The 144,179-nt window shown below is 42.0% G+C and overlaps 1 protein-coding gene and 1 pseudogene across 1 annotated transcript; both read left to right on the top strand.

Moving 5' to 3' along the window:
- The first annotated feature begins 42,384 nt into the window (after nucleotides 1–42,384).
- Nucleotides 42,385–113,611, top strand: LOC148015470 (CBL-interacting serine/threonine-protein kinase 24-like). Its single transcript, XM_087665236.1, has 14 exons — nucleotides 42,385–42,819; nucleotides 65,621–65,683; nucleotides 65,773–65,844; nucleotides 91,677–91,784; nucleotides 91,905–91,985; nucleotides 92,084–92,137; nucleotides 92,239–92,364; nucleotides 105,458–105,547; nucleotides 105,841–105,963; nucleotides 106,157–106,276; nucleotides 106,377–106,493; nucleotides 112,363–112,419; nucleotides 112,509–112,583; nucleotides 113,093–113,611. The coding sequence occupies exons 1-14, from the start codon at nucleotides 42,661–42,663 to the stop codon at nucleotides 113,180–113,182; spliced, it is 1,335 nt and encodes a 444-aa protein (XP_087521362.1). The 5' UTR covers nucleotides 42,385–42,660; the 3' UTR covers nucleotides 113,183–113,611.
- Nucleotides 101,673–105,451, top strand: LOC148015471 (uncharacterized; annotated as a pseudogene).
- Nucleotides 113,612–144,179: the final 30,568 nt, after the last annotated feature.

A 144,179-nucleotide genomic window follows, 5' to 3' on the forward strand; every position in this document is an offset into this window, starting at 1 on the left:
ATATGATAGATACAACTAGGCTCATAAGATGTTAGGTATATTGATGGCAAAACTTAAATAGGATAAATATCCTCATAATCTTGATAGTGTGTATATTTACTATTTTGAACAAGTAAATTAATATCTTTATTAATTGATTAAGAAGGAATTTGGAATGATTTTTCTTCATTGGTTGTTTCTTGTTTTGGTGTTTTTAGTATGCTCATTCTTTGTATAAGCCTAGAACTATGATGCTCTACCATAGTATAGAGTCATCAACTATTAGTCAACACTTTGGAAAGATTAATCTCTTTGACATATGACCCTTCTTTATCCATTGATATTAAACCCCATTGATACATGCATGATAAAAAAGTTTTTAGTTAAACTATTTTCACAACCACACACTTATTGCAGGATAAGTATAACCACATAAACTCTCTCTCACCAACAACTAAGAGAGATAGAGGCTAGTATATATTTAGGTAGCAAAGCCTATTAATGGATGAGTTTATGACATTATGCTCAAAATATATCCTTAAAGGTTTTAACAATTCTAATCTACACCCATGGCATCTTTAAATATCTTCATTTATCAAACATTGATGTAAGGTGGCATTGTGGACTACAATCCCCTTTTAGATGGAAAGAAACATGGCCATCTTATAAACTTGAAGGATATAACAATGCTAAGCCATGCCTATGCTTTTTCTTGTATTTGGATTTTGTCAAAACTCATGAATTTTGATAGATAATATGATTGTGTTCAATGCATATGCTATCATAGACTTCCTATAAATAAAAGTGGCACACACAATCACAAAATGTGGCTTTTTGATTCAAAGTTCTCTAGAGTTCCATTTTTGCTACAAGTTGAGTCATTGTAGTAGCATGATAGTTCATGGGTCAATTTTTTATATAGGTAATGCACATTATGATATCCATATCATCCATGGGTATGATTGTCTTTTGATTGGTACAAAAACATTGAGCTTCTCTATATACATTTTGGGAGAGAGAGAGAGAGAGAGAGAGAGAGAGAGAGAGAGAGAGAGAGAGAGAGAGAGAGAGAGAGAGAGAGAGAGAGAGAGAGAGAGAGAGAGAGAGAGAGAGAGAGAGAGAGAGAGAGAGAGAGAGAGAGATACACCTCTACAAAAGGCCAATGTGGCCTGTTAGACAAGACCAAACTGCATCTATATCCAATGTCATCTCATTGTAAAGCAAAAGAAAAGTGTACTAGTATGAGGCTAACATCTAAACATCTGAAGGTCTCTAAGTCTAGAAATGGTATGAACAAGATATATGGCTATAATAGCTCCACTCTAGATCTCATGGTAAACACATACTCGTAGCTATGATGTGGTTTAGGGTTGCTCTATTGATGTGTTAAGGGGTTTATGCCACACACACACACACACACACACACACACACACACACACACACACACACACACACACACACACACACACACACACACACACACACACACACACACACACACACACACACACACACACACACACACACACACACACACACACACACACACACACACACACACACACACACACACACACACACACACACACACACACACACACACACACACACACACACACACACACACACACACACACACACACACACACACACACACACACACACATGCAGAAACACGACTATATAGAGATGATCATAAAATAGTAGTAATAAGATAGTGATAATGTATGTTGCATGTGATTGTGTATACAATAATGTAGGGGAAGTAGTGGAGTTCACCTATATAAACTTAACATGGTTAAACATAGAGTAATGGTTTAGGGCAAAAGGGGTGAGAAAGTTTTAAGAAGTTACAAAGTAGATATCTCTTGTCTACCATACATTTCTCTTTCTCTCTCATTTAAAGTTTTTCTAGTCTTTCTATTTTTTCACATTTTAAAATTTTCATTTTTTGATGGGAAATTCCCCCCTCTTTTTCTTTCCCATAGTCTCTCTCTCTCTCTCTCTCTCTCTCTCTCTCTCTCTCTCTCTCTCTCTCTCTCTCTCTCTCTCTCTCTCTCTCTCTCTCTCTCTCTCTCTCTCTCTCTCTCTCTCTCTCTCTCTCTCTCTCTCTCTCTCTCTCTCTCTCTCTCTCTCTCTCTCTCTCTCTCTCTCTCTCTCTCTCTCTTTGTGTGTTTAATTCCAATGGGACATTCTCGTGTGTAAGTGACATATCGCATAGAATTGCCATATCAATAATCTTTGGTAAATAAGATGGCAAAACTTGACAAATAAATTGGAAGAAGGTAGATGCCAAAACGTGGTATGGACATCTAACATAAAGCTTTATCATCTTCCGTTGAGTGAGCTCATGATGTTACATAAAACCACTCAACTCAAAATGTTTTTAAGCCATCGATCTCACTTCAAAGCCTATGCACACATTGATGAGAACCTTGATATAAAGATATGATAGATACAACTAGGCTCATAAGATGTTAGGTATATTGATGGCAAAACTTAAATAGGATAAATATCCTCATAATCTTGATAGTGTGTATATTTACTATTTTGAACAAGTAAATTAATATCTTTATTAATTGATTAAGAAGGAATTTGGAATGATTTTTCTTCATTGGTTGTTTCTTGTTTTGGTGTTTTTAGTATGCTCATTCTTTGTATAAGCCTAGAACTATGATGCTCTACCATAGTATAGAGTCATCAACTATTAGTCAACACTTTGGAAAGATTAATCTCTTTGACATATGACCCTTCTTTATCCATTGATATTAAACCCCATTGATACATGCATGATAAAAAAGTTTTTAGTTAAACTATTTTCACAACCACACACTTATTGCAGGATAAGTATAACCACATAAACTCTCTCTCACCAACAACTAAGAGAGATAGAGGCTAGTATATATTTAGGTAGCAAAGCCTATTAATGGATGAGTTTATGACATTATGCTCAAAATATATCCTTAAAGGTTTTAACAATTCTAATCTACACCCATGGCATCTTTAAATATCTTCATTTATCAAACATTGATGTAAGGTGGCATTGTGGACTACAATCCCCTTTTAGATGGAAAGAAACATGGCCATCTTATAAACTTGAAGGATATAACAATGCTAAGCCATGCCTATGCTTTTTCTTGTATTTGGATTTTGTCAAAACTCATGAATTTTGATAGATAATATGATTGTGTTCAATGCATATGCTATCATAGACTTCCTATAAATAAAAGTGGCACACACAATCACAAAATGTGGCTTTTTGATTCAAAGTTCTCTAGAGTTCCATTTTTGCTACAAGTTGAGTCATTGTAGTAGCATGATAGTTCATGGGTCAATTTTTTATATAGGTAATGCACATTATGATATCCATATCATCCATGGGTATGATTGTCTTTTGATTGGTACAAAAACATTGAGCTTCTCTATATACATTTTGGGGGGGGGGGGGAGAGGAGAGAGAGAGAGAGAGAGAGAGAGAGAGAGAGAGAGAGAGAGAGAGAGAGAGAGAGAGAGAGAGAGAGAGAGAGAGAGAGAGAGAGAGAGAGAGAGAGATACACCTCTACAAAAGGCCAATGTGGCCTGTTAGACAAGACCAAACTGCATCTATATCCAATGTCATCTCATTGTAAAGCAAAAGAAAAGTGTACTAGTATGAGGCTAACATCTAAACATCTGAAGGTCTCTAAGTCTAGAAATGGTATGAACAAGATATATGGCTATAATAGCTCCACTCTAGATCTCATGGTAAACACATACTCGTAGCTATGATGTGGTTTAGGGTTGCTCTATTGATGTGTTAAGGGGTTTATGCCACACACACACACACACACACACACACACACACACACACACACACACACAGAGAGAAGATTTGTGGAAACACGACTATATAGAGATGATCATAAAATAGTAGTAATAAGATAGTGATAATGTATGTTGCATGTGATTGTGTATACAATAATGTAGGGGAAGTAGTGGAGTTCACCTATATAAACTTAACATGGTTAAACATAGAGTAATGGTTTAGGGCAAAAGGGGTGAGAAAGTTTTAAGAAGTTACAAAGTAGATATCTCTTGTCTACCATACATTTCTCTTTCTCTCTCATTTAAAGTTTTTCTAGTCTTTCTATTTTTTCACATTTTAAAATTTTCATTTTTTGATGGGAAATTCCCCCCTCTTTTTCTTTCCCATAGTCTCTCTCTCTCTCTCTCTCTCTCTCTCTCTCTCTCTCTCTCTCTCTCTCTCTCTCTCTCTCTCTCATTTTGAAATTTGTTTTACTCTCACTCTTGATAAATTGTATTTTATTCTCTCTCTCTCTCTCTCTCTCTCTCTCTCTCTCTCTCTCTCTCTCTCTCTCTCTCTCTCTCTCTCTCTCTCTCTCTCTCTCTCTCTCTCTCTCTCTCTCTCTCTCTCTCTCTCTCTCTCTCTCATTTTGAAATTTGTTTTACTCTCACTCTTGATAAATTGTATTTTATTCTCTCTCTCTCTCTCTCTCTCTCTCTCTCTCTCTCTCTCTCTCTCTCTCTCTCTCTCTCTCTCTCTCTCTCTCTCTCTCTCTCTCTCTCTCTCTCTCTCTCTCTCTCTCTCTCTCTCTCTCTCTCTTTATGCTATACAATTTCTTTTTTGATTATATTGAAATGAAATAGAGGAATAGTTTGCATGTTGCAAAATTTGCTCATCTTCTCTTGATCTTCTAGATGGAGAAGGTAATAAGGGCATTGAGTACTTTGGCTCCATTGTCTGTCGCTTCTCTTCTCTTCTCTTCCTCTCGTTAAACTCTTTGATGCTAGCATTGACATGTTTCTCCGCCTCTCCCATGTCCATTTTATGTTATTTAGTAGTAGCTAGGTAATCCATGTCCATGGTTTCTCCATTGCAGGGGGATTTCCAACTCAAGGTTTCTGCACCCCCACCCTTACATTGTGTTCTCTTGCCCCCCTTTGCCTCTTGCACAAGAATATGACAAATGTAAGGCCAATAACTTAGTCCTTTATGAACATTAAATATAATAAATCATATTTAGTATGCTTGCTCACCGTGAAAAGAAATTGACTCCTTTACCCTAAAGGCATGTGTCTTAGGGGCCCATCTATTTCATGCAATTGGCTCCTCTACCCCATGGATAATGAAAACACAAGCTAGTTGTGCATAATACACTTGATGTGAATGTAGAGAAGTTGAAGCTCACAAAGCCCAGCCATCAAAATGTAAAAGAGAAATATATGAGTATATATATAATCCATATCTATTATTATATTATTTTTGTTGTTGATTGAATTGCCACAATGATCCCAGACCTCCACGTATATCCTAAACCATAATTTGAATTTCGGATCTCTCTTTTTTTTTGACATATAGCCATATAGTTGACTTGTTTGTGTGTGTGTGTGTGTGTGTGTCTCTCTCTCTCTCTCTCTCCCCCTCTCTCTCTCTCTCTCTCTTGCTCGCTCTCTGTGCACATAGGCTCACCAATGAGTGGCTGAGTGTGAGGGTAGATAGTGGGTCAATATGCAACACTTAGCAGAGCAATGCGCAAGTTGCCAACAGATGGAGGTAGGAACTATTGGAGGTGAAAACAATGGCAGGAGGTGGATAGGTAGTAGAGGGGGAAGCTATGTGTGTGTTTGTGTGCACGCGCGCAAGAACAAAAACACTTATTTTGTGAGATTGCTATGTTTGCGGGTGGGTGAGCAAGGAAATGGTGGAATTAGGGAAGTGGGGGTTGGATGGCGTGGATATGGCAAAAAGCATCAGGGTAGAAGTTAGGAGGTAAGCGAGCAATATATGAAGGCAATGGGCAAATGGGGAGGGTGGTAGAGCATGGAGGTAAGAAAAAATAAGCACCATAGGGCCAAGCGGAGGTGAGGGCTAGTGATGGAGGCATGACTATGCATGGGTAGTGTTATAGGGAAGTAGGGCTGGGTGAGTATGTTGCATTTGGAAAGAGGCAAGGCGAAGGAGAAGGTGAGTGACAAGGGTGATTGTGCACATGCATGCGTGCGCATGCGCATGCACATGCCCGTGTGCACGCGCACGCGTGCACACTCACGCACGCACACACGCACGCACACACACACACACATAGATGATGCTTTAAAAAAAAGAACTATTATTTCATTCGTACTACTGAAGAAATAAGCATGAGAAAATAGGGATTAGTTGAATATGTTTGATTGCTACCTTCTACATCTAATCAAGAAGAGTCATGCTCATCTTATCAATGAAGTTGTTACTATCTCGAACTTAGGGGCCCCTATTAATGATCTTTTGTTGAGGAATAGACCTACATTTCAACAAGAGATTGATAAGATGGATGATACTAATCTAGGAGAAACTAAGGGTCCAAAGCCCAAGATCCCAAAGAAAGTATCCATCAAAGAGAGAGGTATCAAAGCCCCATTACTCCACCTACTTCACCTTGGCTTGCAAGCCATCACCTTTCCACTTGTTGCCATCTATAGAATATTACTATACCATAGCTCTAAGCATCACCCACCATCATCATAATTTGTTGACACACATGGTTTAGACAGAAGATGAGAGTAGACTATGGGGGAAAGTAGAAGAACAAGAATGAAACCATAGTGGCATGAAAGAGGCTTGATTGATTTGTTGGTTGCAAGTACATTGTTTTATATATTTCTAGCTTGGGCACACTTCCTCACTTTGCTTATGGGATACAACACTTTGCATGTGCTTGTAGCATAGCCACATAGTGTTAACACCCTCCCTTGGTGATAGCTTACCCTCTAGACAAGTGCACCTAAGCATGTAGATTCTCCCCCTAAATGCATGTAAGGCCTCTAGCTCATGTTCTATCAACCATAGTGTAAGAACTTTTTACAAAATACCTTCATAATATTTTTCATAAAATGGTGAAGATTGTTGTAGAATGTTTACTTTTTGATTCTAACAATCTTTGTCGGTGTGTCCAAACTGGTTGTAGCTTTTGCACCTTGGTTTTCCTTTGTTCTATCTTTGTATTCATTTCTCCCACATAGCTTGCAAATATATTTGAAGAAGAACCTTTCATATAGAGCGTGGTTGCTACGGGGCTTGGTGTCGACTCTTGAGTCTTTAGCTTGGTCTTGCGGCTTCCACTAAGTTAACTTTTCTATTGGGTACATTCCTTAGTGTAGCCACAACTTGGTCATAGCCTTTGTCTAGTTTATCAACATTGTTTAAGAGTACAACTAATGCCTCATACTCTTCAATATCTTTCCCAATGGGTGAGAGTTGTATCTTTAGGCTTTTGAATTCGTTGATAAGTGATGTTAACGAATCAAAGCTACTTAAGTCTAATTTGAAGAAGTCTATCAAAACTTTTGCTTGTGAATTTTTTGAATTTTTTGCTTGTGAACCAATTTTTTTTTCAAGTTCTTCACATTCTTCTTTTGCCCCTTTTATACTCAAGATGTGGTGGAGTACACCATCTGAAAGGCCTCATGCAATGATTCTCAATGTCATATTGTTTTTTCTTCCCAATTTCAAATCATTAGGAGGTTAACATCTAAGTTTGAGGGAATGGCTTATATACCAAGAATTGTCCATAATTTGCGGGAATATTTTGTGGTTCTTGTGAGGGGTGAAAGGTAGGACCTACTTAGTGTATGATATCATATTGTTAGAGGAACTTTAGATTATGTAGGAGTAAAGGATCATTAGAAAGGGCATCCTAGTGTGTTGCACAATAGGATTGTGACTTGTATCTTTGCAATGATTCCATATCAATTACTTTGATGTGTTAAATGCATAGTTGACTTGGAGAATGGAAGTATTGACAGGGGATTGAAGCTTGATATGGAAAAAAATGATTATTATCCATCTATTTGTGAGAAACAATTTGGTGTCTAAGGTCTTACTCTTTAGTAGGTTGAGTCCCACTTGGACTTCCACTGCAAATATATTCAAATGTCTTTTCTCCTTTTGGAATGGGTTCAGACTACTATAACGGAGTCTCCCCAAAGATTTTGTTAGCATTTGGTAATCAAACTGAGAAACCCACATACATTTTGAGTTAGATGATTGAAATACAAGATTTTCCCTTTTCTATTACTGGACTTTGATCTTTCTCTATTCCTAGAGAAATGATAAGTAGATAGTCCTAGGAGAAGGAAGAGGAAATAAATACTCGATGCCTAACGAGTAAATATGATTTTTTGAGGTACTTTAAATTTACTTTGATTTGTTCTATTCAATCATATGGAAAGCTACATATGACAAAAGTCATACGTGCAGCTTGGAGGGAGATCTCCAACCAATTGGAAGATCCACCCTACAATATGGAGTTAAAAAGCCAAAATAAAGTCTTAAGTAAAAGACAATTGGGATAGGATGCTATTTTTTCTTCCCGATTGCAGATCATTAGGATCTTTAGCTTCTTCATGCAACCCCCATGAGTCCTTATGCATGAGGTGATACATAATTTTCATCCTCCACATATGAAAACCATCACTATTCGATTTTTCCATAGCTTCTATTTCAGACATTTTGAGAACAAAGAGCTCTTACTAATGACTCATACGATAGTGTCTAATTTTGGTTTACAAAAAAGTGGAAAATGTGTGAAGTTGGCAAGTATGTTTAATCAATTCATAAAAACTGATGCCTTTACAATATGCAATTTTGACATTGATAGCCTTCTTATGACCGGTTTGGGAGAGTAGTGTGAAAGTAGATTTAAAGCAAACTAGTTTGGAAAGCCCATAGTGTGAACAAGGTTTGTGCCAAACCAATTTGAGGATATTGTTGTGAAAGCGCCTTAAGAATATTAATATTTGAACCTTAATAAAGAGGCAAGAACGATATCCTTTTAGAAAAGATGATAAATAAAGGAACATGGTGGCTAAAAAAATGGTGTGAATTTGAGGATGAGAGGATGTATTTTTTATTGTCGACCTATAGGAATGCACAATCTCGTAGTAGCAAGCAATTGGATTGGTGTGAGCTTATCCTTCAACCAACAACAACATATCTTTCTTCCTCTTCTCTTTTCTTCTCTTCTGTGTGTAGTATAATAGAGGAAGTAGATGGCTTGCTTTTCTTCAAACTGCCCCACAAAATATCTTCAAGAAGTAGGACATGTGCTTAGTGCAAGTAGCCCCTTGTAGATGGCATACCACACAAGAAACTGGCTAATGAAAGCTTTCAAAGTGAAACAAGAATATGATAATGAGCATAATGAAGAGCTATACCTTAATGGATGATGACCTTCTTGTCTTATCAATGAGCTTGGCACTTCCAGTCTTCAATCTTCACTCCAAGGGCTTCTTGGATAGCAACACCTCCAATACTCGAGCTTCTTGAACTTTGAGTGGTAGATATGGAACCTCCCACAACCTCACGACCTCTAGGAAAAATGCTCGATACCATGTTGCAAAACACGATTTAGACAAGAAGATGAGAGTAGGCTATGGGGGAAAGTAGAAGAAGAATGAAACCATAGTGGCATGAAAGAGTCTTGATTGATTTGATGGTTGCAAATACATTATTTTATATCTTTCTAGCTTGGACACACTTCTCTCACTTTACTTATGGGATTCAACACTTGTGTGTGCTTATAGCATTGCCTCTAGCACGATACATTTTTAACATAATCTACCCTAGTTAACCTTGATACTTCCTTCTCCATCTCTAATTTAAAAAAAACCCTATGCTCTTTAGAACATATAAGCTCTTCCCTCTTTACCTCACCCCCATCCCAATAGGATTCGAATCACCTCTTGCTTGCAATCCCAAAACCTCTCAAAATCTGATGATCATCTCATTTGGTGGTCTCAAAAGCAAGTACATCTTATGATGAATACTTCACAATTTCTTTTGACTTAGAAAGTTGATTATGAGCTCAACATGTGACCCTATCCACATGCCACGGATAGAGGATAATCAATGGCACATTTACAACAAGCAATAGACTCATAAAATAAATGATAGATTGAAAACTCATCACTTTACCATCTTTGGGCTAGATTATTATAAAGAAATTGAGATATTATTGGCCCCAAAACATTGGTGCCCCTTGTGATATTACTCTTCATGTTGACTCCAAACACTTTTTGTACACTGAGATTTGAGTTGAATCCCTAAGCAAAGTCAAGTCCTCTTTGGAATTTGAGAGGGATCACTCTCCAAGTATGCACTCTCCCTCTATAGTTCAAGCTAGTTCTCTAAAAACATTTGGAATAGCAAGCTATTCTTTGTAACTAAGAATACAAATTTAATTCTCCCCTTTGATTTGATGCACAGGCACAAATTGGGGCTTACATGCTTCCACATAGGCCAGATGTGTAAAGCCCAAATTGCCACAAAAAGCACATTTAAGGACAAATTGGGTCTTAAACACTTTCACGTAAGTCACAAATGATCAATATTGACAATATTACAACATGGAAAGGATACAATATACAAAGATCCCACAAAAAAAACCATTAATGATAATAATTTTGATAAACTAGACCTAATAAATCAATCTAGATTGACTACATGTAATTTCATTAATATTAGAAGTTAGACTTCCTTTAACCCTCTCTTTTGGATAAATTATGTAGGGTTATGCTTGTTTTTCTTTATTCTTCTAATATTAATGAAATCAATGGGATGCTTTCCTATCCTTTATTTTCTCTATGCTCAACTAGATGGAAGGAGTAGGCTAGGGTATATGGTTGTTAGCATTGCCTAGCTAGAGTGATGAAAATTTGGTTGATAAATGGATAGTGTATTAGTGCTAGGGACATTGGATGAGAGCAAGGTGGTTCGAATAAGCCCAACATGTTCAAGAATATTTCTCACTTGAGGTTGGAAAAAGCTTAGAGGAGGCTACACCTCCTAAGCCCTAGTACATGAGTCAATTGCATGTGTCCCAACCAAGTTACATGGTTGGAAGGTCGACCCTATGTAGTGGTAGAATGAGATCCAATTTATGGATTGGAATGATAAAAGTATGGGCTAATGTTTAAAAAATGTGTGTTGAAGGATGTGTGTGAAAACGATAACTGTAGGTGTGATTGTGTGTGAATGCTAGAGAAATATGAATGGATAGTTATGAGATGTCTTTTGAAATAAAAGTATGAGCTAGTGTTTTGAATATGTGGCTTAACGAAGGGAATAAGAAATTTATACATGTAGGTGTGATTGAATGTGTGAATGCTATGGAAATATGAATGTATAGTCTTGTTAAATAAATGTATGAGCTAAAGTTTTGAATATGTCTTAAAGAAGGGAATAAGAAATTTATACATGGGGTGTGATTGAATGAGTGAATGCTATGGAAATATGAATGGATAGTCATGATATATTTTCTTAATGACATGTAAGCTAATGTTTGGAATGCGTGTATTGAAGGATGTGTGTGAAGACGAAGGGTTGTAAAGGAAATTTATAATTGTAGGTGTGATTGTGTGTGAATGCTATAGAAATATGAGTGGATAGTTTTATGAGATGTTTTTTAAAATAAATGTATGAGCTAGTGTTTTGAATATGTGTGTTAAAGAATGTGTGCATGAAAAAAGGGTTGAAAGAGTATAAGTGTTGTGTAAGATTGGGATATTAAGAAAGTCGCCAAGACACATGTCAAAATGGGCAATGCTCTATGGGGTGCCATAGATGCATGGACCAATGCTCAGAGGGGTTGAATATGATGTGTGCATGGTGGGGATGGCCAACCCTTGATGAGAAGGGGAGGCATAGACACATAATGAGTAGAAGTTAAAGGCCAAGTTGTCACGAATAATAGATGACATAAAGCTACTAGGGATTAGCCCAATGCCCAACCCTTGATGAGAAGGGGAGGCATAGACACATAATGAGTAGAAGTTAAAGGCCAAGTTGTCACGAATAATAGATGACATAAAGCTACTAGGGATTAGCCCAATGCCCAAGCACTCTAGGATTTGTTGATTTCTATCTAGATGCTTTGCGTGGGTGTAGTCATTAGTGCTAAATCACATGAATTGAGCTTTCTTCCCCACAGCCTATGTGCATCCCGATGACATAAAAAGAAGGTGCTATAAGACATGTTTTGATGCTTGCTATATGCTTGTTATCTTTTTTAGTCTTTGAATTTTCCTCAACCCATCCAAATAATTTCACTCAACCCTAGAAGCTTCCTCATCCATGAACATGTTCATGGATTTATCATTTTTTAAATGCTCTTTCTTAATTTACATCGATTTTGGATGAGAGAAACTCTTCTCAATGTTAATTACATGGTTGGGTTGCCAGTTCCTATGAATAGCTTCATAGTAACTACCTTTTAACATACCTCCCTTAATATATGGTGTACTAGTCATAGTTGTCTTAGTCAATTGTGCCACCTTTGATGGGTTGGGAGCTTGCCTCAATTGCACTCTATCCACAAGGTTTTGAAGTGATGGTCAAGATCCTAAATGCTTCCCCTCCAATTACACTTGTTTTTCATTTTCCAATAGAGATATCTTTAGGCCTAGAAAACATGCATTGAAGCTTATGTTAGGCTAAAAAGAGAGTGAAAAGACCTATTGTCGAAAGCAAAAAAAAAAACTACAATATTACATGTTTTGGCTATTATTGTTGTTTTCAACATTATAAAATTTTGTAATTATTAAGGATATCATTTACACTTACGATTGTCATTAGTTTTCCCTAATGTGTAGTTTTAATTTTACAACAACAACAAAACCAACTATCCATTATAAGAATGCTAGAGTACTAACCCATCATCCTATAGAACAATTTCGAATAGGTCTATCTTTTGCTTTTGCTACTTCTTTATTAAAGCCAATATTTATTTCTTGCAGAGAGAGAAAGATGTTCTAGTTGCTTATTTGTCGGCACATGCCACTTTGTATGGAGGTGTTGAACTTTCTCTCATGTAAAAGACAAGACCTCTTTGAGTATGCATTGCATTGCCATCACTCCCATTGTCAACACATCATATGTATGCATGACACCCCATCAAAACAAAGGGTTGAATCAATGGCCTAGATTAGAGAGGCAAAACAAAAGAGTAAGAGGTGAAGAGACCTTTCCAAGGTTAAAGGAGTTGGTGTGAAAAGATGATGAACTTCTTATGTTATTTAAAGTTCCAAAATTCTTGGGGACTACAAATGATGATGAAGCTAGTGGGACCCACAATTCTTGGAGCCTACAAAGGAAATGAAGCTATTACACCTTACAAAATTCATTACATTTTTAGTTGCAATTTTTAGTCTATGTAAATTATTAAAGGTATTGGTTAGTTTGTTTTAGGCCTTGTTGCAATGGTAGTGACTAGAGTAGTGAGGGGAGATCTAGAGCTCATGGAGATATTGCTAGTTACACCTAGAAACAACAAGTACACCTATCAAGAACTTTACTATGAAACATGTACTTGAAGGACCTAAAAAAGGCAATGATGAGTGTCGTGGACGTTTTCTTGCTTACTAGAATTGGATGCTAATGTCATTTACCTTAGAGCATGTGGGCAATGCATGAAGTATGCAAATAAAGCGGATTTGAAGCTCTACCATACATGTAGGGTTGATGTGCAATGTAGCCTTCATGTTCAAAAGTGAATCAAGAGGATTACATCTAGCTTACTTTTCTTGATCTATGAAATGCACATGAGACAATATTTAGTTTCAATATCATGTCTAGGTTTGTACACTTTATCCCATGGTGTTCTATCAAGAAGGTGTGCCTAGACCCCACACTATTCTGTGATATGTGAGAGGGGGAAAAATTTTCTTGGATTTCTTTCCCATAATCAAGCATAGCATCTTGGAGATCCCTTCAAAGATCTAGTCCTCTTTCACCTTAGTTGATGGGAGCATTGCACACGACATGGCAGACAAAGGTGATTTTTAGTAAATTCTTAAAACCTAAAATTTCAAGATATTCTTGAGGAGTGATTTCTAGATACTACTTATTCATATATGCATATCAACCTTAAATGATGGTCATCTATGAAGTAAATGGATCTAGAACCATATGTTTTGTGGCGTGGCGCTCATGATATTTTGGCCAAAAGAATCTAAGTGACATTGTGATATCTAATTTGAAAGTTTTAAGTGTTTGATAAAAATTTTCCCTTCCTTTAGAAAATGTACTCCAATTATATTTGAAGAGAGAAGATCTCTAAGCTTGCCACTTTCACCAAAATATGATTGATCTTGCTCAAAGATGCGAATTGTAAAAAAAATAAGATGGCAATTTGAGGGGTGCATGGGGTCATTTAAGCTAGAAGTAACTTTAGAAGCTATAGATGTTGGACATCTAAAATATGACAATTTGGGTGGTGCATGGTGGCAATTAAAGCTTCATGTAGCTCTAGAAATTATTGGTGGTTGACATTGGATTGTTTACTTTTTAATGTCCAAGAGTCCCTTAGCATGCAACAATTAAAGCTTCATGTAGCTCTAGAAATTATTGGTGGTTGACATTGGATTGTTTGCTTTTTAGTGTCCAAGAGTCCCTTAGCATGCAACAATTGTGCAAAATCTTGCCATTTTCACACCAAAGCTTGGTAATGTAAGCTCATCAAAGAACACATCCTTGATGGATTGCGAGCTTAAGGGAAATGATTGGATGTAGGGTTGTGAAGAGAGGGAAAATAGAGAAATTTGATGCACAAAGAAGAAAGATAACACTATAATACCAATGGAGAATATTGAAGGGGTTTTGTAATAAATGTAAGACATGTTGAAAGTGAGAATGCACACAATAATTTTATGGTTTTGAAGGTGCCTTTATAGGCTCATACAAAAGTTATACCCTCATACATGATCCTCCATTACATGCTAGCAAAGATGCATCCTTGAAAAATGCTTTTTAGATTCAACCTCTCTTTGAAGAGGGATTTACTTACCTTAATGAGAGATTTTACAGTGGGCTTTCACATGCTTTCAAAACTATTATTCTTCGGATATGAGCTACATAGTGTAAAGAAACAATTAGTGAAGATCTTCTAATGCCTAGCTTAATTGGATGAAGTGCAATTGCTCACTTTAAAAAAAAGGTGAACCTATAAGATGTAAGCTAAGCAAAAGATATTAAAAATAAGAATTGATCAAATTATTTATCCACAAAAACATAAAATAGGAAAATATGTTGTTAATTCTATACCATAAAAGTAGAATCATTAATTAACTTATTATCATGATTTTATTTCATCCATTCATTTGTTAGTTATCATTTGTGGTTTTTGTTGGATTGTTACCTTAAAATCTCTTTTTTGTGGTTTCCGCTGCATTGCTATCCCAAAGTCTTCTATTCACTTTGCTATCCCAAAGTCTTCTATTCACAAGCCCTAATCATCCACTAGTACAATTTCCTTCACATATTATAATATTTACAAATGAACTCCCCATTTATGCATTAGTCAAGATTCCTAATTGTTCGTCACATTTGGACCTTAGGTATATCTACCACAAATGAAGCACTAGGCAGATTCGAGTCACTTAGTATCCTTGTTGACATTGACTTTAGTATCTTTGCTGGGTTGTTCAATTGAAGTCTACCTAAGTTTCATTTAGTCAATTTCATCAAAGTTTCCTTCCATACCTACCTAGCATGTTTTTATGATATTATGCCCCACCTAGTTGCACATTTATGACATTTACATCAAATTCATATAATTTACATGCCACATCAATCAGTAGAGCATTTTTGGATGATGTACATGCCACATCAATAATTAGAAAAACACACTTTTAAGTTTTTTTTCTAAAATGTGATGCTTTATATATGAGTTGGGATAAGCCCAATGTCTTCACCCAAAAGTAATTTAACCCAAAAGACACCCAGTTGAGAAATTGAATAGTTGGCCTGCAACTATGCATGCACCCATCCTACTAGTTAGGCTAGCCTCTCATTCTCAACAAATTGTCAAATTGAATGCCCTCCACCTTTTATAGAATAAAGTATGGTCTTGAATGCGTTATATGAGCTCACCGATGAGCTTAATGACTTTTTGGATAAGCTTCATAGCTTTCTTCCCTAGGTAACATCAACATGAATCAATTTAATAATCAATAATGTGCCATATACACGTATGATATCATCTTTGATGAAACATATAACTTTATGCACTTAAACACTTTGACACGTCCTTTGTAATCAAAAGGAGCCCTTGTATGGAAATGGTATTTTGTGTCATAATTATTATCAATTGAAAGGAGAAATGTTTTTCTTCCCTAATTTATTGTTAGAAAGCTAGTAATCCTTTTTATATATTGTTCATCAGTTAGGTTCACGCTGTCATTTCAAATTGTCTCTAGCTTGCTTTTAAAAGAAATGGCACAACAATCAAATAAATTTTACTCATTTTATAAGTTTTGAAATCAATTATCCTCATTCACATTCAATAGGAGGTTCTTTGAGAAGTATAGTGTAAGCGTACTTAGTGATGACTTTGTCTATCAAAAAGGTGGCACCAATTTTGCTTCCATGCACATAAGCTTCTATTGATCATTTCATAAAAGTATCGTCATAAGAAAATGATGTTGCTTCCTTTCTTCTTTGGTCTAGCTTATTTTCATACATATCCATAGTGTTCCTTGTTGTGAAGCAACATTGCGAGAAAAATGAAGTCTCTCCAATTTATCTATTCTCTCTCTCTCTCTCTCTCTCTCTCTCTCTCTCTCTCTCTCTCTCTCTCTCTCTCTCTCTCTCTCTCTCTCTCTCTCTCTCTCTCTCTCTCTCTCTCTCTCTCTCTCTCTCTCTCTCCAAGTTGGCACATAATAATGTGCTACCTCTAAGTTGCATTGTCATAAGAAAATGATGTTGCTTCCTTTCTTCTTTGCTCTAGCTTATTTCATACATATCCATAGCGTTCCTTGTTGTGAAGCAACATTGCAAGAAAAATGAAGTCTCTCCAATTTATCTATTCTCTCTCTCTCTTCTCTCTTCTCTCTCTCTCTCTCTCTCTCTCTCTCTCTCTCTCTCTCTCTCTCTCTCTCTCTCTCTCTCTCTCTCTCTCTCTCTCTCTCTCTCTCTCTCTCTCTCTCTATGATCGGATGATTGGCATGGATATGCTTGCACACTCTATGATATTCCTGGCCAAGAGCCTATGCCACTCCCCTCAACCTCAAGACCAGCAAATTGCAGATTTTTCACAGAAAAAAAAGTGAGGAATGCCATATGGAAACTGAAAAATGGAAGAGCCCAAGATCATGAGGGTTTAGTGGGGCTGAACACTTCACGCATGCCTATGATATTCTGGCACCAATGCTGGCCCACATCTATAATAGGGCAGTTCGTGAGGGATTTCCAACCTGTTGGTCAGACCATATTATTGTGCCGCTCTTTAAGAGTGGAGACCCTGCGCTACCTACGAACTATCATGATTGGACACATGTTGGCCAAGATATATGGCTCTATCATGGAACAAGCATTGAGTGAATGGGCCGATATACAACTCTAGACCATATCTTCACATTGAGGGCAATCATCGAAGAAGGCAAGGCATTCAAGAAAAAGATCTATTGCTGTTTTGTGGACTTTCGCAAGGCCTTTGACACAGTGCCATGTGCTAGACTCATGAGAAGAATGCAAAACATTGATGTGCCCGTAGAGATACAATGGAGTATCTATGCCTTGTATGAGACAGTGACAAGCAGAGTACGAACACCTGAGGGCATCTCAGATACAGTCAATAGCACCATTGGGGTGAAACAAGGTTGTCCACTTTCACCGACACTATTCGGGCTGTATATAGATGAAATTTCAGAATATGTGGATAGGACTGGTGGGGCCGGAGCCAGCCTAGCTGGAGTGCTGATACCATTACTGCTTTATGCCGATGATATTGTACTTATATCTGACTCACCTGAGGGACTAAATAGACACTTGGATGCATTATTAGCTTTTTGCAGAGATAGAGATCTTAAGGTGAACCTTGGGAAAACTAAAGTTATGGTATTTAACACTTCAGCTGCTTGGGTGACAAGAGCTGAGCACCAGTTTACTTTTGATGGAGAGCCAGTGGAGATGGTTAGGCAGTATGTCTATTTGGGGGTCACATTGAAGGGACCACAGTTCTCTTAGAGAGAGACATCAGAGGCTCGTTTGGCAAAAGCATATGCAGCCTTAGGTGCATTGGAGAGGCAATGTACTCACATACAATTTCATGAGCCGCGCGCCAAACTGTGGCTTTTTGACACCCTAGTTACACCCACACTCCTATATGGGGCAGGGCAGCTATTTGGGGTCTGAGTCTCTTTCACACGAGGAGACAGCCTTTGGGAGACCATGATGGACCAGAGAAGGAACACTATGACGGATGGGAGCATATGGAAAGACCACTGGTCATGATGATCTCACACATGATATGAGCGAAGAGCTCAACCCCACATGAGATTATTAGAGCTGAGTTGGGAGCATCACCCATGGTGGCTGAGGCCTTGGTCTAGGCAGTGACTTTCATACATAGACTATGGGAGCTCCCCCAAGATAGATACCCATGGCTAGCCCTGGCCTCTTCTAGACAACTAGCAACAGACGGACAGACACTGTTGGTATGCTTAGATGAGTACATGGATGAGTCTACATGGGCTGCAGATTGACAGACTACCCCCCTTTGACTATAGCTTGGATTGCCCTACACTTGACCTAAGCCGATCAGAGCTAAACCATGTGATCAGAGCAGACATACTAAAGTTAGATACAGAGAAGACCTGGATCCGACCCCCCTCCCCCCATGGCACGAGGATGGCACACTACCAGACCCACTTCCTTTAGGTATCTGAGGATGGTTTCATCACCCGACCCAATTACGTGGACACACAGCTGCCTCATGGACTATGCATAGTTATTGGTCAAATCCGCACCTCATCCCACCACCTGAGGATTGAGATAGGCAGATGGGAGGGTATACAGACAGAAGAACGCATATGCCCATTATGCGACAGAGAGCCAGAGACAGAGGAACACTACATCTGCCGATGCACTGTATATTATGACATACGAGGTAGATACCACTGTCTGTTTCGAGAGGGTTTTGGACCCCTGAGACGGATCATGCAGTTTGAGGATCAGAGATGCTTGGGATTTTTCCTCTTGGAGCTCCAGAGGCGCAGAGCAACAATTCTACGGAGTACGAGGCCCCCACAACTTGGCTCACATAGACAGAGAGCATTCCTTGACTTTTTCACTAATACACGACAGAGTATGGCAGATACCACTACTACTGCCACACAGCCTACAGGTGTACACCATCATTGGACCTCATCTTCTGTAGGTGTCCCTCTGGATAGAGCAGTGGCACTTAGCCGGTCTAGGCACCCACGTCCACCCGAACAAAGGCCTAGACATCCACACCACAGACAGATTAAAGCCATCATTGAGCGCCACAGGAGACAGATGCCGAGACGCCTCAGCCATGCAGAGATACACCTCCCTAGAGAATAGACATATCATTGATGGAGAGTTTTCCTTTCTCTACTCTCACTTTCAGATCACTGACATGCTTCACTTTTATAGGACACTATTTCAGTCTTTTTCAGTCTTATAGGCATGTTTGTCATCTTTTTCTCGTTCCAGATGAGAAACAAACCACCATTGTATGTACTGCTTTGGTCTCATAGGCCACATTGGCCTTTTAGAGACGTTAATATACTCTCTCCTCTCTCTCTCTCTCTCTCTCTCTCTCTCTCTCTCTCTCTCTCTCTCTCTCTCTCTCTCTCTCTCTCTCTCTCTCTCTCTCTCTCTCTCTCTCTCTCTCTCTCTCTCTCTCTCTCTCTCCCAAGTTCACACATAATAATGCGCTACCTCTAAGTTGCATTGTCTTGAACCCTAGAAATGATATATTTTGGGAATTAAAGGGATGGGGGGACTTTACATTTTGGGCAGGGGGGGGAGCGCATCAAGTATGTGGGAGGTGGGAAGTGATTAGGTTTCTAGATGGGCGGCTAGGTTAAAGGGTCTCATATTTTTCACATGAAGGGGTTAGGACCGATGGAGGGGAAGGGGGGCTTGTATGAGATAGCTAGGTTGGGTGGTAGGAGGTTAGCATTTTAGGGGAAGCTAGGGTTTGGGATAGAGATAGCATTTGAGGGGCTAGGGGGTAATGACTTAGGTTTTGGTGATGCAAGGAAAGGGGGGATCAAAACTTAAGGGAGTTAGTCTTTTTATGTGGAAAGTTGAATTTGATTGGAGCAAACATGTGCATGCATGTGTGCATAGGCACACACATAGGCGCTCAAAAGTAAGATTACCTCTGCCCTTGAATAACATGCCATAAATCCCCTTGAATAGCTTCTACTTAGTGTTCCTATTGATGACCTATTCTATGGATGTTCATGAGTGACTCCTCTTTCCTCCTTTGTCTCTTAAAAGTGTTATTTCCCTTAACATTTGAAAGTCCTATTGCTTGAGCAAGAAGTAAACTATTTCTTTCGGTGAAGTGAGGAAATAGCATGTCACAAAGCAAACTTACTTTTTCACTTAAATAGGATGCCAATGATGCCCTTGAATAGCTTGTTCTTAATGTTGTCGTTAGCGACCTCTTCTATAGATACTCCTAAATGACTCCCTTTTCCTCCTTTGTGCTATTGCCTTTCCTACATATGAAGGTCCAACTACCTTATGCAAAGAGAAAATAAAAGAGACGGTGTAGTGCATGTTTTTGTGTATGTGAGGACCTTCATATTTATGACCCTACCTCTCTCTCTCTCTCTCTCTCTCTCTCTCTCTCTCTCTCTCTCTCTCTCTCTCTCTCTCTCTCTCTCTCTCTCTCTCTCTCTCTCTCTCTCTCTCTCTCTCTCTCTCTCTCTCTCTCTCTCTAACTTCGTAGATAATAATGCACAATCTCCAAGTTTCATAATCTTGAAGCAGGGAGCTAGGTTTTAGAATAGGGTTAAAATTTTAGGGGACGCGCGCGCGCACACACACACACGCGCGCGCGCATGCACGCACACGCACACGCACACGCACATGCACACGCACATGCGCGTGCGCGCGCGCGCGCACACACACACACACACACATGCAAAGAATGTGAGAAGCAATCGTGCGCATGCTGTCACACACACACACACGCACGCACACACACACACACACACACACACAGATGTAGAATGTGAGAAGCAGCTGTTTGCTTAAATGAAAATCTTCTCGGAGGTCACCCATCCCAATATTGTAATTATCCATGCATGCTTAACTACAAAATGACTAACCATTAAGGTAGTCCATGTTGTTATTCTATTCTATGAAAAAAAATCGATAAGCTTGTTTCAAAAGGGATTTTCAAACACCTCTCACCTATGAATTGGCATATAACACCCCATTAATATCCATTTCTATCCTCATTATTGAGACATGGCTAGATCTAGTGGCAAAAATATAGGCATATTTTATTACATGAAATTTGGATACATTACCAATACACCCACACTTTTTTGTTATATAATCAATAAAGGTCACATATTACAACATGCAATATAAAGTGTCCTAGTAGGTCCCTATACATGAGAATGCACCAAATCATGTGGCCTACTAGATATGTTTTTTCCCCATTAAAATTAACTTGCAAACCTTGGCCAATAGCTAGTGGGCAGGCACCCCTTATATATGTACACATTGTACAGTCATATATAAGTGAAGATAAGAAAGAATAAGGGTACCATTTATTGTTGTACCCACATAACTCTCTTATGCTCTTCTCTCTCTCTCTCTACCCTCTCTCTCTACACTCTTGTACTCCATAGCTTCTACCTTGGCCAATAGCCAGTGGGCAAGCACCCCTTATATATGTACACACTGTACAATCATATATAAGTGAAGATAATAAATAATAAAGGTACCATTCATTTTTGTACCCACATAACTCTCTTATGTTCAGAGCGACATTCAATGTTTGTGGGAGCTCATACTTAGAACGAAGAGCACAAGGAGTGAAGCTTTGTCACAAAGGTCAAGGATTTGAGCTTCTTCTTTGACATTGATGCTTGTTGCCCACACATTGATAGATATATATTCTCATCTCTAAGATCTAGATCTGAATCAACCAGGTGCTTGATTTGGGGTTAAAATAGCCCATTTTGATAATGATTTGGAAGCTATTTGTGGCCGGGTTTGAAGAAAAACATCTTGGGTTTGGATGCTTGGGAAGAGATCTCGTAGATGGTTTTGATGTATGCAAGCACAAACGGTGCTTAAGCATAGGGGAAGCTTGTTTTTTGAAAGCAAGTGGTTTCAGCAAGGGGTATACTCGGATCTAGTAGGGGCTTGCTTAAGCCCAGGATCTGCTTGTTTTGAAGTAGGAGGTCTGCTTATTTTGTAATAAAGAAATAGAAAGAGAGAGGCTTGATGATTTGCAAAGATGGCAATATCTATGGACTATACTGCTGATTCAAATGCATGAGGAGGCTATTTTTGTTGAAAAAAACTTGCTTTGATACATTTTCATTGGTCAAGCTACTCATACCATTTTTTTCATTTTCTGGTAATTATAGGGCATCCATTTTATCACATAGACCTTTTTATAATATTTAAACATTAGTTGACAGTGACTAGTTCACCGTGGAAGGCTCTCGAATTACTCCCAGCTTTGGATTTCACAAAGATTTTGATGAATTTTTCAACTTGGAGAATTTTCCCTATTGTTTTATGATTGCTTTACAAAGATTATACAAGTTGAAATTTATTTATGAAGGCATTTGCACGTACTTGGTCTTTCATGGCTATTTTATGTTGTTACATGTCTAGACATGGCATGTGCAGTGGGAGTTGTTAGTAGGTATATGGAAAACCTTGGTAAGAAGCATTGGGAGGTAGTAAATAGTATCATGAGATACTTGAATAGAACTAGATCTATGTGAATATGCTTTGGAAGGAAGTTGTGATGTGCCCGCTTTGAGACATCCTTAGGGGCATGATTTAGTGATCCATTAAGATGATTTTCTAAGTGACACTGCTTGGTACTCTTTTAAATAACACGAGGTTTACTAGGCCTGGTCCACTTTGCAATAGAAGGTTTTGGCTATTCCCATGAGAATCAACCCAATTTTTGGGTTTTTATCGAGGTTCACTAGCGTTGGTCTTCGGGCATCTACTTATGCTAGATGCCGACTTGTATCGCACTTAGTTCAATGAGAGTGAGAAACAAGGGGGAGTATACGTACGTTGACCCCTCTGCCTATAAGGTAAAGTCTCACTCCGTTCCCCTAAAACAATATGGAGTCAAGGTGCTAACTGATTCTATGGGTCAATATTTCCTATACTATAACACATCGAATTTGTAAGAAGTTCTTGAGCTACCAAGACATCCCTGCCTTAGGGCGGATTCATCAAGAATCACGTGCTCCCACTTCCCTCGGTTGGGTAGTTTTAGTTATATACTTATTTAATACATTCACATGTACACATAAAGTCAACTTCCTTAATTAATTCTTTTAAACAAAGTGTTCATTCATGTAATTTAAATCACAACAAAAAAAAAATGAAAACAATCCTTTGGAAAATAGCTTCTTTATTTAATAGATATTCTTATACAAGTGTTCACTTTCTGCCCATATGGAAGAATGCCAAGAAGGCCTTTATTTTTCCAAGATTTCCACCCCTAACTAGTACTGGGGCCTTAGAAAGTCCATCCTGAGTCACATAGGGGTTTGGACGATTCCTAGGAGTCTAAGAGTTTACTGGCCGAAGCCCCCCTGGCACCCTTAACTCCTCTTGCCCAAGGATCCCCCTATGGAGCGACCTCTTGCCATCAGGGGTCGGTTGTCTGAACTCTCCGAGGTAGCAAGCTAATCCCCCTTGGAAAAAGGACCCACAACTAGCCTTGGGGGAGGTTTAATGCACTTTTCTTTTTATCCTATTGCAAACTTAGTACATTAGTATTTTGATTGAATTCAATCGGCTTCCTAAGTACATCAAGTTAAACTTGTATGCACTATTTACAAGCACAATCAATTCTTCCTCAAACAATATTTCTATACAAATAGGAAGGCAATCGGAGCAAGATCTTAACTTAGTGGCAATTCTTTCAATCTTGGTCCTCTTCCTAGCTTCTTGGATTTCTCCTAGTTTTCCTTCGCATTTTTCTTTTCTAAGTCTTCTTTTCGAAATCTAAATTTCAATTAGTCTTCCTTCATTGGATCTTTCCTTGGTTATCATTAGTCTTTTTCACAATCTTGCTCGTAACCCTTGTTAAAGGTTGGTCACTTGACCTTATTTCAAGTCTTGACTATTTTTCTAGACTTCTATGTGTTGGGAAATAGTTAAAATTTGTTCTAATTTGTGGAGCTAAGTTGGAACCTTCGAATCGGTACTTTTCCTTAGAAGCTACGTCAATCAACAAGGCAAGTATTTTCCCTAGGAATTTTAGCTTTCTATTTTTCTCAAAGGAGATCATCCTTTTGGTTGCTTTATGAGTTAGGGTTTGTATTTCACTTTGTGAGGTTGGCAAAGTGAATTGATTTGGATACCTAGGCTCTAATAATTATGTATTCAATTCAATAAGTTTTAATGACTATGTCTGCAATTTAATAAAATTTGAATTAATTTTATTAATGGTGAAATTTCCTCTAAAGAGGGTACTTCTAATCAATAATTTTAATAACCTACTTTAGTTATCTTAATTCACTTTACATGATTCATAAATGCCAAGAAAACTATTTTTTTATGTTTACATGATTTATAAATACTAAGAAAAATAATTCTCAATATATACATAATTCATAAATACTAAAAGAAATATTATTGATGCAATTTTCACTTTTCCATACATTTATATAATCCGTAAATGCTAAAAGATTATGCTTAATGCAATTACTTACTTTCTAATTCTTAGTAAAATTTGTTGTGGATTTTTTCTAATGATCCTCATGAATAAAAAATTGATTTCCTTGATGCACTTTGTTTGTATGCACACTAGAGGTAATTTATTCAATGCATTGCAATGTCATGCAATTTATCCTACCTTTTGAAAATTTAAACTCCAACTTAATAACCCCTACTTATTCTAACATTTTTCTCGTGTTGAATTACTATCAAGCTATAAATTTTTTACGGAATAATAAAACTCTGTTAGTTTGATTCCTATTCATGTATTAATAAATGATCATTAGCCTACGGAAGAACCTGGTTTTGTGTTGTGTGTGACGGAGTGTTGACCACATTCGCAATCGTATTGGTAACTCCCACACTCCCCGCTTTAGAATACCATCTCTTCGGGGCCATTACAAGTAGGGAGTTCACATGTGGTAGCTTCGTCTTGATCAAAAATCTCAAACAGCTAGGGAATTCCTTGTGAGTTGCGAATATTGTGGAGATAAGAGGAACTATTTGATGAATGTAATAGGATGGAGTTATCATAAGCCAAAGGAGTACGTCTTGCGGTGGTTGATGATGACTTCCTCTTGCTCTTCTTCTTCTCACACTCTCTCTCTCCTTCTTTCACTTTCTTCCTCTCTATTCTCCTCTTCTCTTCATCTACCTCTTCCTTCCTTCTTCTCTCCTCCTCCCCTATTCTCTTATTTTTTTCTTCCTATTCTCCTCTTTTCTTATTTTCCTCCTCTTCTTTGTTTTTCCACCTCTTCTCTTCTTCTCTTGTCCTCCTCCTCTTCCCTTCTTCTTCAACTCTCCTCTTCTCATCTTATTCCTTCTCCTCCTCTTTATTTTCCCTCCACCCCTTCTCTTCTCTTCTTCTCCTTTTCTTCTCTTCTTTCTCTTCCCTTCTTCTCTACCTCTTCTTTTCTCCTCTTCTTTTCTTCTCCTCCTTCTCTTCTCTTCTTCTCCACCCCTCTCTCTCTCTCTCTCTCTCTCTCTCTCTCTCTCTCTCTCTCTCTCTCTCTCTCTCTCTCTCTCTCTCTCTCTCTCTCTCTCTCTCTCTCTCTCTCTCTCTCTCTCTCTCTCTCTCTCTCTATAGAAATTGGTGGGTGGTAAAAAGGATGCTAGCCAAAGCCTCAGGCTTAAGCTAAGGCTTTATAGCCTTGGTTAAGGCTATTATTGGTGTTGTGATTGCACAGTCTCATTGGAAGCTTGCATGGTTTGATCATGCCTTGGAATTAGTGCACAGTGGTGTGTTTGATGATGCTCATGGTGTATTTGAGGGAGGTGACGATTGCAGAGATTTCAAGGAAGATGGTACAGTTTGTCAGCGGCAACGACTTTTTCATCTTCTCCTTTTTTCCTCCTATTGTTTTTCCTATTAAGGTTACACTTTATTTCTCTCACTCCTCTCCCATAAGCCTTGTTTGCATGGTTTTGGGTATTACATCCTCTCCCCCTTAGAGGAATTGAGATGTCTTCATCATCTCGAGGAAACTTAGGATTTTAGATTCTAGCATAAGCGGGGACCATTGAGCTTTGAGTTAGGACTCATTAATGCTTCTACTATGCTACTTTGACCACCTACAATACTTGAAAGTTTAAGATTATATGGATAAGATAGAATAGACATTATAAATCAATTCTTATTGGAAGTGTGGGGTGGTTTATTACATCTCGTGAAGCACTTTCTAAGATTTTTTTGGGTCCTAGTCCTTTATTACAAAAGAAATTGGGGATGTTGTTTGCATAGGTATCCTCGTCCATCCAAGTGGCATCCTCCTCAAGATAGTTTTTCCACTGGATGAGATATTCCTTCATGGGTCTGCTTCTAAGGATGCATTCCCTTACATCCATTATTCTATCATGTTGTTGAAGCTCAAGGACTCCTTGGCTTGGCATTACAACTCGTTGATCATCAAGAAAACGATCAGGATTGGGTACATAACCTTTTAGAAGGCTAATATGAAACACATTGTGAACTTTCAAGTATTCAAGAAGTTGTAACTTGTAAGCATTGAGTCCCAGACGTTTGAGAATCTTGTAAGGTCCACAATATCTAGGACTTAGCTCCTTGAATTTTCCCAAGGATAAAGAACTCTTCTTAGGATGGACAAGAATAAAAACCATGTCCCCTTCCTTGAAGATATGTTCTTATCTTGAAGTAGAAAAGTCCTCCTTCTATAGAGAAGTTCAAATACTTGAACTTGAACTTAGGGTTTATCTCTTTGGATAGGACTTCTTTTATCATTTGTTGATACCTTGGATCCTTACTTGCTTCCTCCTCAGCCATTTCTATGATTGGATTACTAGGCATTGACACCGTTACTATTAGAAATCTTGCCTTGGAGGGTTCTTCTGAGATAAGGGTATTGAGAAATGCTTTGCGGCTTAGGGCATTCATAACAACATTTTCCTTTCCTAACTTGTACTTGATCTTGAAGTTATACTCTTGCACGATTTCAATCCATCGTCGTTGCCTCATGTTCAAGTCTAGTTGAGTAAAGGTCTATTTGAGACTTTTATGGTCGGTAACTAAGGTAAACTTGCTGGCAAGCAAATAATGTCTCCATAGTTTGAGAGTATGAATTACAACAAGTAGCTCTAGATCATGGGTAGCATAGTTCTTCTCATGAATCTTCAACTTCCGAGAGGAATAGGCTATCAGATGGCCTTCTTGCATGAGCACACAACCTAATGCAAGAGACCTTGCATTAGTGTGACAACTTCAAATTCTTGGTTTAATTCAGGTAGTTTTAGAATAGGAGCTATGATCAAACTTTTTTTAAGCTTCTCAAAGCTAGACTGTTCATAGGAGTCCATACAAGGGCAATTTGCTTCTTCTTGAGTAAATAAGTTAAGGGTGCGACAATCAAAGGCATAGTCCTTGATAAAAATCATGTACCATCGTGTCAAGCCCGGACTTCTTTAAATGTCATTGGGGGTGCCCAATATTATACATCTTTAACCTTGGTAAGGTCTACCACAAGCCCTTTGTTAGAGACTATAAATCCAAGGTATTCAATCTACCTCATAAAGAAGGCACATTTCTTCTTCTTGGCATAAAGCTTGTGCATCCTCATTGTTTAAAGGACAATTGGAAGTTGTGATTAATGATCTTTATCCCTCTTTGAGTAGGTTAGGATGTCATTGAAGAAGACAAGAACAAAGTCATCAAGATAGGGTTGAAAGATGTCTTGCATCAGCATGTTAAAGGTTGCGGGTACATTGGTTAATCCAAAAGACATCACAATGAATTAAAAATGGCTATACCTTGTGTTAAATGCAGTTTTTGGAATTTCTTCTTCTTTGATCCTTATCTGACAATAGACTAATCTTAGATCAATATTTGAGAATATCTTTGCACCTTGAAGACGGTCAAGTAATTCATCTATCCTTGAAATTATATTTTTGTTTTTAATTGACACCAAGTTTAGCCCATGGTAATCATGCAAAGATGGAGGGTTCTGTCCTTCTTGTTTTGGAACAGCACAAAGGCTCCCCATAGTGAATTACTTGGTCTGATGTATCCTTGGTCCAAAAGTTTCTTGAGTTATTCTTTCAACTCAATGGGTTCTAGAATGGACATATGATAGGGTCACTTTGCTACTGGCACAACTCTTGGTGTTAGCTTAATCTCATGATTAACTTCTCTTGGTGGGGAAGTTTTGTCAGCTCTTCAAGAAACACATATGCATATTCCTTTAGCCAAGATGGTTCTTCATCAGCTTCCTTTCCTTACTCAATCTTATTAAGTTTGATTAGGTAGATAGGCAATCCTTGTCTTAGTCCCTTCATTATCCGAGAAGCTTGTGCTAGTTAGATTCTAGGGTTTCTAGCTTCGCCTTGAGTGGTTACTAGCTCTCCTTTTTTATCTAGAAACATGATTTGAAATTTTTTGCAATGAATGTGAGTGTCATTGGAAATTAGCCAATTCATTTCTAGCAATCACTCATAAGCTCGTAAATTCATGATTCTAAACCCCATGTTGGAAAGATTTCCTCCTAACTTAAATTTCACTTTCTAGTCTCTTGAGCAGAAATCGCCTCTTTCCCATTTGCCAATTCCATTAACAACTTAGATGTAGGTATATTGTTTATTTCTAGTCTTTTTACACATTTCGATGAGATAAATGAGTAGATGCTTCCACAATCAATCAAAATCTTAAAGGTTTTACCTTGGTAGGTTGCTAGGATCCAGATTATTGAGAACTAGTGATTGGGGCCCTTCTTGTTGAGAGTAGCATGTACCGTTGCCCTTTCCGTATCCGGTTCTAAAGTGGGATCTTCACCTTCATCTATTCCTTTGTTCCTTCCTTTGAAGGTTACTCTAGAAAATTTCCCTTTGGTGGTTGAAACTACTCGATTTTGGCCACAAAATTGTCCTTGGTGGATTGGTTGACCTAACTTCAAACATTGTCCTTTAAAGTAGTTGGGTTTGTTGCAATGGAAACAACTTGCTACCTCCTTGTTATGCCGACTCCCGATACAAAGTTTCCAACTGCACTCATCTTGGCCTTCTGTAAGAGAGGGGGATTTAATAATGGGGAAATACTAGCTACACTAGCTAGTATATAAGGTGTCAGGGACTTTATTTTTCACCATCAGATAATAATACAAGTCTCCTTTCATCTTCACCTCTCTCTCCAAGCTTTCATGGCTTCTTTCTCTCTCTTCTTGTGTTTCTCTCTTCTTTTCTAGTATTTCTCTGTCCTTGTCACTCTCTTTCTCTCTCTTCCTGTAGTCTTTCTCTCTCTTGTGCACTCTCTCTCTCCTCTTCTTCTCTCTCTCTCTCTCCTGTCCTCTTCTTGACAAGTGGTATCAGAGCTTGCTTGCCAAAACCTGAACATTGCTGGGTCATTGAGATAGTATGGGCCATCACCAGTCCATAGCCCAATTCTGAGGGTATCATAGGTAGTCCCGTTTATGCCATTGTCCCTAGCTTCATTTCCATTCAAACAGCAAGGAACCCAAGTTTGGGCCAATGGAAGCTTGTGGGTCCCACATACAATTATCAAAACTTCAGAGATCTCCGCAAGAATGACTTGCCTGGCTTCTGTTAGACTCTGTAATGGAAGACAAGTTTGTTTTTCTGTGCTGCATAAGTCAACCTCCTGAAGTGCTTGGCAAATGATTTCAATCTCAGTCCTGTATTCAGTCTTCTCCGTTAGCATGACTAGCTCAATGACATCTAAACAAACTGCACTAGTTCTTTCAAGAACATGCACAATAAAAGATCCCCACACATTGCAGCGTTCGGCATCATTGACACGTAGATACTTGTTGCACTTTTAGGGCTGTACATTGGGGGTCCATTCTGGAGTCTTATTGAGAAAGACACGACTTGGGAATGATCATGCCTCCCCTTGCTCTGCAGAAAACCTATATTTGGTAGAGAGCTCTTTGTAGGATGAGAAACAATCTATCTCTTGGTGTAAAAGGAAGGGTTGTCCATGTGTTGTCAGAACAACCCGCCTGCCCACACTTTCAGGCCGCCAGACCTGCACTAGGACATCACTTTCCAACAACCACAAGAAATGACTGAGAGCAAGTTTTATGTGTTCATTGAAAGTCTGTGCAGGTTTAGATGATGCAGGAGCATCCACAAGCTGTGTCGTTGCTGTCTGGAAGTGAATTCCACCAAGACCTCTAGCAGGTACCATATTGGAGCCAATAAAATATGTGCTGGTACTGGTAAAGGGATGCAATCCTTCTAGCTGCATGCACCAATTAGCTACTATGCATGATTGGGGGTTTGAATTTTGTGGAATTCTTCTTGTATGGCCTTCAAAGCATGCATGGAGCTACTGAAGCTCAACCCCTCCTTCTCCCATTGAAGAATCAAGCTTGAAGACTCAATTCTTGGCTGAAGCTTTGTCATCATGAAGATAATTGGAGCATTTGAGAGCAACCTTGGGACATTGGCCCCACTGATTCTTAGCCTTTCTTCACTAATCAAAGAGGTAATTGACTCTTGAACTCTCTTTTATTTCCATCCTATTGCTGAGCCAAAAAGCCTATTGTTGGGAGAGATTCAAGTAGTCAATCATGGATTTTATTGAAGGTTTCAATGCTTACATACTGCCAATTTAATCTCAGTTCTCTCTTAGGCTTTCTTGCATTGAAAATGGTCCATTCTATGCTGAAAATTTTCACTACTGTTTAATGATTGCCTCACCCTAATCTCTTGACTTGTGATGATTGTTTGAGCATAAACTAATCTCTGAAATCCATTGTAAATGAGGTGAGATAGCAGTGAGTCACTGCTTGGTAAGCCCTTTCCCTATTCCCAATTCAAATCCATGCACTTCATGAAAAGAATTATTTCCAAGCTCCCATGCATAACATGCTGGTTGTTTAATTAATAAATGTCTGCCATGTATATTCTGGGTGAGAAAAAGCCCGATGCCAGGTGAGGTGGCAAGACAAAAGAGGGGTGAACCCCCTTGTCATGAAAGACCTTGAAGGGGTGCACAAGCCGGCCCGGGGGGAACTTTGCCCACCTCCCAGTGATCTGGAGCCCGAAGTTGCTTGTAGGTGTAGGTACCCTCTTGAAAAACCAAGATATTGACTTGGCACTGATGTAGATGTATTTACTGATGTATGGATGTATTATTGGCTACATATGTATGGGAAAATACTATTGAGGATGTATTTGCAGACATGAGAATACATATGCAATCAATGGCAGTGAATACGATGCTTGGAATGTATATGGGAGATGCCTATGCATGGAGAATTATGCTAAGAGATGCTTATGACATGCTCAGTTTTGGGAATAAGGCTACAAATAGTGAATTTGGATGATTGGGCAATGTATTATGCCATGTGGGATGACCCTTCAGTCATGCATTGATAAGTTGATCCATTGCAACCCCTTTCTTGACCCCCACACAGGGTGCTATAAGCAATTTGCTTGCATTTACAAAAGTATACCTACTCCCAAGATCTGAGGTGTAGGTCTTGTAGAGTGCCCACAGGTCCTACTAAAAGGGATTTGATCAGTTTTGAAACTCTTTTTGGACTCTACAAGATACTTACAGGTCAAAATAGGCCTCCTACAGGTGTAGACAAGGTGTTGGATTGGACAGTATAGCTCAGAGCTTCCTAGCTCAAGTTACGGGTAGAACAATGACAGGTGGTCTAATGGGGCAATCAAGAATTTGAGGAGACAAACTTGGAACTCCAAGTAACAAAGCTGAGAGACAAACAAGAATTAACAAGCTTGAAGGTTCAAGAGAGAAGCACACACACACAAGATCAGACACACCAACACTTGTCATTGCCAAAAGAGTTAAAGATAACATTTGGCTATTGAGAGCATGATACCTAGTTGACGTCCTTAACAGTGGACTAGATTAAGAAGTCAAGTACTAGAACTTGATAAGTCAACAAAGAGCACATGTTCCCATCCAATTATCTGATCACAAAATGACCAAGCTAGAAACACAAAGCCCAAAAGAAGTAGTAAACTAGATGGAGATAGAAAAATCCACAAAGGCTGACTTAAGATGCATTAAGTGCAGCATCACTCACATGTATCATGATTCTCCAACATGCAACACGTCCAGTAGCACCCTAACTAGGTCTACAATCCCTTACATTCAAAAGGTCAAAGCTACAAACACTTGACCCAGAAGGTGAAGAGCTAATATCTCCTACATATCTCAAGGTCAAGATAACTGCCAAGCGAGAGTTCATTATTGATAGTTTCATAAATGAAGGTTTGGATCATGACATCCTAACTTATGATATATGGACTAATGTCGATTAACTTGATCTTGTCCCAACAAATGCAGCTATTAAACTAGATGGAGGATCACCCCATTTTCTCCTGCGAAGATGCAAAATCTTCCTAACTAAAGAGGGCAAGGAAGTCATGCTTGGCTGACCTTTCAAACATACAACAAAAATGCAATGGGGGCTACTTAGCACACTAGATACAATTGAGCTTACTAGACACTGAGATAATGACTATTTTCAATAAAGGCAACCTTGTCTCTTCCTGGAGGAAGAGCAAGATGCCTATCTCAAAGTCAAACCAAAACCCTAGTAGGGATAGCCGAAGAGCTCTAAAGGGGCAATTGAAGGCACAAGAGGACAAGAGAAAACCATTCAATGTGCATTCTCTCAGAACCAAAGGAATGGAAGAGAAATTTATCTAGAAGAAAGAGGAGACCCATGGGCATATAATCGAAAGTGTTAGTGGAGAGCTAGCATAAAGCTATGATGGGTTCCCAAAGCATTGCTACATGCTCAAGGATTTATGTGAGAAATAATTTGATCTGGTTGCCAAAGCCACCCACATAGCCACATCCATTGACCACATTCCCAGTCCCATAAAAATTAAAGAAAAAAAGACAAAGACCCAAACATAATGAATCAAAAAATTTTAAAAAATGAAAATTGACACGACTAGTAAGGAGACAAACCTAGACCATTAGAGACCAAGCAGCTTGTGCTTACTACTAAAACGCCACTTCTAACCTATCAAAAAAAGACACTTGTGCCTAAAGTGCAACAACTTGAGCAACTGCTAATCCACATGAGGAACATGTGGTGTCTAAGAAGTCATCAAGTATGAAGGAAGACACAAAGCAGCCACTTTCTAGTAATGTTGCTCACACTAAAATACAAAGCCCAAAAAGTAGAAGATAGAGCCCTCAAGCGTTGACAAGCAATAACCCTAAGAAGTTGCTAGTCCATCCTCTTGGCCAAAGTCTCACAAACCATAAGAACCTTTGTCACCTAAGCCCAAACAGAAAATCTAGTAGTAGTAGCCTAGTGTAGTTGCTCAATCACAGAAAAAGGATCCACTAGGGATAACTCAAAAAATGTCAAAGGATTGACGACCTCCCTCTGAGAGTTTTGTCAAAACAAATCTAGAATTTCCAAGACTGATATTACTTCTAATCAATTCGAGGATCTAAGTACACAGTCTTTTTTGAATGACAAGATTGACCAATCCATTGAATCTATCGTTTGGAACTCACATGATCATAGCCTTCAATTGTGAGCAAGACTGGCACTTCAATCAAGGAACAAGCCTCCAATGCTCTAGTATCACAAAGGGACATGAACTCTAACACAAAGAGCACAATTGAATCCATTGATTCACAAGTCTTGTTTTTCTCAACCAAAAGTTTCAGTGCACTTGAAGCCAGTTAAGCAATCTATCAAGGAGGAGTTAGAAAAGATGGGGCAACATGAAAATCAATTACAGGATAAGATTCCTAGGGAATTGGATGAAATATTATTGACTTCACTTGCTTATGCATATGTTCACGCTAACATTGGGATTCAGACTACTGTTAAGGATGAGAAGCTCTTAAAAAGGCCTCTGACATGGTTAGAGAAACACAAATTTGTTGGATTTATCTAGCAATTGTGGGAGAAGTTGTGCAACAAATGACTAAGGCTGAGCATGAAAAGCATCGTTGGATTCCTATGTTCCACACTGGGCATGTGAGACAAGTAGGAAGGAGGTTGCAACATTGGCCCAAAAAGTAGAAGAGCAAAGCTTTTTTGAACAAAAATGGCATTCTAGCCATTGTTTAGCAACTAGAATCGGCTGTCAACTAATGATGATAGTTGAGCAAAGAAGGGTGCTCTAGAGTTCAATGCATGATCCTACATATGTAGCTCCTACTTTTCTCAAAGTGCTTGCAGGTGTACATAATTTTTAGCTACTTAAATTAATCCAAGGCCACCCTCTATTGGATAAACTCCTCACAAATGAAGATTTGCATGTTACAAGAATAATAGGCCAAGAGAATATTGTACTTGGTGTGATTGCATATGTAGTTTTACTACTCAAAGCAGCAGCACCACTTCTTGATGAGTATGCTCCACTTCAATACAATCCTAACTTCTTTGACTAGTTTATTCCAAGGCTAAGTGACACAAACCCAAATAGTTTTTCTTATTCTTCTATCATACATAGCAAATCTTCATTGAATGACATGCAACAGAGCAATGTAATGCTTCTCCTAGCAAGGATGTAGTAGCAAAAAGCAATGTGCTTGACACTCTCAATGGTAAGCTCAAAGCTATTGATATCCCTACTAACCCAATCCACTAGTTTGACCAAGATAAGAAAGCCAAATCCCAAACCACTTTAGAGCAGGTTGCTCAAACTCACCTTTAGATCAGTACCACCACTAAACTTGATTTGCCTGCTCATATGAAATATTTGCTAGTATGCCAACCACTAAGTAGCATGACTTCTCAATTAGAAACAAAATACAATTCATGTGAAGTAGAATGTCTACTCCAATTTGATGCCATATTCACCTTCTATGTCAAGCTATTCGCAATGATTGATTTAGGCCGTGTCGATAAGGCAATTCAAGTTGCTTCCAAATGGTATCCCACTTGGGAAGAGAGTGAACGTGTCTCCTACAAAATCCTATTGATTCAAGATGAATATGCTAATACTCTCCCTTAGAAGCAATTGCAATCATGCTAGCTTATCCTTTCTTATGCTTCTATGACCAAATGAAAGACCAGTTAGTATAACTTGATCAACTTGAGCAAGATTGCCATTCCTCAAGCCCATTCTTGAAAAAGTGGTATTTTCATCAACTTTATCATGCTTGCAATGGTAGTTGCCTTATGACAATGGTTGAGAAATGATATATAGTTAGTACACTTCAATCTGGTCCAACTTACTATAGGACCACTTCATTATAGTCTATCATTCTAGCCCAGAATCTAGGCATGCCATCACAACTGCAATATCACATGAAGCAATAACAATATTTGAAGAATAAACATCGGCTAACTCATTGATTGATAAGATTCTAATGACTTAAGAGGAACTACATATAGCCAATTGCTTTACATGACCTTCCTTGCTTAGCCATCTGATTACTTACCTTTGTGAACCGACTAACTTGGATGCTTTTGCTAAATTAGAGTACAACCCGAAATTCTACAAGTGGTGGAGCTACAAGCTCGCAACTTTGATCAAGGTGTGCATATGAAAAGCAAAAAAATTATACATAATCCTTTCTATATTTTCCGCTACATGGTACTCTCAAAGTTTCACCAAGTGACAATAGGAACATGATAGATCACATTGGTGATAAAGCGCATCAATGAACATCCAAGACTTGAAGGTGGCACTAGCACCAAATACTTTCCTAAAAATCTCAACTCCTAGAAATATATAAACATCATATCATCAAAACATCAAGTTACCAAGTTCATTTGAGAGATTACAACAAGAGAAAAAGACATTAGAGAGGGATTGACCATGACATTCCAATGTCTTCAACTATGGCATATATTGATGACCATATTCAATGGTCATCTACTTATTGAGGAGAAGTTGGAGATTACTTCAATAAGCAGCACTGAAGTCTTGATTGGTAGTTTGATTCTTCTTCAACAATAACTTCAACAACAATGATACATTGTTTCTTTTAATATGTAAGCTCAGCATATTCAATATTTAACATGCACACTTCAGTGCACAACTTCACTCTTTGGGTCAAATTTACTCATGTATAGTTAGAATTTAGATATTTTATAGATCCATTTATCTTTATAAGGCTATAACCTTGTTGTATGGCACTGTGATTATTCATAATAAGCGGGGGGGAAAGAGAGAAAAAAGAAAGAAGAAAACAAAAGAGAGAACGAAATGGAAATAAAGAAAAATATTTAAAAAATAGAAGAGGAAAAAAAAGGTAATATGTGCTCACAGGCACTGCATTGCACCTAGGGTCCTTAAGTTGGATGCATTGAGTGGCTTTGGTCCCCATGGACTAGCTTTTTCTCTAACCCCCTAGCCCTGTCCCATTTCCCCCCACATATACCTGGGACACATCAAGGTCATGACATACCTAGGAAGTTTCAGCTCACCTTGGTTAGACTTGTCTCATTGAGTCGATTGTACTTTTTTCATTTCCACATCATTCATCCTAGTCCTAGAAACTCAACTTAAAGCAAGAAGGAAAAGGTACTTCAAGCAAAAAGGAACCAATGTATCAACTATTATATGTGTTTGATCCAATGAAGAACCATGTGCTTCAAGAGCTTATCGGATTGGACTCCCCCTTCTATTCACCTCACCACTGGTGTCTCTCCAACATCTTCAACATCAACTCCCTTTTCCATCAACAGTTCTACTTCTTCCTATCTTTAGTAGAGTAAGATTCTTTGCTTCCTCAACCATCATCAACAAAAGAATCCATGGAGCAGTCATGTAACTAAGTATTAGCCTAAGTGTACATACTCACATAGTATTTGCACCATAACCTATTCACGGTTTTGGGTCCTCAAGTATGGGACAATAGTTTCGGTTGGCCCATCCCCCAAACCAACAATATTGTATGTCTTGTGCATAAGGGTAAAGACTCGCACTTTTCCCTAAGAAGTGAATACACATGAGGTTTGACTTTTAGGTAAAAAAGTTAATGGACAATCCCAAGCCACTTCTATTTCAATGTTGAGTCTCCCATATTATGCAAACTCCCAATGATCATTCAAGTTACATCCATCAAAAGAACCATTAGTTAAGTGTACTACAAGCAATAAAGCCAACTTCTATAGGTTTTATCACCAACACTACCCTCATTTGCTAACTACTTCTTTGTCACCTATTCCCAACATTCTACATCTATCTTTGACATGAGTAATGTGGGATTGACGCTAGTCTCAAAGGGGGATAATGTTAGCAAGAAATGTGGGAAGGCTATAATCAAAGGCAAAGTCAAGGAAGGTTGAAGCAAAGAGTGAAACTGCTAGATCTATTTTATGGCATATTATTACTTTTGAAGCACTATAGTGTAATATTTTTGGACACTTATATAATTGTTGTACTTCATGGACACATCATATTCATGGTTGTATTATTTTTGAGAGCCAAGCTCACTCCTATGCATATTGTATTTGTCACCCATATTTGTATTTGTAATTAGGTCATATGGATTGCGCATATGGATTTATGATTGCAATAGCATAGGCTACGTCTAATTAGGTCAAGGGATAAGCAAGCTATAAGGAAGGGCCATCCTAGAGTTACAAAGTGGGTATGACACCCAAAAGAGCGTGCAAACCTTAAATTCACAATTTTGAAAACCCTAAAATGCAAAAGAGACACAAATCCTAAAACATGAACGAGGCATCACCTTAGAGAAGGAGCCTAACCCTAACCCTAATTTTGGTCTATATAAAGGTGGGAGGTCTTTGTTGTATTTACCCTTTTGGTGCATCCACACTACATAAGCTCTATTGTCACAATGCAACTATTGAAGATTTCTATTCACTTCTTCTATTCTATCATCTTGCCTCCATTGTTTTGAGAGAGAGAGAGAGAGAGAGAGAGAGAGAGAGAGAGAGAGAGAGAGAGAGAGAGAGAGAGAGAGAGAGAGAGAGAGAGAGAGAGAGAGAGAGAGAGAGAGAGAGAGAGAGAGAGAGAGAGAGAGAGAGAGAGAGAGGGAAGGTGAAGCTCTACAGCATCTTCTTGCTTTTCTTCTTCTTCTCTATAGCTTCTCTATCATTGGTGTGCTTGGTGGTGGATATGAAGGAGCAATGTCATCAGATTGTGTTGCTTGGCTTGTGGAAAAATCTCACAGAGTCTTCAAGCTTTCGAACTACAACTCAAGAAGATAAGTTGGTGAGTTCACTATACCTCGAAGCTAGTCTTGTATTCTTGCTTTCTTGGGTTGGAGAGAAGGATGCATGGTTAGTTAGAGTGGAGTGTCAAAAGCTTGGTTGAGAGATTGTCGCTAAAGTGAGTTATAGCTTCTAAAACAATATAAGTCTATGCCAAATGTCCCGATTGTTGTGCATTTAGCTCAACAATATTTTAAAGGGGAGAGGACTAATTGTGTGAAAATATTGCTCTAGAAGATTCCATCGTGCTTCTAAGGAAAATATTCTAGGAAAGCAAGATGCCTTTAATTTTGGAAGTATTATCAAGGAAAGGAGTGCTTTTTTGATGGCTTGTCTTGCTTCAAGGTTTCTTTTCTCATCCCTTCTTCGATTGTACCCACCTACATTCCTTGCTTGCTTTTGATAAGTTGAATAGGGATCGACTTCTTTCAACTTTGCCAATGCAAATTGCTTCCTAAATTAATACTTGGCAAGGTCAAATAGAATTTACATGGGGAAGGAAAATGCCTCCTTAATCCTATGATTTAGGGCTAGATTATTATCTATCTCTTCGATCAAGCTTGTTAAAATATTTTTGCTTTCTTTTGTAGGGCTTCAAGACCCAAGCTCCCTTCACTCATGGACGTAGTTACATGATAGCGATGCCATTGCCTACTAAAGCTATCCACTTCTCCAACGTAGCTTTTAACTTGTCATACATTCAAGATCCAAGATCCATTCAAAGGGATTAGCCTGACCAAGATACAATTACTTTTTATTTGGTTTGCTAATTAAAGATCTAGAGAATCTAGAATAATAGTCAAGCCTTGATTAGCTTCTATAGGTGCATGAGAGTTATCGTACCAAAAAGCTAAATGGAAAATTTAGAATACCAATTATAGAATATCAATTATAGCCTTGATTAACTTCTATACATGCATTCGAGTTGTTGTACCAAAAAGTTGAGTGAGAAATTCAAATCCCTCTCTCATAAGATTATTGTGAAATTTAGATTTGTCTAAGAGGATTTCCTTGTGGTTAAATATCTGGAGTTCAATAACAAAATAGTAGTGGGGCAATCAAGCAACATTGTCAAATTTATCTTTTGAGTCAAAATGCGTGTGATGAGTGCTATTCCCATAAATACAAATATAATGTTAGAGAAAGGCTTAATGCTTTTAATATCACACACACACACACACACACACACACACACACACACACACACACACACACACACACACACACACACACACACACACACACACACACACACACACACACACACACACACACACACACACACACACACACACACACACACACACACACACACACACACACACACACACACACACACACACACACACACACACACACACACACACACACACACACACACACACACACACACACACACACACACACACACACACACACACACACACACACACACACACACACAATTGATTTGATCACATGCCTCATTGAGGTCCCTATTAAAAAGTAGTGCATGACTCTACTTCCTTACTAACAAGTAATCCATGATTGGGCTACGATTCATGTATGTTTTGGCCATGCACAAACCCATACTACTGCGAAGGCTTTTAAGAAATATTGAGCATTGTGAAAGGGTGCCAATTGTCCGGTAATAAGGACTCAAGATTATGTTTAATGTGTCCTCATAAAAGATTGCAAGAATGCCACTAAGCAAGGGACTTATACTTTCTCATGCTCTTGACAAACTGAGCCCACTCCTCTTGGGTAAAGGAGGCCTATATTAACATCAACCTTTCCTTTAGAACTTTGTTGACTTCCCATTGATTGTTGCATTTGTTTCAAAGTCTCTACCAACAAAAGTTGAAAGACAACAATTAGGCACAATAGCTATATCCTCATCTTTGTAGCATCAATTTCCTCCTTCATCTTCAATAAATGCAAAGAAATAGAAATTAGTTGAGACTCTCTACCTTTATCCTATTTAGCTTTAGATAAATATCACTTTGAGAATCCAATGGACAACTTTTTATTGATATTTTAGTGTTTGAATTCTTTGCCTAACATTGCCCACTCCACCTAAGATGTTATTATCATGTAGGAAAGAATGATCTAGATTAAAAGGAGGTGGGCTTGAGGAAAACCTACGAGCATAAGCTATTCCTCTAAGTCATGCCTAATTATGACCAAAACACTATAATACCCTGAACTTTAAAATGGATACTAACAACTCTAATTTGCATCTATCTAGTCTTGCATCCCTCCATGTTTGAGAATTATGATAGATGTGCCAAATATTGTTGGAGGAAATGTTTTTCAATCAACAATCTATTGTTTTTGTACCAAGAAATTCTAACATTGCTGTGAATATAAATCATCATGGCTTGCAGTCATGTCCAAATCTCCTAAAATACATTGAAGTAGTGTCAAGGGCCATTGTAATTTGGATTGCACGCAAGTTATCCTATCTATTGGACCAAGTTCACCTACAACTTGAGTTCTCTTTTAGGTAATGGGGTTACCACATCTCCCATGTGGATGCATTCAATGCCTATTTATAAGATGCCTTATTTGAATTTCTCATTGATACAATATACACTTTTCCTTTCAACTCGCATGATAGGCACATATGTTATTGAGAGAGGAACCAGCCCCCCTCCCAAAAGCAAAACAAGGACAACCATAGAACACATTTAGATGAATGCTGTACTTGCTTGGATTTATCTTCCATAAAGCAAAAACATCACCATTTTAGCAATGCATGACATACAACCTTTTTGGTTTCTAAACATCACATATTATCAATGCATGACATACAACCTTTTTGGTTTCCAAACATTGAGCTCTAACAAGATTGCAAATCATCTTTCATGTAGAACAAGGAAGATGTTCTTCTTGACAAGCATTTTGCCTAGCCAATTCTACTTGAAATCCTTATTGGGCTTGACAATATCCTTATGGATGTATCTTTACACATGCTAAGTCCTAACAAATCCTTGTGATAGCATTAAAGGAGGCAAGTTGTTGAGTTTTCTACGAGGGGACTCAAGCTCTTTGTCAACCTTAAAGGAGGTAGATTGTTGAGTTTTTTTGGGAAATGATTAAGCTTCTTTGAGGGGGGTCTTAATTGCACTTTGTTTTTCTTCTTTGTTTTGCTCGAGATTGAGCTTTTGTGGATAATCTCAAGCAAAGTGGCCACTCTTTGTAAATATAGCATGCATTTAGGGACGCAACAAATCGAACACTCTAGGAGGTTCTTGTCGTTTATAGCACATTGTGCATGCCTTCCTCTCAACCTGTAAGACCAATAGAAGTGCAAGAACATGTAGGGCCCTAGAAAGAATCTCTTTAGTTCTGACCAATCTGATAAAGCTTGGGAAGAAAACCTAAACATAACATTCATATAAAAACATATCCTTTGAATTAAGCTTGTTTAGATTAAATTTTGTAGACCATAGAGTCTATTAAGACTACACTCTCTCTTAGCAGGGAAGCCTACTAACATGAAGTGTTGGCCATGATGCACAAAAAATTGGAAAGGCTGCTAGTGCCTTATAGACTCCTCTATATGTTCTAAGGAAAGGACATGCTGCTTTAGGATGACAATACCCAGTAGAGGCCACATTGAAGGGATGCTTTACCGACATTTCCCCTTGCATGCAGGAGGAAGAAGGCAATGTTATGAGATATGATGCTACTCCCACTCTTGTGTTCAATTTTCTTCCCCTTGTGAAGGATTTGAATTGTATTATGTTAGTAAGTTATCCTTGTGGAGTCACAAAACATGCTAATCCATTCAACTTCACAGGAAATCTAGTAATGGCCCACACTGTATTGCCTTAATACGAAATCTTTAAGAGTGAAAAGGAGACATCAATCATGCCAATCCATGTGGAAGGGTTGCACTATTGCTAAGGACGAATAATGCAGTCACTAGGCCTATCCCGACAGGAGACAGGAGGTGCCAAGGAGAATCTGATGAATAATAAAACATTTTAAATTTTAATTGGCGAATGCTGGAACCCACATGCAGGACAGAAGAACACGTGACGTGGAGATGGCAAGTAAATAAATAAGTAAACCAGAAATTCAATTACCAGCTCGCGTTCAAGCTTCCATGGCCGCAGTTGATCATCTCGGCAGCAGCTGCACTTCCAGACTCCAATGCGCGGCAGGGTTTGGACCAGCACGCATGCGCACCTGATTATGGTTTCGGTCAATGATGGCGAGAACAGGACGAAGCTGCTCGATCTCGCCTACGGCTCCTGAAAATCGTGCCATTTAGGCTTCGAAGTAATACAGATTCAAAAGCTCCGGATAGTTGACTGGATTCGCCCTAGGCTAGATCGGCGCAGGAGATGGTGATGCACAAGGTCGGGAAGTATGAGGTCGGTCGTACGATCGGCGAGGGCACGTTTGCCAAGGTTAAATTTGCTCAGAATTCGGAGACTGGGGAAAGTGTCGCCATGAAAATCCTCGATAAAGAAGCCATTCTTAAGCATAAGATGGTAGACCAGGTATATCCTCTTTTGAAGCAAATTTTGCCGCTGATCTCACACAGCAAACTACCGATGAGCATTGAATGAAGAAGTTGCCGCAGATAAGCCAGCGAGGAAGGATGCGGTTCACAATCTGTTGCTGTCTGTTTCTTTGCTTGCTTTCAATAATTAGAGGATAGTTAAGTCTCCATGGCCTGCTTATTGCGTTCCATCTGAGTATTACTGGTTGATATGTCTTTGTCTGTTGCTCCTTTGTTCATTTGCATATGGAAGCTATAGCAGGAAATTCTCCACTATAACTCGGCTGTTCCTACTCATTGCTTATAATGCGGGAAACTTGTCCTAAGCTGCATAGAGGACGATTGACTTGTTCTAAATGCCTGATTTTGGAGCTGCTATCTTATTCTTTAATTTCAGCAACCTCTATGAAACAAGAGAGAGAGTGTCTGTGTGTGAGCACGCCCGCGTGTGAAATCCTCCCTACTATTAACTCATGTTGTCTGCTCTTGCCAAGTTCAAGCAGTCCTCTTGGCATCCCTCAGAAAATCAACTGTTATACCTTTCTCTCTCTTTATTTTTATCTCTCCCTCTCTCTCTCTCTCTCTCTCTCTCTATTTTCCTCTCTTCCTCCTCTATTTTCCCAACATCAATTTTATCTCTCTCCCTTACTAGCCCCTCTCTACTTCTGTCTCCCTCCCTCTCTCTCTATTTTCCTCTCTACCTCTCCATCCCTGTCTCTATTTCTCTCTTTATGTAGTTTTCTCTCTCCCTCCTCTCTTCATTTAGTTGAATAGGATGGCCAGACTTGGCCTAGTCTCCATTACTTATGTGTTGGAGCCCTCCAACACTACTTTGCAGTATTCCATTCTGTGGGGAACACACTTTCATGTGCCTAGGGGTACTGTGATCTATGGGCAACAGTTTTGAATTCTTTGCTCGTATCACAACCCTTTCCTTCCCTGGACTTGGAACACCCGTGGCAGGAGTGGAAAATTAATAATCAAGATATCTTACAACGAGCATCTACAAATTAGATATACCATTTGCTTTTCAACAAGGATCATGCATCATTAATGGATAAGGGCAAGTCTTTATGGGGTCTTTGCAAGGGTAGAGCTTGGTGGAAATCTTCAGTGATGGTGGGATGGCTCAATACAACCCTTTTAAATGCAAAGTCTTCATCTAGAGAATGTTGGTGGATGGTCTTCCACTTGTTGTGGCTCTCTTGAGATGCACCTTCATATGGCTCCTGCTTTTTTTGGTACTACAATTGAGGAGACCTCACGCCATATGTTTTGGGCTTGTTTGGTCACTCAGTGCATATGGTCTCTCTTGTCTTGAGTGTGGCATTTAGTTGTTGGAAGCTGTATGCATTTGAAGGACAAGATTTTTGGAAACCCCAAATTTACAGGATTCGTGCACCCACATATACTGGTGGTTTGCCTATTGGGGATGTTGGCATAGTTGGACTATTCATAATGCTTCCATTTTGTGCATAGCCCTATCAATAATCTGCGAGGTCTCCTTTTATGGGTTGCGTGGCATGTTGCCACCTCTTCAATCACTTTGCATGATAGTTAGTAGTCATATGACTTGCACATTCTTTGTAATAAATATAGTTACCTTGAGAGAGAGAGAGAGAGAGAGAGAGAGAGAGAGAGAGAGAGAGAGAGAGAGAGAGAGAGAGAGAGAGAGAGAGAGAGAGAGAGAGAGAGAGAGAGAGAGAGAGAGAGAGAGAGAGAGAGAGAGAGAGAGAGAGAATTGGGTGCTATCGCAGAGCGAGCAGCCATGCCGTCGCCTGTGCGCCTATCCCTACCGCTGCCCGTTTGACCTGCGGGTCACTGCCCCTGCCTTCGCCTAGACCTACGCGCCCTGTCAGACTGCCCCATCGACGCCTGAACGAGTGCACGCCTGTTCGCCTGTGGTCTTTTGCTTTACGTCCGCGTGCAGAGCTAAGGAAGCCGCGTTGAGAGAGAGAGAGAGAGAGAGCGGGAGAGAGAGGATCGCCTAGACTTGCGCGACGCTTGAAGACCCATCTGACGACTGCCGCCTGACGAGTGCGCCTGACTGCCGCCTGACGCCTGACGACTGCCCGCGCGACGACTAACGACTGCGTGCCTGACGAGCGCGCCTGACGAGTGCTTGCTTCGCGATGGCCTGACGACTGCCCGCGCGCCTGAAGACCCACCCGCCTGTATTCGTCTGTGGCCGCCTGCTCCGCCTGTGCCTGTCTGCTCGCCTGACGCCTGCCGTCTGAAGCCTGTGGTCACAGAGCACAGGGTTAGCTGCAGCCTGCTCCTACTTGCTTCTTCAGAGAGAAGACAGCAGTATGGCTGGCCTGGATATGGATTTTCTAGACCGGACGGTGGCAGCCCTTGGCCCTGATTCCGATACAGAGGAGCCGGAGGATATGGTGCCGTGCACGGAGGAGATGCCTCCGAGTTCTGAACTGCCGCCTGCGGGCAAACGCTCCAAGCATACTTCTGACGAGCCAATGGGTCCTCAGGAACGTTCCTATGCGCAGGTTGCCTCTGATCCTGTGGATTCGCAGGAGATTGACTGGGAGCATTTGTTGGACTTTGCCAATACTCTGCTTGGCGATTATGTCCAGCATAATAATGAAACTTTTTCTGACGCGGGAACTGATGATGTGCTGGAAGCCATGGTGGACCCGAAATCAGTCTTGCGGCTTTTCGGTGTTTTATGACCGTGCCATTATACTTTTCTTCACTGGCAGGATCCGAGTGCTTTCACATATTCGCCAGTGGATGCACCATTTATTGCAAGGGGAGTGTGTTGAGGAGATCTTCCTTGGACCTCGCGGCTTTTATGAGGTACTGTTGAAATCGGAAACACATTGAGCAGAGCTCCTGTCCAAGTTGCCATTATTCTTTGATCGCCGCTTGGTCCATGTTGTACCATGGCGCCCTATGGGCGACTTCCAGCATCTACTTCAACGAGAAAGACAGTCCACATGGCATGTTGCTTATGGCGAGAGCAAATGCCTCACACATTCCACGTGGCTATCTTCATATATCTTCAAAATAAGGAAGTCAGGAACGAGGCGCCTGTTGCCTCGATTTCACCTTTTCCGCGAGAGCATCCAGGACACCCTCATCCAGAACATCAGCCAATACTGCAAACGAATTCTGGCGACCTGCTTTAGAGGTAGAAGGAAAATCCACTGCCTTGGGATGACTAGACTCCAGGATTCGGAAGGTCGCATGGTCACTGATCCGCAGACCATTGTCAATATGTGCAGAAATTATTTTATGGAACTTCTTGGTTCTTCTCCCTCACCTTCTAGCCAGGTTACGCATGCCCGCTCGGTCTTCTATCATCTGGTCCGCCAGCAGGTTCCACTTGATATGCAAGCCACTTTGGAGGCGGATATTTGCGAGGAGGAGGTTATGGATGTTTTGTTGCACCTGCCTAAGGATAAAAGTCCTGGTTGGGATGGTCTCACTAATGAATTCTTTGAGAACTCGGCCACGCAGCTGGTAAAGCCATTGGTGGTCATGTTTCAGCAGGTTTGGGAAACAGGGGTCATGCCTTCCTCATGGAAAGAAGGCCTTATCAAACTGATTCCAAAGGTTCCTTCGCCGTCAATGCTGCATCACTGGAGACCAATTTCTTTGATGGGCTCGATGTATAAAATCTTCTCCAAAGTGCTGGCGAATCGGCTTCACAAGCACCTTCCAGCTATTGTGCATCCTCTCCAATATGGTTTCATTAAGGGCCGCAACATTCTGCATAATATCTTAAATGTGCAAATGGCTATTGACTATGCGCGGCACTCCAGTCAGGAAGTGGTATTGATTCAATTGGACTTGGAAAAGGCGTTTGACTATGTGGACTGGTCTTTCATTGCAGATCTCATGTCTGCTATGGGTTTTGGTACTCGGATGTCCCGATTGATCTACATCATTAGTGCTGCGGCTTCTTCAAGAGTTATGCTCAATGGTGGGGTTACAGAGCCATTTGTCCTTGCACGCTCGGTCAGACAGGGTTGCCCTTTGAGTCCTCTCTTCTTTGCCCTGGCGACTCACCCGGTCCTTTCAATGTTATCCTCAATGGCGGCTTCTGCTCAGCTGGCAGGATTGTCTCTTCCTTTGGGGCAGCACTTCATTAGCCAATCTTTGGCTGATGACACCTTTATAATTTTGCGGGCGGACAGGGACAACATTCGAAAGGCATTAGATGTTTGGACGCTCTTTGGTCAGGCCTCTGGTCTTCGCATCAATGCCTTTAAATCAGCCATATTCAGTTGCACGGAGCCTGATTTACAGTCATTAGGCTGGCAGGGCCAGGTGGTTTCCCGTGGCTCCATTGTCAGGCATCTTGGATACCCATTGGGGGTGGATGTACGGCCAAAGGACCTACTGGAGTGGATTTCACAAAAACTGGCGGCGAAGTTTATGTATTGAAAGTCGCAAGCGTGGCCATTCCATGTCCGCCTCAAAGTGGCTCAGACAATTATGCTACCAATGCTAACGTATTTCCTGCCATTGCTGCCGTGGACGCCTACTACTTTGAAGGCTCTCACTCATCCCATTCGTTTCATGCTATGGAAGAAGGATTCACTGCAGGCAGGTATTTCGTGGATTTCATGGTCACATACATGTACCCCTAAACGCATGGGTGGTGGAGCTATTTTGGATGCAGAAACTCATATGCTGGCTCTTCGTTGGTCTCTTTTTCGTGCCATGTGTGTGGATCATCACCCGTGGACTATCATAGCCCGTTATTTTCTTGAGGACAGCGGGCTACGCCATGGTAATACACGACTTCGGGCCTCCTGGTGGCATGTCCTTAATGCTGACTCTCGATTTTCCAGTCCCTCTTCCTCTCTGTTACTGCACTTGGTCGGCTCTTGGAAAGTGGTGCTCCAAAAGGCCCGTTGGCATCCAGTGGGGGACCGCTTGCAGACTAACTCCTTTCAGCTGGAATTGTTGGCAATATCGAGATTACTTTCATGGGAAGACAAACATCAGCTCAGATCGAGATTTAACCGCATGGCCCGTTTAGGTGTGACTTCGATTGCGGATGCTAACCTTGCCACTCGCAATGTCCTCGCATCGTTTCGGACTGCTAGGAGACTTTTCAGGATCCCGCGCGGATACCGTGGTTTATGGGAACAGCTTTTGTTGGAGCTTCAGGGTAGGCAACCATTTCCTTCCCTGGCTGTGGATCGTCCTTGGCAGGACTGGGACCTTGCAGGCCGGTTGAGTCTGGAAAAGGCCTCTACTAATCAGGTGTATCATCTTCTCATTCAATATCACCAATGGCTGGGTGTGAAAGCTAATACTGTTTGGGGACTGCGGAAATCACAGTCATGGTGGCAGGCAACGCTGATGGAGGGCTGGCTGAATAAGGCACCTTTCAAATGCAAGGTCTTTCTTTGGCGGGTAATGATTGGTGGTCTTCCTCTTGCCTCCGCCCTTTCCAAGCGTAGAATCTCGAATGGCAATTGTTTCTTCTGTAGCACTACTGCGGAATCGGCCCGACATCGTTTTCTTTCTTGCCTGCTCGCCAAGAATATCTGGTCACTCTTGTCGCAAATCTGGCGCGCAATGGTGGGGTCCTCACTAACTCCTTTCGATTGGGTTTTTGTGCGCCCAAAGTACCCCACACCGCCACAGTTACATATGAAGATCTTATTTCACTTTTTCAGATACTGGGGATGCTGGCACATTTGGACCACGCGCAATGCTTTTCTCTTTGATTCGGCCTCTAATGTACCGAGACATATTGCCAGGCTTAAAGGCCTCTTGCATTGGCAGCTAGATCTCATCCGGCACTCCGACTTGCTCCCTCGGGAGGATTTGCTTCCTTGGCATATGGCAATTGCCTCTGGGTCGTTGCCATGATTGGTGTAACCCTTTTTAGTGCATTAGTATGGGGATTTCCCACACGTTGGCCTAGGGCCCTCGTGTCTCTTGTAATCATGTAATCACGTAATCTTGTACCTTTTTTTCGTAATTAATACAATTACCTTTTACGAAAAGAGAGAGAGAGAGAGAGAGAGAGAGAGAGAGAGAGATGTGAAATGATGACAACAACACCGACAGGAGCCACCAATGGAGCACTTGCCAAGGAAGAGAGAAGAATACTCGACCAACTAGTGGGGTGTTAACAGATATGTCAGTTCATGGTTGAGTTTGTGCATGTGATTCAGTGGCTAGGGCATCAATATATTTCCTAGATTATTTGGACATTTTATGTGGCATTTTATGATGGCTATTTTAGCATTTTATGCTGGCTGACCTGTTGCCATTTGTGGCATTATTTCAGCCTATTTATTCAAGCTCCTCCACAGTCATTATATTCATCATCTGATAGGTTCTGGTGGAGGGAGAGGAGCAAGTGCTAGTGCCTTCACAGCCAGTGACTCACATTGGTTCTGGATTGTCTCATATCTTGGTATATGGATTCCATTTCATGAGCATCTCTTTTTCTGAGTTCTTTGTGCAGCGTTCTTTTCTTTTGTAGTGTTTCTATTTTCTTTGTCTTGTGTTCAATAGTCTAGTACAGCAGTTTTCCATGCTTCCATCACTGCATCCACTTCTGACATGGTATTAAATTGCAGAATCATTATTTCTGCTGCTGTTTTACATTGTTTCAGGTCTGAATTTTGACTTTTTGTCTGCTGTTTGGACCCGTTCTTGCTGCTGCAACTGATTTAGAGCTTGGGTGACCTTCCTCTACTAACTTTCAGCCTGTTCTTTTGCTATTTGCTTAGCGTTTTGCAGTTTGCTATTTGTGTTTACAGATTTCTGGGGCTGATTCCAGGCTGGGGACTTGTTATTGACCCTTCCAAATCTGCGTTTTGGGGACAATAGGCTGAGACGACCTGTTTTCTTGTAGGTTGACTGCATTTATTGCTGTTCCTCACAGTGTTTTGTCATCAGCTTATGTGTTTTGCCTTTTTGCTTTTGTGCAGGGTTGGGTGATAGGTTACGGGCTGTTTTTTGGCTTGTGTTTGGTCCATCTTTTCACTTTATGATACACTACTTGGCTTTAGAGAGGGTTCATGTGCATTTCGTTGTTGTGTTCTCGTCACTACACTGGTTACTGTTGATCTTTTCTTTGTGCTTTCTTTACTGCTTTGAACTTGCGCAAGCCTTGCGAGTCTGTATTTTTGGCATACTTTTCTCCTTGAAGATCCCTTGTTTCTTTCTTCCTCTTCTCTGTATCGCCCTCATCATGGCTCCTCTGGCATCTCCTTCTGATGCTCAACATGTAAACATTATTTACTCATCTACAAGTGTTATGTTGGAGACTTGTGTTCAGCTTCAGGTTTCTGTGAGGATGCTATCTCTTGGTGCTTTAGATGTTCTAGTTTCAGAGAGGGGTGCCATACGGGGCGGAAGAGGAAGAAGTCTCAGTGCTATTATTGTGGCAAGAAGGGACACCTTTGGAAGGACTGCAGGAAATTAGTAGCTTTACGGCAGCAAGAGTGGGAGCGGATGGTGACGACTCTCGATGAATCTTACTCATCTCTAGGTCCACAACTTTAGGCTCTAGCTATGTGGCCCCGGCAATGGTTGTAGGGGTCTTCCTTTTAGATTGCTAGTTTGGATAATGCGGTTATCCCTCACAACTCTTCAGTGCCAGTGCAGGAGTGTGAGAGGGTGATGAGATGGGGTTGGAGAGCCTCATCTATACAGGTATGTAGGTGCACAGACTCTTGAGAGGGATTTTTCTAACGCATTGACCGAAATTTGGTAGGTTTAAATCCTGAAGCTGGGATTGACATTGGTAGATATGTCAGTTCTCATGGTCGAGTTTGTGCATGTGATTCAATGGGCTAGGATACTAGTATATTTTTTAGATTATTTAGGCATTTTATCTAGTATTTTATGATGGCTATTTTAGTACTTATGCTAGCCGACCGGCATTAAATGCCAATTGACTTGCTGCCATTTATGGCATTATTTCAGCCTATTTATTCATGCTCCTCCTGTGCAGTCATTATATTCATCATCTGATAGATTTAATCTTTAATGTAAACCCTAATTTACAATAGAAACTAGGGTTTTGACAGTTGCCTTGGGATACGTGCTCAAAATTGAGAGCATAAGACTTGAATTCTAGCAGCTAAAATTGAGGAATTTTAGGAAGATTCAAGAGGCCAGCCAACCAATATCAGATTTGGGGCTGAATTCGTCTTTCAAGGAGCAAGGTGAAGGCCAATCTTCAAACAAACCAAAGGGGCAAATTAGTTTGGAGGCTTGCTGGTTAATTTTGACAGCAAGAGGCACTTGGATTAGTGGAGGAGATCAAAGGATCTCAGTTGTATTCCTTCCATTTGCAATATAAGATAAAGAAATACCACAAGGGGTGCCAATTTTGGGCCAACAGGGTGTCCAATATCCAAGATTAAAGTGGTAAAGTGTACATTGTTAGTTTATGTGAATTTTATACTTTCTATAATTAGTGCTTAATTTAGTTATTTACCACCCTATCCAAGAAGGAAGGCTAGTTTTAGTTGTTAAAGCATGTGTTACACATGGCAGATATTTCATGGTAACAGGCCCAGGACCTCGAGGATGCAATGGGTATCAAGCACAAGATAGGCTGAAAGCACTTGTTTTTATTCAGCAGTTTGATGTAGCCTATTCTGGAGGCAACTTCAAAAAGGTATCTAAGATACGCAAGGCAGCCACATTTTTGAAGGGAATTGCATTGTAGTGGTAGTCTATACTTTCTATTCAAGGGAAGTCACCTATCACTTGGGTCCAGTTCAAGCAAATGTTTGCTTCAAATTGGTTGACAAGTACCTTTGAAGTAGACATTATGACAGCTTGGAATCAGTTGAATTTCAAAGGCTGCAAGAACTTGGATCAGTATAATAAGAAGTTTTGGGATGCATTGCTACCAGTTACTTCTTATCGCACAGTACCCCTCCATGAGCAGGTGGAGAAGTATATTTGTGGTTTGCCAAAGGGTATTCGGGATTTTTGCATTAAGTTCATTGTTTCCAGCATGTCTCAGCTTATAGAAACTGCTACTACAGGTGACACATTGTTACGTGGAAAGGATGCAGGATTCCACGATGATGATGCCAAGTCACATGTCAAAGAGGCAAAGACTGAGAAAAAGGGTAAATCTGAAAATAAAGCTGAAAATCAGGGTAGATCTGAAAATAGGATTGGAAAGAGAAACAAATCGCAGAGACAGAGTGGGAAAAGTGATGCATGACGTAAGGAGCTGATGGCTGCAAATAAATGCTATATTTGTGAACAGGAAGGGCATATGGCAGGCAGCTGTCCTTATAAACGGCAAGCTGAAAAGGATGATAATAAGGGAAAGAAAGGCAAAACCACTGCTGGTTTAGTGCTTGATGTAGTGGCAGATCAACCTAATCAAGATAGTACTGAACTTTGCAGGACATGGGGCAAAACCAAAGATCAGCATGCATTGATTTTTCTTGATCAAGGGGTATGGCCAAATTTCATCTCTCTTGATATGGTAGCCCATTTCGGCATCAGAGAGAGGATGAGATGGGGCCCATGCATGAGATTGGTATGGCATGCAAGGGACATGTATAGCTGGTCACTCCTATCAGTGGAAAGCTTCGTTTGCACATCCAAAGTTATGTGGACAGCGAAGAGTTCTTTATTGCTCCATGGGAAGGATGTGATGTCTTGCTTGGTATGCCTTGGTGTCATCGTGTGTATGCAGTGATTGATACTCATGATAAGATTGTGATCCTCTTCCATAGAGGCAAAGTTCATACTTTGGATGTAAAATTGAAAGGGGAATCTATCCTTGTTGTATCTGCTTCTGCTATTTCCAGAGTAATGAAAAATCATCTTTCAGCCAACTTAGTTTTCACTAAGAGGGTGGTAAGAAAGTACCCCCTATTTTACACACAAAAGATAAGATCTTTGAGGTTGATAGCTATGTGGAAAGCATGGATGCAACTTATTAGAAGGTTAAGTATGTGCTTCAAAGATCACATGATAAGCAAAAGAGAGCAGCTGATCGTCATAGGCGTGCTTTGCACTTTGCAGAGGGCGATTATGTATTGCTATGATTTGAAAGGGCATGGCTGAAAAAGATGAAGGGCAAAGAGCGATTGTATTCAAAGTTGTCTATGAGATACTATGGGCCATTTCAAGTGTTGGAGAGGATTAGTGATGCATGCTATAGGCTGAAATTGCCTCCACAGTGGTGAATACACAATGCCTTTCATGTGAGCTTGCTTAGAACTTTTCATGGAGATGTGCCAAAGGATGTATTTGCTGAAATTCAGCCGGAGGTTGAAGAGCTCACCCTGAATAATCCAAGTCTTGGAGCTTCCAATTTTTGGCATGCTTCCCGAGGTTGTTGCTAAACCCTTATTTCTGTTGTAAATTAGAGTTTACAGTAGAGAAATTTGCAATTTCTTAGCCTCCAAGGGTCCAAATGCTGAGATCTTCAGAGCAAGACTATGAAATGGCTGGGAGATGAGAGAGAAAGCTGTAGAGAGAGAAAATTCAGAGTTTTGTTGCAAAGAATGATGAAAGATCAGTCAAATGCAGCTGCTGCCTTGCCACAACAGCATTGAATGCTGTTGCCTATAGCTGAGACATCCAAATCAGTTGTCACCTTGTACCTGGATGCAATCGCCCAGCTGTGGAGGGTCCAAATCTGCAATCACCTCCTAAAAACTCACTCGTGGTTGGCTGCAATGGCTGAAAATAGGCTGACCATGTTTACTCACAGCTCTCCCACATTTGCTACAGCAAGAATGATGTCGTTTTTTCTCTTTTTCAGCCTTTTACCAGCCTGTATGGGCAAGTTTGCCAAGTGGCAGCCTTCCCAAATGGTTTTCCCAACATTATTCATAATTAAATATTAATTTTCAGCATTTAATTATTGAAAAGTAATCTAATAATTATTTTGGTACCCATAAAAATAATCTGACTATCCAATAATTAAATTGGCTAGGCATCTTCCACTCTCGAGTCTCTCTGTGCCATCTTTGATCATAGGATTGGCATTAGGTACCATTTAACGCCACATCTCTAGTGTCACCAACAACTGACACTTATGGCCAAATGAATGAACTAGGCCAACAATTGACACCAGGTACCACCAAGTACCTGTGCAACATAACTTATAGCAACTTTTGCCTTTGACATCCCGTGATTTTCTCGGGTCCCGGGCTCGTAAATTTATCCTAACCCCAGTTGCACCTCACATGTGCAACATTTACTTAATTATGTGATTAAAAATTAATCCACATGTTAAGTGAGGTTTCAAAAATACATGTCCTCATGACAAAGGAGTGTTTTGATAAGCCCCACTTGAGAAGCATAATCAGGATAGCACTCAAGTTGCATAAGGATGAGCAATTGCACTTGCTATAGAAAATCTCTAAATTTTGATTTTGTTCCATCGAACTTTTGAGGTAGGCTAGCCGCTAACCTTTGGCTCCTTCATGTAACTAGGAGGGTGGCTATAAGATGTCGAAAGGCCTTCTTGATGTAGTCTTGCCTCTCGGAGTTCTTGGAGTTGATTTTAAAGGTCTTGGATGGATTAACCCCAAAGCTTCGGGTTTCTTTGCTTGTAATTGTGTATTACTCTTACAAAGTTGAATTTATTTTTGAATGTTTTGTAAAGTAATGATGACACTTCCCATCATCGTTTCCATCACAACTAGGCAAGATTAAGTATGCTGTGAGCTGTTCAATATAAGAGACGGATGACGTGAGGCATTTGTTGAGGATGTTTGTATAATAGATGGTCTCTTGAAGCACGAAGTAATTGAAGGTTGAAACCAAACTTTATAGGGTCCCATTTCATTCCCTCAACCCCATGTGCTACATCTAGAACAACAACCCCAATGGTAATGGGAGTTTCTTCTCAAGCAGATTAAGCCGTCCGAGTTTGACGGGAGAGGTAGGTCTGCCCAAGCAGATGCTGAAATTTGGATTGAATCCATGGAGGATTACTTCGAAGCAGCCGGTACTGCACCCGCCAATCAGGCTATGCTCGCCTAGCTGAAGCTCACCAGTGAAGCCAGGCTTTGGTGGAAGCAATGGTGCAGGGATCAAGGGATTGCGGAGGGATCCGTTACCTGGGAGAAGCTGAAGAAAGCCGTGCAGGGAAGATACTTGCCACTTGCATATTGCATGCAGAAAATGAATGAGTTCTACGAGCTAAAACAGCTGGGACTCACTCTTGACGCATACTACTCTAAATTCGTCTCACTTTTAAAGTATGCGCCGCAGATGGACATGACACAGCAGGTGTCCAAATTTTGTGCGGGTTTAAATCCACCAGTAAATACCCGTCTCGAATCTATGCGTCCATCAGATCTTCAGGACGCACTCATTCGAGCGGCGCCTATAATTCAGGAGGTGCAGTCTAGACCAAGGGGTAACAAAGCTTGGTCTTATAATGACTCGAACAGAGGAGCATTCAGACCTCAAATGAAGACAGTTCAAGGTCATAATCAGGGACAAAGAAAGAAAGCAAGGAGTAATAACGTCAACAACTTTGTTCCTACTCAAAGCAATGGCCGAAACCTCCGTTGTTGCCACTGCAACGAGCCCGGTCACTTCAAGAGGCAATGTCCCAAGCTTGGTGGAGGACATCGCCAAGCACCTTTCCAAGGAACGGGCCGTGGTCAAGGAGCCGCTACCCGAGGCAGAGGAAGAACTACCTGCGTTGCCAATAGACAAATGTGCGAAGAAGAAGAAGAAGAAGAAGATCCGACCATGGAAGCAGAGTTCGAAAGGGTGACAGTCCATGTCGCTCTACACAAGAAAGGGCCGAATCGCCAGTTCTCAGTGATTCAGACACCGTTGGACTATCAAGTTAAAAGTTTCAAGACCTTGATTGATTGTGGCAGTACACATTCCTTTATCTCATCAGCATGTGCAAAAAGATTAGGAATAGCCACAGTAGAAGCACCTACCTTGCTTGTGGAATTGGCAAATGGTCGTTAGGTTACTTGTACCAGGCAAACTGCTAAGGTGGAATTCTTTCTGGGAGGAAAGAAGACTTCGGTTAAATTCAGAGTCATGAATCTAGGTATCCATGAGTGTCTACTCGGAATGGATTGGCTTAAGCCTAATGACGCCCACATTCACTGTGGAAAGGGTCAAGTTTCCTTTCGAAACTCTGAAAGGGAATTAGTCACAACTCAAGGTGAGGCTGGAGTGCCAAGAATCCAATTGGCCAAAGTATCTCGGATCATAAAAGGAGTCAGAAAAGGATTACCTGTCTAGTTGATCAAACTCAGCAAGTTAGATCAGAAGCAAGAGTCTAATGAAGGACCTTCTTGGCTAAAGGAATACGTGGACGTATTCCCTGAAGAGTTGACAGAACTCCCGCCTCAAGGAGAAGTGGATCATGAGATTAGGTTAGTACCAGGAGCTGCTCCAATTGCAAAGAGACCTTATAGAATGTCCATACCAGAAGCAATTGAGCTGAAGGAACAACTCAAGCAACTACTAGATCAGGGCTACATCCGGCCTAGCAGTTCACCATGGGGAGCTTCAGTACTATTCCAGAAAAAGAAAGATGGGACACTTCGACTATGTATTGATTACCGAGGATTGAATCAATCAACGGTAAAGAACAAGTACCCTATTCCTAGAATAGATGAGCTTCTTGATCGTCTTCAGGGTGCAAAGATCTTCTCCAAGACTAAGCTCATCAGCTTCTATGCCTTACTTGCGCATTAGTGAGATAAAGAGATTGTTATGAAAGTTGAACAAGACTTGATGAGAAGCAAACTTCCATTTCATGGTCAACTCCCGAACAAAATAGCTTCGACAGATTGAAGAAAAGTTTGCTATCAGCACCTATTCTAAAACTTCCAGACCTCAATAAAGAGTTCGAGGTAGTAACTGATGTTAGCATACTTGCCTTGGGTTGTGTACTTATGCAGGAAGGTCATCCAGTAGCATACTCTTCAAGGAAATTGAAGAGTCATGAAAAGAATTATGCTACGCATGATCTGGAATTGCTAGCTGTTATCCATGCTCTAAAGCTTTGGAGACACTACTTGTTGGGTAACAAGTTTACTCTAGTAACTGACCATAAGAGTCTCAAATGGATCTTTACTCAGAATGAGCTCAACATGAGGGAACGTCGGTGGATCGAAGTGTTGGAGGAATATGACTTTGAAATCAAGTATCGACCAGGAAAAGAGAATGTAGTTGGCGATGCACTTAGTCGCAAGACATTTCTTAACTCCCTAATCTTGCAGAATCCATGAACAGCTAGATCTCTAGCTACTAAAGTATCTATGCCAAACAATCCAATACTTGAGTTAGCTAGAGAGGATGCATGCCATGATCGGGCCTACTAAACAATGCTAAGGGAGATCTCTATCAAAGATCAGAACCAGAAGCTGCAGGCTAAGTATCATGAATTTTCTATCAATAGTGGACTTGTCTACTATAGAACAAGGCTGTGTATACCAGCAAGCCAGTCACTTAAGCATAAGATATTGTGGGAAGCTCATGATTCCCCTTTCTCAGGACATCCTGGCTATGCCAAGACTCTTAATGCAGTTAGGAAGAGCTACCATTGGGAGAGGCTTAAAGGTGACGTTCTGAAATATGTTACCGAGTGTTTGTCTTGTCAACGTATCAAAGCCGAACATGTCAAGATGCCAGGGAAGCTGCAACTGCTTGACATCCCCCAAATGAAATGGGAATTCATCAGTATGGATTTTGTTGTAGGCCTACCCTAAGTCCAGGGAGGATACAACTCCATCATGGTTGTGGTTGACATGCTTACTAAGGTTGCACACCTTATTCCAGTAAAGACAAACTATAAAGCCTTAGACATTGCAAGATTGTTTATCAAGGAGATATTCAAGCTACATGGGTTACCTAGAAGAATCATTAGTGATCGTGATTCTCTTTTCACATCACACTTCTGGAGAGCTATCTTTGAAGCCGTTGGGACTCAACTCTGCTTTAGCACCGCTTACCATCCCCAAACGGATGGCCAAACAGAGCGAGTAAATCAAGTCATCGAGGATATGCTTAGAGCATACTGCTGTCGGGAGCCGAAGAGGTGGATTCAATACTTGCCTTTAGTTGAATTTGCCTACAATGCTTCTTACCAACAAAGCATTCAGATGACCCCTTTCCAAGCATTGTATGGTCATGGCTGTTGAAGTCCCCTAAACTTCTCAGATCCAACCTTAAGGGTTGAAGCTTCAAGGCAGATGTTGGAAGAGATGGATGACCAAATAAAGTCAATAAGACAAGACATCCAAGCGGCCAAGGATAGACAGAAGGCATACGCGAATTTGAAGCGTCAAGATAGAATCTTCAAAGAAGGAGACATGGTCTTTATTCGCGTACGCCCAAAGAAGAGTTCCCTATCTTTAGGAGATTGCAAGAAGCTAAGTCCAAGGTATTGTGGACCGTACAAAATCCTCAAATGCCTAGGATCTAATGCTTATATGTTGCAACTCCCTGAGAACCTAAAGGTTCACAATGTATTCCATATCAGCTTATTGAAAAAGTATGTACCTAATCCTAACCATGTACTTGATGACCAACAAGTTGTAATGCCTAGTCAAGGAGTCCTTGAACTAAGGCCTGACAGGATCTTAGATGTTAGGGAGAGACAATTAAGATCCAGAACCTTGACAGAATGCCTCGTCCAGTGGAAAGATTATCCCGAAGAGGATGCCACTTGGGTAGATGAAGGCACTCTCAACCATCAATATCCCCAGTTTATCTCGAGATGAGAACATCTCGATTCCTCCAAGGGGGAGAGAATGTAACAAGTCCAAAATTCGAAAGGCCCATATGAAAGCCCTCATAGGGTCAATATTTTTTAAGCAATTTTTTTTATTAATTCCCCTCTCCTCCAGCCGACTGTCGAGCTGGAGGAAGAGGGGAATAGCAAGAGAGGCAAGCTCCTTGCTGGAGCTTGCCTAGGCAAGGAGCCATGCCTGTCGACACGCAAGGAGGGAGCATCTCCCTCCCCTCCCCTATTTAAACTGTGAGGGCGGCTAGAGATCAGGAGGACGGAGAGGGACAGCTGAGCGCTGCATTGATGCTTGAGGGAAGGACTGCGCCTGAGCCACCGAACTGCCATCGTTGAGGAGGAGCCGGACGCTGTGAGAAGGAGAGGATGAGGCGCTGATGTACGCCGAAGGCCTGGACGACGTCGCCTCTGCTCTCGGGCCACGCCCAGCCGTCAGTACGCCGCCTTCGGCGTTGGTTTTGATTCCCCCCTCCTGCCACGTGTCTTAAAGAAGCTGTAGAAGCTTCTGAGGGGAAGCTTCTAAGGGGGCTTTATAAGCCCCTTTCCCCTCCCCCAAAAGAACTAAGGCCTTAAAGGTCTTATTACCCTCCCCCCCCCCGTGTTTAAAGCTCTATAAGCCCCCTTTTTCCCCCCAATAAGGAGTTGGCCTTAGAGGTCTTATTACCCCCCTCTCCCCGTGTTTAATTTCCCTAGCCCCCTTCCTTTGTGGCATATTGAATCCCCTCTTAAAATTCCTCTTTAAGGCTTCCTTAGGGTTTTTCCCCCCCCGAAAAAGCTTAAGGGTCCTTTGCCTCCCCGCGATTATAAATCCCCCCTAAGGACCCCCTTAGCCTTTTTTACCATGGAGCTTTGTTTTTTGTTTCCTCCACTCGTAAATGAAAAGAGAGTGTTGAGGGTCTTTTGACACCTCCCTTTCCCACTCAAAAGCCTTCGTAGGGGATTCCACACCTTTTCATTCCTCGTTTTAGGAAATGACCAATAAGGAAAACCCTAATTCAGATCGATCCTAAGTGGGAACGGCCGGAATACTTTCGCTACGTGGCAGACGCGGAAAGCCCTAGATCGCAAAACCCGTAACATTCCATGGGAGTGCCGGGCGGAGCTTTCTAGACACCCTTTCCGATGGACTGCTAAGACGTGTCCTGAAGATACAAGTGGACACGTTACATCCAAATGTTGGAACTCCAATAGCCACAATGTGTGACTGGCCTTCCCTTTATTCAAATGTCACTGAAAGAATAAAGAATGAAGTGACAGTGATGGGTGCCGCCGCCTACAGTGTGCAGGTGCAGGTACTGTTAGTGTAGTGATACACAGACGGCTAGGCGGAGGCGCCGTTACCCCCAACACCACAAACATACTTCTCCACCTGCTCATGGGGGAGTATTGACTGATAAGAAGTAACGGGCAGCAAAGCATCTCAAAACATCTTATTGTACTGATCCAAGTTCTTGCAATCCTTGGAATCCAACTGATTCCATGCTATCATAATGTCTGCTTCAAAGGTACTTGTCAACCAATTTGAAGCAAACATTTGCTTGAACTTAACCTAAGTGATAGGTGCCTTTCCTTGAATGAGAAATGTAGACCACCACTCTAGTGCATTTCCCTTCAAGAATGTGGCTGCCTTGTGAATCTTAGATGCCTTTGTGAAGTTGCCTCCAGAATAGGCTGCATCAAACTGTTGAATCAAAGTAAGTGCTTTCAGCCTATCTTGTGCGCCACTGAATTCACACTTTTACCACCTTCATCATAGTCCTTTGGTGGTCCCATGGGTGTCAAATTATCATAAATAGGCTGCTGCAAAAAAGGTGCAGTTGTTGTATGTACATGAAAACCTGCACTATGAATGGGATTATGCATTCCTCTTGCATTATCCAAATACATTGGGTGTTGTGAGCCATGCATTAGCTGCTGCATACCATAGGGATTTGTGCCATACATTCCCGTAGGCAGTGCCTGTCCAACCGTCGCATGAAAAATGGCACCTCCACCAAACTATCCTTGCTGCCCCATGCTTACATTTGCATGAATACCTTACTTTCCATACTTCCATGGATTGGCACAAACAAGTTGGCCATGCATTTGCACTTGTTGTTCCACAGGTACCAATTGCTTTTCCTCATCAAGCTTTTTGGGCTCTTTCCAAAGAAGGCTTCCTAATATCTCCTTCGGTTTTTCCGGCTATCTTGAAGCTTTAGAAGAGGTCGTCTTCTCTTTGCCTTTGCTGTCCTTCCTTGGAGCGTTCAAGAATCAACTAAACTAGGGATCCTTTGCCAATTCAGCAAAGAGTTTTGCTGCTGTTCGCATCCAATCCTTGAAGATATCATCGAATTCTTCAGCCTGTTGCTAGTCATCAGTCTCTTGATGTATAGGAGTGCCAACATTTGGGTAATTTCCCACGTTTTCAGCTTGCTGTCCATGCTGAGAACCATGTTCAACATTAGTCATTGCATTTTCCTCTTCACCACGTGAATGACCAAGGAGTAATGCATCCTCTCCACTCGATCCCGTATCACCATGTGAAGACATGTTTGCTGCAAAATTGAAAATACAAATTTACCCACTAATCTTTGGACAATGGATACCAGTTGGCCCCAAAACTGGCTCCCTTTTTAGTATTTCTTTAGCTTTATTGAACTAGAAGTTGATTTACAATGGGATTTTCCCAATCCCCTTCTCAATCCAAACTCCCCTTGTTGTCCAAAGTGACTAGTAAGTTTTCAATCTGGTTTGCCCCTTGATTCGGGTGATCAATTGGCCTTCACCCACTTCTAGAAGAGTGAAAATGCCCCAAATTTAATGGCTGGTTGGTCCATTTGATTTCAGCTGAAAATCACCTTCAGCCCTAAATAATTCAGATCTTGGAGTCTTTAATGTCTGGCATGCTTCTCGAGGTAGCTGTTAAACCCTAATTTCTATCGTAAATTAGGGTTTACAGGAGAGATTCACCCAAAATCTCCGCTTGCAATGGTTGGATTTCTGTAAAACTTGGAGCAAAGTTAGGAAATGGTTGGAGAAAGAGAGAGAACGAATTTAGAGATTTGTCATGAGAATTTAGTGAAATTGAGTTGTTGACCCAGTTTTCCAGTGCCAAATGGATTCATCAATAGCATTGGGAGCATTAGAAGTTGTAATTTTTAGGAGAAAGTACATTTGCCGTGAACACTACTTTCCCTGGTCAGGATTATGTAACTGCCTTCACCAAAATGGTCTCGGATGGCTGAGAAATGGCCCCAAAAGCATGCAGCAGCAGCCCAACCTCTCTTCCCAACAGCTCCAAAATGCAAAAACGAATTTTTCTTCTCCCTTTAGCCCTAGTTCAGCTTTCCCAAGCTTGCATGGGCAAGTTTTGCCAAGTGGCAGCCTTTCAAATTGAATTTTCAATATTATTCACATTATTATATTCATTTTGAGTCTAAAATGACTGAAAATCAATATAATAATTATTTCGGTGCCCAAAAAAATGGTTTGACCAGCCAATAATTGAATTGGCTAGGCCACTTCATCTCTTGAGTGTCCATGTGCCATTTTTGACCATCAGATCAATGTTATGTACCATTAAACGCCACATTTCTAGTGTCACCAAAATTGACACTTAGGGCCAAATAAATGATTGAGGCCAATAACTAGCACTAGATACCACCTAGTGTCTGTGCAACATAAGTAATTGTAACTTTTACCTTTGACATCTACTAATTCCCTTGGGTCCCAGGCCCATTTATTTGCACTAATCTTAGTTGCACCTCACATGTGCAAACATTGACTTACACATGTGATCAAAATTTAATCCACATGTTAAGTGAGGATTGCAAAAATACATGTCCTCATGACAGGAGCATCTCACTACTAACCTCGATTTCGGAAATTCTGATATCTTGCATGGCTTTGTATTTTAGTGTTAGGCTAATATGTAGGTTTGAACTAGTCCTTCTTGGATTGGAGATTGTCAAAATAACATGTATGCTTTGATACTATACTAAAATGTGTGATGGCGTAGAGAGACAATAGGATTTGCAGGGAGAAGCACAAAGTGTGTATGGCAAACACTGAGATAAAAGAAAAACTTAGAAACACAAGAAGAACATGATGATGATGCATTGAATCTTGCTATGAGAAGAAAAGCTAATACAATGGAGTTGAAGCTTAAAAGATGATTGCACTGTCCTGTTTGAATCAAGTGGCAGCACCCATGGTAATCTACATTGTCCTGTTTGAATCAAGCGGCAGCACTTGTGGTAATCTATACAGTGAAGGAAGCCCTTCGGGTAGTGGGCTATCAAAGTAATCATTGGAAGGTGAAGGACAACTGTCGATGGAGCAAACCACAGTCCTTTGATGCTGTCAAAGATGAGGAAGATGATCACTAGTTGTTGAGGGAGCAAACTGCTGGGCGGCCTCTGATGTTGAGGAGTGGCGTGAGCAGTAAAATGCAAATCCCAGATGTGAGTGAGCTGCCAAATGCAAATGATGACAGCCCAAAGCTAACGCCAGAAAGAATAGGATGACGCCAGATCATGGAGAAGTCACGAGGCTGCAAAACACAAATACCTAGGGAGATGAGCTATAAACGCAAAGTAGGAATAATCCAAATGTTGAGGACTGCTGCCAAGGATGGTCGCCAAGGTGGAAGAAGCCTTGCAGATAGTCAAATGCAGAAAAGTGATGATGCCTGGAGGAAGAGGAGCTGACAGTAGGGTGTGGGTGTTGTTTCCAGACAGGAAGAAGGCCTCCTGATAGAAAAACGCAAATCCGGAGAGAGAGCCTTGATGGAAGAAGTTGATGCCAATGCTAGAGAAGATGATGCCAGGTTGGGAGATATCCAAACACAAGGCCTGAGTGATGGAACAAGGTGCTTGAAGGAGAAGGGAAAGGGTGACCACGAACTGCGATGTCCTCTAGTAGGGATATGGGTAGTAGTGGAGTGAAGAGGGAAGAGTTTTGGAGTGACGGCGGAAGAGGGGTGAAGAATGACTGAAGTGGTGTGGTAAAGAATGAATGAAGTGATTGCCTATTCATAGGCATAAGTTGTCTAGGGTGGCACACCACTGTGTGGGCGCCCACTGAAAAAAGTGATCAAAACACCAGCCGTTTTTGGGGCTGTTAGTGCGAAACCCAAAATGAAGTTTGTAGATTGAAGAAGTGGTTTCTCAACAGAGACATGGGATACGCATTGTTTCTTTTGTGGCTTCATCTTTCTAGGAGATTTGCTCTTCTACGAGCATGGAAGCTTTCCCTCTCGAGACGGATTGCATAGCATCTCTCTTGATGCTATCATGGCGGTGACTTCTACCTTGCTCTTCCAGTCGGGGTGCTTAATTTTCATTCTTATCTTCATCTATCATCATGATTCTCGGCACCACACGAAGACCGACATCAAGCTCCTTTCTCCTTCGGCATTGATATCCAAGGTTGAGAGGAGGTTCCTACCTTTTCATGGTATTCTATAAGTTTTGGCACTTGTCTTCGACATTGGCCTTCCCCCCCGTTGTACTTTCTCCTTTGCATTCCATAATTTCATCATCTTTGTAAAGGGTTCTTGGACAAGTGAACAATTTTCCCACAATATCTGTCCAAGTGGCACCTAGTACATGTGCAATTTCATCATGTAGTATACTACTATACATCTCATGTGTATTTTACCACCCCCTCGCTATCCTTCATCACCCTTTTTTCGTCATTGACACCCTCCTTTTTCATTCTTCATGCGGCATAGTTACTTGAAAGTCCATAAACCATACCCATCCTCAAAAAAAAAAAAAGTTAAACGTAGTTCCATCCGCCTTTGCATGCCTTTGTAGGACTTGATAGGCCATTGGGTAGCCGACGAGCACCCTTTGTCCGATGCCCTGTCCTCTCTAGGGTGACTACTTGGACCATCGCCTCTGTAGTCTTGGTAGGCTGCAATTGACGTGCACCCTTTGTCCGATGTCCTAGTTGCTTTGGGGTGGGACGCCTTTGGGTAAAAATGGGCTTGAGCTTTTCTTCCAGTCCCTTCTTGGTTCCAGTTTTGAGCCTAAGTGGGGGTGTTGAGCTAAAAATTTATTACTCACTGATTAGCTCTTTAAAACGTCTCCAAAATAGTAAATTACCAAAAGTTTCATTAAATGGGGAGTGGTTCTAGAGAGTTTTTGTGTCCCACATGCAAAACCCTAATTTGGGAGGATCCTTGCACGTCTAGGAATAGACAGGTTGCCCACCATTCAACCAATCCTTGTCTTGTAGGTTTCAGCCATCAGCCCTCTTCCAGTAGCTATCTAGCCCGCAATGATTGCTGCTACATGGTATACCGCTATCGCTTTGCGTCCCCCTAATGCCAGTGATCAGCTTCCATCATCTACATCATGTTGTTTTTGTGTTTTCAACACTTTGCTTCATCAGCCTTTGCTCCGACTAGTGGTTACTGGACTTGGGATCCATCTCCGATGGGTGACACACATCGACACCTCCCTCAGCCCGCTCTCACGAGAGCCACTGGCTGTCGGACAGTTCTGCCCTTGAGCATCTTGTCCATTTTCTCATTCATTTACAGCATTGATTCATTCACTTCTTCAGAGTTCTCTTTCTTCTTTGTGTGTGTTTGTGTTTTTGTGTTTTGAGTTTTGAGTTTTGCACGTCATGTTTGAGTCTTTGTGTTTCAGTCGTGGTGGTACTTTTTGTGTTTCCTCAGTGCAAACCCTAGCATATCTTCACACAGACTGCCACAAACAAATGGTGAAACAGGGGGGTAGCAGCATACAGGCTAAATCACAACATATGCATATTTCTGGAAGACCTGCAAGAGGGTTTAGATGTTATTGCTAATTATTTTTTGTCACACTTGGATCGATGTTTTTGTCCAGAACTGATTGCATTTCTCCACTGAACCTCTATTGATGTTTTCTGCCCAGAACTGATTGAAATTTTCACTGGTCTTTTCTACCTCACCATGGTTTTATCTAATGTCTGTCATCTTTGATCAGTTAATGGCAGGTATAATTATAAACCAGAAAGTTTTACTGACTGTAGTTCTGTTGATGTCTTGTCACGTTTTGAAATATGAATTCATTTGTTTGCTAATATAGAAGTCTATGGGTCACAGATAAAGAGGGAAATATCAATCATGAAGCTTGTTAGACATCCAAATGTTGTTCGATTGCACGAGGCAAGCAATCAACTCCACTTTTGAATTGTGGAGCATTACAAATCAAACATATTTATAAGATCTCTTATTTGATACTTAAAGAGCTGCAGGTGCTTGCAAGTCGGGTGAAGATCTACATCATATTGGAATTTGTCACGGGTGGGGAGTTGTTTGATAGAATTGTAAGTTGGTTCTTTTCAGTTATGCTCAATATGAAGTTTTTGCCTTTTGATTCTGCAGTTATTCTGTATGCTGCTGTGCAAGAGTTTCAGTTTACTGAATCCCTTCTGATTTTCTAGGAAGGGATATCTTCATGAGTCAACTATATTCTGTCCATGTTTTCATCAAGAATAACACATTGACTCAGTTTGTGCCTGCTGCAAACTTGCAGATTACTACTACTTGTTCTCTTGCAACAGTACATATATACTTCTTGCTTTTGATGGTTCAGGTTTTTGTATATACTTAGTTTGTGTTAAACGATTGCAGAAAAATGCAACTTAGTACCAAATTGAGTGCAGGCACCAAATTAAATCAACCTAAATTGAGAAGTAAACTTGCCAACTCTGCTTGAAACTTTTAACCAATGCAACTTAGTACCAAATTGAGTGTGATTTGGCACCAACTTAAATCAAACTAAAGTGAGAAGTAAACTTGCCAACTCTGCTTGAAACTTTAGATCAACCACAAAAAGGATACAAGTGCCTAATGGCAACTATGTAACTTTTTCAGCTGCAGCCTACAAAGATGTCCTTGCAAGGACTTAATAAACAGTAGTCTTGTTTGATAAAAAATAGTCAAGGCAGGGCAGTCATGCGACAAATTAATCCAAAAAATTTGCAAAATGTGTAGTTGGTTTAGTGTTGATGATCAGTCCCAAATGGGTGTATGTGTGTATGCGCCTGTGCGCACACACATATCCATACATGTGTAAATGTGGAGAGAGAGAGAGAGAGAGAGAGAGAGAGAGAGAGAGAGAGAGAGAGAGAGAGAGTGCACGTGCGCGTGCGTGCCAGGCCTGTGCCAACCTGCTCGTCTGCTTCTGCACCACCTTGTCCTCAGCGTCCTCAGCCTGCGCCTGCCTGAATTGCCTTCTGCAAGTTAGAGTGGCCTGTCCTGCCCTGCACGCAGATGGAACCAGATAGAGTGAGGGAGAGCGAGCGCATAACAGAACTGTTGCCGCCCTGTAACAGCTCTGCTGTTCGGCCCTGTTTCAGGCCTGCCCTGTGCTGCTGAGCTGCTGGAGCTCACCTGCTGTCATGAGGACATGTATTTTTGAAACCTCACTTAACATGTGGATTAATTTTTAATCACATGATTAAGTAAATGTTGCACATGTGAGGTGCAATTGGGATTAAAGTAAATTTACGAGCTCGGGACCCGAAGAAATCATGGGATGTCAAAGGCAAAAGTTGCTATAAGTTATGCCGCACAGGTACTTGGTGGTATCTAGTGCTAGTTGTTGGCCTAGGTCGTTCATTTGGCCATAAGTGTTAGTTGGTGATACTAGAGAAGTGGCGTTTAATGGTACTTAACACCAATCTGATGGTCAAAGATGGTGCAGAGACACTCGGAAATGGAAGTTGCCTAGCCAATTTAATTATTGGGTAGTCAGATTATTTTTCAGGGCACCGAAATAATTATTAGATTAATTTTTAAGATTAAAAAACTGAAAATTAATATTTAATTATATATAATGTTGGAAAAACCATTTGGGAAGGTTGCCACTTGTCAAAAATGCCCATGCAAGTCTGAAAAATGTCTTTGGAGATTGGAGAGAGGCATTTTTAGTGTATTCAGCTTGCAAGAGAGAGGGAGGAGATGTTACTGGTCTGATTTGCAGCCATCGGAGGACCTTCTAAGGTAGCCAGGGGCAGGAGAAGACCAATCAACAGCAGGTGACAGCATCTACAGGTTGTTGAGATAGGGCACCAGCAGTAAATGACTTATTTTCTTCATATCTTTGCATCTACAAGTTGTTGTGGTAGGGCAGCAGTTGCATTTGACTTATTTTTAGTCATTCTTCGCAACAAAACTCTGAATTTTCTCTCTCTACAGCTTTCTCTCTCATCTCCCAGCCAACTTCACAGCCTTCCTGTGAAGATCTCAGCATTTGGACCTTTGGAGGCTGAGAAATTGCGAATTTCTCTGCTGTAAACCCTAATTTACAGTAGAAATTAGGCTTTAGCAATAGCCTTGGGAAGTGTGCGAGAATTGGAAGCTCCAAGACTTGGATTCAACAAGACTGAAGGTGAATTTTAGCTAAATTCAAGTGGAGGACTAGCCAGCCATTGAATTTGGGGCATTTCCATCATCTATGAAGTGGTTGAAGGTCAATTAAATGCCCGAATCAAGGGGCAAAATAGATTGAAGACTTGCTGGTCACTTTGGACAGCAAGGGGAGTTTGGATTGCGAAGGGGATTGGGAGAATCCCATTGTAAATCAACTTTTTCTTCAATAAAGCTAAAGAAATACCAAGAGGGGCGCCAATTTTGGGGCCAATCGGGCATGCATTGTCCAAGATCAGTAGGTAAATTTGTATTTTCAGATTTGCATTAATTGTTTTCTGTTGTAATTAAGTTGTAATCAAGGATTTACCACCCATCCATGGAAGGAAGGTTGGTTACACCCTCCCACCTTGCTATTCTGTGCTGTGACTTGTGGCCCTATACTTTGCAGTACCCGGCTGCGCTACTTCAGTCCAAGGCCTACCTTTGTGACAAGCCTGCTGATGCCTCCTCATGGACTACACTGATTCGCCCCCCGTGGCTAGAGATGCGGCCATGGATGTCGAAGATGATGGAGTGGAGGAAGATATGGTGCCCTACACTGATGAGATGGCTTCGTCTCCCCATGAGTTTCAGGCTTTTGTCAAATGCAGCAAGCAGGAAGAATTTTTTGCAGCTCTTGAGTCCCTTGAATTGGGTGATTGTCCATCACGATTGTATGCCCAAGTGGCTTCTATCTCGCAGGATTTGCAAGAGCTGAACTGTGACCAGTTGCTAGAGTTTGCTAACTCCCTTTTGGAGGAGTATGTTGAGTATAAGCATCGAGCTATGCCTGTTTGTGCGGAAGAGATCTTGGACACATAGGTGAATGCTTAGGAGGTTCTCTACTCCTTTTTGCCTTTCATGAGCGAGGTATCATCCTCTTCTTCACTAGTCGGATTCCCAACCTGGCCAGGATTTGTCATTGGTTGACATCTCTTCTTCAGATTGATGGTGTGAAGGAGATTTTTGTTGGTTAGTGTGGCTTCTATGAGGTTGTGCTTCGTTCTCCCTCGGCTTGGGATTTTCTTCTCCATCAGCAACTCCTCTTTTTTGATATACAGTTGGTGGCAGTGCATATTGTTTTGTGGCGTCCAATGGCTGATTTTCAATTCTTGCTCAAGCAAATGTATCCAGTATGGGTGGAAGTGGAGCATTGCCGGCTGCTTATTGGGCCCTTCTTGAGGATGCCATGGCTGCAATGGGTCATGTTTTGGTGCCTCCTAGTCTCAAGGCAGCCAATAGAGGTCGGCTGTTTATGCTATGGGGAATACAATTAGAAAGAGACCCAATTGGTTGCATCTCAACTGCAATGGTATGCGGCTTCTTTGGTTTCGACTCAAGTGGGGTACTTTTGTTGGGCATTGCTTCTCTTGTGGTCAGTTGGATCACTTCTTGGCAGAATGTCTCGATCGAAGAGCACCTTGGTGGACCAACCCATGAATCAAAATCAAAATGCTCACGTCCGCCGTTGCCGCCATAAACACCCCCCCCCCCCCCCCCCCCCCATCTTATTGAGCAACAACTTACTCAATCTAGCTAGTCTAAACCCAGTAGCCGGATCCTTCTTCAAATCCCAAACATAGGGATGTGGATGAAAGCCCGACATAATAAAGGAAAAGCCAAGGAGACTTCTATGCCTACAATATCTACTGACCCTTCTTCATTGCTAGACCTCCTCCGCACTTGTTTATGTCGTCAAGACAAATCCTCGGATGCACTGACTGCACGAGTCCCTATTGAGATGTCTCTCATGGGTCTATCTAGCATAGATAGGTTGAGGCAGCAAGGTAGGGTCACAGTGATCTAGGGTCCCTTGATCACAGTGTATTATCCTTGTATTTGCAAATGATGCTTCCTGTGAGGGTGTGGACCGGTTGAGCGTGGGCGATGTGCTCTACACCTCTCTATGGTTGTGTCTAGGGTGGTTCCTCGTGGTAGGGGTATCGGTTAGATGAGTAGAACTTCGTGAGTGCATGCTAGTGTGTGGCTTTGTATCTCTGTTGGTGGGTACGTAAGAGGTGCTCTTTCTGGCGATGTAGCTCTAGTAAGAAGTGTGCGAGACATCTATGATCCAAGAAATCGATAATCGATAACCTTGGATAATGGCCCAAATCTCTCTCTGCACATGAATGGAAGCGCCCTCGGATCTCGTAGTACACTGGGCATTTGCATAAGTAGTGCTCCTCCATCTCTGGCTTGAGTTGACAAAGCTAGCAAATCCCTTCCTTTTGGGGGGGAGGAGTTTGTGCCGTATCTACTTGTCTTGATTCGAAGCTAGTGTGAGGATGTACGGAGCTGTCCAATTGCGCTTTGTACACCATGAGATAGGTGTGCATTCATGTATCTTGGGTGGACAACAAAGCCATCAGGTGATATGTGTAGAAGATGGTTGGATAGAAAGCCATCTTTGTCCCGACATGTGTAGTAGGTGTCACCCATGTTGTGGCTATGTGTATCTGAATAATGTCCATCCTAATGATGCGGTTCAGCTCCTCTCGACTAAGCCCAAGGTGAGGGCAATCCAAGCTATACTGTATTGGTCAGAGGTGATCCATGTGTAATTGTAACCATGCCTTTGTTTCGGCATACTAGCACTCAATATCCCCCTATAATGCTAGCTGTCTAAATGACTCTAGTGCAAGCTGTATCTTTGTCATGGCAAGGTCCAGAGCCCATGCAAGAAAGTTACTGTTTGAAAGAGGGCCTCTGCCACTATGGGTGGTGCTCCTACTATGATGATCTCATGTGGTACTGAGGGTTTACTTCGAATCATTTGTGAAATCATCAGTAGTACCAGGGGTCTCTCCATTTGCTCCCACTCCTCATATTTCCCCTCCCCCCTGGGTAGTAGCTGATTTTGTGTGGCTCTCCTTGTGTGGTAGAGGCTCGATCCCCATATGGGGGCCTCATATAGATGTGCTGGTGTGACCAAAGTTTTGAATAGCCAAAGCTTCATCTGAGGCTCCTGGAACTGTATGTGTGCGAACTGGCTCTCCATTGACCCTAGAGTCACATAGCCTCGTGTCAATCTATCCTTTATTGCTCTCAAAGTGAATCTCGACCCTAAAAAAGTAATTCCCAAGTAAACATACCTCTGGAACACCTCCACTATCTCCTTTTTGTATGTGAAATGGGGTATTGATCGCCGAATCTACCGGGAGGAATTGTTGAACATCATAACCTTGATTTTCCCGAGGTTCACAGTGAGATCCCTATTCTCACAGAAGGCATGTAGTGCATTTAGGTGTTGCTACAATCCCTCTGGTGTGTTGGAGATGAGGATTGTCATTGGCATATAGTAGTATGGGTATCAACGCCCCCCAAGGCTAGCTCCCTCCCCTCCCAAGTCCATCAATGTGTGTTGGAGATGAGGACTATGTCATATAAAGGCCGAAAAGAGTAGGTGAGAGTGGGTATTCGTGTTTCATCCCAATGGTGCTAGTGATCTCCTCTAACCGTCCTCTTGGTGCTTGTACTTGTCCTGTGATAGATGCATACAGTGCTAGTATCCCCTATCTCATCTCCATCGGGATCTCTAGCTCCTGTAGTCTCTGCATGAGCCTAGTGCATGGTACTATGTCAAAAGCCTTATGGAAATCCACAAAGCAATAATACACCCATGCTTGATGTCAAAAGTCTTATGGTACTATGAGCGAGGATATGATCAAGAGTGGAGTAACCCCTTCTAAACCCTGCCTGTCCACATGCTTGATATTGAGGCTTTTCTACCCATTTGCTCAGCTCATGCTCTAGTATCGATCCATAAAGCTTGGCTAGCATATGGCCAACCATGATTGTCTTATAGTTCATAGCAACCATGGGGTCTCTAGCTTTCAGGATTGGTACTATAGTATTAGTTCACCAACTAGTAGGGAAGCCTTCACATAGGGCCTTGGTGAAAAGGTGGGCTAGAAGGGGTGCTAGGATATCTTTGGCATGTGATAGGTGCTTTGCTACTGCTCCATCATGGTCCTGGGTCTGACCGTTTTGGAGCCTATCGATAGCATCATGAACCATCGTGGTGTTGAAGAAGGTGGATGACATGGGTTTGTCCTTTGGTAGTTGGGGCAACGGGGCTGCCCAGGTACCTGGTAGAATGAGGTAGCATATGCATGCCATGTATTTGAAGAGGTGATGAGTGTATGGGCTCGAGCTCTTGGAACGCCTTCCACACCTCCTTGCTATCCTGTCCCAAGAATAGTTGGTAAAACTCGTGCTCCAATCTAGATAGAAATACCCTCTTCTTGCGCCGCACTAAGTGGTGAAAGATCAAGGGTGTCTGGCTGTGTGTGTAGGTCCCTTGTGCTTCGCGTTGCTGGAGATGAAGTTGGGTTTCCTTGCACTCCTCGTCATACCAACTATTTTGTCGGACATTCTTGCTTGAGGGGGTGGTATGGGTGCGTGTGGGGGGAAAATATATGGCAGCTCAGGTGTGAAGTGCTCTAGTAAGCTGTGCCATAAAATCCTCCAGGGATATGTGGGGATCTATCTCTTGCAAGCTCCAATAAAGATGGTCCAAGTAGGCATACGTTGTCAATCTAGTGAAGTGGTATCTAGGGAATCTCGGGTGGCTGCTCTTTGGAGGGATCATATCATGTTTGCAGGTGATGGTAAATTGTAGGTATGCATGGTCAGTTGCCATTGCTAGTGGACAAGGGGACACTTTGAAGGATTGTATGTCAAGGATGAGGAATAAGGACCCTGGGGGGGGAGAGAGAGAGAGAGAGAGAGAGAGAGAGAGAGAGAGAGAGAGAAAGGTCTACATAAGGCCAATGTGGCCTATGAGGCAAAATCTGAAGTACATCCATGTCTAATGTCATCTCACGAGTAAGGTAAAGATAACATTACAAATAAGTGGGTGGCCTATGAAACAATACTGAAAATAACTATATGATGGGACTATACTAGGGTTGAACCATGTGTAGTGTTGTTCCATTGATAGAAAAGAAAAGGAAAGGAAAGGAGAACCAGATCTAATAGAACCATGTACAAAAGTGTGGTGGAGACTATGGGCTAGCTGATCTCAATATCTGCACATGATCTCAGCTATGATGCGGTCCCTAGTTGCTTCACTGATATGCGTGGTGGTGAGTCTTCTGTGTCTTGTGATAATGGCTCTAGTCCGACTGTGGTGTGGCCTCCTCGGATGTGGTCTTGGTAGACGGGGTTGTCGTGCTCGACGAAGGGAAATGGCTCTATCCGATGTGACTCCACGGCATGGCCTGTAAGGTGTCTGACGGGGTGGCTCTGTCTCTGCTAGGCTGGTAGTGTCAGTAGGGTCAGCTCTGTAGAAGAAGTTTGCCACTGCTCTTTGTGTGTATCCCTCTGGATGAGTTGGCCTCCTGTCTTGCAGTAGTGCAGTTTGGTGCCTCTCGAGCTCTAAGAGGAAAAGACCTTGGCATTTCTGGTCCTCGTACTCCATGATGCGACGAAGGGGTCCAAATCCATCACGGAAGAGACAGTGGTACCGTCCTTGTATGTCATAGTATATTGTGCATCTGCATATGTAGTGCTCATCCATCTCAGGCTCTCGACCACAAAGCTGGCAAGTCCTATCCTCTGCTAGGATATTTGTCCATCTGCTTGTCTCCATCTAAAGCCTATGTGAGGAGGTGCGAATCTGTCCGATCGCAATCCCCTGATTGCAACCTGTATGCTATGGGAGAGATGGGTGTCTATATATGCTGGCTGAATAGTGAAACCATCATCAAAGAGACACAAGAAATGACTCCTATAGAACTCCATCCTCGATCCTAGAGGGAGTGGTGGGTGGATCCATGTCCTTGCTGTCTCAATCCTCAAGATACCAGCTTTGATCACCTGGTTCAGCTTTGATCGGCTGAGAGAAAGTGTAGGGCAGTCAAGGCTATAATCCAAAGGTGGAAGACGGTCAATATCCAAACCATGTAGGCTCATCCAAATAGCCATCTGTGAAAACCAATAGTTCTTCTCGCCTCGTGTTGTTAGTTGTCTAGATGAGGCTAGTGCCAATCTAGAGTATCTATGGCATGGAAGTTCTCATAGTTTGTGCCAAAAGGTCACTGCCTTGAAGAGTGCCTCCGTAACTATAGGTGTTGCCCCTAGCTCTGCTCTGACAATGGGATGTGGGGTGGAGGGCTTACTCCTAATCATGCGTGCTATCATCATGATCAATGGCCTTTCCATGCTATCCCAACCATCATAATAATCCCTCACTACTTCAATTTGATCAGTGAGTGGGCTAAGACGCTTGTGGTACAAGCTGCAACCCCATACCTCTGCTCCATATAGTAATGTAGGTGTGACTAGGGTGTCAAACAACCAGAGTTTGGTGCGAGGCTCTTGGAACTGTATGTGAGCACATTGACTCTCCAGTGTCCCTAGTGCTGCGTATCCACGTGCCAGAACGTGCCTCGGATGCCCCTCTCAATGAAAAACGTGGGCCAGAGAAGGTGACTCCCAAATAGACATATTCCCTCACATGCTCTAGTAAGTCTCCCCCAAATGTGAACTGGTACATAGATCTAGTCACCCATGCTGCTGAAGTATTGAAAACCATGGTTTTGGTCTTCTCAAGGTTCACTATGAGGTCTTTATCTCTCTACAGAAGATGTGCAAAGCATCTAGATGGCACTGCAATTCCTCCGGTGAATTTGAAATGAGAAAAATATCATCTGCATACAATATTATCGGTGTCAGTATCCCTTTGAGGCTGGCTTCAGCTCCTCCTCGGTCTATGTAATCAGACACTTCATCTATGTATAGACCAAACAATGTGGGTGAAAGTGGACATCCTTGTTTCACTCCTATGGTACTGTCAATCCTCTTTGATAGCCCCCAAGGTACTCGTACATGACCTGTCACTGCCTCATATAATGCATAGACACCCCATCGTATACCCTCTGGTACTCTAATGTCTTGCAATCTCTGCATGATGCGTGTACGAGGCACTGTATCAAAAGCTTTGCAAAAGTCTATAAGCAATGATAGATCCTCTTGTCTCGGGCTCGACCCTCCTCTATAATGACTCTAAGTGTGAGAATATGGTCCAACATGGTATATCATCGTCTGAAACCTGCCTGTCCTTGTGCTCTCTTGCCTTGCATTTCAGCCCACTCACTGAGTTCATGCTCCAATATAGATCCATATATCTTGGTCAAAGTATGACCGATCATGATAGTCTTGTAGTTGCTAGGAATCAGGGGATCACCACTTTTAAATAGCGGAATTATAGCATTGTTTGACCAACTCATAGGGAAACCTTCACATACTGCTCTATTGAACATATGTGCTAATATGGGTGCTAATATGTCACAAGCATGTGAGAAATGTTCTGCTACTATTCCATCCTCATCTTGTGCTCTCCTATTTTGTAATCTATAAATTGCATCCCTAACCATTTTCCATGTGAAGAAAGACCACTGTGTTGGCCTACAAGCTTGTGGGGGCTGCATAGGTGGCTGTCCTGGCAGGTCATACAGCTATCTCCCATAGTCAAGCCAAGCATTTGGTGATGTAATCTGTATGGGGGGGCTGTCTTTCCTGAAACATCTTCCATGCGCTCTTGCTATCCCGCCCCAAAAATAGCTGATATATCTCTGCTTCTGCTTTCGCTAAGTAGTCTTGTTTCTTCTTCCGCACAAGGCATTTGAAGAACACCTTTGCTTGGTGATGTGTTTGAGTATCTAGTTTCACTTCTCTTTGTAAGCGAGCTCGGGTGACTCTACACTCATCTGTTGAGAAACCCTTCACCCTTCACCCACAGTTTGCGTTTTTGAGTTTCTACGTTTTGCGTTTAGGGTTTGCAACCCCAAAAAGGGGCACCATCCTAGACTAACTGTGCCTATTTATAGGCCACTCTGTCATTCATTCCTTACGGCTGATTCATTCAGTCCGTCACCTCTTCTCTCCAGCCTCTCCACTGCCCTCACACCTCTTCAAGAGGACATTGCGGTTCGTGGTTTGTGGCTGTCTTCATCATCTTCCTTGTGTTACGGCACCCTTGTTCCCTTGGATCACATTCACTCCATGATTCGGAACTTCATCATTCCATTCATCAGAGTTTCTTCTCTCTTTTCTTCTCTTCTCCATGTTGGCCGAGTTCACTCTGTGTTCCTTCCTGCAAACCCTACTGTCTCTCTAGTGTGTCATCTTTCGACATGGTATCAAAGCTGGATTTGCTCAAACAGCGGCAAAGATCCTCCACTCTAGTGAAGGCAAAGACCGGTGGCAGGTTAAACATCCACTTCTCTTATTCTTCTGCTGCATTCTACTGCTACGTTTTACTGTCGCGTTCTACTTTGGCGTTTTACTGCCACATTTTACTACACCAATCTACTGCAACGTTCTACTTTGGCGTTTTACTGCTGCATTCTATTGCGGCGTTCTACTACGACATTCTACTGCTGCATTCTACTGCTGCGTTTTACTGCGATGTTTTATTGCTGTGCATTGGGAGATATCATTTTTCTCCCACCCACCCTTCCTTGTCTAGTTGTGCTACTACTGTGGCACGAATGGTCATCCACCGAAGACTACCGACTTCGACCTTTGCTCCCCACCCCTTCGGAGTATATGCGTCTTCCACTAGGCACTTCTTGTGCCACCTCTCCTTTCTGGGTCACAGAGATCGTTCTACATCGGCTATCAGAGTATTATGCTCAAGGCAATAAGCCACACCCGACGCGCACTAAGTCCTTTCGAGCACATAAAGGCTAGACCTTACGAGGCGATAAGCCCTCTTGGAGACCGTCCCATTGCGTAGAGGTTTCCCCCACCCACTTCCGCGTACAGTGGCTTTCACGGCCCACATCTCCTCCACAGTCCACTCTCCTGAGAGCTTGTGACTGTTCCCCACCCTTGGCTCATCGTGAGCCTCCTTCTTCCCCACCCTCTTCCACTCAGGTTCGAGAGGCAACTTCTGGGTGCTTTCCAGCTTCTTCTTTTGAGCCCCAGATGGTGGCAGTTCCTTCGTCGTCAGATGCTTGGCAGTCGGTGAGCCATGAGTGGTTGGATTTTCTTTCTCTCTCAAACTGGGATTTAGAGGGGAATTTTCTTACTTCGCCCCTCAGAGGGGGACTTCCAATTCTTCTTCAGCTTCAAAGGGGGTTCCTACTTCTACTTATTCCGATTTAGAGAGGGACCCTATGTGCCATGAAGTTCTTCACATACCACCACCTTTCACTTTTGAGGAGTGGCTCTTCTTTGAGCAATCATTTCCTCTACTCATACCCAGGATTTAGAGGATGTACCTAGATCGGGGCCCTTGGGTCTTTAGCAGCGACTTGGTGGCTAGGCCTTCGTATTCCTTCCAGCATTGAGTCATAGAGCTAGTGGCTTCTCTCCCGAGGTTGAGTTTTGGGTTCTACAGCTCATCTTGTCTCCTGATTATCTTCAAAGGTCTCCTTTTAGGTGGTATTCTCAGATTACAGGGTGGATCTTATTTGTCCATTGGTCAGTATGGAGCCAACTCCTGAGATCGAGTACGGGCATATCCTTATGGTTCTTGGCACACCATACAAAGTCCGACTTTCCTTCTATGCATTGCATATTTTCATCATCTTTGTTCTAGGGCGCTTGGGCAAGTGAACAATTTTTCCATGAGGGACACTGTCCACGTGGCACCTGCTGCATGAGCATTCTTTAGCATGTAGCATTCTATCTCCACTTTACTTTTCTCTTCTTTCCCTTTTTGGGCCTGAGAGGGGGTGTTGAGAAACCCTTCACCCTTCACCCACAGTTTGCGTTTTTACGTTCTGTGTTTTGTGTTTAGGGTTTGCAACCCCAAAAAGGGGCACCATCCTAGATTGACTGTGCCTATTTATAGGCCACTCTCTCATTCATTCCTTACGGTTGATTCATTCAGTCCGTCACCTCTTCTCTCCAGCCTCTCCACTGCCCTCACACCCCTTTAGGAGGACATTGCAGTTCATGGTTCGTGGCTGTCTTCATCATCTTTCTTGTGCTACGACACCCTTGTTCCCTTGTCTTACATTCACTCCATGATTCGGAACTTCATCATTGCATTCATCAGAGTTTCTTCTGTCTTCCCTTCTCTTCTTTATGTTTGTCGCGTTCACTTTGTGTTCCTCCCCGCAAACCCTAATGTCTCGTTGGTACATCATCTTTTGACATCATCATCATACCAGCTATTTTGGGGAGCAATAGATCGTATGGGCCTATATTGGGGCAAGGTGTGTGGGAATGCATATATGGCTGATCCATGCATGGCCTCTACTAAATTCCTTGTACATTTTTCTAGCGATCTACTCAAGTCCAATGTATGTAAACTGGTCTGCAAAGAACCATTGTAGATGTGTGAGGTGTCTTCTATAAAGTAGTATTTGGGATGTTTAGGGAGGCATGGTGTTTCATGTTTCATATGTACACAAGAGAGCATGAATGTCAAAATAGCATGATCTGTTGTTATGCCAATTGGTCTCTTAGATATCTTAAAGTTTTGGATATCTGGTATCAATGCTGGTGAGCCTTTTTAGTAGTCTACAGTACTTGCCCCTCCTTTGTGATTCCAACATGTCAAATTGTCAGATCCTGGCCATTGTGGCAGACCATTAAAGATGGCTAGTCTATATGCACTTTCCAAAGTCAATAGGTGTGTCCCATAAGTACTCACTTCTTTATCTTGGGCTCTCTTGCGTAGGCCTATTTCATCTGTCGATCTCTTTGAACATGGCGTTATCATGCATATAAAAGTCACTCTGTCTATCTCCAGTGCATGCATTGAAATCTCCTACTAATAATATGTCCCCAATGCTAGCATATCTCATGATATCCTCATAAAGTATATCAAAGGGAGATCCATCTCGTGTGGTATAGGTAGAATTTGCAGGAGGAAAGTAGCATATTGCGATGAATATATCCCACGGTCCTTCTACATGTATCCTAATCCATAAATCATTATCTCTTTTCATTACTTGCACTATCCCTTTGAGGTCTTCCCGGTATAGTATGGCCACACCTCCAGAAACCCTAGTGCTTCCTGGTTTTCTAGCTACTGGACGAAATGCACTTTCCCACATGTATCCCCGCACGTCTGGTAGTCGGCTACCTTTACATTGGTGTGTTTCTGTGTACATTGCTATATTTGTGTTTTGGAAGCTATCTTCAAAGTAACCAGTATCCAAGCGTAGGGCTCCATTACAATTCCATATTGATATCCGAAGTCTCTCATAGGCCTCGTACCGTTATGAAGTCCTTTTGTCAGTGATGATGACTTGTCCATCCCTATAAACAACCCGCTTTCCCTCTTTGCGAGCCTCCAATACCTTGGGCATGTGTTCTCTGTGATGCGCTATTTGTTTTTGGGGTAAGGTCCTCATCCAAATAAATCTTCTCACCCTTGAGGGTTCTCCTCTTGGAGAGGAAGGCCTTTTTTTTCTCTATGTAAGATATTGGTATCTGAGCGGATTTTGGCACATAAAGAGGAAAGGTCAAAGGTAAAGCTTCCATAAGCTATTGGGTGAAGTTTCACAACTGTTCACCAATGGATGCTAAATGGATGGAAGAGGATGACTTGGCAGACCATCCTCAGTTGTTGCAGCTTTACCTTGATGCCTTTCAGTTAGAGCCGACTTTGGATCGGGCTCTTTCAGGTTCAGCAGGGCAAGGGTCCAAAGTACCACCTGGTACTCAAGGGGGAAGTAGCACTTCCACTCCTCTAGGAATGGACTGCTCTCATGTATAGTGGATCTCGGATGTATTCAGCATGCATCCAAGGTACTGTGCTGACAGCATGTCTGTCATGAGGTCACTACTCAGTGTATTAGTCACAGTGGTATGTATGCAGATAGGTATGGTTTTCACTGCAACTCTGAAACTGTATATTTGCATTAAGTTATGATCATGAGAGACTGATTATCGAGTGCTGGTTTTCAGTGTATGATCATTAGTTTCAGTGGTATTCAGCTGGTTCTATGGACAGTAGCATGTGTATTGAATGCCATTGACAATTCAGCCATGGTTTTGGCTCGGTTTATGCTTTACTATGGTTGTGTAGTCAGCACTATTGAGAAACAAGAGTTTGGGATGCATCCGATGAGTTTCTAGCAACAGTTCTGAACTATTGTTGAGATTTATGCTATGTTTATGCTGGCTGGAAATTTTCAGCAAATGGTGGGCATATGAGATAGTTAGCCAGCAGTGGTCAATGTTGTGTCGACTATGATGCCTTGTGGAAATTCCAGTGTAGTATTGTTTACTTTGACACATTACAGTGCAATCGAGGATGATTGCAAGGATTTCAAGGGGGTGGTCTGTCACGAGAACGTGAAAATTTGATGCTTTGCTTATGTTTAATTGACATTTGATTAAAGGATTAATCAAATGTGTAATTAAAAGATGCACATGTGTTGCACATGTGAGGTGCAAGCTACTTTCTTACAGTTGAAGGCCCAAGGACCATGTGAAAAAGATGGGTGTCAAAGGCAAAAGTTGTAACAAGTTATACTTGTTAGGTTCTTAGGTGAACTATGGTGTCAGTTTGCCCCTAGGACCATTATTGGCCATAAAGTGTCAGTGGTGACACTAGGGCCTAGGCATTAATTAATGGATTAATGCATGTCCAAGGGTCAATTAATGCATGGGACCACTTTGGGTTGCAAATGGCCTAGCCAATTAATTTTTGGATGGCAAGGTCCATTTTCTGGGCATGGATTAAGGGCTGAATTAATTTTCAGAAGTAATTAATTCTGAAAATTAATTAAATGGCTGGAAATGGCTGAAAATGGATTAAGAAAGTTGCCACTTGGCAAAACTTTCCCATGCAAGTGGGGGAAAGGCTAAATAGGGCTGAAGGGAGAGAGAAATCTCGTTTTTTCATTTTGGAGCTGTTGGGAAGAGGTGTTAGACTGTTGCTGCCAGCTTGTGGGGTCATTTCCCAGCCATTGGAGACCATTTTGGTGATGGAGATTGCATATTCTTGACCTTGGGAAGCTGGCAATTGCTGCTGATGCACTTTCTCTTGCTGATGCATCCGTTTGGGACTGGTACAGTAGGGCAGCAACTGATTTTGATCAGTTTTTCGCGACAAATCTCAGAATTTTCTCTCTCTCCAGCATTCTCTCATCTCCTTCAGCCTATGCTCAGTGATTCTCAGCAATTCTTAGCCATTCGGAGGATATCACAGCCATTTTTGGTGGGTTGATCTGTGATTTCTGCAATAAAACCTAATTTACAACAGAAATTAGGATTTAGCAGTCACCTTGGGATCCGTGCCAGAGATTGAAGGCTCAAGGGACTGAAATCAGCAGCTGATAATTGAAGATTATCAAGGGATTTCAGGAGCCAACCCATCCAGAATTGATTTGGGGTAGCATTTGGCCAACCAAGGGTTAAATTGGAGAAGAAGTCCTGGGTGAATCAAGGGACAAATGACCCAAAAGGCTTGCTGGTCATTTATGACAGCAAAAGCGATTGGTTAGCAGGAGGAGATTGAAGAATCTCGAGTTGTACTCCTTTCAATTGAATGAAAGCTAAAGAAATACCGCAAGGGCGCTAGTTTTGGGGCCAACAGGGAGTCTACTGTTCAAGAATGTTATGGTAAAGTGTGTATTTCATTTTATGTGCATTTATTTATTGCTGTAATTAACTCTTAAATCAGGTTATCACCACCCATTCCAAGAAGGAAGCTGGTTTGAGTATCCCGGTGATGGAACCATGAAACGAGCCTTCCTCCTCGGATAGGGTGGTAAATCCCTAATTACAACTTAATTACAGCAACAAACAATTAATGCAAATCTGAAAATACAAATTTACCTACTGATCTTGGACAATGCATATCCGATTGGCCCCAAAATTGGCGCCCCTTTCGGTATTTGTTTAGCTTTATTGAAGAAAAAGTTGATTTACAATGGGACATCTCGTGATTTCCTCGAGTCCCGAGCTTGTAAATTTACTCTAACCTCAACTACACCTTACGTGTGCAATGTTTACTTAACCATGTGATTAAAAATTAATCCACATGTTAAGTGAGGTTTCAAAAATACATGTCCTCATGACAAATGCCAAAGGCCACATGTTGGTACTTTCCCAATCTGAAGGCAGCCAACAGAAATAGACTGTGCATGTTGTGGAATACTGCCACGAAGCGACCCATGGTTGCGCCTCAATTGTATGGGCATATGGCCTCTTTGGTTCTGGCTCAAGTGGGTACTTTTGCTGGTCACTATTTTCCATGTTGTCAATTGTGACATTTCATGGCTGAATGTCCAGACTGAAAGAACACTCTTGTGGATCTCTTGTGGATCAGCCCAGGAAATTTGGTCCAAGACCAAAGCATGCCTCCAATCCTTGTTCAGCAAAGGATTTTCTAGCCTACTCAGTCTAAAGACAAGCACCTCGCCTCCTATTCAGTTTTGGATACACAGGGAGACACAACAAGGGAAAAATAAAGGAGACTTCCTTGTGCACAACACTTGCTGATTTTTTCCTGTCCTTATAGGATCCTCTTCACACTTTTTCGTGCCACCGAGATAAATCCTCCGATGTGCCTATGGCTCCAATTCCCACTCCCACCAAGGACTGGCTACCCCCCAAACAACAACCGCCATAGTAGTGATCGAGCTAGTCTTCACTGCATGTTTGTGACTCTCAAGCTCAGCTGGCTTTCGATGATGTTCGACCCATGGGATCACAAGTATTTAGGTTCCACTACCTGCTCTATAGATGTGCCCTCTTCCTTGCGGGTTGAGCATTAGTGTCCCAATCCCTTTGCAGTAATGGGCGAGTTCTTTGAAGATGGTGTATTAGAGACATTGGTAGCAAAGGTTCAAGCCCACACAACCAAAGCTTATTCAAACTCTTGATCTAGACCCAGCGTGCTCTTTGCATTGCTTTTGTATCAGTTGAATTTGTTCTGTTTGGTTTCTGCATGATGGCCTAAAGCCACCCTGCATTTGTAATCTTATAATCTTGTACTTTTTTTCGTAATCAATACAATTACCTATTACAAAAAAAGAAGAGAGAGAAAGAGTGAAAGAAAGAAATATTAACGTCTTTTGAGGCCAAAATTGGCTCATGATACAAAACCGTGTAGAATAGTGATCGTGACTAGGCATCCAAGTATGATGTGCCAAAAGATGATTAGTGACATATTGTAAAAAGAACCTAAAGTGATGTACAAGATAACATAGTGGCCATGTAGGGATACTACAGGAGGATGGAGAACTACATGTCTAGTTGTGTGGCTAGGGGATATCCATATATCTAGTTCCACCCAGTCATGATCGGTGGATAGAGTGTGCCATACATCCTTGATGAAATAGTATGGGGGTAGTATTTGGACTGAGCCCTCAGCTCTGTCATGTGCTGCTCATGTGTCATGAAGACATGTATTTTTGAAACCTCACTTAACATGTGGATTAATTTTTAATCACATGGTTAAGTAAACGTTGCATATGTGAGGTATAACTAGGGTTGGAGTAAATTTACGAGCCCGAGACCGGAGGAAATGACGGGATGTCAAAGGCAAAAGTTGCGATAAGTTATGCCACACAGGTGAGAAGTTACAGCAATATGTCTTTATACAGTGAGATGGGCTCAAGCAATGATGATGCCTCTCAGTATGAACGCTCGCATGGGAATGAAGGAAATGCAATGCCTAGGCTTAGACTATGGACAACAAGCAGAAAATGTTGCTGTTGGGGGCAAGATGCACGGCCTTCAAGGTATAAGGAGGTTGATGGCTAGCAAAGTGAAGAGGAATTTGATGACTAGTTCAAGAATCGGATGAGAACATCAACAAATCTCTTTGCTGAATTGGGAAAGAATCCTCAATTTACCCGATTTTTGAATGCTCCAAAGAAGGATAGCAAAAGCAAGAAGAAGAAGACGTCTTCTACACCTTTGGGATAGCAAGATACACCGAAGATAATGCCAAACCCTTCATTTGAAGTTCCCAAAGATACTAATGAAATAAAATAGTTCGCACCCACGGGGCAAGGAATGCAAATGCAAGGCCATCACGGAAGTGCCAATCCAATGGATTTTGGATAGGCGGGAATGCATGCTATGATGGGGCAGCCATGATATTTTGGTGGAAGCACGATTTTTCATGCTATGGTTGGACAAGGACCGCGGACAAGATACAGAAATGTATTGCACAAATCCCTATAGTATGCAGCAACCAATGCATAGTGTGCAAGGCCCAATGTATTCGGGTATGACTGGAAATATGCAAAACCCTATATATGGTCGCATCGGCTTGATGCTTGGGGCACAAAGTAGCATGTTTGGTACTGCATCTGCACCCTCGAATGCTTATGGGGCTTAAGGAATGAATGTTGGTCATGCAAATTGAAACCAGCCTTCCTTCTTGGAATGGGTGGTGATAACCTGATTTAAGAGTTAATTACAACAATAAATAAATGCACATAAAATGAAATATACACCTTACCATAACATTCTTGGACAGTAGACACCCTGTTGGCCCCGAAATTGGCGCCCCTTGCAGTATTTCTTTAGCTTTCATTCAATTGGAAGGAGTACAACTCGAGATTCTTCAATCTCCTCGTGCTAACCAATTGCTCTTGCTGTCATAAATGACCAGCAAGCCTTTTGGGTCATTTGCCCTTTGATTCACCCAGGACTTCTTCTCCAATTTGACCCTTGGCTATCCCAAATCAATTCGGGATGGGCTGGCTCCTGAAATCCCTTGATAATCTTCAATTATCAGCTGCTGATTTCAGTCCCTTGAGCCTTCAATCTTTGGCACGGATCCCAAGGTGGCTGCTAAACCCTAATCTCTGTTGTGAAATAGGGTTTACTGCAGAAATTACAGATCAGCTCACCAAAAATGGCTGAGATCTCCTCCGAATGGCTGAGAATTGCTGAGAATGGCTGAGCATAGGCTGAACGAGATGAGAGAATGCTGCAGAGAGAGAAAATTTTGAGATTTGTCGCAAAGAACTGATCAAAATCAGCTGCTACCTTGCTATACCAGCCCCAAACGGATGCACCAACAACAATAGGAGCATCAGAGACTGTGATCTTCAAGAGAAAGTGCATCACCAGCAATTGCCAGCTTCCCAAGGTCAAGAATATACAATCTCCATCACCAAAATGGTCTCCAATGGCTGGGAAATGGCCCCAGAAGCTGGCAGCAACAGTCCAACACCTCTTTCCAACAGCTCCAAAAATGAAAAAAGGAGATTTTCCTCTCCCTTCAGCCCTATTTAGCCTTTCCCCCACTTGCATGGGAAAGTTTTGCCAAGTGGCATCTTTCTTAATCCATTTCCAGCCATTTCCAGCCATTTAATTAATTTTCAGAATTAATTAATTCTGAAAATTAATTCAGCCCTTAATCCATGCCCAGAAAATTGACCTTGCCCATCCAAAAATTAATTGGCTAGGCCATTTGCAACCCAAAGTAATCCCATGCATTAATTGACCCTTGGACAAGCATTAATCCATTAATTAATGCCTAGGCCCTAGTGTCACCACTGACACTTAATGGCCAATTAATGGTCCTAGGGACAAAGTGGCACCAAAATTCACCTAGAATCTAACAAGTGTAACTTGTTACAACTTTTGCCTTTGACACCCATCTTTTTCACAAGGTCCTTCGGTCTTCAACTGTGAGAAAGTAGCTTGCACCTCACATGTGCAACACATGTGTATCTTTTAATTGCACATTTGATTAATCCTTTAATCAAATGTCAATTAAACATAAGCAAAGCATCAAATTTTCACGTCCTCGTGATAGACCATCCCCTTGAAATCCTTGCAATCGACCTTGATTGCACTGTAATGTGTCAAAGCAAACAATATTGCACTGGAATTTTCACAAGGCATCATAGTCAACACAACATTGGCCACTGTTGGCTAACTATCTCGTATGTCCACCATTTGCTGAAAATTTCCAGCCAGCATAAACATAGCATAAAGCTCAACAGTAGTCCAGAACTATTGCTAGAAACTCATCGGATGCATCCCAAAGTCTTGTTTCTCAACAGTGCTGACTACACAACCATAGTAAAGCATAAACCGAGCCGAAACCATGGCTGAATTGTCAATGGCATTCAATACACATGTTGCTGTCCATAGAACCAGCTGAATACCATTGAAACTAATGATCATCCACTGAAAACGAGCACTCGTAATCAGTTTCTCATGATCATAACTTGATGCAAATGTACAGTTTCAAAGGTGCAGTGAAAACCATATCCATTTGCATACATACTACAGTGACTAGTACATTGAATAGTGAGCTCATGGCAGACATACTGTCAGCACAGTACCTTGGATGCATGCTGAATACATCCGAGATCCACTATACACGAGCAATCCATTCCTGGAGGAGTGGAAGTGCTACCTCCCCCTTGAGCATCAGGTGGTACTCTGGACCCTTGCCTTGTTGAACCTGAAAGAGCCCGATCCAAAGTCGGCTCTTACTGAAAGGCATCAAGGTAAAGCTGCAACAACTGAGGATGGTCTGCCAAGTCATCCTCTTTCATCCATTTAGCATCCATTGGTGAACAGTTGTGAAACTTCACCCAATAGCTTATGGTAGCTTTACCTTTGATATTTTCTCTTTATGTGCCAAAATCTACTCAGATACCAATATCTTATTCAGCTCCTCTACATTGGACTGAGTTTCAGCATATACATCCTTAGGCACATCACCATAAAAAGGCCTCAACAAGCTCACATGAAGGCATAGTGTATTATAATTCTTTTGACTGACGTGTGGGATGTTAGGAGCTGCCAGTCAGTGCTCTGCACTCTCTCTCTCTCTCTCTCTCTGTGTGTGTCTCTCTGCTGTGTGTAAGCAGTGCGTGTCTCGATCCTTGCGCTCCAGAGCGCAACAAACTGGTATCAGAGCGGGCAAGAGACAGCTCACAGTGTCGTGGCACAGGTCGACAGGCGTGCGTAGGCTTAGCAGCAGGTGCATGTTAGAGTCAGTAGTCGAGTGTGACGGAGGCAGTGGGACCAACGGGCACATTTTTTGTAGGCGAGAGTCGTGGCATAGGGAGACTAGACAAGTGGCAGGCGACTTGTAGCTGTGTGACGGGGGCGTGATAGGGCAGCTGACTGACAGCGACCAGACGTAAGCGTGGACAGTCGACCAGACGAAGCGGGTTGACGACACTGACAGTATTGAATCTCGTATGTAGTGAATCTCGAATGTATTCAGCATGCATCCAAGGTACCGCACTGACAGTATGTTTGCCATGAGGTTACTACTTAGTGTACTAGTCATTGTGAGATGTATGCAGATGCGTATGAGTTTCACGTGGGTAGTGGAACTATACTTTTGTATCAGCTTATGATCAATTTGGCATGAATATTGCCTCAATTTTGGGACAAAAATTTTGATCAGTTTCAGCTCAGTTTTTTGATAAGCTTGAGAACCGTTTATGGTTACTTTTTGGATCACTTTTGCATCAGTTTTTGCATTGATTGCTGGTCAGTTTTTGCAATGAGTTTTTGATCAGTTTGGGGTCACATTTGCAGCAATTTGTGATCAGTTCTTAGATCAGCAGCAAGCTGATCAATTTATAATTAGATCATGCTCATTTTTCAATGGTTTACATCTAGTTCCATGGAAAACAGCATATGCTATGATGCCATTGATGTTTTAGCCATGGTTTATGCTTAGTTATGCTATGCTATGGTTTGGTTTTGCCAGATGAGTTGATGAGAAATAGACATATCACATGATAATTTGGTAATGTTTTTTTAATAAGATTCTTTGTGAGTCTTATGGTATGTTATGATTGGCTAGTAATTTTCAGCATGTGTTGGGCATGTGGAATGGTTGAGCAACAGTGCACAATGTTGTGCTAACTATGATGCCTTGTGGAAATTCCAATCTACTATTTTTCTTTTGATGCATTTGGCACTGCAATCATGGACAATTGCAAGGATTTTAAGGATGAGGGCTATCACGAGAATATGTATTTTTGAAACCTCACTTAACATGTGGATTAATTTTTCATCACATGGTTAAGTAAACGTTGCATATGTGAGGTGTAACTGGGATTAGAGTAAATTTACAAGCTCAGGACCCGAGGAAATCACGGGATGTCAAAGACTAAAGTTGCTATAAGTTATGCCACACAGGTACTTGGTGGTATGTGGTGCCAATTGTTGGCCTAGGTGATTCATTTGGCCAAACGTGTTAGTTGGTGACACTAGAGAAGTGGCGTTTAATGGTACCTAATGCCAATCTGATGGTCAAAGAGGGCATAGAGACGATCGGGAATGGAAGTTCCCTAGCCAATTTAATTATTGGCTAGTCAGATTATTTTTCAGGGTACCAAAATAATTATTAGATTAAATTTCAAGATTTAAAGACTGAAAATTAATATTTAATTATGGATAATGTTGGAAAAACCATTTGGGAAGGCTGCCACTTGTCAAAAATGCCCATGCAAGTCTGAAAAATGTCTTTAGAGATTGGAGAGAAGCATTTGAGTAGATTCAACTTGCAAGAGAGAGGGAGGAGATGGTGCTGGTTTGAATTGCAGCCATTGGAGGACCTTCTGAGGCAGCCAGGGGCAGGAGAAGACCAATCAAGAAGAGGTGACAACATCTATAGGTTGTTGAGATAGGGCAGCAGCAGTAAATGATAGATTTTCGTTAGTTCTTTGTGAAGAAAGTCTGAATTTTCTGTCTCCTCAGCATTCTCTCTCATCTCCTAGCCTTTCTATTGCCTTGCTCCAAAGATTGCAGCATTGAGATCACCAAAGGTTGAGAAATTTCAGATTTCTGTGCTGTAAACCCTAATCTGCAGAGCAGAAATTAGGATTTAGCAACAGCCTCGAGAAGCGTGCCAGAAATTGGAAGTTCCAAGACTTGGATTCAATAGGGCTGAAGTTGCTTTTAGCCTATTCAAGTGGGGGACCGGTAAATAATTGAATTTGGGGCATTTTTCATCTCCATCAAAGTGGGTGAAGGCCAATGGATTGCCCAAATCAAGGGGCAAATCAGATTAAATACTTGCTGGTCATTGTGAACAGCAAGGGGAGTTGGAATACTGAAAGGGATTCGGAGAATCCTATTGTACATCAGCTTCTTCTTCAATTAAGTTAAATAAATACCGAAAGGAGCGTCAGTTTTGGGGCCAATAGGGTGTCCAGTGTCTAAGATTATATGGTAAAGTGTACTTTCGAGTTTTGTGAATTTATTAATTGTTGTAAATAGTGCTTAATCAGGTTATTTACCACTCTATCCGAGGAGGATGGTTGGTTACACATGTCACTGGCAGATCTCCCTTATCTCTCTCTGGTGTAGCATTTGTATGTTGTATTTGTGTATCTGTGGTCGGTGTGCTGCTTTGATCTCCTAAGCTCTCTAGATTGTTACCTCGCTTTGTGTGGCTGTTGTATGTGGAGTCACTGTCTAGAAGAAATTAGTAAGTTGTGATCGACATCGCCCTCTTTGTATGGTGAAAGCCCGGAATAATGATTCGCGGACTCCATGATTAGTATGAGGCCTAGCTGCATTTGTTTTACGTACGGACTTGTTCGTTCCATATGTTTTCCGAGCAGCAGAGAAGGAGCTGTAATTTTTATGCACGTTTTGTTCTACGACGAAGCTCTAGGAGATCTAATGCCTGGAGATTGCTTCTGAGCAGTGCGAATATTCCAGGTTCTTTCAATACATATTGATTCAATTCATTGTGATTTGTTTTTGTAGTGTTTACCACTTGGGTATTCTCTATCTTCTCTTTCATCTCCTATCTCTACTTCCTTCTACTTCTGATCCCTGGTGAAATCGACCTTTTGACAAAAACCCCTCCGACACCGCTCAAACATTCCACATTTTGCCATTCATATCGATGGATATAGAGGTGCCAATAAAACAAGATTGAATTAGAACATTGCAAAGATTCTTAAAAACAACTTTGATGCCCATGAAGATTGGACCATACAATATCTTCCAACATCCAAGCCTTATGTTTATTATTATAATTGCAAGCCTCTCTCACACTCTCTCTCTGAACTTCCAAGATGAATACGGAATTCCAAGCCTCTCTCTCCCCCCTTCTCGTCCCAAATTGCTAAGCCTCTCATTCTCACACACACACATACACACACACAAAATAATGAAGAGCCTCTCTATCCATCCACCCTACACTTTGCTTTTTTGTATGATGGATGATGTATGATGTATACACTCCCATCTATCTACTTGTAGTACATTGCGCATGTTGCGTAGCAGGTTTTGCCTTGTTACCCTTGTGTATTCATCTTATCAACTTAAGTGACAATGTTATTTTAGCTCTATACATGTGCTCTATCATCTGTAGTCCAAAATAACCAAGACAATTTTTTATTTCATACTTATAGCGTAGCGTACCTTAGCTTGGACTGTGCTATATGCTCTACATCTGCAGATATAGTGCTTCTAGCTCTCCACCTTCTCTTGGCATTGTTTGCCGATCCACTCAGCTTTGGAGATGTGGGCTGCTGTCATGAGGACATGTATTTTTGAAACCTCATTGAACATATGGATTAATTTGTAATCACATGGTTAAGTAAATGTTGCACATGTGAGGTGTGACTGGGGTTAGAGTAAATTTACGAGCTCGGGACCTGAGGAAATCACGGGATGTCAAATGCAAAAGTTGCTATAAGTTATGCCGCACAGGTACTTGGTAGTATCTGGTGCGAGTTGTTGGTCTAGGTCATTCATTTGGCCATAAGTGTTAGTTGACACTAGATGAAAGTTGCCTAGCCAATTTAATTATTGACCAATTAGATTATTTTTCTAGGCACTGAAATAATTCTTAGATTCATTTTCAGTATTTAAAGATTGAAAATCAATATTTAATTATGGATAATGCTAGAAAAACCATTTGGGAATTTCAAATTTCTCTCTTGTAAACCCTAATCTACAACAGAAATTAGGGTTTAGTAGCAGCCTCGGGAAGCGAAAAATTGGAAGCTCCAAGACTTGGATTCAATAGGGCTGAAGCTATTTTTCAGTCAAATTCAAGTGGAGGGACCAGCAAATCAATGAATTTGGGGCATTTTCGATCTCCATTGTTGCTACTGTAACTAAGTTGTAATCAAGGAATTACTACCCATCCAAGGAAGAAAGGATGGTTTCAGCTGCCCTCCCAGTTTGAATCTTGAGCTATTGAGAGGATACTCTGAGCCAGCACAACGACTACTCACATCTCATGTGGCATGCATACATCTAGGTATCCTGGTCTCAAACAAGCTTGCATAGCCTGGAAGATGAGGCACGCCTCCACAGCTAGAATGTGAATAGTTTGTTGCCACGAGAGAGAAGGCCTTGCCCTTCCCTCTCAGGTCCCCTTGATGAATACCATCACATGCTGCCCAGCTGCTAATAATTGCCATTGTTCCCTTCTTGGAGCTGCATTCGATGCCTCCAGGTGGCCCTTGTCATCATGCATCATCTCCAGCTGCTGTCATGCATCCTTGATGGCTGCATTTCAATGTCTATTTTTCTATCTTGAAACTTATGAAATAGTTTGCTTGGAAAAGATATTCTGGTTATCAAAGCATTTTGTTCAAATTTCCTTTAAATTGAAATTTTGCAAAGACTAAGAAAGTGTAGACTTGCTTTTTAAAAACATAGTCTAGAATATTTTTCCTTTATCTTACTAATCTTTGAAAGTTTTTCATTTCCTGGAAAGATATCCAGTCTTTATTCCACATTCGTAATTTGTTTCAATGTTCTCAAGTATGATTATGCTTAGCTATTTTGTAATAGGTCAGTCCTTGATAGCTTTTGAGAAAAAGTCATATCATGGGACCCTGTTTGTGGCCAGGTACATCAAGGCAGATTGGGTGAAAATGAAGCTCGCCGATATTTTCAACAACTGATTGATGCAGTTGACTATTGTCACAGTAAAGGTGTTTGCCACCGGGATCTGAAGGTACTTGAATGAAATCCTTGCCTAGGATGAAGTATTTCTTCTGCTACAGTTCAAATTTACGATCTAGTTCTCAGGTCATTTACTGATGTTGTTAGCTTTGTTGTAATGTTGTGACTTTAGCCAGAGAATCTCCTTCTGGATTCCCAAGGGAACTTGAAAATTTCTGATTTTGGTTTAAGTGCCCTGCCACAGCAAACAAGGGTAAGGGAGTTTCTCATGCACTGTTGGAGTATCAAAAGTTGCTATCTTCCTCTATAAGCCTGATGGGTAACATTAACACTTGCGTGTTTTCTTTTCAGGCAGATGGGCTTTTACACACAACATGTGGTACTCCCAATTATGTTGCACCAGAAGTACTTTTCTAAAACTTCTTCATAGAAAGGATGTACACTTTTATAAACATGGGCTCTCAAGTTGTTCAACTGATCTTCTTGAGTGGATTTGTTGTTGACAGGTCCTCAGCAATAAAGGTTACGATGGTGCTGTAGCCGATGTTTGGTCCTGTGGTGTAATTTTGTATGTGTTAATGGCTGGTTTTCTACCATTTGATGAACCAGACTTGGTAACACTGTACAGAAAGGTGATAGTTGGAATGCTGTAATTTATTATCTGATTTGATTTTACCTCTTTACAACGGCTAGCAAAGACACTATACTTAAAGGCATAGTAAGACTTGGAATCCTAGATGGCATGTGATATTGGCATTTGCTTTCACTTTTGTGAAATGTTCCGCACAAGAGTCACGGTGAAGCAGGAACCGGAAGGTCGTGTGTGGAATGCTTTTGCTCTTGCTGTACTTAAGCAAGATCTCTGGTCTTGGCTACACCCTTCTTCTATAGGGTTTACTTTCCATTCTGCGCAGTATGTCACTACATGGTCGCGGTTGGACCGCATGTACATCATGCAGGATGATGATTTTCTTCTTGAGATGCTGGAAATGAAAGTGTTGCAGCAATATGCCTTGTCGGACCATTTCCCTCTGTAGCTTGAGTTACTTGCACAACCCATTGCACCTTTTAAGCAATTCCTGGATAGACTCCCTTTGCGCTTCAACTCTTCTTTTTTGAAGCATTCAATCTTTCAGGGCTATATGCAGCAATTGATTAATAGATTTTTATTGGACTTCGCCGCTGAGGGCAATGCTTCTTTTGAACGATTGCTCTCTAATGTACAGCGGGTTGCTCCGCAGTATGGGATCCATCATGCCTCTCTTTGTCGGCAGCGTCGGCATGCAGCGGAGGACTTACTGGCTTTGGTTCGTTCTCTGCTGGGGGACACTCTAGATGATATATTCCTGTTGTCATTGGCGAGGCGTTTGGCTGATCTTATTAAAGAGTTTCAGTTGAAATCTTATCAGCAGGCCAAATTGCAAAATTTGACTGAGAATTTGCAAGATAGTGCTTGTCAGACTCATAAGTTCTTTCGCGCTCTATATGCATCTCCTGCTCGAGAAAATATGACCAGACTACAGGATCCAGAAGGTCAAATGGTCATTGATCCTCAGACTCAGACTATTGTGAATATGTGTAGGAATTATTTTATAGACCTTCTTGGTTCTTTTCCTTCACCTTCTGACCAAGTTACTCATGCACGTTCAGTTATTGTGAATATGTGTAGGAATTATTTTATAGACCTTCTTGGTTCTTTTCCTTCACCTTTTGACCAAGTTACTCATGCACGTTCAGTTTTCTATGATTTGGTCCGCAATTAGGTTCCACTTGATATGCAAACTACTTTGGAGACAGATATTTGTGAGGCGGAGGTTATGGATGTTCTATTACACCTGCCCAAGGATAAAAGTCCCGGTTGGGATGGCCTCACCAATGAATTCTTTGAGATTTCTGCTACCCAACTGGTGAAACCCTTAATGGCTATGTTTCAGCAGGTTTGGGAAACGGGGTTCATGCCTTCCTCATGGAAAGAAGGTCTTATCAAACTGCTTCCAAAAGTCCCTTCGCCGTCAATGTTGAAACATTGGCGACCAATTTCTTTGATGGGTTCGATGTATAAAATCTTTTCCAAAGTGATGGCGAATCAGCTCCACAAGCATCTTCCGGCCATTGTGCATCCTCTTCAATATGGTTTCATTAAGGGCCGAAACATTCTGCACAATATCTTAAATGTACAAATGGCCATTGACTATGCAAGGTACTCTAATCAGCAAGTGGTATTGATTCAATTGGATCTGGAAAAGGCTTTTGATTATTTAGATTGGTCTTTCATTGCAGAACTTATGTCTACTATGGGCTTTGGTACTCGGATGTCCCGCTTGATCTACACCATTAGTACTGCGGCTTCTTTGCGAGTTATGCTAAATGGTGGTGTTACCGAGCCATTTGTCCTTGCACGCTCTATGCGACAAGGTTGCCCTTTGAGTCCTCTCTTCTTTGCCCTTGCGACTCATCCGGTTCTTTCGATGTTTTCTTCCATGGCAGCTTCTACTCAATTGGCTGGATTGTCCCTTCCCTTTGGACAGCACTTCATTACTCAATCTTTGGCGGATGACAGCTTTATGATTCTGCGTGCGGACAAGGACAATCTTCACAAAGCATTAGATGTTTGAACGCTCTTTGGTCATGCTTCTGGTCTTCATATCAATGCTTTCAAATCAGCCATTCTCAGTTGCACGGAGTTCGATTTACAATCTTTGGGATGGCAGGGACAGGTTGTTCCCCGTGGTTCCATTGTCAGGCATCTTGGGTACCCCTTGGGTGTTGATGTTCGGCCAAAGCAACTTCTCGAGTGGATTTCATTGAAACTGGCAACTAAGTTTCTGTATTGGAAGTCGCAGGCTTGGCCCTTCCATATTCATCTCAAAGTGGCTCAGACAATTATGTTGCCAATGCTCACATATTTCTTGCCATTGCTGCCTTGGACTACTACTACTTTGAATGCTCTCACTCAGCACATTCGTTTCATGTTATGGAAGAAGGATTCCTTGCAGACAGGCATTTCATGGATTTCTTGGTCGCATACATGTACCCCCAAATGCATGGGTGGTGGGGCTATTTTGCTGGCACTTCATTGGTCTCTTTTTCGTGCCATGTGCGTGGATCATCACCCTTGGGTCATTATAGCCCGTTATTTTCTTGAGGATCACGGGCTTTTGCATGGTAATACACAAATTCGGAGCTCCTGGGGGCATGTTCTTAATGAAGACTCGCGGTTTTCTAGTCCTTCCTCATCCCTGCTTGTTCATTTGGTCTGCTCCTGGAAATTGGTTCTCCAGAAGGCGCGTTGGCATCCAGTGGAGGACCGCTTACATACTAACTCTTTTTAACTGGAGTTGTTGGCAGCCTCGCGATTACTTTCTTGGGAAGGCAAAGATGAGCTCCGACCAAAATTTAACCGCATGGCACGTTTGGGCTTCACTTCAGTTTTGCAGATGCTACCCTTGCCAGTCGTAACGTCTTGATATCCTTTCGTACAGCCAGGAGGCTTTTCAGAATCCCTCGTGGATACCGTGATTTATGGGAAGAGCTTTTGTCCGTGCTCGAGAGTAGGCAACCCTTTCCTGCCCTTGCTTTGAATTGTCCTTGGCAGGACTGGGACCTTGCGGGTCGGTTGAATTTGGAAAAGGCCTCAGCTAACCAGGTGTATCATCTTCTGATTAAAGATCATCAATGGCTGGTTACTAAAGCTAATACTGTATGGGGACTGCGGAAATCTCAGTCATGGTGGAAGACAACTGTGATGGAGGGCTGGTTGAACAAGACACCTTTCAAATGCAAGGTCTTTCTTTGGAGGGTAATGATTGGTGGTCTTCCGCTTGCTTCAGCCCTCTCCAAGCATCGAATCTCTAACGGCCATTGTTTCTTTTGCACCACTACTGTGGAATCGGCCCGTCATCGATTTATTTCGTGCCCTCTCGCGAAGAATATCTGGTCGCTCTAGTTAGCGGTCTGGCATGCAGTGGTTGGCTTCTCGCTAAGCCCTTTTGATTGGGTTTTTGTTCGACCAAAATACCGCACACCGGCACAGCCACATATGAAGATCTTGTTTCATTTTCTTAGATACTAGGGATGCTGGCACAATTAGACCACTCGGAATGCCTTTCTTTTTGATTCGGCCTTTAATGTCCCCGCACATATTGTGAGGCTTAAAGGTCTCTTGCATTGGCAGATAGATCTCCTTCGGCACTCTGGCTTACTCCCTCGGGAGGACTTACTTCCCTGGCATATGGCAATTTCCTCTGCGTCTTTGCCATGACTTTTGTAACTCTTTTGTAGTTTAGTATTGGGGTCTTTTACACATGATGGCTTAGTGTCATCGTGTATCTTGTAATCAAGTAAACTTGTATTTTTTTTCGTAATTAATACAATTACCTTTTACGGAGAGAGAGAGAGAGAGAGAGAGAGAGAGAGAGAGAGAGAGAGAGAGAGAGAGAGAGAGAGAGAGAGAGAGAGAGGAGAGAGAGGGGGGGCATCGTCATCGCCTGACTCGTCGTTGTCATCCGCCCTTACGTCGTCGTCGTTTGATCATCGCCGCTTGTAGACGCCTTCTGCTCGTCGCCTGCAGGCCCGTCGCCTGCCCTTGACGCCCTGTCCACGCCCGCTGAGTCCCTTGCCCTGCGTTCGGACGGCCCATCGCCTGCATCCCTCACCCGCCTGAGTTGCGACCTCTGCGCTTGCTTCTCGCCCCTTTGCCCTGTCAGTTAGGGTTTCGGCTGACGACGACCCCTGCCCTGCGCCCTCGACTGTCCCGCTCTGCCGTCGACTGCCAGGCCTTTGTTTCGCCTTCTGCCCCTGCACTGTTAGGGTTGTGCCTTGCCATACGGGTTCTTGGGACAGGCCGCGACTGAGGCTGACAGGTAAAGCTCCGCTTTCATCAGCTGTCCTTGCAGAGTATGCCCCTGGACAACGCCTCTGTACAGAAAAGAGGGAGAGAGAGAGAGAGACAGAGAGAGAGAGAGAGGAAGAGGCCTATGTGTCTTTGCCTCCCGCGAGTTCTTCACTCGGCCTCTGACCGACATACGTACTGATACAATATGGCTGGCCTGGATCTGGCTTTCATAGACCAAACGGTGGCAGCGCTTGGTCCGGATTCTGACACTGAGGAACCAGAGGACATGGTTCCGTGCACAGAGGAGATGCCCCCTGCTCCTGAGCTCCAGCCAGCGGGCAAACGCACCAAGCATACTTCGGCAGGGACAATGGATCACCAGGATCGTTCCTATGCTCAGGTTGCTTCTGATTCTGTGGACTCCCAGGAGGTTGATTGGGAGCACTTGCTGGAGTTTGCCAACACTTTGCTGGGTGATTATGTTCAACATAATCAGGAAGTCTTTTCGGACTCTGCAAACGGAAGATGTTTTGGAAGCCACTGTGGATCCGAAACATGTCTTGCGCTCCTTTTCAGTGTTTTATGAACGTGCTGTGATACTTTTCTTCACTGGTAGGATCCCATTGCTTTCCCGTATTCGCCAGTGGTTGCACAGTCTGCTACAAGGGGAATGCATTGAAGAGATCTTTGTTGGCCCCCGGGGTTTTTTTGAGGTGCTGTTGAAATCAGAGACACACCGTGCTACTCTCCTGTCTAAATTGCCATTGTTCGTGGATCACCGCCTGGTCCATGTGGTGCCATGGCGCCCAATGGCAGATTTTCAGCGTCTGCTGCAACGTGAATGCCCTGTGTGGGTTGAAATGGAAAACTGTCCGGCTGTTTATTGGCCACTGTTAAAAGATGCCATGGCCGTTGTGGGCACTGTTTTGGTCCCCCCCAGCCTAAGGGCCATGAATCGCAACCGCCTGTGTATGTTATGGGACACTGCTCGGAAAAGGCCTGCTTGGTTACATATTAACTGCTCTGGCATGCATCCTTTACAGTTTCGTTTGAAATGGGGCAACTTTGCAGGACATTGCTTTTCGTGTGGAAAATTGGGGCCATAAAATACATCACGGAAGCCTTTCGTCGGACTTTCTGGTGCCGTCTATGGGACAGCTAGAGGCCGAGGAGGGTATCGTATTTTTTATGGTTGTTGGCACATGGAGGCTTGGCGGTAGGGAGTTGGCTAGCCTAGATGCAGAAGGATGGAGGGTGTAAACAGTGCACACAGTAGTTTCTGGAAACTCCAAAGCACTGCCTTTGGTCGTGTGATGCGGCACAGCTCGTGTAGAGAGGAGCATGCCGCATTCTTCACCGTCTAGCACCCAGCCTTGGATGTATCTTGTGGAGAGCTTTCTGTTGGCAGGTAGTCAGCCAGGGTCGTCACCTTTTGTATGAGGTCGGGATGCAGGACACGATCTTCATCATTGAGGCTGGGTTGTGCGCAGTGGTCGGCTTGGAGGCTCTACCCATCCGCCAGGTACTGGAGCCCACAATAGACTTCTTTGAGGTACGGGAGATCATAGGGAGTCTTACTGGATGGCATATCTGGAAGGTGCGCTGTCAGGAGGTTTTTGGCGGGGAGAGACCTTCAGTATACAGGTGACTTTGGCAGAGTTCTGGATCTCCATCATTCACTCCCTCCGTGGCCGATGGGACCAGGTGCAGGGCGAGTCTCGAGCTCGTCAGGAGCTCCGTTTTCACTTCATGCGCACCTGGGTTTGCTAGGACCGGTTCTTCATGATGCAGGCAGGCAGCCCCCCCCCCCCCGCGCCCCTTATGGCTTCTTGCCCCCATCCCCCCCAGACCGCCTTGAGAGGCGTATACACATGATGTATTTATGACTTTTTTTTTTGCAAGTAAAATGTGGCTGATTATATTACTCAAAAAACTGATTACAATAGAGTGCCCATGCTCAAGAGACTAGCTGGAGCTGATGCAAAGTCACCAATACATCATGTATACAAGCCTCTCAGGGCGGTCTAGGGGTGATGGGGGCAAGAAGCCATTTGGGGGGGGGGGGGGGGGGTATATCGCCAAATGGGGCTGCCTGCCTACATCACAAAGAACAGACTCTGGCCGCCCCAGGTACGCATGAAGTGACCACGAAGCTCCTGACGAGCCCTGGATGAGCCCTGCACCTGATCCCATCGGCCACGGAGAGAGTGGATGATGGAGGTCTAGAGCTCTACTAAAGTTGCATGTGCTGAAAGTCTCTCTCCGCCGAAAACCTCCTGGCACCGCGCCTTCCATATATGCCATCCAGTAAGGCTCCCTATGATCTCCCATACCTTTGAGCGGTTTGCTGTGGGCTCCAGTACCTGGCGGATGGGTAGAGCCTTCAGACCGACCACTGCGCACGACCCTGCCTCGATCATGAATATCGTATCCTGCATCCCGGCCTCATACAAAAGGTGACGGCCTTGGCTGACTGCCTGCCAATAGAAAGCTCCCCATGAGATATACCCAAGGCTGGGTGCTATACGTCAAAGGATACGGCATGCTCCTCTCTACACGAGTTGCGCCTCCTCACATGACCAAAGGCAGTGCTTTGGGGTTTCCAAAGGCTGCTGGTGCAGCGCTTACAGCCTCCCTCTTGCATCTGGGCAAGCCAACTTCCCATCGCCAAACCTCCATGTGCCACCAGCCATAGGAAGTACGACACCCTCCTTGGCCTCCAGCTATCCCATAGGCAGCGCCAGAAGGTCCGTCGAAAGGGCTCCATGATGCTGTGCTCCGCCCAGTGCCTGCTGCGTGATGGCACCCAGTCCATATCCTCCTGCATCAGTACATGTTTGCTAATCCTGGCAGTGTACTCTAGGAACCTGGGTGGCTTTTTGGCGACCGCAGAGGCCGGCCATAGCCACTCTCTTGGATCCCACTCCAGCTCATCAAATGGTCTGCCCTCCTAGATCCAAAGGCGCCACTCCCTGAGCTCCTTCCAAAAAACATAGGGGTCTAGGCGCCATGTCTTCCCTTGAAGACCCACCACCCGAATTCTCCTCCACGAAAGGGTGGCAATCCCCTCATCCTGTTGCCCTCTGTAAAGGGCCAGATGTCCCCCCTCCTGAACGGCGAAGAAAGTCCCCTACGGGGCGCCACCCACTCTACCTGCCACCTGAAGGGGGATGCCTGCTGGTGAAAACCTAGCTGTCCATACCTCCCCGGGCTCTATCAGCTCTCATATCGAGGGAGCAAGCCATTCTGGAGGTATTGTTGCGTCTATCTCCCTTCTCCTCAACTCCACTCCTCTTTGGCAGCCTGATACTCGCTGCAACACCTCCTCGTCCACCATCCTGTACACCTCCCACCATGTCCTGATGGTACGAGCCGGGCCGGCCTCCCACCCAGCCCACTGTATGTGGGGGCACTCATCTATGTGTGCCCCTTCCCGATCTTTGACCTGGAGGTTCCAGATCACTGGCTGACGGTCTATTTCCTCCTGGCAACCTGGGGGCCTCTGGATTAGGGCCTTACGGAGGCCCTGCCACACGGGAGTAGATTGCGAAGGAAAGGTGATCTGGGGGAGGTGATCTGGGCTGACGTGAAGATCCATCTCAGGGATGGCCACCACTCATTGCCAAGCCTCAGTTTGCAATCCTAAAGGCCCTCCTGCAATAAGACCTTCCAAGTCTGCCCGCCTGGTGTGAGACCGTGGACAACTAGCTTTCCCAAGAGAGCCATACTCTGATACTCTAGGTCTATGATCCCAAGCCCTCCCTTTGACCTATGTGGTATGATGGTCGCCCACGCCACCTTGGCCCTGGAATCCTTGGAGCCATCAGACCTAGACCAAAGGAAATTCCGCACCAGGCGCGAAGTTGCACTACGCACGATGAGGAGAAGCACCAACATGAGGTGATGTACCAGGCTGTCGCCTGGAGGACCTGGTTAACCACCAGGGCTCGACCGGCTAGTGAGAGGCGAACCATGCTCAAGTAGGTCAGTTTCCTCCGAATAGAATCTGATGTATTTATGACCTTGCACCAGCTCCAGCTAGTTTGTTGAGCATGAGAATTCCATTGTAATCAGTTTTTTTTGAGTAATATAATCAGCCACATTTTACGTGTAAAAAAAAATAAAATCAAGTTGCTTTCAGAATCTTCACATATGTATCTAGTGTGAGAATTGGATTGGTCGATTTTAGATGTAGCAATGCCCGTTTTGTCAGAACCTTCAGGTGGAGCGGGGTTGTCAATTTCTGATGAAATCCTCTTTGTCACACAATCTGGATGCAAATCAAAACCACAATCCCTGCAATGGTATACCCATCCAAATCCCTGTTCACCACAATCATCACAAAAATACAGCCCTCCTTCAATATGCACTTTCAGTTAATTTGAGGGGATGCTCATGCTGCATGGGGACAATCTCTTTGGCAAGATTTTTGCTTTTGCATTGATGCGTTCCTGCACAGTGAAAGGATATGCTTCAATTCCATACTTGTAAAGAAGCTCCATGCCCTCACTGTGCATAGTCTTTCCTTGCTTATCCAATATTATCAGAGTAGGTATGCCTTCAACTTCAAACCACTGAGTAAGTGCTTTTTTTGTTTTCGAATCACTGTATGGCACAGCAAGCCATGGCATGTCATTGAAGTAGTTGTGAAAAGATTCTTGGTCTTCATCAGATGAGATAAACACAACCCCAAATTCCTTGTTCTTTTCCTTCAACTGATTATAAATGGGTGCCAACACTGGTGTGAATCTTTGACACGGTGGGCACCAATGTGCCGAAAAGTACAATGCAACAATTTTGCCTTCTAGATCTGCAATTTTGACCTGTTCTCCATTCTTTCCAATCACATAATCCTGTTCATCATGGACTAAAAGGATTCGCAGATTCTGATTCTCCAATCTTTCCTTTGCAGCTTTATGTAGAGCATCGATCTGCTCATCATTGAAAGGGAACGCCTCTGCTCCCCATTTCTCCAACAAACGCATGCCATCCTTGGCATGCAAAGATTTCCCACAGGCTCTGTGCATGATTTAAATTGGCAAAATATCTCTGATGTCAAACCTACATTCTTCTATTGACTATCAGCATGAAGGGTCAAAACCAGAGATGACCTATGATGACTTTTGCCTTGTTCGTCTCCTTATTGGGTTAGCTGAAGCTTTAGTAGCCCATAACATGAATCTGGCACTTGTGCTACTTGCTCGACTCAAAGAGCTTCTCTCTCTTTCTGGGAGCAGCATGCAAAGAGTGCCTATTTCTGTGATGGATTCCAGCTCTGTGGATGGTGGTTCAGTCCATGAAGGCAACAACATATCTCATATTGAGGTATTGTCAGCTTTTCAAGTTCTTCATGAGATGTCTGAACAAGAGCTCCAGATGCGCTGCCAATGCCAACTATCTTGCCACAACTCCACCGCCATCCAGGGTCTTGGATGCTGCTCCTAGAGCCCCCACAGTTGCCACTGTTGCAGGCATTGGGAAGGGTCAAGACTACTTATATGGTTTCCCAAGGAGAAAACACAAATATCCCTTATCCAGGAGTTGGAAGCAGCGAACATCACAAATATCCATTCCACACAGTCTCAGTGCTTCCAGCAGCGTTCCTCCTGTTCCACAGCACTTTTTGGGTAACAATGTTGCTCGGTTTGTATCATATGGTGGTCAAATATGTCGACCTCCTGTTGTTGTGGAGAAGCCAATATTGAGAGAGGGAGAGTCCAGATATGTAGGTAGGGATGGTAACCCCATGCTTGACCAGATCTCTCAGCATCATTTCTGCATCTGTACCGCCTTCACTTGAATCTACTGCAGCTGATTGGACATCACTTGTGGGCCATCAGCTTCTGTTGCCAGCTCTCAGTCTTGGAGCTCTTTTCCAGCAGCTACAGCAACAGCACATGTTGCAACTTCACATGTACAAGTGACACAGGAGGCAAGTAATGCTAATAATTCTGCAGGTGCAATATCACAGGCACTGCAGGGACAAAAATCTTCCAGACCCGAAAGATGGCCAAATTCAAAGACTTTTAGTCAGGACAAGTCATATAGGCCCAAAGATAATAGGTACCAAAAACAGCAGTCTCTGCCTGACAACCAGCCACAACTTCAGATCAGTCAGGTTCTTGTCCCCATCTGTATGCAGGGACAAGGTTCATTGCCAGATCAGGATCATATGGTAACCTTATTATCCCAAGTTTTCATTCCTCCAAACAGTGAAAACATCACATATGCTCAGTCACAGACTGCTGGTGTCAGAGTTGAGGATTCTGATGAGGTCTATGATATGGTAAACAATGGTCAGATGCTTCCGGATGGATTACAGCCAATTATGCAGAGGGGCCACTTTCCCATACTGCTTATGCCATCAGTTATACCCAGATTGCCTGCCAGCCCACCACCACCTATAACAGTTGGTTTTGTGGAGGCCTTGCATTTTGACATACTCAATTTTGCACAGTTGACTAGGCCCTCAGCAGAAACACAGCGGCATGTGAAGGCTGCCATAGATTGTGTTCGCAAAGGTGTCAAAACGGTGTGGCCTGAAGCTGATGTAGAGGTATTTGGTTCCTTTGCACTGGCTTGTGTTTGCAGCATAGTGATGTTGATCTAGCTGTTATCAATGAACCTTGGCTGCCTTCTTCAGAGGACTTGTCTATTGCACGCATCAGCCTCACTAGTACGGGAACTTGCTTCAGCTTTAAGAGCTTATGAATGGTGTGAAATTTGCGATTGATATTACAATTGGAGGGATGAGAAATAGTGATTTCGTCTGTAGTCCAGAGACCAGAGTTATGGACACAGCAGACCAGGCTCCACGGATAGGTAATTTTATGACTCGGCATACTGGAGGTGCAGCTCGTGAGTATGTGCTGCGAAAAATGCAAGAGCTACCTGCTTTAGCTCCATTGGTATTACTCTTGAAGTCATTTTTTCATCATAGAAACCTGAGCAACGTTTACTCTGGTGGTTTGGGTTCCTTTTCGTTGACACTTCTCTTGGCCTTTTTTTTGGAGAGAGTGCCTATCTCTAGAGGTGGCCTTCCAGATGCCAACTTGAGTGATTCACTTGGTTCACCATCAGCATAATCTTCAACAGCATCTGTTTCGGTTTAGAGTCAGGGATTAACTGGGGGTTCAATGCTGGCTGCCATGTCTATACCTGTGTACCTAAAGTTCTTGGATTTGTGTGGCTGAAAAGGGAAAACTAAACAAAATATGACTAATTGGATTAAGAACCTAAGAAGCTCTGATACCACTTGTCAAAGAGAGGATTGGAGAGGGAGCAAGAGGAGAGAGAAGACTGCACAAGAGAGAGAAGAAGTGCGGAAGAGAGAAAGAGAGTGACGAGGAGAGAGACTAGAAAAGGAGAGAGAAAAGACTGAGGGAGAGAGAGGGCAGCCATGAAAGCTGAGAAAGAGAGGAGATGAAGGAGACTTGCATTATAATAATGATGGTCCAAAAATCAAGTCCTTTACACCTTTTATACTGGCTAGTGTAGCTGGTATTTTACCCTCATTATCTTACTTCCTCTCTCTTACAGGACTGCTGTCCAAACCCTAGGTATCTCTTGTCAAAGGCTCTTCATTTATTCACTCCAAACAAGTTGAATTTTTGAGGCAGCCATGGCTAGCTTAAACAATCTCTGCCAAAAGTATTCTCTATCATGAACCAATAGCTTGAATGAAAGCTTTGATAGATGCATCCAAAAGCCCTATATAACATTGTGAAATTGATGTGCCTATAAGCTGCACTAATTCTTTGTTTCTCGAAGGCGTTGAGACATAGTACACGTGACAATACTTTCCTAACATCCTCTTAGAGGCGCTATCCTTGTCTCTCAGGGGACCTACTCTCCTACTCTTGAAGTTTCCATGCCCATGCCCACACCTTAGAATGAATCCTTGAGGTCAAATACAAAGTACCAGAAAGACTCTGTAAGGGACTAGTAAGTACATCACAATCACTGGGTGAACAACCAATCTGGTGGGTTGTAATACCAGATCATATGTGACTCTAAGTGGGTGGAAGAAGGTGCCAGAGTTGCACATAAAACCATCTCCCCCCCTCATCCTCTCAGAGTCAAGTGCAGTCTCTCCAGTCTCCCCTAGAGGATATGGATAGTCTTTCCAGTCTCCCCTAGAGGATATGGATAGTCTCTCAGAGTCAAGTGCAGTCTCTCCAGTCTCCCCTAGAGGATATGGATAGTCTTTGTCTGGCTCCTAGGGAGTCTTTGCACAAGAACTATTCTATAGATCAATGTTTGCCTTCACCTTGCAGTCCAAATGAACCAAGCAATATTGCTAGCAATCAACCCATTTGTGGCACTGCCCCTTTGTCCACTCCACTTTTGGCGTGGGAATCTTGCTTGACCAGCAATGAGAAAGGAGCGGGTCCCCTGAAAATGCTTGTACCCACATGCTCGGCCTTTGTCCATGACCTAGCTATTGCCCCCCACGTCACTAGCATAGTCTTCTTATTTTTACCATGAAACTATCTTGAAAGCTCTCCTCCACACCTCCTAGGCCTTGGGGCAGTCCCATAGGCATTGCCTTTGAGCCATCTCTAGCTCTCAAATGATGATCATCCCTAAGATGTGTTTAACAGAAATTTCTTATCATTAGGATTTTATTCCCATTTCTTCTCATGTACATTATTTTTAATGCTATTAGGAGCTTTCTTGAAGAGAGAATCACTCTTATAAACCTATTTATAACGAGCATGTGGCTCCTTGGAAATGGCAATATGTCGTAGTTGTGATATGGTTTGCATTGAGAAGCTGCCAACTGACCCCAAAAAACACCACCACCACCAACAACCACCACCCCACACACAACTGATCTTGTAAGTGGAACTTTCTTTTGGCTTAAATTGCTTGTGCTGGATGGTTTGCAGGTGAATGCGGCAGAATTTTCTTGTCCTTCATGGTTCTCACCTGGTGCAAAGTCCCTCATATACAAAATGCTGGAACCAGATCCTCACAAAGTAATCTTCTATCAAAACAAAACTCTGTTACAATCATGTGCATAGCACATTAATTTTTTTTTTGTCTGATAGCAACTGATCTATTGCAAGATGCAGTATATTTGCTGTACAAAGCTTCTTGGTTTGAGAGCATTTGTTTTGTCCTCCAAACATGCTATGTTGGTTTGCACTTCAAAAGCTTCTTGGTTTAAGAGCATTTGGTTTGTACTCCAAAAGCTTCTTGGTTTAAGAGCGTGGTTTGTACTCCAAACATGGTATGTTGTTTTAATGATGCCTAAAGCTTGATCTTGCAGCGAATCAAAATTAGTGGGATTCGAAATGATGAATGGTTCAGGAAAAACTATTCTCCGACAAGACTTTATGAAGAGGAAGACATTAATTTGGATGACATTCAAGCCGTTTTTGATGATTCAGAGGTGAAAAAAGGAAGTGTATATCTTTTCAAGATCATTTCCATATTCTTGTTGGGCACTTGATTTTGCAGATAGTCAAAAATATATGATGTTGGCCTAATGTGCGATTTACAGAGGACAGAAGAAGAATAAGTTCCAGTAGAAGTCTTTTCAAGTGTTTATTCAGCTTTTGAATGATGTGATACTTGAATCTCAGGAGAGATACGTAAGTGACCAGAGGGAGTTCCATGATACCGGCCCATACACAATGAATGCTTTCGAGCTTATTACTCTTTCTCAAGGTCTCAATCTTTCAGCTTTATTTGATAGGCGTCAGGTTTGTCAACTGATTCTATAAATCTCGTGTCTATTGATCTATTAAAATCCTTCTGTGAATTGTTAATTGCCTGACTAGTCAGTTTTCTTACTCCGTCTAGGACCATGTTAAAAGACAAACCCGATATATTTCAAAGTGCCCAGCAAGAGAGATAATGGCTAGAATGGATGCTGCTGCAAAAAATATGGGTTTAAATGTCCAAACACGTGGATATAAGGTACAAACAAGCCTTCTTGATTAGCTGTGACTTAAACTGCAAAAAACTGATGCTTAAAAGCCACACCAATGGAAGTTTATTGGAGTAACATGTTGCCTTATGTGAGTGGGCGATCTTTAGAATACCTCATCAACAATTTACTTTTTGGAAAACAGCCAGTCTGTTAGCATAAGTTTATCTGTCTGAAATGGATGATAGAGTTGAGAGAGTGAAGGCTATCTGTCTGAAATGGAAAACAGCCAGTATTTTAGCAGAAGTTTAGGTTATCTGTCTGAAATGGATGATAGAGTTGAGATAGTTATTGTTTTTCTGCATTTGATTGTGAAAATAATCACATTTTTTTTGAAGAGGCATTTTAAAGCTCCTGGTATATTTGGAAATGGTTTTTGTTTGTTATCTAATGCAGAGCATGCCTTGCTTTTGGCCTAGAAAGCTCAGGGACATGTTTCATGCATAAGTTTGGATCACAGATTGTACACTGCCTCTACGTGTGCAGTGGACCTCATACCACAAGCTGGTCAGCCCTCATTTTCCTTTAGTTGCATTGTGCCAAATTACTGCAGCGAATGTTTATAGCACCATCGCCAGATCGTGCAAGTCCAACTTGCAGAACTCAGAATTGTCTACTTGGTGGAAGCAAACTTTCATGAAGTTTGGAGTTCCAAAGTACCACTCAAACAAAGACTATTTTAAATTTGTTCCTAAGATCAGGCTTTTCAGCAGTCTATTAGACATAGGTAATGGTGATTAGCACAAAAGTCTTCTTGCATGGTCTTCCTTTGCAATTGGCTGCTTGATTTTGTTCCCGCACTTTCTAATCTGTATCCCCCCATAATGCTAGCTGTTAGACGACTCTAGTGTGAGCCAGGAGTATCTCTGTCTCGGCAAGGTCTAGAGCCTATGCAGGAAAGTCACTGTTTGGAAGAGGTTTTCTGCCACCATGGATGGTGCTCCAATCTTTGCTCTCATAATCTCATGTGGTACAGAGGGCTTACTCCGAATCATCCATGAAATCATCAGTACTAAGGGTCTCTACATCTACTCCCATCCCTCATATATCTCCTCCCTGTTGGGTAATGGCTGATCCTGTGTGGCTCTCCTCATGTGGTAGAAGCTCGTTCCCCATATGGGGGTCCCATACAAAATTGTTGGTGTGGCTGAAGTGTCGAAGAGCCAAAGCTTCGTCGGAGGCTTTTGAAACTGTATACATGTGCGATGGCTCTCCATCGAGATCTGATCCTACAGCTGCATAACCTCGTGTTAGTCTATCCTCTATCGCCCTCCTCAAAGTGTATCTTGGCCTTGAAAATGTAATCCCCAAGCAAACATATCTTTGGACCACCTCCACTATCTCCTGTCGATATGTCGAATGAGGTATTGATTGCTGAATCCACTACGGAGAAGTATTAAATACCATAACCTTGGTTTTCCCAAGGTTCACTATGAGATCTCTGTTTTGATAGAAGGCTTGTAGTGGATCTTAGTGGCTTTGCAATCCCTCCAGTGTGCTGGAGATGAGGACTATGTCATTTGCATACAATAATATGGGTATCAATATCCCTCCCAGATAAGCTTCCTCCCCTCCAAGTCTATCAATGTGATGTGATATCTCATCAATATAAAGGCCAAATAGAGTAGGTTAGAGTGGACATCCCTGTTTCACTCCAATGGTGCCAGTGATCTCCTCTGATAGCCCTCGTGGTGCACGTACTCGTCCTGTAACAGACTCATATGGTGCTAAGATCCCCCATCTCATCTCCATCGGGATCTGGAGCTCTTGTAGACTCTGCACGAGCCTGGCATGTGATACTATGTCAAAGGCCTTACGAAAATCACAGAGTAGCAATATACCTGCCTCCCCTATGCCCTACTTCTCCTCGATGATGGCTTGGAGTGTGAGGATATGATCAAGAGTGGAGTATCCCCTCCTAAATCTTGTCTGTCCACATGCCTGATGTTGGTGCTTCTCTACCCATTTACTCAACCCATGCTCTAGTATCGATTTGGTGGGCAGTAGAAGAGATCTCTGCTTTAAACTCTAAATTTTTGCAAAAATTAGGGTTTAGCAAGCAACTCAGGACCCGTGTCAACAAGATAAGGCATCATACACTGAAATCAACACTTGCACTTTATTGTATTGTCAGGGATTTAAGATACCAGACCATCCATTGTGGATTGGAGTAGCATTTGGCTAGTTGGTGGTTCCATTTGTGCAAGTCTTGGTTGAAAATCAAGGGGCAATCGGCCCAAATTGCTTGGTAATTATTTGTATAGTAAGGGTTTTTTGGATTAGCCAAGGAGATCAGAGAATCTTGGCTTGTAATTGATCCATTGGCAATTAAATTTAAATAAATACCAAAAGGAGCACCAGTTTTGGGATCAACAGGGTGTCTATTGTCCTAAATTGTTAAGGTAATGTGTGCATTTTAGTTTATACTGAATTATTAATTTTTGTAATTAAGTGGCTAATCAGGTTTTACCACCCTATGTGAGAAGGAAGGCTAGTTTTATGGTTCCATTGCTGGGATACCACTCAATCCTTTGATTTGGTGGATCTGAGGCACCTGATTGCAAGCGAAAGCTTTGTGCTAGTGCTGATTTTTGCTCTTAGCTGAGAAATTACAGCAATATGTCTTCATACAGTGAGATGGAATCAAGCAGTGATCATGTCTCTCAATATAGAATTCACATGGAAAAGAAGGAAATGCAATGCTAGATCTTGGACAAGGCTTAGATGATGGATAGCAAGCTGAAAATGTTGTTGTTGGGCAAGATGTAGGGCCTTCAAGGCATAATAATGCTGATGACCAGTAAAGTGAAGAGGAATTTGATGACCGGTTTAAGAATCGGATGAGGATAGCAACAAATCTCTTTCCTGAATTGGCAAAGGATCCTCAATTTATCCGATTTTTGAATATTCCGAAGAAGGACAGCAAGGGCAAGAAGAAGAAGTCATCTTCTATACCTTCAGGACAGCAAGGTACATGAAGGTAATGCCAAAGCCTTCACTTAAAGCTCCCAAAGATACTAATGAAGAAAAATAGTCGGTACCTACAAGGCAAGGGATGCAAATGCAAGGTCATCATGGAAGTGTCAATCCAATGGGTTTCTAGCAATAGTTATGGATTGTTTCTTAGTATTATCTGATGTTTATGGTGGCTAGAAATTTTCAGTAAGGTTTGGGGCATATGGCATGGTTAGGCAACAGTGGCCAATGTTGTGACTATGATGCCTTATGGAAATTCCAATGCAGTATGCTTTTCCTTTGGCACAATGCAATGCAATCGAGGACGATTGTAGGGATTTTAAGGGGGAGGTCTATCACGGGGACGTGAAATTTGGAAATACTATAATCATGTCGATAACATTTGATTAAGATATTATTCAAATGTTCAAGATTGTTTAGCACATGTGATGCACATGGCGGTTATTTCATGGTAACAGGCTGAAAACCCCGAGGAGATAGTGGGTGTCAAAGACAAAAGTTGTCATAAGTTATGCCAATTGGGTTTTGGTGGTCCGTTGGTGTTAGTTTTGACCCTAGAACAGTTGTATGGCTAATAAGTGTTAGTGGTGATATTAGAGACTAGCATTTAATATAATTAATTAATGCCAGTCTAAGCATCAATAGAGGCTGGGGACAACTCCAGGTTGCAAATGGCCTAGCCAATTTGATTATGGATGGGTACATCTAATTTCGGGCAGCAAGGTCAGAATGGTTGAAATTAATTTTCAAGATTATTTATTTCTGAAAATGAATTAAATCTCATCTTCTTCAACCCCTTCTTAAGAGATCTCAGCATTTCTCTGATATTATGAGCAGATCTCAATCAAATTTGGTGGACATCAGAGGGATCTATGCTGTAAACCCTAAATTTTTGTGCAGAAATTAGGATTTAGCAGCCACATTAGGACCCGCGCCAACAAGATAAGGCATCATACATTGAAATCAGCACCTGCAATTTGTTTTATTGTCAGGGATTTTAGATGCCAGGCCATCCATTGTGAATTGGGGCAGCATTTGGCTTGTTGGTGGTTCCATTTGTGTAAGTCCTGGGTGAAAATCAAGGGGCAATGGCCCAAATTGCTTGTTGATTGTTTGTATAGCAAGGGGCTTTTGGATTAGCCAAGGAGATCGGAGAATCTCAGCTTGTAATTGATCCATTGGCAATTGAAGTCAAAGAAATACCAAAAGGGGTGCCAGTTTTGGGGCCAACAGGGTGTTATTGTTCAAGATTGTCAAGGTAATGTGTGCCTTTCAGGTTATGCTCAATTATTAATTGCTGTAATTAAGTGCTTGATCAGGTTTTACCACCCTATCCGAGGAAGGCTGGTTTCACTATCAACTTCAAGGCAGGTCTAGATAGCCCAAAACACTATTGTTGTTTGCTGGTTGATGTGGCAGGCTGCGTTTGGTCACTGGTGGCAGTGATGGCACCAGGTTCTCGTTGCAGCAAAATGCAGCAGTTGGCAGCTCTAAGGGCAGCGATCAGCAGCACGATCAGTATGGGAAGTAGTGTTAGCATCTGAGGCAGGAAAATGCAGCAGATAGAGAGTCAAGACCTCTGATGCAGTATAGAAGCAGACTGCACATTGATGTGGGTAGCATCAGGTCATTGCAGTTGGGGTACACACGAAGGCAGCAGCAGCAGTTGCCTCTACTCTGGAGCGTGTCAGGAAGAAATATTTTGAAATGCAGGCACTTCTAAGCAATGCATGGTGGATTTACAGGCTGAAAATAGCAAAACTTTGAAAAAGAAGGGGCTGACATCGAAGGGATACCTCATCACTTTGCCTTCCTTTCTGTTGCTTGCTGCTTCCTCTCTTGAGCCCCCTCTTGAATGGCTGAAGAATGAAACAAAAAGATTAAATTGTTGTGTTCTTCACAAGAAGAAAAAGAAGAAATGTTACCTTTGGGGTTGTGGCTCGAGTGTTTGAACAAAGCAGTCAGTTTTTTTAGGTGATGATCATCATTGAGCACTTAGGTCCTTAGCGACTAGCCTTTCTTCTGTCAGTGGCTTGCTGGGCTCTTTTGGCCCCCACTTAGGACACAACCCACCAATGAAGAGACAAAATGGGCATGACATTGGTGGTAGTAGGCTGCAATGAAGTAACCAGCTAAGCATAACGGCATATGGAGCTCACAGTACATCTATTTATGGTCACATTGGTGGTAGTAGGCTGCAATGAAGTAACCAGTTAAGCATAACAGCATATGGAGTTCACAGTACATGTGTCTATGGTCACAATTTCAAATCCCTTTTTCTGCCTCCATGGTGCATGATTCTAGCACCATATGAAACATTGCTCTTTATGAGAAATGTTCATAGAAAGCTCTTTGTGTATAATTAACCATTCTTTAAGCAACTTTTCATGTACCATCACGTCTCTTGAAGGAACTTTTTCTTGGAGATAAACTGATCTTTCTTAGGAAAACTAACTTATATAAACTGATCTTTCTTAAGAAAACTAACTTATAACATCCTTACAATGAACACAGTTAGTCGTATATCCTTGATGTTCCATTTATTATGTGTGTCTAATTAGCCATTCTGTAAGTGACTCTTCACGTACCATCATTGTTTCCTGAATGAAACTCTCCTGGAGACAAACTTTTCAGATTACTTGCCTATTTGAACATGGGGTGGGCTGGTTGTAATGCATTATTTTTCTGTAAGATGGGCATGTCTGATTTCATAGAGTAAGTAAAACCACAGTACATATTGGGAATCATGGCAGTGACTAAATTGTGGAAATTTTTACAAGTTTAATGTGGTTCAATTCTTCATAGAAAGTAGTACCCCATGCGGATTGTTGCTGTATGGCATTTTCTGAATTGTGTAGTTTTTTTCTCCTTTTGGACAAATAGATGCGGTTGGAAGGACCATTTACAGGGAGGGCAGGCGACCTTGCAGTTGCTGTGGAGGTATGTATCTTGTTTGGTTTCCTGGCCTCTTTTCTAGGCGTGAGGTGGGTGTGTGGGGTTTTGGGCTCAGTGTTACTTATTTTTTCTAGGTTTTTGAGGTGGCTCCCTCTCTGTACCTTGTGGAAGTGCGGAAGGCAGCTGGTGATACACTCGAATATCACAAGGTAAGATTTATTATATGTATCATGGCTCAAGAAAATGGGCCTACATTTCTGTTCCTGGCATGTGGCCATACGATATGGTCAGGCTAAACGTGCTTTCTGTTTAAGAAGGGGAAAAAGTAGTTCAATCCTGTCTGGTGTCTTGCAGTATCCCCTATCTCTGCATCAGCAGGAACTTGGTGAATGATGTCTAGGCTCTTTTGGCAAGCAAATAGACCATGAGAAATGTGATCCTCATGGAGTAACTGTGTGCTTGGTGTGTTAAAACACTATTATCTCCAATTTTTTACAAATATGTGTGCTGTTTTTGTGTGTTTGGTCCATTGCTTTTCACCATAAATGAGTCTATAGTGAGAGACTTTCTTCATAGTGTTGCCTGTGTATGTATGGTGAAACCTAATGTTGAAGCCAGGATGACTTGTAAAGTGTTATTAGTGATGCGTGAAGTTGACTGACTCATGTTGAGAATTTAGAACTACTCCTTGGCCCTAACTCTGCACATATTTTTACAGTTCTACAAGACCTTCTGTCGACACTTGGAGGGTGTCATCTGGAAGTCCGTTGAGGAGGCAAACCATTCTGATATTGCAAGTGATGGTTAGGTACTGTATTTATTCATGTGCATAGAATTACATTCACAATCTTGTATGGTAGCCGCCGCCCACCCTGCGCGCGCCCCCCCCCCCCCCCCCCAACCAAACCGATTTTATCTGTGCCTTGTGGGGGGTAAAGAAATAAAGAGCTGTTGTCTGCTAGCATAGATACCACCAGATATAATATGTATATGAATCTTGGCGCACCTCCAGCATTGTGGAGTTTGTAGTTCAGATATACCAATTTTATACAGTCCAGGTGCAATCTCATTAAGTAGAATCTGAAGTTGATGCTATGTAATTATAGTCAACAACTGTCAGTTATTCATTTCTGCATGGATGCTTCTAGGGGAAGACCTCAAGGGAAAATACAGAGTCTGTACTTTCATGATCTTCAAGATGTAGTTTTAGCAAACTTCAACTAATCAAGTTATGGCAGCTGTTGGAGTGTTTGTGTGATTGGGGCTCTTGTCCCTAGAACACTCAGGTGAACCCTCCTTGGTGGGTGGCCTGACAGGGGATCCCAATTGCGATCAAGCTCTGCCGTCTGCTTGGCTCGCGGATTATCCTTGGTGTCCCTATGAGACGCCTACTTTGTTTCATGGCTAATATTTGAAGGGGAGGCACCCTGCCTCCCCTCTTTGTGGACATTTTGGTGTGTGGGTCTAATGGAAAAGAAAGTTGTAGCATTGGTTGAGCTATCAAGGTGGTTGGGTTTTTTTTTTCTTCTTCTTTTTCTTTTTTTGGGTGTGTGTGTGTGGGGGGGGGGGGGGGGGGGTTTGTTGTTGGGGGCTTTTCTCATGATGGTACTCGATAGCAGGAAACTCTTCTGGTTTGAGACATGGGCATCGTGCTTTAATGAATGATTGGGGTTGTTGACAAATATGTTTCCATGAAAGGTCCCCAGATTCTGCTCCCAATTTCTTTGGCCAGAGGTGTAATCTCAACCTAACTTTGCCCAATGGACGTCGGTCTTTGGAGTGTGCACCCTAGTGGGCATCTTTTGATGTAATGCATGTGCTATACATTGTTGTTATTCTAGCACAGCTTGTTTGAGTCTATCATTTTGCATTTTGACTCTTATTATTGTGGAAGAGGCATCATGATGTATCCAAGTGTTTTCACAGCTTCTATGTCATGGACAATGCTCTTTTGTACAAAAGTTATGTTTGGAGAAGCAGAACCCAACGTGCGTTGTGCACTTGTTCTTGAAACTAAGTATTAGCATGCAGAGGAGCTATTACAAAGCAATAGTCTTGTTCCGACAAACATTACATATAAGAGAATCATGATGTGCAAAGAGCGTTTTGGCCTACCAGTGAATGCTCAAACGTGTAGAAAACCACCTAAGAAGCCAGAAGGTTAACATCAGAAAGAGAAATCATGACAGGTGAGCAGGTGTAGAATGGGTGTCTACATACATAGAGTTGCTACTTCTTGAAGAACATGACCACTTGAGACCATTGGACCCCTTTGGCATAGCAACAGTCCCTAGTCCAAAACATAAAATTGGAAGGGACAGGGATGTTTTAGCTATGAACTGACGATCATTTCTAATTTCCCCAAAACCAAGAACAAATGATAGTGCATTGACATGTCAAAGAAGTCCATAATATTGGAAAAAATAAACCTGATACCTCTTGGGCCATTGAACATGAAATGGAAAGATAGTGGTAGATTTATCAAATGTGCAGAAGATATATTTGCTATGGAATATCTTACATGTCACAGCACATCAGCAATCATGAGACCTGTCAAAAGCCTTCAAACAAATACTTTCTTTGTTGAGTGCTTATTGAGTTGAGGATCAACCATTTTATCCATTTTGAGTGGATACAGAGCATGTTGTAGAAGTCATGGACAGTTATGGCAACTTGACAGCACTATCATATTTTGGTCATAACTCTAGCATACCGTATTGGATTTAGGTGTTCTATAGCTAGAAATGAAGAACATGACGAGAGCTATAGAATTCGAGTACTCATAGAGTTGATTCTATGTAGTTTTGGTTTTTCTATTTCACATAGAACAAAATAGTTTTGGTTTGGACAGTAAACAATAAATTCCATAATGCATATTTAATGCTTCGGGGATGCTATTTTGGTACCCGGATGGTATGGTTATGCTTTTGGGATTAATTGAGCTTGAAATAGCTCATATTTCACTATCATTTTAGTATTGTAATAATAGGTCATCAAGTATTTATGAGTGAAAAGCTTGTATCTCATACTCATTGATGCTTTATGGGATACTTCACTATATGGCATAGTTATGAAGGTTTGCAAGGTTAGTAAGTGGGTAGTTAAAAAGATATAGTCATGTCATCGTTAAAGAGGTTTCCATGATGGAGGGTGAGTTATGAGATGCTTGAGATTCACATTGTGGAATCGTAATGGAGTAATGAGGATATATGTGGATATGTTCCAGAAGACCTCTACATGTACACTAGACCCTATGTGCCCACCTTTTATAGATAGGAGGTTATAAATGGGAGGTGACTTATTATACTTGGGTATGGCCAAGAAAAGAGCCTAGAGAGTCAAGAGTAGCTATTCTATATAGAAAGGAGTTATATTTTACAGGCTATGAGGAGAGTTGAGATCCACTTTATGAGTCACCTAGTTAGCTACATGTGTGTGATATATGAGATATTTTAGTAGTTGGGGACTTTAATGTATGTAAATCATAGAGTTAGTTACGCCTCTTCAACAGTAAGGATCCCATGTATAAAGAGCTAGAATTAATACATTGTATGGTGCAAACACAATGGCGATTATCTCTTGGCTCTAGGGGGTGTATATGGAATGGCCATCCTTAATAGCTTAGCTAGGTTATCCCTTAACAACCTTAGGAATATGTAAGTATCTATTATATATTGATGTTATCCTAATCTCTAAGATACCATGAGGAATTGTAGCAATGCATAGATGCATTGCACGTATTTTACTGAACCTTGGAAAGACTAAGATTAGATTATTCAATACGTTTATGACACTATGTAGTAGATTGGACAATCAATGTCTCACTTTGTACATATGCAAGAGAGAGTGGATTGGATCTAGAAATATATCTATCTAGGGTGTCTAGAGATGAGATGTAGAATAAGCTTGAAGATATTTTGAATGCGCCTATCATCACTAAAAACTTGGCTTCAGTCTGATCAAGGGTTACAAGCCAGATTCAATAAATATGGATGCTTCATTAAAGAGTTTAGAAATGGAAAACTTGGTAGATTCATTGCTCATTGCTAAAACAAAATGTAGGTTGTTTGCCATGGATGCAAGTACTTCAATCATACAAAGTTTTATATATGTGGAGACTAATGTTAGGAGAGTAACAAAGGAAAAGTTAATTGAAGGCTATGTTGGATTAGGACTCTTACATGAGCTTCTAGTTGGGAATTGAGTCTCTATCACATGAGTAGACATAAAGTAGAGAAACGGCATTGCCAAACAAATGGGAGATTTATGACGGGTAACATGTGGTGGTATATGGAGAGGCCCCTAGTGATGATCATCTCTTGGACGATCAGGAGTAAGTAATCAATGTTGCATGAGATTGTCACAAGAAAGATGGGAGTACCACCCCTTGTGATTGATGCCCTCTTCTAGTTATTAATTTTAAACATAGACTTTGGACCTTCCTAAATAAAGGAACTCTTGACTATACAACATCCAGACAACTAGCATTGCAGGGTGATAATGTTATTACACTCAAATGAGTACATGATTGCAACTACATGGGCTAGAAAATGGATCATATCCAATCTCTATAATATAGTATGAGGGACCATCTCTACAATATAGCATAGACCCCTTGTTCATACATCTTGTCAAGAGAAGCTTAATAAAATTAGTAGGATGGATATTAGTCTACTACACGTGGCAATACATGGGTCACTCTTATTGATTAGGATGAAAATGACTTTATATTGAGAGCATTTTATCCATTCATCCTTACTACTTTTGAGTCACACAAGGTATATGGATACACCTTTCTACAGAGTAGTGTGCCATTGTTCAACTTTGCATTTCCTCATATCATCCCAAGATAAGAGGCCCGTTACAATGGAATTGATTTTTTCTCTCTTAGCCCCTCTCAAAAGGATCATATTAGCCAATTGCACAAACTTATGCAACTTTTGACCTCTCTCTCTCTCCTGTGTTTATAAACGTAATACATGGAGAAATAATTTAGTTATTGACTTTAATGCTCACTTGTGTGTCACAAGCATTTAGGGAATTTATACACAGAGCTAAGATGCTGACTTTCGGTCCTTGGAGCATCCATGACTCCTCCATCGGTTTTACATTGCTCTACAAATGTGGAAAACATTTTTACAGTCTATGGTAGCTAGAAAAGCAATATCAATTCTAATTTTTGGTGGACTAAACAACCTATCTTTTGGGCACATGAAATTTTTTCTAAAATCATATGCTTTTTGCACTCTATAATATCTCAAAAAAGGAAACATAACCTTTATGTGATGTTGAATTAAGGATTAGACTACAGTCTTTGCTGTGTGAAATATTTCACAATATAAGCAACATAGAGAAATTCTTGATTGTCCAAACTCTTATAAGATCTACATGTCGAATTCCCTTGGCATAGCTTGATGTAGTTGTGAATGATGAGAATGAAAGTTGTAGAAACTTACACGACTAGTAGTAAAGATGAACATCACTTTCCAAAGAGATTGTTAAACTAGACGACTTGTGAAATATCACAAATGAGATGACTTGTGAAATATTTCACAATAAGGATTCGAATTTTTCACCAAAATATCACCAATGAGATGACTTGTGAAATATCTCACAATAAGCAACATAGAGAAATTCTTGATTATCGAAACTCTTATAAGATCTAAATGTCAAATTCCCTTAGCATAGCTTGATGTAGTTGTGAATGATGAGAATGAAAGTTGTAGAGAATTACATGACTAGTAGTAAAGAACATCATTTTTCAAAGAGATTGTGAAACTAGAGTAATGTTTAGTGATGCCTAATCAATGGCGGACAAAGAAGATCTACAAATAAAGAAAGAAGTTTCTAGTTGTGACGAACATAATCCACACTTTTTACAGTAAAGGCCATATGAGTTATCTCATGCTCCTCATTGGAACAGTTCCATTCATTAAGTGAAGTGATTGTTAACATAATAGTTTGATGTTGATGACCTTGGAGTGTTTTCTAATCAAATTTGAATCCTAAGGTACTAGCTTAGATAGTGTGTTGGGCTACTTTGATGGCATAATTATATATGGATTGCATATTGAATCATGCCCCTCCCTTGTATACTTTCTTTGGGAAACCTTGGTCCTTAATCCCCTACTTGCTATTGATTAATGTCAATCTTCTCCATCTTTCCACTTGTATCGATAATCGTTACGGATAAATTCAAGCTAAATTTAACCTCTAAGTTGGAGTTCTATTCAACTTCAAATCATATTCTAAGTTACATACAAAACTATAAAACTGATGTTTGCTTATAAAGTTTAAATCCACTAAGGCATGAGAAGGAAAAAAGTAAAATGAAGATGATTGCAACAATAATTTGATCACATCTAAGTGAACACCACATGCCTCTACAAAAGAGGGATCCACATCAAGAGATTGGTATTCTTATTTTATAAATGGTCTTGTTAATCTCATGTTCATTTAAGCAAATATTCTTACTAAATACTTATTGTTCGACTTGTATGTGGCTAATGCACACATTGATAGACAATATATGACATTAACAAACAAGAATGGAATGGCATGTAGGTGTATCAAATTGACAAAATGCATCATCATTATGGATAGATAATAATTAGTGTCTTTCTTTTTGCCAGCTCATGGATGTCTAGTATAGTAGGACTATGTCATGTCTTGAACATATTTGTCATGTATTTGATAATGCGAGAACCATTTGTAACCTTAAAGCTCTAGCTTTTGTAAATTTATTTATTTGTGAACTTGATTATCAGGTATCATGAACATGTTGATGTGATTTATGTAATGTTTGCATAGATGAATCTTTCTCCTATCATAATTAGTGTCTTTCTTTTTGCCAGCTCATGGATGTCTAGTATAGTAGGACTATGTCATGTCTTGAACATATTTGTCATGTATTTGATAATGCGAGAACCATTTGTAACCTTAAAGCTCTAGCTTTTGTAAATTTATTTATTTGTGAACTTGATTATCAGGTATCATGAACATGTTGATGTGATTTATGTAATGTTTGCATAGATGAATCTTTCTCCTATCAAATATGGCTATAAGTGTTAGAGATAATGGCTAGGCTAACAAGATATTTTCTTCCTCATCCAAATTTTGAACCCTATTGTCCCATTCCATAGTGACTAGTATCCTTGCCCATGAACATACAAGGCTACAAAACAAACCGTGCAATTTGACTTTGTGAATTGCTTGAGTGGATACTAAGTTTGAGCTTTTAAAATCTCGAGTCTCTCATGGATTTCTATTCTTACTCTATATTGAATCAACCATCATTTGTACCCAAGGTACCTCTTAAGTGAAAGATGGGGCAAGAGTGGAAGCATAAGCGCAAGAGAGAAGCAAGAGCTATGGAGATTCAAGCAAGAGAAAAGCTAGAGCTATAGAGGTTCAAGCAAGAGAGAGTAAGACGGTGTGTGGGAACTCCAATGGTCACAATGTGTAACATACATTGCTTTATTCTATTGTTATGTAAAGAATAAATAATAAAATGACAGTGATGGGTGACCACCACCTGTAGTGTACAGGTGTGCAAACAATTAAGTACAAGTAAATGAAGGTGCCTAAGCATAGGTGTCTCTATCCATTAGGAAAAATATGGACTCCAAAAGGGCCTCGTAATAAGGAATTGATTGGTAGAAGATTACTTTTTCTAATCTTGAGAGCCGAGTAGGCCTAAAAGTCATGATGGAATGGGAAGAGGTTTTGACCAAAAAGTTTGGTGGTTTTCTTTTAAAAATGAAATAAATGAGTCTGTAATAAGATTTATTTAAGTAACTTACAAGGTGTCATCATTAGAAGAGCTCTCAACCTAGTCGTAAGGCTTGGAGTTTGGGTCCAATAGGTTGTGGGTTTGAATTCCACATGTGTGATCTAACACACGAATAAAAAATATTGTATGGCCATTAGCCCTGTGATTTTCGGGTGTTGTACTTGTGATTTTCAAGCATTATGCATGAGATTCCCTCCATATGGCATCTATCCTGCCTTTTGGTCCGAATTTTTTATTAAAAGTGCACCTTTAAATTTAACTTTCAAATTCAAAATCACAATATCCTTCCAAAAGTAATCAATGCACGAGGGTTTTTGTGTATTTTTATATTGTGAAACCATGACTTTTTGAAAAAACCCAAAGTTGTGGGCCAAAAGTGGTAAAGCCAAAAGAATAAAATATGCACGACACCTCCTCTTCTATTGGTCCACCTTAAATCTTGTGATGGAAAATGTGATTATCCCTGTCGGGATAAAGGGCAATGCCCATGCCCGCCTTAAGGGCTGGGGTTATACATGACTTATATACCTATCTGAAAACTTTATTGGGTACTCTTGAGTACCACAAAACTATTGCATCATTGTCTCTCTCTCTCACCTGCATCGACAGCTTCACTCCTTTGATCTCTGCATTCATCAAAGTGGTATCAGAGCGTAGAAATTGGAGCTGAAGCTTGGCATTGTGGAGCTAGAGCTTGGCAATAGGGTGAGTAAGTCTTTTTTGAATTTTCGTAGGTTGTTGCAGGACAACCATAGCTCAGGTGTGTTGAAGCTTCTCCACCTCTATTTTGTCAGCAACTCATAGAGGCTTGTGTGGGCATTGTGTAAGCCCTCTTTGGTTCTGTTTGTGCCCCCCCTTGGGCTCAATTGACTCCACATAGTGCTACTACCATGCTTGAACAATCCACGTTGTTTGTGCCTGTAGACAGCAAGCTCTCTACTGGCACTTTTCAACATATCCCTCATCATAGGCGATTAAGGAGTGCACACTTGAGCTCCTACATGCTTGGTATTGAGTCCTAGCATTGATATGTTGGTCCTGACATCGACTTGGAGCACCTATCTTCAAATTTGGGACTATGGTTTACATAGTTTATGAGTTGGAAAGAGGGCAGCACATATCTTTGTGTGTCTAGTGCATACAGATCATGCTCATTTGATGGCTATTGAATGTGAGTGGATGCTAGATGTCTCAAGGATCATGTGTCACTGTCTTGAGGTCATTTGGAGCTAATCTTGGCAATCATTTTTCTCAGTTTGCAAACTTTCTTGTGGTTGGAATACACAATCCACAGCCTGCAATTTACAGGGCAACTGTGTGTCCTTTAATGACATTGGTCCTTGGACATGCATGTTGATGCGTATACATGCTCAAGTGATGTCTAGACAATGAGAAATGATATGCCTATGTATTGAAGTGCATTTGGGCTGATTTTGATTGAGATCTCACTTAGTTTTGACAGGGATTTGTTGGTTGGAACATACAAGGATGAATGCTATTTTGACAATACATGTCTCATGCATTGCTTTCTAGGCTTGATCTTAGGGGTTCAGAATGTTGTATTGATGCTTGACTTTGATGTCATATATGTGGAAATGGCCTTGGGAAGATCTTATGCTTGTTCTGGAGGATTGAAATATTGCTCCTAACTATCATAAAATTGTAGGTCACAAGAACAAATTTGAGAGAGTTTTACTTGGACTCTTTGCTTCACACATGAGTCGGTAGACACTGTTTTGGTACTCGATTACCCGCATACACTTAGGGTAGAGATTGGACATGCTTTATATGTCATTTTTGGGCTGAAATGCATCAATTTGTGCAGACATTTTGAAGCTGTGAATAGTGGACATCAAGTCATACATGCAACTGTCAAATGCTTGTTGGACATGCACTAATGTATGTAACTGAGTCCATATGCCACTGATATGCTGGTATATGATCAATAAATAGATCTGAATCAAAGATCTTGGAATCTCTTATTGGTTGAAATTTACAGTTCTTCTTGGTCACTTGTTTTGACATTTTTTGCCTTGCATTTGTATACTTTTGGGCTGCAACTATGACTGGAAGTAGTGACAATAGCAATTTATTGCACATCAACAAGCTTGAAGGAGCACACACCTTTGAAGTTTGGCAAAAGCAGTGCTATAACATCTTGTTGTAGAAGAAGCAGGCAAAGCCAATCAAAGAGAAGCGGATAAAACCAACGAATGTAGATTAAGATGACTGGGATGAGCTGAATGAGCTTGCTCACTCAACCATCGAGCTGTCAGTCTCTCCGATGCTTTGTTGTTCAACAACATAGAAGGGCTTGAATTGCTTATGCCATTTGGACGCGACTGGAGAAATTGTATGCTCAGAAAAGTGCTGCAAGCAAAGTCTACTGACTGAAGAAACTTATGGATTTGTGCACGAAAGAAGGCACTATTATGTTTGCTCGCCTGAGTGAGTTTAATTCTATTTTCAGCCAGTTTGTCACCTTGAAGTTCAACATTGATGATGAGGAGTTCAAAGCTACGTTCTTGCTATGCACTTTGCCAGAGAGTTGGGATACTTTTAGCACTGCTATGAGCAATTCTAATGCTATGCTATTGTATTCAGACGTAGAGAGTGCTCTCGTGGAAGAAATGAATCGGCAGATCGCAACAGAAAGGGAAATCTAATAGTAAGGGACACAATAAATCTCGTGGTAAGGATATTGAATGCCATTACTATGGCAAGAAGGGTCACTTCAAATGTGACTGTTATAGATGGAAGAAAGAGAAAGGAAAGGGCAAGAAGACAGATGACAGCAAATAAGAGAAGAAAGAGAGAACCTACTAAGAAGAGTAGTATAAATATCCAAAAAGTGAACGTAGTCAGCCCATGAGAGCAACAATGGGAATGATGTCCTCTTGGTCTCTTCTTGTTTCAGTGCACGTGCCTTGATTGCAGATACAAATGATGCCATGCACACTTGGATTTTAGATTCAAGTGCCTCTTTTCATATCACCCCTTATCACAAGTGGTTTTCGGACTACACTGGGGGTAGACACAAAGTTGTCCATCCCAGGGACAACTATGCATGTGACATTTTAGGTATTGACAGTGTGCAGGTGCAATTTCAGCATGGATCTGTCTTCACTCTTCAGCATGTTAGGCATGTACCTCAGCTCAAGAAGATGTAACCAAAATCTTATTCAACTAAGATAACCAAACCAAACCAAAGGTACATGAGCTTGAATCTCAACAAGTAGGAGGAGACTCTCAGACATCAATAGACCCTAATCACTAAATACTAAAGGACTCAAATCGTCAAGCCTCTATGGAGCAACAATGACATGCATGATTAGGGATACAAGTTTACTTGACTTGATCAATTTGATCAATACCCTATTTGCCCAAGAAACCAAAAACATGTCAAGAACAAATTCTAACCCGCAAAATGATGAGTTTGACTTGGGAGAATTTCTAGTTGACATCTAGTATACTGATGACCTAGTATGACTTGTAAACCAAAATGGAGTACTTGTTTAGTACTACTCAGCTAGATGATGATGATTTTCATACCACCTTTGGTGATGGAAAATGGAAGATCTCTAAGGGATCTAGGGTTACTGCTAGAGGTTGCAAGAGTGATACTTTGTATCCACTTCATGTATCTAGTGTGCGTGACCATGTTGTCCCCGTGATTGAGTAGCTAAGTGTTTCCTTGTGGCATGGCCGGTTGGGACACATGAGTCAGACAAGAATGAAAGCACTTTCTCATTTTGGTTACTTGTCTTGTCTTCATTATGCTGATTTTGAGCACTGTGATCATTGTGTTTATGGGAAGCATGCACATACGTCTCATAAACGGTCTCTTTCATTAAAATCTTTGCCTCTAGAGTTAGTACATTTCGATGTCTATCAGATGCTAGGTTATCTCTAGGGGGAAAGAAATACTTTATCACATTTATCGATGGTGCTACTTGAAAAGTATGGGTTTACCCTAATCGTAGTAAGGACGAAGTGCTTCTTCGTAGCAAGGACGAAGTGCTTGACAAGTTTAAGAAATTCCTAGCATTAGTTGAGAACCAGAATGATAAGACACTTAAGTGTCTTTGCTCTGACAACGGTGGGGAGTATGTGTCCAAAGCCTTTTAGGCATTTTGTGACAGCAAGGGGCTAAAGAGGGAGCTCATTGCCCCTCATAATCCACCCCAAAATGGAGTTGCAAAGCGCATGAATTGAACCATATAGGATAAGGTCCGTACAATGCTGTCTCATGCTGCATTAACCCATGGCTTTTGGGAAGAGGCGGTTATGACAGTTGTTCATGTGATTAACTGGTCACCGAACAAGTCTTTGGGGGGGGAGATTCCCTTAGGAAGAGAGGTCGGGAAAGCCACCTTCTTATGCTCATTTGCGAGTGTTTGGTTGCGAGGCTTTTGTGCACATACGAAAATAAGAACGCAGCAAACTGGAACCAAAGTATTGTAAATGCATATTCTTAGGATACGGTGACGAGGTGAGATTGGGTTTTTGGGATCCAGAGAAAAGAAAGATAGTACGCAACAATGACATCATCTTCCGTGAAGATCGCATGCATAAGCAGCCTGAGAAGACTGAGGAAGTCAGGAGAGTTGTTTTCAAGGAGAATGTACCTTTTAGATAGCCGTTTGTGTCTAGTGGGGACAACAGTGTATATCTACTGTAAATGACCCTGAAAATGCAAGGAATGGTGCTAGAAATGACTAGCAAGGTATTGCCTAGGATGATCCAGAGTTGCAACAAGAAAATATGTAGTTAGGACAACCAGTAGAAGGGATTGGACAACATGTTGAAATTTTCAGGACAACAAACTGAAAATGCAGGTTTGCAAGTTCCACAGCCTGCAAATGTTGATCCTTCTCTCCGTAGGTCAACCCGACCATCGAGGCCACCTGGCATGTTTGTTCTTGGTGTGCATTATGCTGCAGATTATGTCATGGTTACTCACTGTGGTGAGCCATCATGCGTCAAGGAAGCAATGACTAGACCAGACATCAATAAGTGGTTCAAGACCATGTTGTCGAAAATGGAATCACTTGATAAGAATGGTACTTGGGACTTGGTGTAGCTGCCTAAAGGGTAGAAAAATCTTCCATGCAAGTGGGTTTACAAGATGAAGGTCACTTTTGGTTATTGGCCAAAGTACAAAGCACGATTGGTTGCAAAGGGGTACAAGTAGGAACATGGAATTGACTTTGATGAGATCTTCTCTCCCCTAGTCGAGATGACTACTCTAAGAACCATTGTGGGCTTGGTTGCGCTGAAGATATGGAGCTCATACAGATGGATGTAAAGACTACATTCTTACATGGTGATTTGCATGAGGACATATATATGCAGCAGCCTGAGGGTTTTGTTGCTAAAGGCAAAGAGATGATGGTCTATAAACGAAAACAGAGTTTGTATGGGTTGAAACAGGCACCGCGGGAATGGTATCATAAGTTTGATACTTTCATGCAGTCTCAGGGCTATCAAAGGAGTCAAGTTAATCAGTGCTTGTACACCAAGAAGGCAACATATGGTAGCTTGAATATCTTGGTTCTGCATGTAGATGACATGCTAATTGCTGGTAGGGATACTCATGCTTTGGATTCATTGAAGTAGAATCTACATGTGGCAACTTTAACATGAAGGATCTTGGTGATGCAAATTACATTCTTGGGATGCAGATACTTAGAGATAGGATGAAGGGGTTACTCTATCTATCTCAGTAGGAGTATGTCTCTAAGATTTTGCAGTGTTTCAATATGGAGGGGGGGAATCAATTAGAGTTCCAGATTTTGTATGCTTCAACTATTGGTAGTCTAATGTATGCCATGGTTGCTACACATCCTGACATTGCCTTTGCAGTGGGATTGGTTTAGCAAGTACATGGAAAACCCTGGCAAAAAAGCATTGGGAAGCAATGAAAGGTATTATGAGATACCTCAAGGGCACAAGGGATTTGTGCATCTTTTTTGGTAAGCAGAAGGCATCTGTCATTGGCTTTATGAATGCAAACTATGCTGAACATGTGGACTACAGGAAGTCCACTTTAGGGTATGTGTTTACCTTTACAAGAGGATCTGTTTCTTGGATATCTAGGCTAAATATGTGTGTTACACTATCTACTACTACCGAGGGAGAGTATGTGGTTGCCACCACTGAGGCATGCAAAGAGGCCTTATGGTTGTTACATTTGGTTGTTGAGCATGGTATCATTGAGGTTCCTGTCCTCCACTGTGATAGTCAGAGTGCTATCATGTTAGCACGGAACCCTGTCTTTCATGCAAAGACAAAATACATATAGGTGAAGTATCATTTCATCAGGGAGGTACTTGTGATAGCAAGAGCATTGAGCTAGTCAAGGTATACACTCATGATAACCGTGCAAACCTTCTCATGAAGGGTCTCCCAGCAAAGCGGTTTGCCCATTGCAAGAGGCAGATTATGGGTGTTGGATAGGTATAGTCTCTTTCATCTTTGTACATACTTAGACTTATCTGATTCTTTTTCTCTACCTTTGGGCACATTGCCTATAAGGGGGAGGTTGTTGGGATAAAGGGCAGTGCCCGTGTCCACCCTAAGGGCTAGGCTTGTACATGACTTTTATACCTATCTAAAAACTTTATTGGGTACTCTTGAGTACCACGAACTACAGAGTACCACAAACTATAGAGTACCACAAACTAAAATGTCATTCTCTCTCTCTCTCTCTCTCTCTCTCTCTCTCACCTGCACCTACAGCTTCACTCATTTGATTTGTGCATTCAACAATCCCTTAAGCTAAATGATCCTTTTTGGGCCATGTTTTTCCTAATGTCCCAAAAACCTCCTACTTAAAGGTGAATGTGCTTGAATGAGTAGAAAATAAGAAAATAGTGACAAGGTATAATGTGTACATACAGGTACAACATGATAAGGAACATATCTCATCTCAACCTATACCCATCGTCTTCCTAAGGAAGGCATAATATTCCACTGGGAAACTTTTAATAAGTAGATCTACAAGATTCTCTTTAGTCGAGATCTTGACAAGCTCTATCTACTTATCCTCGAGATTCTTGATCTTATCCCAAAGATGCCAAGCACTCTGTGCTTCCTCAACCACATTGTAATGCACATGTTTAGTGAGAGACAAGATGAGAGTGGACTTGCATAACTCATCAAGCTCCATCCATTCGTCATTAGTCATAGTTTCAAGCTGCTCTCCACTCAACCTTAGTGGCTTTATCTACGATTTTTGCATCAATATCTACCAAACTTGGCTCGTCCAATAGGCATAATTTATACCATCAAGCTTAGTGATGTTGAAGATAGCACTGTCAGTGGAAGAAGATGCCATATTGTAAGCTGAAATAGTGTAGACAGTTCAAAACTGCTTGCTGTAAACTGTAGAAAATGACCCAAAAACCACAAAACCAAGGCAAAATGGCGAGAACTTAGTATTTAATGATATTGTCCACCAAGTACCATCAAACGTACATTAAACCAAGATGATTCATCATGAAAAATACATCACAATCCCGAGATATATGCTTGTTGTAATAATTTGCAGCAGTGTACAATGAGAGCTGATAGTATGCAAAAAAACAATATTCCAAGTCAACCACTGACTGTCAATGCAAAATCAACATCAAGCTGGGATCAACAAGCATGTAACAGTCAAACTGACATGAGCCAACACCCAAGCATGTTAGACAAAGTCCATTAGTAAAGTTAGTATACCCCCCAATCAACAAGGCAAAATGTACATACCACTGCCAAGACCTGACACAAGTCAGTGTCTGCTCAGTGAATACAAAGCTGAATCAATCCAAGTACATCTACACGGACCAAGGTATATCACCATACATCATCGACGAAATCTTGGTCTCAAAGATCCAAAAGCTCAAGTACATAACCCGCATGCTCAATGTCTGATAAGCGTACAAAGATGCTCCCACTAGCACAAAAGCCATTAAGTGTCAAGCAAATAAGCTCAAACAAAGCATGTAAAGCACTAGTGATGGAGTATCCAAGATCATACATCAGTAAGACATCCAGAGCATATGAGCAGTCAAGTATCCAACAATAGCATTCAATGTCATGAAGACAATCCCAATCAATCTTTGAGGAGCCAAAGCAAGACCAAAATAAGCTCCAGAATATCCAAAGTCAAGCCCAAGTGAAACTCTAGTAGCATTCAAGTCCAAACAATGTAACTAGCATGTGTAGGTGACATAAGCATCAAGCATGTCAAAGGCGGTCAAGCATAGACCAATACATGCCAAAGTACATCCAAATAGAGATACAAAATGCCAACCAAGGTGGAGCTCAAGCTCAACAATACATCTGGGAGAGCAATGCCAAGCTCTATGTCGACCCGAAAGCATCAATACATCATGTAAAGCTTCCAAGACATAACCCGATTGCAATAGGTATAAGAAACCTCTGACAAAACCACTTCAGCCCTGAAGTTTCCAGCATACATTCATTGCATAAAAGTGAGTATTTTTTAGCTCAAGATAAGCCCAAAATGATGGAAAATCAATAGGCAAACATTCCCCAAACATCCGGCATGAGATAGCAATCGAGCAAGCCCTCATCAAATATAGAAGTGCCACTAGCATTGAGGTTAGTAACATAATCATCTTTGTAATATCCATTTTTCACAGCCTTTGGATCTCAACATTTCTCAATCCAAATGAAAGGCTGATAGCCTCAATGTATTGCATTGATTGTATTCATTTTATCCAAAAAAAAAGGAAGAGAGAGAAAAAAGAGAGAAAACAAAAAGAAAAGAAAAAAAGGCACCCATGATCACATCACAACACCTAGAGGTTCTCAAATTAGGTACATCCAGTGACCTTGGTCGATTGGCTCCATCCCTAGTCCCCTAGCCCTTCATACACCCCTCACAATTGTTCAGGGCACATCAAGGGCAGGACATACCTAGGGAGCTCGTCTCCCCTATGGTTAGATATGTCACCCTGAACCATTTGCACAATTCTTTTTCGCACTCCATCTCAATGCCCTCGCAATCAATAGTGGGCAAGCAAGGCACAAAAGACCATGGAAAGTACACTATACTCTTCAAACAATACAAGTAGCCACCAGCTACTACCAAAAGCTAAGGCGTCAATGAGCTCAATTATGCTACATTGTGTTTTCAAAATCACAAATGATGTCTCAAGAAGCCTTCAAGTATACTTCTCCTGAACATCGACAATTGTTTCCACCCCCTTGAACCCATCCACACATTGCTACGAGAAACCAAACCAGCATTTTTCTAACTATGTAATATCTAAGTATGCACATGCACTCACATAATATCTGTACCACAATCTATACACAATTTGGGTCCTCAAGTGCAAGGCAATACTCTCAGCTTGCTTAGAGTTCGACCTGTCACCCAAACTAATCAAACTACATCTTGTGCACGATAAGAAGACTAGCATTAAACCCTAGGGAGAGACCATATGAGATGTTTTCAATTGCAGGTTTTGAAGACCCTAGTGAAAGTACCATCAGTTCTTCATCAAACACTCAACTCTGAAATCTTGTCCTTTATCATCATGCAAGCACACCAAAGAATCGTCACGTGCAGAATCCCCAAAACACCAACACCTGTGCTAGCCATGAGTGCAATGCCCAATAAAGAACAACCCTGTCACCAACTCTGACAACCCTATCACTAGCCAATCAGGCCAACAAAGTGCCACCAATGACCTTCATCTACACCACCACCAAAACTCCTCCAAGGCAAACCACAACACCCCCTTCCACCCATGTCTTCAGTGCATGCCAAAGCGTGCTACCTATGACAAAGAGTGCCATGGGACTGGCACTCGTCTAGGAGGGAGGTAATGTTAACCCTCAGATGAACAAGATGGAAAATTCAAAAAATCTAAAGCAGAAGACAAGGCCAAGGCAAAAGTGAAACCGAGGATGAAAGGCACGCCAAGAAAAATCTAGAAACACAAGAAGTGCAAAAAAGTCCTGAATTAAGGATAGAGGAACACAAGAAAAAGCACGCCAATACTTTTGTAAAAGAGTGCAAGGTGCACCATGATTTATTTTGTAAAAGAGCACCAGCCTCTCACCCATGAAAATTGTAAATGGTTAGAGGCATGGGTTGAGGCCATGTCCATAGGAAAGAGGAGGAGAAGGGTTGGAGGAATGGGCCAAGCCCAAAAAGGGGATGACTGCCCAAAGGGAATTAGGATTAGGATTTTGTATATAAAGTTGAAAAGTGAATGAGGAGCTCATTCTTGTGTGTGGCCAAAAGTATCTCTCCTCTTCTTCTTCTTCTTCATCTTTTTCTTATTGCTTGCTTGAGCTTGTGCTTGAGAGAGGGAGTGTGAGGGTGAGGGACCCTGGTAGAGAAGCTCTCCATCTTCTCCTCTCTTCTTCCCTTCTCTTGTGGGAGCTTTCGCTCAACCGCCAAGACCCATGGACCGCTTATTGCTTCAAGTATTCCAAGCCGAGCACTAATGGCTACCTCTCACATAGCCGACGTGCCATCCATATCTACGGGTGTAGTGAGCTTACCTCCATGCGGATCGAGTTACCTCCTCTCCCGCGCACTCCGGTAGCTCCACGATCCAAGTGCAAGCTTCAAGCAAGCTCCATCCTCAAGCTTCACGCTCCAAGCTCCATCGCTGCGAGCAAGACAAGAGAAGAGAAGAGAAGAGAAGAAGAGAGGAGAAGATGGAGAGCTTCTCTTCCCCGGTCCCTCACCCTCACACACTCACTCCCTCACACTCCCTCTCTCAAGCACAAGCTCAAGCAGGCAAGAACAAGAAGGAGAAGAAGAAGAGGAGAGCTACTTTTGGCCACACACAAGAATGAGCTTTTCATTCACTTTTCAACTTTATATACAAAACCCTAAATCCCTTTTGGGCGGTCATCCCCTTTTTCCCTTTTTTACATGGCCGGCCGTAGCCTAGGCCCCTTTTTCCCATTGTCCTTCTATCTTCCTAGCTTCCTTTCCACTGCCCATCTACATTTACAAATTGCACGGGTGAGAGCTCGGCGCTCCTTGAATTAAACCATGATGCGCTTGCGCTCTTTTACAAAAGTTTTGACTTGCGCTTTTCCTTGTGTGCCTTTCTCCCTTATTTAGGACTCTTCTCCTTGTGCGTCTTTGTCTTCCGTTTCTCTTTGCCTTGGCCTTTGTCTTTGTCTTCTGCTTTAGCTTTTTCGGATTTTCCACCTTCGTTCGTTTGAGGGTTAACATTACCCCCCTAGACGAGTGCCAGTCCCATGGCACTCACCCTCGTAGGGAGCAAGCGTTTAGCATGCACCGAAGACGTGGGTGGCAAGGACGTCTGTGGTTGCCATGGCGGAGTGTTGGTAGTGGTGGGGAGGAAGGTCATTGGGGGCACATTGGTGGGTTGAGTGGTAGGTGGTAGGGCAATGGGAGTTGATGGTAGGGCTGTTCTTTGGGGGAGTTGCACTGATGGAGTACAAGTGGCAGTTTGTTGGGGATTCTGTACATGCTGATTCTTGGCAGGCTTATAGGGTGATAAGGATAGGAATTCAGAGTTGAGTGTTGATGAAGAACAAATGACACCTTCGTTGGAGTCTTCAATACCTGCAATTGAAAATCTCTCATGTGGTCTCTCCCTAAGGGGTAATGCTAGTCTTTTTATCGTGCACAAGACATATTTTGATTAGTTTGGGAGATAAGTCGAACTCTAAGCAAGATGAGAGTATTGTCCTGCACTTGAGGACCCAAACTCTGTATATACTTTGGTGCAAATATTATGCGAGTGCTCGTGCATACTTAGATATTACGTAGTTAGAAGACCGCGGGCTAGTTTCTCGTAACAATGGGTTGATGAAGCAAAGTTGTCCATGTTGAGAAGAAGTACACGTGAAGGTATATGAGACATCCTTTGCATTGTGAGTGCACGATGTAGCATAATTGAATACAGGGATACCGCACTTTCGGTAGAGCTGGAAGCTATTGGACTTTCTTGATGAGGACGATGTACATTTCATGGCCAATCGTGCGGTGCTTACTACAATTGATTGCAATGGTATTAAGGCAGAGTGCAAGAGGGAATTGTGCCAGTGGGTCAGGGTGACAGGTGTAACCATAGGCGAGACAAGCTCCCTAGGTATGTCCTGCCCTTGATGTGCCATGAACAATTGTGGGTGATGCGAAAGGGCTAGGGGACTAGGGACGGAGCCAGTCGATTAAGGTCACTGGACGTACCTAATTTGAGGACCCCTAGGTGTTGTGTTGTGATTGTGGGTGCTTCTTTTTGTTCATTTCTTTTCTTTGTTTTTTTTTTCTTTTTCTCTCTCTCTTTTTTCTCTTTTTTTCTTTTTTTTTGTTTCTTTTTCTTGTGCTTTTTTCTTGCTTGCTTTCTTTCTTTCTCTTCTCTTTTCTTTTTTTTTTGACTTGCCTGAGTACAACCATTGCAATATGTTGAGAATATCATCCTTTCAGTGGGTTGGAAAATGTCAAGCTTTGAAGGATCAAGAAATGGATATTACAATGATGATTGTAAGCCCTAGCCTCGTTGTTAGAGAAGCAGTTGTTGAGATGGGGAGATACACTTGAGATATTGCAAACCTCCTTCCGACACACGCGATGTTAGTACAATTGAGGTAACGACTGCCGTGAGCCAACTATAGAGCTTGACCCAGAAAGAGAGCGTGGCCCATGAATATGCTTTGGGCTATGCGATGTGGGTGGTTGACAAGGGCGATTTTTGCTTTCGGCAGTGTGGCTTTGTCGCGGCTCTTTGTGGGGTCGATGGTCTTGCGGCGATCGGGCATTGAACACTTTCGCACAAAGACCTGTATCATCCTGTATCCACTTGTCACTTCATGAGAGTACATGCATGGTATATGCCGCAACTATAATAAACCAGTGCATCGCAAAGGAGGCATCACTTATCTGAATTCTATGGTGTTAACTTAGATATTTATCACCTGCGCTTGATTAGCTTTTTTTTGTGCTAAAGACGTGAAATATATTAAACGCAGATATGAAAAATTCGTACAATTCGGGAACATGTCAACACTGAACCATTTAAAGGCAAAAAGTCCTGGCCAAGTAGCATTTGATAAGCCTCTATTCAACATGGGGCTACTCCATTTGAACGAGGCGGGGCGAGTCTGGGTGGTCGGGTGACTGGGGCTCTGCTAGTGCGGGGCTCCTGTGGGGTTGGGCAGGGAACATGTCGGCCGGGACATGAATGGTGTAGTCTTGGGCCGCCACTGTTTCCAAAATGCCTTTAAATAGTTCATTGAATTCTTCCCTGTCCCGAGCTGCCCTTGAGCATCTGGTGCCCGAGCGTACGTTGGGGGTTTGTGCCACTAGTGTTGCCACATTGTGTGCGCCTCCTTGAGTGTCCGCTCCCCTGGCCCGCGGATTCTTCGGCCTTCGTCTGGGGCGGTGTCACTTGGGGCTGCATTTCTTGGCGTACCTTTTAAGAGTGGGCACGTAGCGCAACGACGGAGGGGCGTGTGCTGCATGTTCCCATCAGCTGCGGAGAGCGTCCTTGCAAGCTAGCTGCCCTTGGTTCTCCATGTTTTCCTCGCGGGGGGACTGCAAGATGCGAATCAAGGATTAGGATTTGTTACATGATAAGACCATTCATATGTAAGGGATTATAGTGCAGGTTATCAAGTGCATAGGACGAGAAGGGGAGGGGTGGGGCATGCAGTGCTTGTTGTAGATGGATGGCCCCCATGATGTATATTTAGCCTCCTGCCATTAGCAGATCTTGGCTCATGCCGAGTTACGTTGGCTAGTGGTCATGAATTTAGGCAGGGCTCAACCTTGGAAGGATAGATTGGAAAGGGAAGAAGGTGTATAGAAAAGGGGCTGCACCCTATCTACACTATCAGAGTTGTTGGTCAAGGCTTCCTATGGCAGTAATGTGGGTTGCATGCCCTTCACTTGGAGGTGGGGATGGTCACACGGCTTTTAAATGCGTGATGAGAGGAGAACTTGAGGAGCTTAGCCTGTCAGACCCAACTCTTCTTCCTACGCTTGACTATCATTGCTTGTGTGTGTTGATATTGTTTATACGCGATGACACAAAAATCAGTGTTTATTTATATACATATTTATGAACCCATGTCACTTCACGAGGATAAGAACCAATTGTAGAACTCGGGGTTGTACTGGAGTGTGGCATACACATCTAGCACTCGTGGCAGCTTACTTAGTACCGACAGATATTTTGCCACATCGAGCAACATGGACCCTTGTCCGAGTCTACTGGCAACATGTAACTCCTCTTCAGTGAGAACCTTATCAAACACAGAGTTTTCTTGGCTAGGTTCAGCCGAGTCCATACCCCGAATGGCAGTCAGCACTAGTAGGGAAGTTGGTGCCACATAGGTTGGGTCTCTTTGAGACCGCCATTTGGCCAAACGCTCCTCAGATACTATCATGATCTGAGCTCCTAGTTCGGCCATTGCAACACGGTTTTCACACCAACGCTGTTCAAATTGACTCTGGCCTACTGACAATAGCTTTAGTTGCTCAATGTTTATGAGATTCGGTTGGCAAAGCATTTCATTAAATGTCACGGTTAAGCGTAGTTCATCAGCCTCCTCGTCAGAGATGAGTCGCATGCGTTCAGCTGCTCTTTAGGGAATACACGCATGTCTGCCAGGACATAGACACGAGCGAACACCTTGAGCTTAGCATCCAACTCAGTTAAGCATTCTGTGACACTACAATGTTCGACGAGGGCTTGCTCGGTTGCTATCTCATGCAAGGTTCTAGGAGTTTGCCTAGGCTCTAGCATAGCTGGGGGGTTCAGGCCTATATGAGCAAGATTGGTTAACGCTAGGATTGCTCATGCTCTTGGGGTTTCCATGTTTCTCTTGAGGCTTCGTTATTGCGTCATGGTTCTCCTTGGGTGTGACTGGTGCGAATTCATCACCCCGTCGTGATAGTGTTGTATCCACTCTTGATTTGTCAATGCGAGTTCTATTGTCAGTGGATAGAGTGTTGCAAGCAGCCATTGATGGTAACGACTGCTTTGATTTGTCGGAGCACACGGATGTGTCTGAGGTTTCACCGCTATTAGGAGAGGCATCAGTGGGCTCATTGGTGGATGGACTCGATGCTTTATTCATCAGCTCTCCAGCACTCTTCGTCCCAATGTCCTTGGGGTCCACAATTGTTGTTGTTTTCGTTGTTTCCTCCTCTTTTTCTTAGTCAGCGCAGGTGCATCTAACGTCTCAGGACCCTGGGCTATATCAACCGTTGATGTGCTTGGTCAGGCCTCAGCATTTCCCTTCTCTAGAGGGTCCTCATGGGACCTAGTCATGGCCTGCAAAGTAGCCTTGCCAGTTTGCATGGGTACAACTGTCTCCCTTTTGGGGGAGTCTAGCTCTTCCGCCCGTTCCCTTGTGCTTAACTCCTCCAGCCCAGGTTTTAGGCACTTTGGAAGTGCTGGAGTTGTTAAGGAGGTAGGTTGCGACACCTCCTTCACAGGTAAACCACTAAGGACATGTTCCACAAGGGGCCTTGTCACGGCCAAGGGTTGTGACTGCTGTGATCCTTGATTTGCAGTAGTAGCAGCTAGTTCAGTGGACTTGCTACTATTGGTGGACTGCAGTGTCAAGTCCTTAGGGCAATTGGAAGTGGTCGTTGCTCTTAGAGCATTCACTTGCATAGATCGAGTATCAGTTGAGCTAGCCACAGTGGATTGCACAGGCATATCCTTAGGTTGAGAGCTAAGGGGGGTGTCGTGTCCCACCTCTTGGACATTTGGAAGCTCTGATGTAGGTAGAGATTGGGATCGAGTAGCCGCACTTGACGAGTGTTGTGCTTCCCGTGTCCGTTTAGGGAAAGAGGGTGTAGGAGACTTGGGACTCCTAAGTGGCTTTGACACTGGTTGGGAGATTTGCTCGTGGCTGTTATATGATTTTGCTATTTGCTTTATTGAGCATTTAACCTTGCCATGAGCAATGTTGTGCCTATGATGCCTGCTATCCTCTTGGGGAATTAAAGGCTCCTTGGGCACTAGTGGCTTTTGCGTATCCTCAACGATTACATCTGATGTCTGCTTGTCAAGCACACTAGGCTAAGGAACTACCCTCCAATTGGTCTCGTTGGGTTTCTTGATTTCGACCATGAGGGGCTCGGTCACTCCACTGTTTTTGACTTGGGACTTGGTTTTTCATTTAGATCTCCTCCTACGCTTCTTTGCTCTTGATACATCCTGGCCTTCAGTCGACAAAGGAGGTTTAACAGGGGGTTTTGGTACCCAAATCCATCGGTTGCCTACATAATACCCTTGAGCACGTAGCAACGCTTTGGATATCCATCGCGGCGTTGTGCTGACTCTCCATCGATGCCTTCGTCTATAAGGCTTGGGCTTCTTTTGGGGTCTTCTACGATATTTGTAAGTCCAAAGGCCATCCTTGGCATTGTCTCCTGACCTTCTTGTTTCCGGCATGGCCTCACTCACTGGTTCTCGTTGTTCGACCTGTGCTTGTATTAACTCTTCCAACAAGTCCTTGCTCTCGTCCGCAGGCTTGACTGTTATGTCAGCACCTTGCTTGCCTTTCCCTCGAGGTTCGATGAGGTCACCCTTGCTAAAGGTCATGACTATCCTCACACTCGGTAGTGTCAGGTGTATCCTCTGTGCTACATAGTCAGCCTCACATTTGGTCACCCTTTTGAAGGGTCTTCCCAGGAGGGTTTCCTTACCATATTTAGCACTATTTGGAGGAATATGAAATATGATAGGCAAGCTTTCCGTTTCAATTGTCGCAAGGATTTTGCACTTCCATATGAGTGCTTGTGGGTGTCCCCCATAAGGGCTAAGAGTTGCACTAGTCGGTGTGAGCTCTGGTTGGCCTAGTAGGGTCCATGATTCATAGGTCAAGATATTAAAATCTGCTCCTTCATCAATCAGAGCATCGATAGTATGCTCTCTTTTCGTGGTGAGTTTGACCCTAAGATAAGCCGGTGGTACTATGTCTTCATCTTCCGGGTCTTGGCTTGTGAATTTAAGTCTTCTGACAAATGCCCTCAAGTCCCCAACTGCACGACTAGACGTGGATTCTCCACCAATGTCTTGGGTCGTCTGTGCAGTGTTGCTCAAGGTACATCTCTCGTCAAGAGTGTCATGTCTCATCATCTTGGCATTTGTAGCTTGCTGATATTGCATTTCACTCTGACTAGACATGGTCTGAACACAATGTCTTTGTGTTCTCGTGGTGTGGCCTTTTTGCCGTTGATAGCTAGATTGGCCCATTGATGTTCTAGGGTCTCTGTTTCTCTCTGTTCAGGTATGGGATTTTGGCTGCTCTTTTGCAAGTGAGAATCCATGCTCGTGTAGAGCCATTACTTCACTAGGGTCCAATTTGGAGGACGATGCGCGTTTTCCCTCCAACCTACTTGGGAGAGGTGCGGAGGGGGCAGAGCGCCCTTTGCGGGGGTCCGGGGGGGCAATCCCCTAGGCCCACAGGGCCGTTACGGTAAACACCATGCGCAATTTGGAGGACCGTTTATAGCCAATTTTTGAATTATTTGCTCTAAATTTCAGCCCAGTGACGGATCTATGATGTGCCTTTAGCTCTATGTAGCCCTTGGGGTCGATTTCGGGGTTTAGATGCGTCAAAATTTGTGTTCTAGATACATGTCCGATTTTGACAAGTTTTTGTCAGATTCTCAGATGTCCGATTTTCAGGAGTCCGATTATCAAAATCAGACGTCCGATTTTGGGGTGGTCCGATCAGCCTAGTGATCCGATTTTGGTCACGTCCGATTCTGGGAATCGGATCGAAAAAGTGGTCCAATTTTTGGAGTGGTCCGATTGGCCCAGTGATCCGATTTTGAACTGGTCCGATCTGAATTGGTCCGATTCTAGACTGGTTCGATTCTGGATGGTCCGATTCTAGGTGGTCCGACTTGAACGAACTGGTCCTGCCCGACTCGGACAAGCTGGTCCGATTATGGACTGGTCCGATTCTGGGTGGTCCGATTCTAGGACTTGGATGGCCTAGTCCGATTCTAAACTGGTCTGATTTTGGGACTCGGACGGCCTGGTCCGACGGCGTGGACGGTGGCCCGTGAGTTGTGCGTGATGTCTCTAGGTCAACGTCTACTCCACCAAATCATCCAGCGCCTTCCAAATAGGTACAAAACACTACAAGGAAATACCAGACATGCCTGGAATCACTATGGTGCTCGAATCAAACGGCACTCCAAGGATCTGTGCCCCTTTTTCCTTGTTTTAGCCTGTTATACAGCAACAGACAACCCTACTGTTTGCTTTTTTTTTCTTTTTTTTTTCCTATCCTAAATGCATACAAATCACAAAGCAATCACCTACACTACTCCAACATGCTTTTCCAAATCCAAAAAACCAAAAACCTACTTGCTAAGGAGATCGAATACCTCTTCAAATTCCCTCGCTTCCTACCTATCTACCTCAAGCACTGGTTCGGGAAAACCCCTACTCCAATGCTCAATTCGAAGCACGTAAGTGCTCAAGGCTTGAATCCGTTGGTCCCGGCAACGGAACCAAAATGTGGGAGCTTTCGCTCAATCGCCAAGACCCACGGACCGCTTATTGCTTCAAGCGTTCCAAGCCGAGCACTAATGGCTACCTCTCACATAGCCGACGCACCATCCATATCTAAGGGTGTAGTGAGCTTACCTCCATGCGGATCGAGTTACCTCCTCTCCCGCACACTCCGGTAGCTCCACGATCCAAGTGCAAGCTTCAAGCAAGCTCCATCCTCAAGCTCCACGCTCCAAGCTCCATCGCCGCGAGCAAGACAAGAGAAGAGAAGAGAAGAGAAGAATAGAGGAGAAGATGGAGAGCTTCTCCTCCCCGGTCCCTCACCCTCACACACTCACTCCCTCACACTCTCACACTCCCTCTCTCAAGCACAAGCTCAAGCAAGCGAGAACAAGAAGGAGAAGAAGAAGAGGAGAGCTACTTTTGGCCACACACAAGAATGAGCTTTTCATTCACTTTTCAACTTTATATACAAAACCCTAAATCCCTTTTGGGCGGTCATCCCCTTTTTTCCTTTTTTACATGGCCGGCCGTAGCCTAGGCCCTTTTTTCCCATTGTCCTTCTATCTTCCTAGCTTTCTTTCCACCACCCGTCTACATTTACAAATTGCACGGGTGAGAGCTCGGCGCTCCTTGAATTAAACCATGATGCGCTTGCGCTCTTTTACAAAAGTTTTGACTTGCGCTTTTCCTTGTGTGCCTTTCTCCCTTATTTAGGACTCTTCTCCTTGTGCGTCTTTGTCTTCCGTTTCTCTTTGCCTTGGCCTTTGTCTTTGTCTTCTGCTTTAGCTTTTCCAGATTTTTCACCTTCATTCGTTTGAGGGTTAACATCTCTTCTCTTCTCTTCTCTTGCTCGCGGCTATGGATCATGGAGCGTGGAGCTTGAGAATCAAGCTCACTTGAAGCTTGCACTTGGATCGTGGAACTACCAGAGTGCTCGGGAGAGGAGGCAACTTGATCGGGCATGGATGTAAGCTTACTACACTCGCAGAGAGAGATAGCGCATGGGATATGTGAGAGGTAGCCATTTGTGCTCGGCTTGAAACGCTTGAAAGAATAAGTGGTCCGTGGGTCTTGGCGGTTGAGGTTGAGCTCGCCTCTATATGAGTGCTTTCATTCCTTTAAGGGACATATGTCCAAGATGGTGATACCAAAGAGATACATAATGAAGTTTTTTCATAGCCAAAATATGATCAATAGATCCAAATACAAGCAAGGAGTACATTCTGCCAAGCTTGGCATCTCTAGTAAAAATAAGATTGTCACGAGCAATCTTCCATACAGAATTACCAAAAGAGTCATGGTACATGTGATCATCTAAGTCTCAAGTAGAGATAAGGCTTTTAATCAAAGCCAAGATATGATGTATGTCATGAAGCACAAATGGAGCACCACTACCAAATTGCAATCTCACATCACCTATGCTAATAATATCCAATGTAGAGTCATTTCCCAATCTTAGCGAACCTGTAATAGTTTGGTAGATACAAAACCAATGACAATGTGGGATAACATGAAATGAAGCCCCCGAATCAATAAGCCAATACCAAGAGTAAGAAGATAGAGCATCAGTCAACTAAGTGGCATAAAATGATGAAGCAGCAAATATGTAATCATTCGAGTTGTACTCCAAGGCATTATCTCTTCTATCTTAACACTAAACTTAGGAACAATGCTGTGATCATTAGAAAATTTGGCATTATTGTACGCTTTCTCTTTTCCTTTTTTGCGCCTATCATTGCGTATCTTATGGCACTCTAGCCTTATGTGGCCCTTCTATCCACAATAATGACAAGTAAGAGAGGACTTAGGACCACATGACTTACTGCATGATTGCCCAAGAGGCTTAGACTTGCCCTTGTTGGGATGTGAGTCTCCACCATTATTATTATTTACATTACCACCATGTCTGCCTCTCATTGCAAGTTCATGAGACATATAGGTCACATCAACATTCTTCCTTACTTTTTAGCACCCTCTACATTCTTGAGCTAAAAGCCACCTTTAGGAGGCCTTGTGAAGTAAGCTAATTGAAAATGAAATGAAACTCCTCAACTTGATGATATACTAATATGATTGCATGGAGATAAAGTCTTCTCCAAAATTGGTCTAAGATCAATATACTATCAAAGTAGAATCAAGGTGGAAGATATCCCTAAGATACACTTTAATATGTGGTATGACTATTACAAGTTTTTAGTCATGTCATTTGGATAAACTAAGATGTAAACATCATTCAATCAACTAAAGTAGGATACATTTCTCAAGAGGATCACAAACCCTAACTGAAGGTTGTAATTTAAGTTCTTTGATAAAAATTGCTCTATGCCAAGCAAAGCAAGTGTATTTTTTGCATAGATTAGATCAAATATCTAGGATGTATTGTTTTTGGTAGCAGAATCTTAGATGATCTTGCCAAAGTCAAGGACATTCTTAATTGGCAACATATTTTACCAATATTCTAAAGATACACATTTAGATCAGGAATCTAATAGAACACCAATTAAGTTTCAACAAACTTAAGGAGTGTGTCACAATGTCTCATGTGCTAACACTCCATGAAATTGCTTGAGTATTCAAAGTGTTTATCAAGATAAGTAGACTTGGAAATCAAAAGATTCTTAAGTCTTAATGAAGGAAGATCCATGGCTTACCCCTAGAAGTTGAATCCTTGTGAAGGTAACTATTCCATGTCAAAATATATAAACCATAAACTTGATAAAATAGCTAGAAGAACTCGAATTCTAGAAAAAGAAAAACAATAATTAGCATGAGCTAAATTAAAATAAGTGACTTAAGTTGAAACCCTAAAAATTAAAGATAGAAAGCTAAAACCCTCAGCACAAAACCTTAAACACCAATGCTAGGAAAAATTAAAAGGGAAAAGTAACTGTAGAAGTATGCATGTCATGCAATGTTTTTAAAGAGATTGTTAATAGTTTTGCATTATTTGCTTTGTCTTTGAATGTATAATTAACCCTTGAATTTGTGCTTGTGATAGCTAGGAAAGGGATTTGATTGAAGGGATCATTGGAAACCCTAAACCAATGAGTCATGAGCATATCATGGGATGTTGGCTTCTCATCTTGCGGGATGAGACAGGTGTGAGCATAAGGAAGATATTGCTTGAGTACCTTATACAACAATGGATTGAGTGGAAATACTTTGTAAGTAGAATGATTCTTGAGGTCTTTGACCATAGCCATCTGGAATATTGATTATGCATGTATTGTAGTAATACTTAAAGCCAAGTTTCATACATGTACCAATTGTATCCTTGGCGGATTTTGTGGTCCAAGTGGTATTAGTGGGAGTTTGATGTCACTTTTTGGCCTTTTAGCATGTAGAGAGAGTGTGCGCTCCACCAATGAAGAGAAGGCTTCCATGACGAAACTTTTATAAAAAAAATAATTTTGGTATTATCAGAAGATAAATTTGGCATTTTTGATATTGTTAGTTTTGTTGAAATGAGTAGAGTTATTGTTGCTTTCGAGCAATAAAGTGGAGTACTGCCATTTTCCAATAGTAATGTTTTGGAAAAAAGGTGGTAGAAGCTACTCCTCATTTGAAATCTTTGAGTGCTCAATGCTCATTTCCTTTCTCTTGTCATGCCTCAAGAACCATGTTTCTAGTGAAGTGCCCAGATGTAGACAATATCCTAGAGTTTGTGGATGTAGGGCTGGGATACAAAGGTGTACAAGATGGAATCACCCAAGGTGCAACTAGATTCTATTGTTTGCAAGTACATGATTTCCACTCAAAAATTCATCATGACATTTTTGTGTAGAAGATGGTACCATGTTTGTGGGGAACTAGTGCCACTAGTCCAAGACATGAAGGAGTTGGAAAACATTATAATATATTGATGTTTGGCTGGATGGCAAACTTTTGATCATTATGAAGATAGGGTCAATGTGCACATTGCAACAATTGAGAATGGACTTGCACAATGAAGACATCCAACTTCCTACTTTGTTTAGGTTCTATGTTTATGATAAAAGGGTGCATTGCTATTTGCATCGTTTATCTTGCTCTACATTCACATGATCAAAGGAATTGTTTGTATCACTTTATCTCTACCTAGTCCCTCGATGTCTACCATGTCCCAATAAGAAAAGAAAAGAACTTCATGTTTAAAGAGATAGCAAACAATGTTGTGAATCTGCATTGCCATTAGCAGCTCGATAAAGCTACCTCCGAGGACTGCACAGTTATAGGACGAGAGGTGCCTAGTTGCAAGATTCAAGGAGATATATCTAAAATGGATAGGCTTGGGTTGTGAAAGAGAGATACATGCCATCATCACCTAAGAAGTCCATCTACACTCAACAATCACAAAATGAAGCTAGCCTCACTCCTATAAAGAGATATAGCTACTATAATGATAGTGACAGAGATAGATAGAGGCAGAGAGGGAGAACACAAAAATAGAATAGAAGTTGTACATACATAAAGGAGAATAGTCTTAAGTTTAAGCATCACAATCCACATTTGGATAGCACATTCTCTAGCTCTCAACACCTATTTTGTATTTGGAATTATTCCATACTTTTGTCCGAGACTACCTTACTGATGGTTTTCTCTATCCTAGAATACCAAAATTAGTAGTTTTTGGTACTTTCTTGGTATGATTATTGTCTGTCTCACTGTACCATTATTGGTAGTTTTGGTACTTTTGAGTACCAAATTTGGTAGTCCCACAGTACCTTTCTACGGCATTTGGGTACTTTCTGTACATAATAAAAAAATGTAGGTTCATTGTGCCTCATTTGAGTAATCTCTCATATCGGTGTGTAGTACTAGTCTACTTTGGGCTATGAGAAAATCATATTAGAGCTAACTGTCGTTGAGAAATGGCACCAAATTTAAACAATCTACACTTGGAGGGTCATGATCAAGCGATATGAGGGCCGTTGCCCCAAGGAGGTGCCTCTTTCACTTGGTGGTGACCCATACAACATTCAATGCACACGAGGGTCAACACTAAGCAAAGTGGGGCCATTAGGGGGGATATCCTTCACTTCGTGGTGACCCTTGTGGGGTTCACTGCACACAATAAACACTTCAATTAGCCCAATTATAATCAAAATGAACTAGCCTTTTCACAATTATAGACACATGCATTTTCCTCAAAATAAAGGTAAATGTTTCACAGGGCTTTTGTACTACTCAAGAAAGACCATACAATCAAGTAAATGTCAACAAGTATAGCAATATGTATGAGAACCTTTTCTTTTTTCTTCTTGTTACATTTCTATTTCCATTTACAAAGTGGTGAAGGAGTACCAAAAAATTACAATGCAGAGGCCTTGAAGGCCAAGTTCAAGGGTGTCCTCGAGGGTAGGGGCCGAATCTTCAAGAGTGGGCTTGGCCATAAGTGCAACTAGATTGGCCACGAGGGCAACAATGTTTTCCTTGAGGTTGTTGTTGGGTTGGGGGGGGATTGTGGCTGGGGGGGTTGGGTTGACGTGCTTCCTCCATATTATGCCATAGAGCTTCCAATCTTTGCGGTCCTCTCT

The sequence above is a fragment of the Lygodium microphyllum genome, chromosome 24, assembly GCF_053477565.2.
Source record: "Lygodium microphyllum isolate KBCC chromosome 24, Lygodium_microphyllum_v1.1.10, whole genome shotgun sequence".
NCBI classification, from domain to species: Eukaryota; Viridiplantae; Streptophyta; class Polypodiopsida; order Schizaeales; family Lygodiaceae; genus Lygodium; species Lygodium microphyllum.

What these genes read in the sequence shown, in the direction of transcription:
- LOC148015470 (XM_087665236.1), top strand. Translation starts at nt 42,661, where the DNA reads ATGGTGATGCACAAGGTCGGGAAGTATGAGGTCGGTCGTACGATCGGC. An exon ending in TGGAACCAGATCCTCACAAA is followed by an intron (nt 105,548 to 105,840) that starts GTAATCTTCTAT and finishes TTGATCTTGCAG; the next exon opens with CGAATCAAAATTAGTGGGAT. An exon ending in CTTTATTTGATAGGCGTCAG is followed by an intron (nt 106,277 to 106,376) that starts GTTTGTCAACTG and finishes TACTCCGTCTAG; the next exon opens with GACCATGTTAAAAGACAAAC.